General features: G+C 35.6%; 1 pseudogene; it reads left to right on the forward strand.

The window, feature by feature from the left end:
- Positions 1 to 5,351: 5,351 nt before the first annotated feature.
- LOC119530265 lies at positions 5,352 to 104,399 on the forward strand (annotated as a pseudogene).
- The last annotated feature ends 39,780 nt before the right edge of the window (positions 104,400 to 144,179 follow it).

Below are 144,179 nucleotides of genomic sequence, written 5' to 3' on the forward strand. Positions count from 1 at the left end.
TGGTGTAATCACACAGTTATGCATTCTTCACCATAATCTATATGTGGACATTTCCATTTCTTTACAAATAAAGAAGAAGAAAAAGGAAAAAAAAAGGAGAAACAACAACAAATAAAAATTTCATACCCCTCCCTTATATCCCCCTCTTATTGGCATTTAGCTTCTGTGTTTTACCTTTGTTGCTCTTAATGAGAGAATATTACAATTTACAGTTGACTATAGACCCTAGTTTGAATTTATTGTATTTTTTTGATATAACATCCCATTTTTAACACCTTGCAATGATGTCATTCATTTGTTCTCTCTCATGTAAAATCTTTATTATATTTGTATATTTGATCACCATCATTGTTTACTCTAGGTTTCACTAAGTTATAAACAATCCCAGTTTTATCCTCTATCTTTCCTTTTGGTGTCATATTGGAGTATCTAGATCATTTTTTTAATGCAATTTCATTGAAATAAATTTACACACCATATAATCCAGCCAAAGTATTCAATCAATGGCTCATGGTATCATCATATAGTTGTGCATTCATTGCCACAATCAATTTTAGAACATTTTCATTACTCCAAAATAAAGAAAAAAATAAAAATAAAAAACAACACCTTAAACATCCGATACCCCTTATCTTCCTTAGTATTTATCTTTTTTGTCTTTATTTTATTAGTCATCTGCCATATACTGTATAAAGGGAGTGTCAGTCACAAGGTTTTCACAATCACATAGTCACACAATAAAAGCAATATAATTATACAATAATCATCAAGAATCAAGTCTACTGGCTTACAGTTCAACAGTTTCAGGTATTTCCTTCTAGCTGCTCTAAAACATTAGAAACTAAAAAGGAATATCTATATAATGCCTAAGAATAACTTCCAGAATGAACTCTCAACTTTATTTGAAATCTCTTAGCCACTAAAACTCTATTTTGTTTCATTTCTTTTCCTCCTTTTGGTCAAGAAGGCATTTTCAATCCCATGTGCCAGGGAGTCAGGTCCCATGTTGCCAAGGAAACTTACACCCTTGGGAGTTAGGGACATAGATTCTGACTGAGAGCACACCACATATAAACATTATGAAATGTCTTTTTCTTTTCAGGTGGTCTTAGGTTCATTTGAATAGAACCCTGAAAAGAATCATTTTTATGATTATTTACCCTATTTGACATTTATTATGAATTGAGGCAAGTAATTTAACAGTCAATAAAAGACTCCATTGATTGCCTGGGCTCATTTTTACCCACTCAAAGTGAATCAGTGGCTGGATAGATGGGCAGGCTTTTGAGAATTAGTTTACTCATGACTTGAAATTCTAAGCAAAATTTTGTTTGCTCATTTTTCTGGAGATTACTTTAATCACTTTTTGAAAGGGAGTCAACTCTTGCTCCCTAAATTGTAAGAATGTTGGTCTAATCTTAAGTTAATTTATTTTTATGATAATTTCAAATCTTAAATTAATTTCTTCTTAATAATGGCATGGTGCCTTTGAGGGCATGTATTTGTTTATTCCTCATTTTTTTTTTTTTAATTTCCTGTCCAGATTGCTTTTTTATGATAAATATCTTATTTTATTATTCTGACTAGAAACACAGTTAGATATTTTATAAACAAGTATTTTATGAACTAAAAATATACAGTTGCGATTCTTACATATATACAATTTGAATCAGAAAGAATTATACCAAGGATAATCATCCCCATAAAAATTTTATCAGACAGTTCTCTTCAGTGACTCCCTTCTTAGGAAGTCTGACCTACGAACCAAGTCTATATTTTTGGTAGGTGTTAGATGCACTGAAACTATTTTTTCTTTTTTTATGGTTATAGACTATAAAACAATCAGATTATCAAATATCCACTCTTTAAATTATCAAGTTATTTCATTTTGCATTGAAACAATGACAAAATATTGTAAGAATGATTCTATCATTGTCTTGTGTAATTAGTTTATAGTCTGAGGGCAGAAGCCTAGTTCTGGATAAGATAATCATTAGTGCTTGTAGAATAAGCAATGGCCTTGATTCCCAGAATAAGTGTGTAGCCTTCACTGAGCAAAATATTGGTAATTGGCTCTGATTTTAATGTTTCTGTAAAGTGTGAATTATATAATGAATTTTGAAATGCTTAATTACGTTATTTCCTCCATAAGAAATACATATAAATGGGTAATCGACACATTTTTATTTGTCCACTGAAGAAGAGACTACAAACAATGTTTTAAAATCACTTTCTTCTCAAAATTTTAATAGAAATGTACCTAGAAAACTCTTTTCCTTATGTGACAAATTGAAATATTGGCAACAATTTAAAAATCACATAAAATGCCCTTTTCGTTAAGGAGTATATGACATTTGTTCCTAAAACTGGTAAGGAAAGGAAATTAAAACATATATTAAGGCATATATTTTGTTGTTCTAATAATCTCTGTAAAATTTCTCATCAGAAATGCAAATGTGCTGATGGAGCACTTGTAGATACATTGTATTAAATATCTCAAACATATATTCTGGATTCTGAAGTTCAGATTTATAAAAGTAGTTAGGGTAATAATTATGAGTCACCTTGATATATTTATTGGATACATATATGGTGAAAATTTACAATAATATAGCACAATCCTAATTTGAGAAACCTGAATTTTAGTGCATTTGGAAGCTATTGAAATTGTTAATCTGCTACTGTTTCTATCTTATCTAATGAAAGGAAAAAGTTAAAATGGAGATAAAAAATCATGTATCTTCAGTACCATGAGGTAAAAAAAAAAAAAAAGAGAGAACAAGAGAAACAAAAACATACTTTACAGATACATAATAACTGACATAGGGATTTCCCAGTGCTTATTAAAGGCATGGATCCCCTGTTCTTTTGGCATCTTTTGACACATGCTAACACCATACACAGATATCATGGAAGCCTTAAATATAAAATCTAATTTTCTGTACAGTGTTCCATAATGGAAATAAATCTGTCCAATGAAAAAGGCTGGAAAGCAAAGAGAATTTAAAGTGCCAGACTTATTTTGTTTTAGAGTCATCTGCTTTTGAATGTGTCATTTCAGGGTTAGTTGAAAGGCATTGAAAGGTGCTGTATATTCTTAAGTAAGCAATATTCCCCATTTTCCTCTTGATAAGCCCAAAGAACAAAATAGTTGGGGTCTACTCCGGCAAGTCCTAGGTTAAGATCTCACTGTATGCCTGCCATAGGTTGCTGTATGGAACATGGGACTCTGGTTCTGATATGAAGAGAGAGCCATAACCCTCTAGCATTCCTGAACATACGAGTCCCAAGAATTAGCCTTAGAGAGGGTGTTAGAAGAAACCAATTTGTCCTTTACTAAGTTATATTCACCAACCCATCTTTAGTTGAGGTTTGCATTGAAATATGATATATATATATATATATATATATATGAAATACCCATTTTTTTCCCTCAATTTGGCTATTGCCAGGCTAGAAGAGGATCAGAGCACACAACTGACACTTTTTGTAGACAGGATTATTAGGTCCAGTTGACGCCATGGGCCTGTTACTGCCACTCCTCCCTTCTCAGCAATCCCAACGCCCTTCCTAACAGACTGACTAAGGGTTAATGAAACTATTCAGAACCAGTTAATAACATCTTTGCTTATATGTAACTTTTGTAACTTTTCCTTTTCTTGAGCTCGTTTTTCAGGGTCAACCAAAAGTTACAGCCCTCACATCCTCAAGTTTATTCAGAGGAAACTTGCTGCAAGAAAAGTTACTGTTTTCTCTCCTTTTGCAGCCCCTGCTTAAAGCCAGTTCTGACAGACTCTAGCCACTAGGTCCGGTGCAGTCAAGAGAAGCCCATAACCTTTGCCTAATTATAATAGTAAAAATCACCCACTGAGCAGGCTAAGCAGCCATTTTTGAACATCCTTAGCATGAAGAAACATGATTTGGAACTATGTATACTCCACTTAAGCCTGCCCCTTCAACCATGTCACCTCGCCTTATCCTTATCCTAAACCACTTCCCTAGACCCACCAACCCAAAGCTGCATAAATATCCCAAACCTCTTTAGCTCAAGGAGACAGATTTGAGTGTCACAACAAAGAGAGTTGCTCCAATAAATCCTTTCTTTTCTTGAAATCCTGGTGTGTCAGTATAGACCTCTGCATGCATCGGGAAACAGGCACACTTTGGGCAATAACACAATTCATCAGCTATCCCTGCAACCATGCCAGCATATATTCAGGACTATTAATAAAAAATTTTTAAAAAGTTAAGTAGTTTGCTAGGTAAACAAATCTAGTAATGTTGCCACCAAAAGTGGGCTCATCTGTCCAATGTGAAAAAGTCAATGCCATGTGTAGAAACCTGTGGCCTGAGCAAAACAGGCCTGCAGATCTTTGGTGCACAGCAGTCTGCATGACCTAGGCAGCTAAATGTTTAACCTATTGTCTTTCTAAGCCAGTAAAGAGAAAAAGGGTAAATTGACCTTAAAATGTAATTTTATGGGAAGCAGGCAGGAAGTGAGAGGTTCTTAGTCTCACAAAAAGAGCAAAATGTAATTGTTCTAGTGTTATTCTAGTCCTTCCTGTACCACCCCCCGGGTCAGAGTGACCTGTTCGCTTCGGCATCTTCCCGCAAATGTGATGCCTGCCCAGCCTGAGAGATCCATTGTGATCTCTCCATGACTTCTCACCCTGAAAGTAAGCCCTGAATAAAAGTTTGTGCATCAGAAAATGCTCGTTGTCTTCTTAGACCTCTGGACTGGCATGGCCCTCTTGGGCTGTGACACCATGACACCAGGATTTTGAGATGAGAAACAGTCTATTGCATAGTCGACCAGCAAGAAGAATGGAGGAAAAAATGTCAGATCAGTCACCCTGAACAAAATGGAATCTGGGGTTTTCCATTTGTCTGGGGAAGCTGGGCTAAGAGAGTGGCTAAGGATGGAGTGAGATGATGTGGGGTAATCCAGGTGGGGGAAGGCAGGTAAAGGGAGAGGCTAAGCAGAGCATGCTCTGTTGCAATTCATGCTTCATCTTAAAATGGAGGCTTAGCATGTTCAGTGGCTAGAACTGGTCAGAGCTGGCCTTAGGTAGCTGCAAAGGAAAAGAGTATAGTAACTTTTCTTGCAGTGAAGCAAGCTTCTTCAGAATAAATATGATGAGGTAGAAGCTCAAACAAAAGAAATGGAAACTTTTTCAAACCAGTAGGGGAGGGGTTACTTCAGTGGGAAAGGGGTTGGTAAGTGGTGATTTTAACAGCTCTTTGAAAGCATCCATAGTTGTTTTCTTTAACAGTTCTTGTTTTTGTTTCACCAATTTCTCATGTTGAACTCCTCCTAATTGCCTCTTTGGGGAGATAGTTCACCCAAGACCATGATTTCCTTACAGATTAAGTTACAAGCTATCAAAACCATCAATCAAGGTAAGATACAGCCAGGAATTGATTGGTAAATGTTGGGAATTGAATCATGTCCCTCACAAAAGGCTAGTTGAGGTCCCAATTGCTGGTCCTGAGGGTGTGAACACATTTGTAAATAGGCCTTTTGAAGGTGTTATTAGTTAAGAAGTGCCCAAACTGAATGAGGGTGGGGCCTTAATCAAATATGGCTGAAGTCCTTGTAAGCAAAAGAAACTGAATATGGAAAGGAAGCCATGGGAAGCAGCAAGAAGCAAAGTCAATGGAGCACATAAGAGAAAGCAGAAGACATTACCATATGCATTGCTGTGTGACAGAAAAGCTGGGAACCCAACCACTGCCAGCTAGCCAGAAGATTCCAACCCCAGGAGTAAGTAAGCCTCCTTTGAAACTGTGAACCATTGAATTGCTGTTGTTAAGCAAACCATTCTATGGTATTTGTTTTAGCAGCCAGGAAATTAAAACAGTAAGAGAAGAATGTTAGATGATAGAAGGCACTCAAAGAAATGTAAGCAGTCTGAACTGGCAAGCAATGACTCCTTTAGTAAATAGAGAAGAGGAAGAGGAAGGAAACATTAGAAAATGAGATACAATGTCACTGAGGGACACCTTGGCAGGCACATGAGGGCAACCAGATGTCAGAAGCCAAGCAAGCCTATCCTTTTAAACACTACTAGGTCACTCAAAAAAGTTCCCATGGTTAACTTTATAATGTAATTGTGTAAATTGAGGTTTATGAAAACAGGCTAATCCCATTGTGCTTTTTTACAAGCTAAAATTTTCTTATTTTATTTAAAAAAATATTTTATTTGGTAGCAAGAGAGTAGGACAGATGATAGAGAACAAAGGTTTGTGCATTTTATTATCAAATTTTTTTGTAAAGTCATTAAATTAAAAAAGGTAATGATTATCTTACTCTGATGGATTTTTCCATTCAACAACTAATTTAGTAAATAACATGCTGTGAACCTTTGAATTAAAAAACAGAATTCTTAACTTATTTTTATAAAATAGACAGTAACTTCACTTGAAACTTAGAGAAAGTTATTGTCGGAATCCAATTTTAGACTTAGGAAATAAACTGGTGAAAAATTATTATTCTGTAATATTTTATGTTATCCTAGTTCTTTATTAAAATTTACTCTTCACATATAGTACCATGGATAATACATATGTCATAATTTTTTTTTTTTACAATAAAAGGAAGCAGCATTATAAACTAAGAAATTTGAAATTGTTTGGGATGTTTCAAAGACCAGTTAATAATGGAAACTCTGAATCACTTATAACATTTTCTTTTACTGTGTGATTTCTCCCACACATGCAAGAAGGAGGTATAGATTTTGTTTTTAACACTAGTCTGTCTGAATAAAATATTATGTAATTTGTTTAACTGAACATTTATGATTGCTTTCCAAAAGATAACCTTCTTTCAACCAAATGACTTTGCCTCCATTCTATCTGTGAATAATAACATTATACTTTTAAATTAAGAAACTGTATAAATGTCATTGTAGAAGTTGGGACTTCAATGCCAGCCCTTCCTTCCAGACCGATCTTCCATTTTCCAGCAGTGCTTGTTAAATTAGGTGCTGAATGGGAAGCAACTGAGGTGGGAAAAAGGTTTACGGCAGACAAACTTGAAGTTGGCCTCCAGGATCCCCACATCCTGATGTTCACTCACAGTAACTTTAACTCATCCATCCTGATGTTCACGCACTTATGACATCTTACTCCCTTTAATGTGGGGAGGGCTGTGACTTGCTTCTAGCCAACAGGAGATGAAAAATGTGACAGGCTTTTTCAGTCCCGTTATTATGTTGTATTATGTAAGTCTCCATCTTGCTGACAGACCTAGTCTAGAGACTATGGCTTTCCCTTTTCTGGCTTTCTGGAAGCAAGCTGCCAGAAATCCCACAAGCAGCAAACTGAATGAGGCCAACCACCATGATTGGGGAAGTGGCTGCTTCTCTAGCAGAGCCTCTAGACAAGAACCCAGACTTGTCACTCTGCAGTATTTGTGTGACACTAAGCAGAAGACCCAGTTAATCTGTGCCCAGAATTTTGATCCTCAACAAATGTAAGATAATACAGGTATGTTGTTTAAAGCTGCTACATTTGTGGTTATGTTTTATACAGCAGAGAAAACTACTGCAAGTTTATATAGATCTTGGTGTCCTGAAGGAGCTCTTCTTTTCTTTGTTGCCATCATCAGGATACTCACCTAAACACGTATTTATGGATCATTTGCCTCCAAGGGCTCTGAAAATTGTTAAGCAGAGACCAAAAACAATTTAGTTATAAAGAAATAAGTAGCTCACAGCCATGGTGGGATGAGTCCCAGGATTCTGCTTATTCTTTGAAAGAAGCAAGTTGTCCTCCTTAAATCCCAAAAAGAGTAATGATTTCTTCATTTCATCATTTCCTTCTTGTTAGCTCTCAGAAGAAGAAACTAACATATAGAAGGAGTTTCTAACCCAGGGGCCCCACAACTTATAGAAAACAGGTGCACAGATTAGCTGGGTCTTCTGCTTAGTGTCACACAAATACTACAGAGTGACAAGTCTGGGTTCTCATCTAGAGGCTCTGCTAGAGAAGCAGCCACTTCCCCACTCATGGTGGTTGGCCTCATTCAGTTTGCTGCTTGTGGGATTTCTCCAAACTAAAGAAAGGAGGCTGTTCAAAGCTGTTAAAGGCCATGCCAGCCACAGTAGCACCTCAAAGGTGGGTAAGAAAAGGTCAGATATGCCCATAAGATGAACAACCAAAAAGGCCTGGTCTCCTTAGCTAGATAACACAGCTGCTTTCCTAAAAAAGAATATTGTCTCAGAATTCTACCAATCAATCAGCCCAAAACTAGATAGGCACTTACCCAATCAAGGCACAGAACATCACAGAAGGCACCCTACTTGTTCTAGTTTGCTAATGCTGCAGAATGCAAAACACCAGAGATGGATAGGCTTTTATAAAATGGGGGTTTATTTCACTACACAGTTACAGTCTTAAGGCCACAAAGCATCCAAGGTAACACCTCAGCAATTGGGTACCTTCGCCGGAGGATGGCCAATGGCATCCCGAAAACCTCTGCTAGCTAGGAAGGCAGCTGGTGTCTGCTCCAAAGCTCCGGCCTCAAAATGGCTTTCTCCCAGGATGTTCCTCTCTAGCAAGCTTGCTCCTCTTCAAAACATCACTCCCAGCTGCACTCTCTTTTCTCTCTTTGAGTCAGCTTATTTATATAGCTCTATTGATCAAGGCCCACCCTGAATGGGCAGGGCCATGCCTCCATGGGAACATCCTATCAGAATCATTACCCACAGCTGAGTGGGGCACATTCCAAGCAAATCTAACCGGCACCAAAAATGTCTGCCCCACACAAGACCACAAAGGTAATGGCATTTGGGGGACATAATACACTCAAACCGGCACACTACCCAACGTGGGTTCCTTTTTTTGTTAAAAAATGCTGCTTTCAGATAGAGAGTGGGAGCCATTATCTTTTTCTTTTCTGCTGGCTCCCACTTGCTTTCTTTCTCTAATAAATCTTAAACTTTATACATAAGCTTTGACTCACTGCATTGTGTGGATTCTTGAATGGCTCCGAACGTAACATATGGTGCCAAAGACCTGGGACGGAGGTTTGACTGAGGTTTAAGTTTCCTGACTCTTCAGGGCAATGGGGCAGCCTCCCAGTCAACTCTGTTCCCTGAACTACACAGCCATTCAGGTTTCCATGCATTCAGCGGCTTGAGTCAATCAACTCAAACCACCTTGATGTGATGCCAACTCACCCACACAGCTCTCAAATATCTGTAACTAATTCAGCCCTAGGTAGATATATGATGTCTTTCTGCCCAAATCCCCCCTAGAAAGTTTTGTTTGGTGTCCCATGGACACTCCTGCCCACCTCTGTGTGGCATCTCTGTTTGGTGTCCCATGGACACCCCTGCCCACCTCTGTGTGGCTCGCTTTAATGTGGCACCCGGTTTTGTAAGCCTAGGAAAACCTGAGTGCTCAGTCAAAACTCTCTGATGCTCCAGGAGCATCTTTCCCCATTGCAGCAGTCAAAGTAACCTGGGGGACACCTTGGGTGAAAGACTGCATGCATTTCCTGACCTTCAATGACAAACAGGGGATGCCTGCTTTTTTGTTGCAGTGGTCGTGTGGATCTGGGCTGTTATTCTCACTTGAGCAACATTTTGGGTGGCCTCTGTAAGCCTCTAAAGGAGCAGGGGGACCATGGGGGTCTCATGGGGGATCTCTGCAAGCCTCTGATGAGCAAAATTCCCTACAGGGAAACTATAAGCCTCTAAAGGAGTGGGGGAGGCCATGAGTCTCCCACAGGCAATCTCTGTAAGCCTCTGATGAGCAAAGTTCCCTAACAAACCTCAAGCCTTTCAAATTTCTTAAATAATCATGGGTAGTATACAGTCACTTTTCAGTGGCTCTAAAACCGAATTTCCTCCTAAATCTACTCCCCTCAGAAGTTTAACTGCAATCTTAATACTCTTCAATTAAAAGGGGAATAAAAGCAAAAAACTCATCCACTTTTGTCGTACAATTTGGCTGCAGTATCCTTTAGGACAACAAAAATGTTGGCCATCAAATGGCACTTTTGATTGGCAAATTCTCACTGAACTTAATAATTTTATTTGGCACAATGACAAGTGGTCTGTAGCTTTTAATCTTAAACTGTTCCATCCTCGGTATCTTTAAGCCACTCTGTTGCCTCCTACCAAATCCTCCTCCTTCACAAAAAAAGCCTTCTAAGTCTTCTGCTTTCCTTTCTACAAAAGTTAACCCTGAAAAGCCTTTAAACAGCTTCACCTCCTTTAACCTTGCAAACCATCCCCCTTGTAACTATACTCCCCCTCCCAATTCCTCTCCAACCCCTTCCGCTCCCCTCTCCTTGTCCTTAACCCCTTCCCTTCCCTTCTTGTCCTGTTGCCGCCCCTTCCTCACCTCACCCTGCTTGCACACAGTCCACTGGCTGTCTGCATGCCTCTCCCCCATCTCCCACTCCAGCCCTCCTCTCCCAGGCAGGGGGGTGCAATGCAAGCCTGGAGTGTGCACCTGGTGCAACCAGAAGATAAATGAATGAGGTGAAAACTCAAGTTACTGTCTCCTGCTGGTTTACTATTAACCCCTTCCTTTCCCAAACCTACCCCCATCCCTAACAACATTTAACCTCTAATTTACAAACACTAAATTTACATCCCAGTAAGCTGCTTCAATATGTAAATAAACTCCTACTATGCAGCCCCCTAAAACCCTACTGTAAAAATAGTCATTCTCCTTCACTACCACCAACAGAAAGAATATGAAGTTTCCAAAAATAAAAAACAATTTTCTAAGCCAGAAGTCAGTTACTTAGAAATTTCCCTCTCCCCTAACAAAAGGAAAACTTATTTCTCTGATAAAAAATCAGGTAAACCTAACTATTTAAAACCATGTTTTCAAATGCCCTAATCCATGTCTCATGGGCTGTAAAGCTCCCTTCAGCTGTCCAGAAATTTTTCCTAGAGTACCAGGACTAGGAAGTCCAGGTGAAAGCTCCCACCACAGACAAACACCAAATGCATCTGAGTTAAGGTAGCATTGCAATTAAAACTTTCCCTGTGCTAGGTAATTGTGTAGTTTTTTATTTGTTGTCTTCACTTTACTTTCTTTTGTTTCAATTAGCCTATTGTGTACTAAGGCTAATTAAGTTAATCCAAAAGTTGTGCATACAAACTCAGGGGTTTAAGCCCCACTAAGTGTAACCCCAAATTTGTAGTTCTCCTTTTAAATTTTGTGCAGTTTGCACAATTTGCATTTGTGTGAAAAATTAGTTACATTTAAACAACTCCTACTCCAATGTTTTGTCTTTATAATTTCTTTTGCTATTGCTCAGCCATGGGAAACTCTTAAAATATGCCAGCTATATCTCTCTTAAAAACTATTCTTAATAATTAGTCTAACTTTAGAAATTATCATTAAAATTATTAATGAGCTATAGCTGCAGTCAGCTAGCCTTTATGTGTAGTATGGCTAGCTATAACAAACTGTCTCAAGAGAGACAAAGAAATCTGTAAGTTAAAAAAAAAGTTACAATTTGAAAATATGTGGACTTCCACCTCTGCTTTAATATAAAGCCTTCCAAAGCAATTGAATAAAAGAAATAATAATGTAATTGTGCTAGCCTATGGTTTTTTAAATTAAAAAGTCAAAAGACCTAGTCAAAAGGGTCTTTGCAAAAACCTAAAATTGCTAGAAAGACATCAAAAGTAACTAATACAATTTACAAAACAGCAAAAGTGCAAATTGTCAAATCAGTGTCATAAAAGAATATCTCTACTGAAAAATCTGATAATAAGAACTTTGACTCCTTCTCTCTATAAAGATCAAAGAGCTAAGAAGTCTTGTTATTCTCATATGCCAAGTAATGATTTGTGTTATGATGGTAAAAAAAAAAAAAATGTTATTCCTTCTAATATAAAGGCATATTTAACAAAATTTCACCCTAAAACACTAAAATACAATTTCTAAATAATAAAAAATAAAAGTCTTAATATAATAACTAGGACTAATGATTCATATCTTCCAAGTCCTATATTAAAAGCTTGTACTTCAACAAAAGCTAAACAGTTAAAAGCCATAGATATTTTTTTTAAAAAAAAGCCAAAATATTGTTTATTACTGTTTCAAAATGCATTAATTAAAATGTTTAAAAGTATTTACCATCATTCTAACAAGTTTGATTTTGGTGGTAATAACATGTTGTACAGAAAATATAAAGAATATTTTCTAATTAAGAGGAAAAGAAAAATGACTTTGTCCTAAATGACTCATTGTTTAGGAATGTGGGATAAAGCCTGGATAAACACAAAAAGTTGCAAAAGGTTTATAAAGTAAAAAAATTATTTTTGTAGTCAAGATTAAAAGTTAAATACAGAAAGCCATAAAAAAGTTTGTAAAAACAATTATTTCTGTGGTCAAAGTTAAAAAAGGGTAAAAACTAGCAATTACATTGCTTAAAAATAGAGCCTCACAACTTAAAGAAAGAAGTGGTTTTATAAAGCAAAATAGCATTAAATATTTTAACCACCACCCAAAGCAGTAATTAATATTCAATGTTGTGGGTATGTGCCTAATAATTCATAAAATGTAAAACATTCCTCACTGTACTGCAAGCTCGTCACATTAAGGTCTCCTGCTGTTTTTATTAAAAAAAAACTTTCCTTAAATTATTGAGGTGTTATTTCTTAATAAAAGGTTGTAAAAGTGTTTTCCTAAGTAATCAGCATAGGATGCAAAAAGTCTCTTTTATCAAAATAACTTCTTGCAATTTGTTAACCTTATTATGTCCTTGATTGTTTATTTAAAATCTTGTATTAAGCACTCTTTACTTTTAAATTATTGTCTGTCTCTATACCCTTATTTGAATGGGAGATTATTAATAAAGCCCAAACTAGCTAAATGATGACCTAATAAGACTCAGGCCTTTTCTAATAAAAACCACAGGTTTAAAGTGTAACAAACAAACCTGTAACACCAACACAAAGTCCCTTTAACAGACTTGTTTAGCCAATAAATAAAACTATGTTTACTCATTTTATATTAAATAAAACTTTGTAAATGTATAAAAATATTTGTTTTCTAAGCTATCCATGCCTCAAATAAATATATCCATCAATTACATAGTAATCACTGTAGTAAACCTGAAATATATAGAGAAAACTTAATACCTTCACTTCAACTTGTCATCAAACCTCAAATATTTAACAGTATTAAGTTAGCACACTACATTAAAAATAATAATAATAATAATACTTTGCCAAGTAATCAATTAAGTTAAAAAAAATACTGCTTCCAACCTAATAACTTTTAACATTTTACTTTCTCAAGGTCAAACCTTAAAGAATATCTTTTTATTCCCAACAGTTACAAAGAATTTATTCTTTCACCTTGGAAAAAAAATATAAATAAACTACTAAAAAATAATTAAATTCATGTAATATAAGTTGCACAAGAAATGTTTAGACAATGTTATAAGAATTAAAAACTTCTCACCTTCTTTTAGTTACTAATGTGCATAACATCAAACAACTATATAGTAATGCTAATTATAATTTCAGTTATTTTAAAGTGTTATCTGTCACAAAAAAAGCCAAAGGTCCATGCAAATTACATTGTTTTACTCTAATCCTTCTCTAAAAGTGCTTGCAGTTAGCTACAAGTCAAAGCTTCATCTTCAACTATAACAAAGAAAAATTTTTTAAAAAAGAAGCAAGGCAAGCATATAAATTATGTTCTACCCATTATCTAACATAACCCAAGCAAAATGTAAAAAGAAAAAAAAAACTAGGCCTCTATTTTAATTGAAGTGCTTGCATGTATAAACCAAGCTCCTAGTACTATGCCTGCATACTCTCTCCCCATCAGTTATTGGTAAGACCCATTTCTGTGGTCTCTAAAGCTATATGGGTGTCAACCACATCACACGGATGTGCTCCAGAAGTAAATGGACACATGATGCTACTGCAAACACCATTTACTACAGACACCTTTGCCTCTGCCTACCACAAAAGACTCGACCACTTTGGCTTTTTATTGAACACTGCCTCCAGACTGACTCTGCTGCATAGCATCAGAGGGCACTATGAAACAGCCCAACAGAACCCTGAAGCCCACCATCCTGTTTCCCAAAAGACCAATGATGCTGCACCACAACAACTGTACAAAGAAGATACCTCCCAGAGCTGTAATTGCCAGTGTGATGTGGTTAAAACCTAAAAACATAATTAACACTAAGGCCTGCTTCTATGAGGGGACAGCATGTATGTTACCGTAAACCTAACACCCAATGCAGCTCAGGAAAAAACTTAAGCATTCATTAGCATTAAGTGCTATACACATATACCAAATAAATATAACAATGTCTCTTCAATGTTAAATCATATGCAAAATAATAATGTTAAAATTATAATAAACTAAATGCATTTTCTTAGTGGTTAATAAATTTACTATAAAATAGAAAATAGCCCTGATTACCATAGTTTTTATTCTATTTGTCTTTTGCTTATCTTATTATTGCCTATATTGTATCTGTGAGTTTATGTCCAAAACATCTTCCAAATTAATATAAAAACCTCTTCACCCTTGCTCAGCAAAAAGCAGTTACAAGAAAAAAAACTCCGCCCACTTTCCCTTTTATAAGAGATGCTCAAAGATACCATTTCTTAAAAAATAAAGCCTCATAAAAAAGAAAAATTTAAAAGCTAAATAAATGCAAAATATTCAATATAATTCTTTAGCTAAAAAAATGGTTAGTATAGTCCTCAATAGCCAATAGAGAAAAAGGAAAAACTGTTTATTAAAATTACTTCACTCAAGCAGCTTTATTATTCTAACAAGTTATTCTAACCACAAAAGGCCCTTGTTAATATAACTTGCTGTTGCTCTAATCTCAACAACAAAAACTTATTCTCTACTCCCAAGAACTTTCCCAGCATTGCCAGTGGTAAAATATGAGGGATATAACCATATAGTCTCATAATCAAAACCTTAAAAAGCAAGTCTAAATAAGAAAAAACCTAAAAATAACAAGAAAATGCCAACCAAACAGCTTTCTCTCTTCTACCTAGTTAAAAAAACTTTCTATCAAATTTTCTTTCATTCTTCTCCATGTCTGTATGAGCTATTCTACTCCCCCTTATTGGGCCATTAATTATCCTTATATAAATTTTTCTTTTTGCTCCTTGCCTCTTACAATGTCTAATTAAATTTATCAATAGGTCAATAGCAGCTGTGACTTACCAGCAAAATTCCGAAAACATGCTTCTGCTACAACAAAGATTTGAAGGTCTGCTTCTGCTGCAAAAAGGGCCTCGCTATTAGCCAGTTCCAGCAGAAGATATCCAAACATCAATTTAATAATGCTAAAGCTTAGTTCAAGGCAACTACCCTGAACTATGACCCCGCCCAGCCAGAAGCAAAGAGAAAAATGACACCCCAGCCCCTGCAAAAAGTTGTCTTGAGCTAAGTTGAAGCCTTAACCCTAATACAGCCCAGACTTGTGCCAATTTTATTAAAAGCAAAAAGCAGGAATGTTAGATCCCAGAAGAAGAAACTAACATGTAGAAGGAGTTTCTAACCCAGGGACCCCACGGTTTATCTCATAGAAAACAGGTGCCCCATAAACTAAAGAATGAAGGCTGTTCAAAGCTGTTCAAGGCCATCCCAGTGGCCCCTCAAAAGTGGGTAAGGCAAGGTCAGATATGCCCATAAAATAAACAACCAAAAAGGCCTGCTCTCCCTAGCTAGATAATGCAGCTGCTTTCCTAAAAAGAATATTGTCTCAGAATTCTACCAACCAATCAGCCCAAAATTAGATAGGCACTTACCCAATCGAGGCACAGAACATCACAGCAGACACCCTACCCAACATGGGTTCCTTTTTTCATTAAAAAATGTTTCTCTCAGATAGAGAGTGGAGCCATTATCTTTTTCTTCTTTTCTGCTGGCTCCCACCTGCTTTCTTCCTCTAATAAATCTTAAACTTTATAGTTAAACTTTGACTCGCTGCATTGTGTGGATTCTTGAATGGCTCCGAACCTAACACTTCTATGTTTCTCCTTGACCCTGACACAATTTCAAGCCAAGCATGGGAACTAACTAATGATGGGAAATGATTATTCATCTTAGATACAATGCATTATTTGGGAAAGTTGGTTAATAGTTGGATGTTTTGCCAATTTCCTAATCTATTTTTAATTTTAAAACAAATTCTGTATATATTACATAACTATTGTAAGATAAAAAGTTAGTCTTTAGAATTTATGTACTTAAAACTAACGTAGCCATTTGCAAACATTTTATTTTGAAAATTTACAATACAAGGAATTTTAAAATTTCCCATTAATACACAAATTAATGATAGGAAGTTCTTTTACATGGTTCCAGGGGCACCCTTTTTCTTTTATGAAAATCACAGAATGCATGCAATTTAGTGTTTTTCTCCCATTCTTGAGGTGAAAAAAAATCACTTGAATAAATTAAAACCTGGCAGTTGGAATGACACACCCACAATCGTTTTATTAATTCTGTTTGGAAGATACTGGTGTTTGCTTCTGTTTTAAGATGAACAGTATCTTTGTTCTTGTAGAAAACTGGCCATTAACATTGCTTTGCAGTACAGTGAATTGATTCACTGCAATGCTAGTATCTATTCAACTGTAAAAATAGACTTGCAATTTTGGAAAACATGATTTTCACTGAACTTCAATGCTTTGGAAAAAGTGTCCAGCAGTGTTTTGTCTTTTGTAACCTGTTTGTAGTCTCAAAACAGAAGCTGAATGCCGTATAAAATAATCATTAGTGCCTGTAGAATAAGCAAATGCAAACAATGACCTTGATTCCCAGAGCAAGTGTGCAGGGTTTACTGTGCAGAGATATTGGGTAATTAGCTCTGATTTTACTGTTGTTGAAAACATTAATTATTTAATGAGTTTGAAGTGCTGAAGTGTTTGTTTCTGACTTAAAAAAAAAAGTGCTCTTTAGAAATCTGCAATCAGGTTTAGTGCAATGAATGAAAACTAAAATCATTTGTCAAAATGGTATGGAAATCTTCAGTTATTTTTGAAAGTAAAGAAGTGAAGAGAAGAAAAGTCATTTAGATCCCACATTCTATGATACTTGATGATGAGATTAAAAACAGCAGGAAAGAGAAGATTGAGGGATCAGCTCAAGCAATCATGTCTTTAGGCAGAGTAAGTAGCTTGCAACATCCAGATCTCCTGAAAAAAAAAAAAATTAGAGAAGCAATTATGTGTTACAGAAAAATCATGCATAAAATACAAGATTCCCGTATACCAGCCTGTTATTAACACCTTGCATTTGTGTGGTACATTTGTTACAATTGATGAAAGCACAGACTTATAATTGTACTATCAACTATAATCCATGGTTCAATTCAGGTTTCACTGTTTGTGTTGTGCAGTTCCATGGATTAGTTTTAAAATTTTTATCCTAGTACTATATATACAACCTAAAATTTCCCCTTTTAACTACACTCAAATATAAAATCCAGTGCTGTTAATTATGTTCACAATGCTGTGTTCTTATCACCACTATATATTATGAAAAGTTTTCCATCAGTCCAAACAGAAACTGTATGTTTTTAGCCTTAATTCTCTATCCCCATCCCTACCTTATCTACCCTGTAACCTATTAGATTCTGACTCTATGAGTTTGCATAATCTAATATTTCATATAAGTAGATCATACAATATTTATCCTTTTCTGTCTAGCTTATTTCACTCAAAATTATTTCAAGGTTCATCCATGTTGTCACATGTATAAGAATTTCATTCATTTTTATGGCTGAATAATATTCCATTGTGTATATACACCAGATTTTAATTATCCATTTATTGGTTGAAGGACACATGGGTTACTTCCATCTTTTGGCAATTGTGAATGATGATACTATGAACATAGGAGTGTAAATATTGTTTGAATCCCTGCTTTCAATTCTTTTGGGTATATACCAAAAAATGGGATTGCCAGGTCATGTGGTAATTCCAAACTTAATTTTCTGAGGAACTGCCATACTCTATCCCACAGTGACTGCATTATTTTACATTTTCACCAGCAATGAATGTTCCGATTCCATTGAAAATATTTTCCCTATGGAATTCTAAATTCTTTAATTGAATTTTCAATACAAAAATATTCCCAAGAAGCAAACTATAAATTATTTTGTTGTCACTTTAGTGCAGTTTGTGTCAGAATATCTCCTAGAAACTTCTAGGACTATAAATCCATTTCATAACTGCAGCAAAAATTTTTTTATCAAGTCCAACTAATTTTATTTCTGATCAAATAAGTTCTGAATTTGTTACAAAAGGAACATCATTATAATGAATTGTGCACTACCCTGAAAATATTTGTGAACTCGAGATAATGGCCAAGAATAGCACTGCTTTTAAAATTTTATTTGGAATGAAGATCATTGTCACAAGTTATTCAGTATAGTAAATGCTTTTCTTTCCCAGTCCTACTTCCTATTTTCCTGAGGTTACAAATAAAAAGGCAGCAAAACTTAGATTGTATATCTGAGCACAAATGTGAGGAGGACATAAACTCGACTAGTTGTTATTAGAATGAGATACGACCCCTGTGTGTCCCAAATTTTATCTTCTCTCAGGGGAGCTCACATTCTATGATTAAGAAAGGAGAAAATCCTTGCTTCATATTCCCCTCCTATTTATTTATAAAGGAGAACTGAACCCTTTCCAAGAACAAGCCATTTTGTCCTAGTTACATTTCAGCTACTATCCAGGGCTAGCAACTCAGAAAAGGGACTTAAACTGTATGATATAATGTGATTTATAGATTAGCTCTAAATTGGCTAAATATAGTCAGAGAGAAATTTCTTCATGAGGCAAGCTTTAGAACCAGCCTCCATTGCCCCCCTGCCCAGAGTGACCCATGTGTGCTCCAAAAATGCAAAACTTCGGTCCCCGGTTCCCGGCCGGCGAGGGGAAACAGGGAAGGAGAGAGAGAGATGCAGACTGCGCGAACTAACCTGGTCATGAATCACGACTCGAACCACACGGCAGTTGTGAAAGCAAGCCCTTTACTACAGCTAGATGAACATTCTGTGTTACTGGTTCCCACACGGGGCACGGCGCCTCGTGGGAGAGCAGCCTCGATGTGGCCGTCAGGCACGGCTCCTTGTGGGCTGTCTCACCCTACCCCGTCCGGGTAAGACCTTTTATACACAATTAACAACCAATAAGCTTCTAGGCTAGTATCGCGTATACAGGATTTCGATTGGTAGGAGCGGGTGGCGGATACATGCGTCACTATGCGGAAACAGGATGCAGGCGCCATCTTGGCTCACTCGATGGGCGGGGGTAACTCTAGAGCAGGCTGCAGCGCATACGCTAGGCCCGATTCGGGAGGCGGCTTTCCACATCTCCCCCTTTCTTATTTATTTTTGACCCAGTGTCTCCAGTGATGAGCGTGCTCCCGTGAACCCAAATGGTTCACAACCTCTTTGGTGCTTTGGGGAGTCTGGACTAGGCCTCAGCCATCCAGCGGCGGAGCCTCTAGCACCAACCAGAATGCTCACGTCATATGGAGACCGGAGAGTCCGTAAGCTGGAAGCAACGTGACTCTCCCTGCAGTGCTTTGCCTGGCAACTGGGGAACAACGACGGGGGCAGGAACAGCAGTAACCAGAGTCGGGGGTGTCACTAGGTGTCTCTGTGCAATGGCTAGGGTCCAGTCTGGCCACAACTAGGACTCTGCCCTAGAGACCCACCTGAGACAAAATTATGACTACTGGTGTCGCCTTTTACACCCGAGAAACAGCCATGCGATTCGCTACAAATTTTGCTCCAAAGCGCCCCACCTGAGGCGACCAGGAAGGGGTATGGTTAATAAATCGGTCACTATCGGGGGTAACAGAGGTGGGAGTCATAGCCATCATAGTGGTAACACGCAATTGCTGCTGCGCTTGAAACAGGCGTTCTAGCAAACATTTAACAACGACTAATCCCACCAATAATCCCACTGCAATGAGGATCCAATTAGTTAAATTGGGCCAAGAGAACCAGGAAGAAACACTGTGCAATAGTTTCTGTAGAACCTCGCCTAACCCGGAGAGATCGACTTTAACGGGTTTTAACTTGATCCCCCCAATTGTGTCTAAACTAGACTCCACCTGTTGGGAGAGATTAACAAATTCAGGAAAATATGACCTTTTCAGCCAATCAGAGACTCTGGAAATGCTTCCGGTCACGTTGGCCCTGACAGGAGTGACACAGAGTTTAACCGTAAGCCACCGGGTGTCACATGTTTGCTGAAGCACTCTCCAGAGTCCATCTGTTTCCAGTCCAAGTTCATCTATCTCCGCTTGGAGTTTCTGAATGGCCTGGAAATTTAAGTTCAGCATCTGATTGTGGCGGCGTAGCACGTCTCGGGTAAGGTTGACCAAGCCATTTACCGTTTCCATCGTTATGGCGAGCTGCCGATCTGTCCATGCTTGTAGCACAGCCTGCCCGATCGTTGGGACAAACAAAGAGGAAGCTACACTGGCAGCATTCGATAGCCATTCTTTTATGCCTCTTGGACGCCTAGACTTAGAGAAGGGGATATTGTTAAGTGAAACAACTTGAGAAACAGGGCCAACCCAGTCGGTTGCCTTGACGGGGAGCCAGACATAACTTGGGCGATACACTAGGATAGCGGGGCGGCGAGGCATCCGGGTCTTTGGAACGGTTGCAGACTGTAGGAGCAAACCCCGGAAGGAAAAGGCACCTTTGAGTCTCCTTTTTACTCAAGATCCCTTCACAAGACTGGCGGCTCTTCCCTGTAACGTTAAGAAATTCAAGCAAGACTCCCTTACTTAACTCGCCATTACCAGTTTCACAAGTAGCATTCGCCGCAACTGTGGTGTTGACAACCTTGACAGAGAGGTTAGCAAAAGAGAGGATCAGTGTGTCATTGGTGAGGGGGAAGGACTCGTTGAAGCTTGTGGAGGAAATATAGTTCCACTAAAAAGAAAAAGGCAGATTAGAAGGATTGCTATAGGAGAGCAAAGAACAGAGTTACCGATCCTCTTTTTGGGCAACCGCGGGGTGGTCAGTCCTACTATTATCGTCTTGTCGGTCGTCGCCATCATCAGCAGGGTCGGAGGCTTGGTCTAATGGTTCAGGTTGTATATTCGTTGGCGTTTCTGACAGCTGTTCCTTGGCTTCTTCAGGTGATGTCACGGTTCTCACCAGTCTTTCCGGAACCCACACTGGTTGACGTCCTGGTTCCTGGGGAAAAACACAAACAGAGCCTCTGGCCCAGCTGAGCACCGGGTCAGGGCCTTTCCACTGCCCCGACAGGACATCCTTCCAACGGACTAGACCTCTATGCGGAGGACTCGGGGTGGTGTGTTGCAGGGCAGGTGTCATTCCTTGTGAATTTTCGTTTAAAAAATTATATGTGAGCAAGGCTACAGACAGTCGAGCTTTTGGGGACAGGCCGTGGCCTATACCCTCTTTCTGTTTTTTAAGCAAGTCTTTGAGAGATCTGTGCGCTCTTTCAATGATTCCTTGCCCCTGAGGGTTATAGGGGATGCCATGTTTTAATTGGACATCCATGTTGTCACAAAATTTTTGGAAGGATTTACTAGTGTAGGCAGGCCCGTTATCCGTCTTTAACGTCTTTGGCTTACCCCAAGCTGCCCATGCAGCAAGGCAGTGTGCAATGACGTGGGAGACTCTTTCTCCTGGTTCAGCAGAGGCAAATAAAACTTGGGAGCATGTGTCCACCGACACATGTAAGTACTTGATCTTACCATACTCTGAATGATGAGTGACATCCATCTGCCAAGTATCCCCTGGGGTGAGACCCCCAGGGTTGACCCCAACCGAGGGGACTGCTCTCTGCTCTGCAGAATTGTTGCAGGCTTGGACAATATCTCGAGCAGCTGCACGTGGTATGCTGAACCGCTTAGCTAGGGTACCTGCGTTGATGTGAAACTTGGCATGGAATTCTCGGGCTTGTTGATACGGTACCAGCGTCGGAAAGATGTGCAGCTGTCGAGTGGCTACATCTGCGCTATGGTTCCCCTGGGCCATAGGGCCAGGCAAACCTGTGTGGGCTCTAATATGGGTTATGTAAAAAGGGTGTTGCCTGGTCCATATAACCTCCTGTAGTTTGGCAAAGAACGTCCTTACTGTAGAGGAATGTTTAACAATGCCCACCGTTTCTAAAATTTGTACAGAGTTCACAACATAAGCAGAATCCGAGACGACGTTTAAGGGCTCGGAAAGGCTTTCCAGGACTGCAATGATAACCTGCAGTTCTACCCATTGAGGCTTTTGTGGTTGGAAGAGCACTGTTTTAGGAGTGTCCCCCTCCACACAATACGCCCCTGTTCCAGAGCTGGAGCCGTCCGTGTATACGGTGGGGGCGCCTGCTAGTGGCCTAGGAGAGGTTACTTTGGGAAAAATCACTGGGTGCCGGGTGACAAACTGCAAGAGAGGAGCCTTAGGGAACTGATTGTTAATGGGACCAAGAAATGTACACCGGAGAATGGCCCATTGATCTATGCATCCGGTGAGTATCTCAAGCTGCTGGGAAGAATAAGGCACCCTGAGATTTTTGGGCTGCTGACCGAAATGCTGCACAGCCCTTTTAATGCATTCTAGGGCCAAGTCTGCAAACCGCTGTAGGATAGTGCTCTAGGACTTTTTTGGGGGAAACTCCAGGGTGGACCCAGAGCAGCGGCCCCCGCTGCCACAGTACCGCAGTGGGCTGTAATTCTGTCGGCAGCACGCAGGCTTCAAAAGGCTCATCAGGGTCTATTCTCTTCAATGCAGCGCCACTGAGCGCCTGTTCCACCTGGCATAGTGCTCGCCTTGCCTCTGGAGTGAAGCTTCGAGGTGAGTTTATATTAGAATCCCCCTTCAACAGGTCGAACAAAGGTGTTAGTTTGACATTGGGTATTTTTAGGTATGGACGGATCCAATTGATATCCCCCATGAGTTTTTGTAGATCATTGAGAGTGTGTATATTGTCTAGCCTGAGAGACACCTTTTGGGGGGAAACATGAGTGGGTGCGACTTTCGCCCCCAGGAAAGTGGTAATGTCAGTCATTTGGATTTTTTCAGGGGCAATCTCTAGGTTAGCTTCTCTAAGACTAAGGACTAAATGTGACAAAACTGTTTTAAGAAGATCTGTGTCTCTATGGGCTAAGAGAATGTCATCCATATAATGGATGATTTTCACTTGAGGGAACTGCTGCCGAGTGCTAGCTAGCTTCGCAGCGACATACAGCTGGCACATGGTAGGACTATTAGCCATGCCTTGGGGCAGGACTGTCCATTCAAAGCGTTGACAGGGCTCCTCTTGATTACTAGAGGGCACAGTAAAGGCAAACTTAGGGGTGTCTTCAGGGTGGAGCGGAATAGAAAAGAAGCAATCTTTCAGATCTATGATGAAAATCGACCAGTGCTCCGGTAATGCCGAGAGGAGGGGCAGTCCCATCTGAACGGGCCCTAAAGGCTCCATGCAATCGTTAATAGCTCTTAGATCATGTAGCAGTCTCCATTTACCAGATTTCTTTTTTATTACGAATATAGGGGTGTTCCACGGTGACGTGGAAGGGGCGATATGGCCCTTTTCTAGTTGTTCTGATACTAGGGCGTGCAACGCTGCAAGTTTTTCCTGTGGCAAGGGCCACTGAGGCACCCACACCGGAGCCTCGGTTTTCCATTTTAGTTTTATAGGTGTGGGTGGGAATCTCTCCTCAGTGGCCCCTATGAAAAACCCAAGCCTCGTCTGTCAGACTTGGGGGCAGCTTGTATAGGCTCCGCACGTCCGTGCAGTGAAGCTCCTAAACCCTTGCCGGGGGTATACCCCATTTCTTTTAGCAGTCGCTTAGAGGTTGGGGAGTAGCCGCTAATTAAAGTAACGTCCATTTGGGTCAGAATGTCTCTTCCCCACAAAGACACAGGCAGGGCTAATACATAAGGCTGGAAACTGCCTTGGTGTCCTTCTTCATTGGCCCAATGAAGGGCAGCTGCACTGAGCATGGGCGCTGAAATTTGGCCTATTCCTCTAATGGGCTCTTCCGCCCTGCTCGTTGGCCAGGTGGGGGGCCATTCTTGTTGTCTTATGATAGACCGATCGGCCCCTGTATCGAGCAGGCCCAAGAAAGATCTGCCTTGCACCTTAATGGTTAGCATAGGTCGAGACTCCAGGGACATATGGAGTCCCTCAAAAATCGCTCCACTGGATCCGAACCCTTTTTCCCCTCTCTGTCTGATTCTGCTTGGAAAGACTGCATGTAAGCTGGGTAAGAGCAGGAGCTGCGCCAGCTTATCACCTTCTGCAATGACTAAGGTGCCCCGCTGAGATTGAACCATAACTTGGGCACGGCCTGTGAAATCTGAATCTACAAGTCCTGGTATAACTGTTAATCCTTTCAGGGCCGTGGATGCTCTTCCCAATATGAGCCCTACAGTACCAGCCGGTAAGGGCCCCTTGAAGGAGGTCCCTACTAACTGGACACCCATGGAGGGGGTTAGTACGAGTCTGGAGGTGGCACAGAGGTCCAGTCCTGCTGAGCCGGGGGACGCACGAATTTGATCGGATCCTGTGTTGTCGAATGGCATGCAAGGGGCAAAAGTATCAACATCATCAAGAAAACGCTGAAGGGAGCTTTTCCTGACCGAGATACCCCGTTGTTTCAAAAGGTTCTTTAAGGGAGCTAAGAGAGGTGAACTTCCGGACTGCCCCATGATTGCAGTCGGCACTATACTTCAGTCACTCGGAGAGCTCTTCCGAGTCCCCCGGGGTCACCTGAAAACCCACGGGCCCTAACTATCATGTAATAAGACGCACTCACCTTCTCGCGTTGATCAGGCGCGGGAAGTCCGCCGTAAGCTCGACGCGCAGCGCTGCTCTCCTCACAGAGGGACCGTCGAGAGCGAGGCAGGAGGAGGAGCTTCCCCGTACGGGCCACCACTTGTCCGGCGCTGCCCCGCTCGGTCCCCGGTTCCCGGCCGGCGAGGGGAAACAGGGAAGGAGAGAGAGAGATGCAGACTGCGCGAACTAACCTGGTCATGAATCACGACTCGAACCACACGGCAGTTGTGAAAGCAAGCCCTTTACTACAGCTAGATGAACATTCTGTGTTACTGGTTCCCACACGGGGCACGGCGCCTCGTGGGAGAGCAGCCTCGATGTGGCCGTCAGGCACGGCTCCTTGTGGGCTGTCTCACCCTACCCCGTCCGGGTAAGACCTTTTATACACAATTAACAACCAATAAGCTTCTAGGCTAGTATCGCGTATACAGGATTTCGATTGGTAGGAGCGGGTGGCGGATACATGCGTCACTATGCGGAAACAGGATGCAGGCGCCATCTTGGCTCACTCGATGGGCGGGGGTAACTCTAGAGCAGGCTGCAGCGCATACGCTAGGCCCGATTCGGGAGGCGGCTTTCCACAATATTCCCCTCCTATTTATTTATAAAGGAGAACTGAACCCTTTCCAAGAACAAGCCATTTTGTCCTAGTTACATTTCAGCTACTATCCAGGGCTAGCAACTCAGAAAAGGGACTTAAACTGTATGATATAATGTGATTTATAGATTAGCTCTAAATTGGCTAAATATAGTCAGAGAGAAATTTCTTCATGAGGCAAGCTTTAGAACCAGCCTCCATTGCCCCCCTGCCCAGAGTGACCCATGTGTGCTCCAAAAATGCAAAACTTCAGTCCCTAGTGCTTAATACTTTCTCACCCCCATGTCCTTTCACATACTGCTCCTTCTAATAGTATCTGTCAGTGCCCCCAGAAATGTTATATGTCCCTACATTCTGAACTGACATATAAAATTTACTTTTCAGACAAATTACACTGTTGCACAAATGAAAAATACATGTGATACTTTGAATTCTCTTTAAGCACTGCACTAATGAACTACCATCAATAAGACATGCATAATGGAATTTTGTCATCCCAGCAGCAGTAATGTTTTCTTTTAATCAACACGTGTACAATCAGTCAACTTCAGGAAAAAAAAATGAGGTGGCCTTCAGGTATTAAAGTTTGGTGTAAGGCCATGGAATATGACCAATGTTTATTTAATTTCTTGTTTTTCCTGCACACCTTATTCCCATTCAAATAAACTTCTTTTCCATACTATATTAACCTACATAATCAAAAAATCAAAAGCCCAGAAGAGAAATAAATTAACAATGCAAGAATATGGGTTACATGAATGTGATTCTTAAAAAATCGTTGAGAGTTTCCAAATCCTTAATTTATGAGCTGGGTAATTCTAATCTTGAACAACAATTCAGTGTTTGTGCCAGTGGGTAATACTTTTATAAACAAATAGTTGCGCATATTTCTCTGAATAATTCCATTTAAAATGTTGAATTATTAACATTTACAATATTGTATATTTTTAAAATAAATGAATAAAAAGGTTTTTTATTCTTAAAATAGTCATCAAAATATAAGAAGATAAACATGGGAAATAGTCAATAATAAATTCTTATTTCTGAAGAGATAATTTCTTTCTACCTTTGATTTGAGCTGTAGAGAAAAATTAATACTTAAGTTTGACAGGATCTGCAGTTCTTCAACACTCTGTGGTGCTAATTAAAATTGACACATTGTAGCACTGGCCCCAAAGCCTAGTATTTGTGGATCATGAATAATGATTACCTCAAGGAAAGCAATGTTCTGGTATCTATTAGCCCTCATCATCATCATGTACCCAACTCTTTATTGACTATTATCTTTACTGTATGGACACATCCACTGGGTTTGACTTTTTTGACTTCTGCTAAAATGCCTGGGATAATATGTATCTTTTGACAGAAAAACAAATATTTTGGGTTTGTTTGTATGTTGATGTTGTTGTATTGTTCTCTACTGTAAATTGCTAACAAGGTTTGAAAAAGAAGCTCAAAATGAGTAAAAACATTTGTTGGTAATTAAGCACAAATTTATATGGTTCTTCAGTTTTGACAAATATGACAATATAAAAAGAACATCAATATTCATACTGTTTCTCTGTGTGACAAAAACAACTAATAAATCCTGGTTTCTTTTGTGGTTGGGAAGAAAGAAGTGTTATAATTTTTTTAGCAATTATTCCTTTTCTATTTTCATTTCTAAATTATAATCAATAAAGGCAGTTATTGTTGTCTTTGTTCCAATTTCAGGCCTTAATCAAATTTCTGCAAGCCCATTAAACTCCACTCGACCAATCACATTTTAGCCTCTTTTAGCTTCCCTGTTGGTAGAGTTTATGGGTTAAAGGGTTTTATCTTTTTTTCCCAACTTTTACGTGGCCTTTTCATTGGTATCCTGACAAGTTTACATCAAGCTATGAAGATGCCTACAACTTCATTATTACTGATCTGCCTTTCCATCTTTTGGACTTTCTAGGACTATAAAAGATGGCAAAACAATATGCCTTCTTGTCCCACAGTCAGAAATACATGTTCTTCTGCGTGAAGGAAGAAGATAAGAGAGCACAGGTATAACTTTTCAGATATGAATGTACATTTTAAATGCCCTTATACAATATTTTGCTAAGCATCATGAATATTTCCAATTTGAAAATGAATTGATTACTGGAAAACACCTTTTATTTTTCCTCTTTAGGGTAGAGTCCACCGTTTAAGGTAGAAAGGGTTCATGGGTAAGGGTGATTTTCTTTTATGTATAAAATTTGTTCAGAAGCTAGATAGAGAGGAATTTTATGTATTGGTATGGTGACACCCTGGGTAATTGTTATGAAAGAAGGCCAATATCACTATTTCATAATAGTCTATTTAATTTAATAAATAATTATTCTTATATCAAATATTTATTTTTAGTTTTTCCTTTAGTTACTTTCTTATTAGTTCTCTCAAAGATTTGTGAACGTAAGGAAAAATAGCACTTCTTTAAATGTTATCTTTATTACTATTTATGTTAATCTCTTTGTTCAAAAAGATGCATGGAGATCTTTTGTTTCTCACTTATAGAAGATAATATTCTTTGTTGTTATTTTAATAAATTGAAGAATTTTCATTTTTCTTTCAAGTATTGATTCCTAAGAACTCATATAACAATTTTCTTGCTATTTTTGGTTTATTATTCAGGTGTATAGATTGATTTAGCATGATATTCAGAGAGACCAAGATAGATTGCAATTGCAGCCCTGAAAACATTTTTTCTATTGGCATATATTATGACGGAAATTCCGTTTTTGCTGACAAGGACTATCTATTCATGGTATATTACAAACTGTAATCTAGGGACAGAGAAAGTAAAACATATAGTGAAAATTGCATTTAATAAACACATTATATTAAACAGAAAAAAAGATATACCTGAAAGTATAAGAATAATTTAGAAGTGTCATTTGGAAAGATTTGAAGGAAGGATATGTAGTGATATAATTTCACATTTATTATGACAGTGTTCAGCTAAATTTTTCTAATGATCCACTGGTTTTCTTCTTTACTTGAGTTTACAGTACACTCAAGTGTAGTATTTTAGCTCCCAGTCATAGCTCCTAAAGAATTATGTGCTATTTCACCTTTTGGAGTCTTATTAAGATCCCTGCTTGACTAATCTTGGGGATTTAACTCTGGCATGAAAGATCTCATGTCAAAACTGTTTAAGTGCTTTAAATAACCTAATTGTATTCAGTAAGTTCTAAAAATATTCAGTAGCAAAAACAAAATCTCCAACCACTTTTGTATATTTCAAAAATAAATAGACAAATGGTAACCATTCACCATTTGAAAACCTACTGGCGTTGGTTGTAACACTCAAGTGGGTGTGTAACTTATATTTTTTTTTCTTTTACAGCAATCATGTCATCCATATTTTTGGATCTACCTTTACATTCAATCTGCTAGTTGAGGGACTTTCTTTTTTTGAGAATGTTTTAAAAATTTTGATCAATCATAGATTTTGCACAAGTGTTTAAAAATAAACATGAAATGCAAAGCAATGAGGAATAGTCATTTCTTTACAGTAACATCAAATATTATTTACTCAATGTAAGTCTCCCCTAGTCATCTACCATCCTCAAAGTTACCAGGTTTATTATGAGGGATTTCCAATGACTTATGGAATAGTGTGCTGGTTTGTATATATTATGTCCCCCAGAAAAAGCCATATTCTTTAATACAATCTTGTGGGGGCAGATTGATTAATCTTTTTGATTAGGGTGTGACCTCTTGATTGGGTGTTTCCATGGAGATTTGACCCTGCTCATTCAGGGTAGGTCTTGATTAGTTTACTGGAGTCCTTTAAAGGGAGCTTACACAGAGAGCAGGGAAGATGAAAATGCCCCAGGATGTGCTAAGCCAAGACCCAAATACTTAGCTAAGAAACACTGGCCCAGAATTTGTTCCAAAGAAGCTAAGAGAGGACAAAATGCCACAAGAGGAGCTGAGAGAGACATTTGGGAGATGGCCATCGAAAGCAGATGCTTGGAGATATTTGGAAGTGCTAAGCTGAGAAAGACAGGAGTTGAGAGTCACTGAAACACAATCTGGGACAGACGCCAGTCACATGCCTTCTCAGCTAACAGGTTTTCTGGACGCCATTAGTGATTCTATAGTAAAGGTACCCTGTTGTTGATGCTTTAGTTTGGACACTTTTGTGGCCTTAGTACAGTAAATTTGTAAGCAAATAAACCCCCTTTATAAAAGCCAGTCCATTTCTGGTATTTTGCATAATGGCAGCATTAGCAAACTAGCACAAATGGAAAGCATTTTCATTTGAATTTCAAATGATAGAGTATCTAAGCTGATACCTGGCATACTTATATTTGTCATAATTTGCAAAAAAATTAAAAAGATAGTATATTCTAAGCACCTAGGATTGATAATTATGACAAACCAACATAGAAAATTTACAGAAATTTAACTCTGGAGATCAAATATCAGAGAAGTCTTATAATGTGAAGTGTGTTCCTTTGTGGCTAGTGTAAGAAAATAGATATTATAGCAGAGTCATCCCCACTCTAGGCAATTGTTAAGGATTCACTTGTGTCCTCCAGAAAGATATGTTCAAGTCCTAACCTCTGGTCCCGTGAATTTGACCCCATTTGGAAATAGGATCTCTGAAGATGCTATTAATTAAAATGAGGCCAAATTGCATTGGGGTGAGACTTTAATCCAATATAACTGACGTCCTTATAAGCAGTGGATATTTGGGCACAGTAAAAGAGAGACAGTGAGAGAAATGGCCATACGATGGATGCAGAGATTGAGTTATGCTGCCACAAACCAAGGAGTGTCAGGGATTGCTGACTTCTGGCCTACAGAAATGTAAGACAATAAATCGCTGTTGTTTTAAGCTATCAGTTTGTAAGGCTTTGTTATGTCGGTCCTAGGAAATTAATACAATAATCTATGATAAAGTAGATCAAATAGACTTTTGCTACTGGAAATATCAGCAGACAAATATAATCTCATATATATTCATTTGAGAAATAGCACGTACTTTCAGACACCCTCAGTAAAAACTTCTATGTGAGTTCTGATAGGCCTATAAAAATGACTTCCTTTCCCACAAGAGAAAGCCCACACATTTGCCTTTAAGCAGCATAAATATATCAGTCAGGAAAGGCCAATTTATGCTGTAGTAATAAACAAATCTCAGACCTTAGTTGCCTAAAACAATAAAGGCTTATTCTAACTCATTCTAAATGTCATTCAATCTTCCCATCCATGACACGTTGGTTGGGGGTGTTGTTCCATGTTGACATCCTTCTCATTATGTGACCCACGTTGTAGGAGCTACAGTCTGGAAAATTTCCACCTGTTCTAGTAAAGGGGTATTACAAAACCAATTCATTGAGCAGCCTAGAAGTGACATACTTCACTTTCCCCTCATAACTCATTTACTAGAATGCTCATATGGTATACCCAGGGAATAAAGGCTATCCAGTGACAGGAGGCAGAGCAGAAATATTTAGTAAGCCATAGTAATGAGCCACAATAGGCCAAAGTCTGTTCATTTTTGGTAAAGAAGAATATACAATATCTACAAATCCTTTGTTAACAACCCCTTTGTTGAGATTTATGCTTATTTTTTATGCTTCTGTGAAAGAATTCTCTTAGTCATCAATATTACAAATATAGGAAAAACGTGTGGATATATTCATAGGCTTACATTTTCTGCCATGAGAGAGGTAATAAAAGTAGTGAGTTCACTTTTTTAGAAAGTCACCCTATCCCCCACAAGTGAACTGTGTGATCTATCTGGATTTTAGACAGATATTTGAAGAATTTCACCTTCAGAAAGAGGGCAGGTAAAACGTGAGCAATATCTGGATACTACTTGGCATTGTGTTTGAAAGGACAAAAAAGAATAAAAACGTTTTGGTTGTTCTCTCTTTATATAACGGTATGTCTATATCCTTGAAATAATTTTTAAAAACATTTAAATTAGTGCTTCTTAAAGAGAGGTGAGAAATGCTTGGTTTTGGTGAGGTCATATAGAAATTATTTGAAAAGATAATAAACTTTGTAATCTGAAAGATCTATGGCCACACCTGGATCAAACTAGTTCCATGTCCCTAGGCAGTTATTTATTTTTTCAGAACAAGGGTAGGCAAACTATGGCCTGTTGTTCAAATTCAGCCTGTTGCCTGCTTTTGTATGGCTAAGCTAAGATGTAGTTTACATTTTTAAATAATTGAAAAAAATCAAACTAATAATAATATCCCATGACATAAAATTAATGAAATTTAAATTTCAATGTTCGTAAATAAAATTTTATTGGGACACAGCCACAGCCATTTATTTACATAAAGCCATTGCCTATGGCTGCTTTTGTGCTACAAGAGCAAGAATTGAATAGTGGTAACAGAAACTATGTGACTGCAAAGTCTAATATACATACTATCTAACCCTTGAGAGTAAAAGTTTGTCAATTCCTGTTTCAGAGTTCCATCTTCCTTATTTGTCAATAACTCTTATTTCATAGTTTGCAATACTTTGGAAAGTTGATCAGTAATTGTTTCTAATCTTCTTTATATGACTTACTCTGGCTCTTATCAGAATTGTGAACCAGCCACAGATCAATAATTTCCATACTGGAATAACACTTGAGTATATATTATGCTGTTTTAACTTATATTTCAGATAAGATCCTTAACACATAGGGGGCACTATCACAGATCTTGCTACAACTAAAGATGTGAAAAGAAGGTGAAGATATTCAAACCTTATAAAGACAGTTACTGTCTTGCCCAATTCTGATTATATTACATTTACTTCTCCCACTAAAAGTACATTTGATTCCAATTGCACCATGGTTTCAACTTGACCACTATCAGATCATCTTTTCACAGGTGGAATAAGGAACAAGAGAGAAGAGTCTTTATAGGTCCCTTAAACATATAATAAGAAAATCTTGAAAGCACCCAGAAAAAAAGGGCATATTGCCTACAGGGGAACAACAAATGATGCAATAGAAGATAAAAATTTGTTAAACGCAAAATTTATACACAGTAACCATGTCCTTCAAAAGTGAAGGAGAAATAAAGATATTTTGAGATAAAGGAAAACTGAAAATGTAAACCACAAGCACACACAAATTTAAAGGGGATTCAAGACTGAAGGAATATGACATCAGATGAAAACATGTATCTGCAGGAATGAATAAAAGACCAGAAATGATAAATTATGTGAGTGAGAATAAAAGGCTATTATTTTATTCATCTCTCAGTTTCTTTAAAAGATACCTGATTATTCAAAGCAAAAATACAAAATTTTATTTTATGTGCTCATTAACATTATTTCACATTAACAGGTGTAAAATAGATAACAAAATTATCATGACATGCACATTGGATAAATGAAACTATTATTTGCAACTTAAAATATTTTATATGAACTGATAAAAAAAAAACTTGGAATAAACTGTGAATAAATAAAAGGTATCTGTTGCATTCTTTAGAGTAACAACTAAGAAATCAAATAAGAAAATAGAACTTAAATAAATAAATTGGAATCGTAAAAAAAATATTTGATTAACAGAAAAGAAGACAGGAAAGGAGAAACAGATGATCAAGAAAAGATAGCAGAACGAGAAAAACAAATAGCAAAATTGTAGGTCTAATTCCTATCTCATCCATAATTACATTAAATGTAAATAGAATAAAAACCTCACTGTCTCTATAATTGTGTAGTGATTTCATGAATACATACAACTCTCAAAATTCATCAAATTATATGCTTTAAATGAATGCATTTTATTGTATGTAAATCATTCATCAATGATTTATCATTGATAAATGAAAAAAATCATATATTATCACAATGAATAAAAAAGGAAGATCCAATTATATGCTGTTTACAAGAGTTGTGTTTTAACTATAAAGACACAGGTTGAAAGCAAAAGGAACAAGAAATGTGTAACATGTTAAGTATAAGTTTAGGAAAACACTCTTTCCAACTCATTTGTGGGGTAAGTATAATCTTGATATCAAACTTGAAAAAGGCACCATACATAATGAAAAATTAAAGTTTTGTTTCCCTTGTGAAGATAAATGCAAAAGTATCAATATAGTGTTAGAAAATAGAATCCAGGATTATGTAAAATGAACGATGCATTGTGGCTAAATGGGAACTATTCCAAAAATGCATGATGGGTTTGACATTTGAAAAACATTTAATGTAGCTCACCAAATTAATGAAAATTAGGACAAATATTATGAGAGTGCCAAAATGAATGGAAAAAAAAATCTTTTGTCAAAATTCATTACCCTTCAATGATGAAAACTCTTAGCAAACTAGTATTAGAAGGAAAATCAATCTTATAAAGGACCTTTAATAAAATCTACAGCTATCATACTAAATTATGAAAGAGTGAATACATTTTTTCACTAAAATTAAGAATGAAGAAAAGGTTTCTTCTCTTATTACTTCCAATTAACATTGTGTTGTAAGTCCTAGCAGATGCAAGAAGTCAATTTTAGAATGACATAAATCTTACTAAGAAAGAAGTAAATTTAAATTGTAAATTATATAATTGTTTGCATAGAAGAAACTACAGAAAAAAAAGATAAATCTAGTACATGAAATTAGCAGGTCATGGATACAAGCTCAGTATACAAATATCAATTTCTATAAACTTACATCCGTGATTGGAAATGAAAAGTAAAGAAAACAATACATGTAGAATTTGGCCAATAAATGTGAAATATTGAGGAATTATTTTAATTAAAGACATGCAATTCTGCTGCACAGAAAAATTGCAGGACATTGAGAGAAAGTAAAGAAGGCAAATAAGAAGAGGAACATGTTCATTATGGAATGGAAGACTCGATATTGCTGTAATATAATTTGTGGAGTCAAGGCTACCCAAATAAAAGTCAAAAGCCTTTTTTTTGCTCATAGAAGGTGAAAGCCAATTCTAAAATATATATCCAAAATCACTAGATTCATAATAGTCAAAGCAAAAATGAAGGAGGAGGAGGAAGAAGAAAAGAAGAAAGAAAAAATTTGGAATAATTACAATACTGATTTAAAGATATAAATTTAAGATAACAAATACGGTTTGATGTTAGTGTATGGCTGGGAAAATAGACCAATAGAAAAGAACTGTGTCCACAAATAAGCCTACTCATGTAATAGTGTGATAACGGAATGGTAAATGACCATTGTAACCATCGTGATTTGCTTGAGTTTCCCGTTTATCCAGGGAATTAAAAAGAAGATAAAGAGGCTAACTTGACATCCCCAGTATCCTTTGTGGTGGCAGCAGAGACCTCTGTTCCTGTGAGATAAACAAGTCAAAATTGGAGACAGAGAATCTGCTGCCATTCATCAGATGGCCCAGATTTTGCACAGCCACCCAGCTCCTGGGGCTTGCTGATTAACCAACCTTTGGCCCAAAAATCCTGCTCCTGGGTTTGCTGATTAACTGGCCATTTGCCCAATACATTTTCCTCCTAATGACTCATACCTACCCCTCCTTCCTCCCTGCCCTGAGCAGCCATGTAAGCCATCTCCAAACTGAAACTCTCTAAGCAGACCTCCATTCTGAGCTGTTCCGCACGCCTGTTGCTCTTGCTCAATAAATAACCAGAAACACCTTGGTTATTTTTTTCATCAACAATAGGAAACTGATTTTAGATAAAGACAGCAGGCAATTCATTGGGGGAAAGAAAGACTTTTCAATAAATGTTGCTAGAACAACTGAAGAATATATGGGCAATATAATAAACCTTGACTCCAACATGTACTACACACACACACACAAAGGAGACTAGATTATAGATCTTAATATAAGATCTAAAATTATAAAGCTTCTAGGATTAAAAAAAAACACACACGCACACATGGGAACATGCATTCACAACTTTTGGGTATGGAAAGATTTCTTAGAAATAACAGTAAAAAAGCGTCAATAGGGTAAAAATTGAATTAAAAAAAAAAAACACCCTTTATCCAAACCAAAAAGTTTTGCTCATCTAAAATTTGCATTTAGAAAATGCAATATTAACCACATATTGGCAATCCAAATATCTAACTAAGATCTTAGGCACAGAATATAAAATGAAACCCTACACATCTGTAATAAAAGGACAAAGTTTCCATCTGTCTGCAGATGAAGACATCATTCTGCCTTCAAGGAAATGCAAATTAAAAACTGCAATGAGATACCTTTCACTAAATAACAAGAATGGCTAAAGTATGTGTGTGTGTGTATTTGTAAAAGGTATAGAAAAGTGCTAATCCAGAAGCTGATGACCAGTAAAAATACAATGCAAGCACATATGGAATCTTAATTTTCTAGTAGTGAAAAATTTTTAAATGTTAAAAAGTGAATTAAATGTTCATAGTATATTTCACATAACCTAATATATTAAACTTATATTTTCAAAATAGAATTATAATAATATTAATCAGAAGATATTTTCATTCTTTATTTCACACAAAGACTCCAAAACACAGTGGATATTTTATACTTTAAAAACATCTCAATTTGAATGCTAAATTTTTTTCAGAAATATTCCAATTCTTTTTATATTTCATAAAATTGAGAGTTAAAATGCAGATTTCACATATTTGTTTTTCCAAAAATACTTTCAAGTATCAGTTTTAAATTTTTATGTGCATTTTACGAAAATTAACTTAAATCAATACTCGGTTCCTCAGTTATACCAGGAACATTTCAAGTATTCTGTAGCCTCTTGTGACTAAAGGTTACCATATGGAACAGCAGAAGTCAATAAACAGTGAATCCCTACCGCTAACACTGGGAATACCTAGAGCCCAGATACTGGTTTTCAAATACTTTCTCCAGTAAGAGGGCCTAGGACTACTTGGAAAACCAGATCTTTCAAGGGCTGTAGCAAGAGAAGTACAAGATGGGCTTAGAATATTTTTTTCTACCAGAAATAATAATATTCATAGAATGATAGTCACATCAAAAGGCACAGCAGCCAGTTAGAATGGGCTCCCACTGGTGAAATCTGGAACAATATGTATATCATAATAATGGATTGTAGCCCACCGAATCATATAAGAATCCCTGATCCATGCTGAGGAGAGAGGGAGGGAGGGAGGGCGTGGGAGAGAGAGAGAGAGAGATCGATCAAGGGAGAGAAAGGGAGGGAGAGAGGAAGAGAGGAAGGGAGGGAGGGAAGAAAATCTATTCCATACAGAAGAATGCCAACTAAAACTGTAGTAGCATTTATGTAGTTATAAAATTATCAATGGATGCTCATAGAATATATGCATAATCTCAAAGTATCTCAGCAGAAATTACTTAATTATAAAAGAAAATATATTACTTTTATAGCAGAAAAACCTGCTGGGTATGGCTTTAATTAAATGATCAAAGTTAACATCACCAATATGGGACAAAACAACATCATGTGCCTCCTAACGTGTTACACTGAGAAGAACACAGCATCGTTTATGTAGTTTTCCCGCTATAAATTTAAAACCTGAATCTATCCCTGAGTAAACACCAGACAAATCAAACTGAAGGACCTTCTATAAAATCACTGCCTGTGTACTTCAAACTTTCAAAGCCAAGAAATATAACGAAAAGCTGAGGAACTCCTTTGGGGTTAAGGAGAGAGGCTAAACAGACATGAAAAGTAAAGGCAGTGCATAATCCTGAACTGGATCCTGGACTGGGACTAAATAAATGTAAAGAGCATTATTGAGACATTGAGAAAATGTGAATATGGACTGTGGTTAAATAATAGCATCCCACAAATATTTAACGATTTAATAATTATGTAATGTGGTTATGCCCTTCCTTGTTCTTAGGAAATACACACTGAAAGAAATAAAAAATAAGATGCCTGTAACTATTAAGTGATTCAGAAAGAAATAATAAGATATATACATATGGGCAGATGAGAGTACTTTTTACTGTTATTGCAACCTTATCACAAGTTTGAAATTTGTCAAAATAAAAAAGACAGAAAAAGAGCAGAATATGCTAATTGGACAACAGCATAAGTACTAAATAAATAATTGATTTTAAAAATTCAATAAGAAATGTGGGAAACAGTGAGAACTCTGCTTGGCTTTTTGACATGTGGAAATATAGGCCCATAATAACCAGATCTTTAAATTTTTTTTTCTAGTGAAACTGAAAATTTAAAATTTTATGTGGAATTTCCTAATATTAAAATCGGTACAGAATAAAAAGTATGCACTGCAGATCTAAGACCATGAATTGACAATCTAACTATTATTACATGTGAAAATACTTTTGAAAGCACTTTATAATTGTATAAAATGATCCAAATATATAGGTAAGATTGTTCAATAATAATACCTCAATTTGGAGACTTTAGATCTTGACCTATCTCAGTAATTCTGTACTAAAATTTATACTTCTGATATATTTTTCTGAAATGTATCAATTTTTAAAAAGATTTTACATGCTTATATTGTCTGTGTTTAAGTGATGAATTAATAAAAAATATGTTTAAGATTTCCTAAATTCTGTGTTCCTAATATTTTCATGTATTAACCTTTTTTGTATTTTAACCTCCTAGACACTATTAATTTTCTAAATTTTAATTATCTACTTCCCAAATTCCTTTCTTTCCTTTCTCATTTCAAGGATAGTGAAGATAAGGGTGAAGAACATTGTTTTATGTGTATAGGACCCTATGTAGGATTTTGTACACAGTGCTATATGGTACATAGAAACTATGGGCTGAAGCAAAACCATAATAATTTCAGAGGTCCAATAAGCTCTGATGAGAGGCAAAGTGGAAAGTTATCAATCTCGAATGGAGGCAAAACTAGTGTTAAAAATTGGTCTGTACCTGACTCCCAGAGGTGTAAATCTCCCTGTCAACACAGGTTCTGACTCCCGGGGATGAATCTGGACCTGGCATTGTGGGATTGAGAACATCTTTTTGACCAAAAGGTGGATGCGAAATGAAACAAAATAAAGCTGCACTGGCTGAGAGATTCCAAATGGAGTCAAGAGGTCACTCTGGTGGACACTCTTACGCACTATATAGATAACCCTTTTTAGGTTTTAATGTATTGGAATACCTGGAAGTAAATAACTGAAACTATCAAACTCCAACCCAGTAGCCTTGACTCTTGAAGACAATTGTATAGCAATGTAACTTACTAGGGGTTACTATGATTGTGAAAACCTTGTGGATCATACTCCCTTTCTCCAGTATATGGATGGATGAGTAGAAAAATGGGGGCAAAAACTAAATGAATAATAGGGTGGCATGGGGAGGATGATTTGGTTGTTCTTTTTTACTTTTATTTTTTATTATCATTCTTTCTGGTGTAAGGAAAATGTTCAAAGATAGATTGGGGTGATGAATGCATAAGTATATGATGGTAACTATGAACAGTTGATTGTACACCATGGATGATTGTACGGTATATGAATATATCTCAATAAAATTGAATTTAATTAAAAAGTGGTCTATTAACATGGACTATATTTAGTGGTACAATTATAAACATGTTCTTCGTCAGTTGTAACAAATGTACCACACTAATGCAGGGAGTTAATTATAGGGTGGTAAATGGCAACTCTCTATTTTATATGCATGATTTTTCTGTAAAACTACTTCTCTAATATAAATAAATAGATGGATGATAGATAGGTTTATAGAGCCAGGATTCAGGTCCTGAAAACAAGATAATGCACAAATGGGCCAAGAATAAGTAAGTGTATGTAATTATGGTCATAGTGGTGAGTTAGGAGAATAGGTGAAGTTGGAAGGACCAGGAAAATTCTGAGCAGTTGTGAAAACCTCTATTGTTTTCTTTAGAGCTGATATGGAGGATGGTGCTTTCATGAGTCAGTAGGAGTTAGAAAGCCAGAGGTAAAATGAATGCTCATACTGCAAATTACACAGCCAATAAAGTAAATCAAATCCATTTGCCCATATTAAATTTCAGCGGCTCATCTGATAGCCTGGCTGTGATTGATGAATTCCTGTTGTACTTTTTTATGTAGGGCAGGTGCTGGCTCCATGTATGCTATGAGAATTGTGACTTGCACTATAATCTTAACAGCCTGACTGATGGCATGACTATCCACATTTTAATACCATTTTCTGAACCTTGAGCTTATATTACATCAAACACAAAATAACTGTATCAATCCTAATACACTGTAAAATGTGTAGTATCCATCTTGTCTCTCTTATTAAAATATCTCTTACAGTCTTTTCTTGCCCGAGGTGTATCCCCATAACCTCCAGGGCACTTATATCTCTTGGGACTCCCCAAAGGATCTGTTCTCCTTACCCTTCAAACTTGTCTGTTCTGCTCTCCCCATTCCCACATTTTCTTTACTATATGATAATGTATATATGCTTAAATATTTTAGTGTAATTTAAGGATTATAAAGATTTATCTCTATAGTTACAACTATTCCTATACTTACCAAATGATATAAACTCGTTGTGTAGCAGTAAAATTTCCTAAAATTCACAAACAAGAAAGGGGAGTCATTTTCATTATATTTTCTGGTTTATATACACTTTCTATGTAATGCAAAGAAAATCAGCATATAAGATTCCTGGCAGTAATATAAAACTTCCATTCAAAGTTTCTGTGTATTTTTAAAATCCAGAGTTTTTTAATAAAATGAAACAATATTATCAATACATAAATTATTTCTATTTTTCACAGGGCTTCTCATATTGTTGTAATTTGAAGTTTTATTCCCCATTTTTTAGTGTATTTGGATTTGTATAAACACATATGATTAAAGAGTTTCTAGTTTTCCTCGTATGCCAGTATGAAAGGCAAAACCCTACTCATCCAGTCACTCCAATCTATCCAAATCCACATTGAAATAAAACCTATTTCCTATCCCGGGAAGGTCAGCTATTGAGAACACTGTGGTGATGTCCTAGCATTCTTGTGCTGAAGTGCAAGACTGGGCTTCCTCTTATAACTCATTTATTTGAAGTGCCTATGAGAGGGAATTCATCACATTTAATTGACAAAATATGCAAAATCAACGGAACAGAGCTGTATACAAAAGATTAAGTGCCAGTCATGGGTGATTTAAATAATTTAGAAAGGGCTCTCATAGTTACCTACAATTTTTCTTCTTGTGGAAAATGAACTGGATTTTTAGACTGTATGTACCATTAATTGCAAAATACAAAGTGTTTCTCTGATTTGTGCAGGTAATTTTCCAACTATTTATTTATCTGCATGTGCATAATGCATTTATAGCTGATCCTAATCATGATTATAAATCCAAATGAACTATTATAAATTACCATATAAAATACAAAACTAGAGAGTAATATCTTAAAACTAGCACTAAATTTTAGTAGAAAAAATGGAATACTTAATTCTGATGGTTAATTACTAAAATGAAGACAGTAAATACACTTCATTTGTAGTTGACTGTTGCTTCCTATTACTAATGTTGTGTTGTTCCCCATTTTTAAAGGCCTATTGAATTCAAATGAATGCTATAGAGTCGAACAAAGCTGTTCTAGATTAGATCATACTGATCACATGCTTGTTTTTCAAAAGGTAATGCAACACCTGTGCCATTCAAAATTGTGAAGAACTGAAGTAAACTATATAGGCTAAATGGGACAGATATAGGACACACCTATGTGGAAATGATGACTAGAAAACAACAGAAAAATTTATCAAGGTTGACCTACATAAAAAGTTAAACCAAATTAACCACTGAAACATATTATTTGCCAAATCTGCACATTTAAAATCAAAATAACATTTTTAGGGATGCTGTCTGAAATAAGCTATTTAATCAGGTTGTTAACATGCACATATACAAACACACAAGCCCATACACATAGACCCTACCTGTGCCCTTTACCTTGAGTCTTCATAGACCATTTCTTCCTATGCCTATGGATTTAACTCTCATTCCAGAGCCTGGGATCAGTTCTGACCTTAACAAAGCCCAGTGTAAGTAGTTTAGGTTAACATATAATCAATAACATGGATAATTATATAGGAAATATATAGTGCATGAAAAAATAATTTGCTCCTGACACTTAAAGTATATAGCATGGGATTACTGAGATTAGCTGTTTTTTCTAGAAAGCCCACAGGTCTAGTAACAAATCTTTGCTCCATCACACCCATCTGGACAACCCTGTGTAAATCATATAGTCCCTCTTAGACTTTGTATTCTTAACTTATAAAGTTCAGGAATAAATTCCATATAAATGTATTCATAAACAATAATGATATCACAGGAATTTTATGGAATTTAATGAATTAATTCATTTAATGCTAACTACTGTTTGTGGCATATAGTCTGTGATCTATAGATTTCCTGTCTTAAGGAATGATGACTTCCATATTAAAGGAGAGAGAGAAGAGAAAATATAATAAAGACTTGATTATTTGTCAAAGATGCTATTGCTTTTATATAATACATACACGTAATTGAAGATAGGTAAAGTAAAAACGGGAACTTGCGTACTGCTTGAAAATGGAAAATCAGACTGTTTATTGGTTAGTAGGGGGATAGGAGATACAGTGGAGATGAGGAAATACATTCTGTTGTGGTGCAGTAATAGTTCATCTGGCTTCATCTATGGCCTGGATAAAGCATATATTGCTACTGATTTCTCCTCACATGCCATATATAAACCATCAGCAAACTAATGTGACTGGTTCTTATAACTTCCAGCTGCATCATCCTTGTCCAACCTCCTAACTGGCTCAGCCTATTCTTAAAGCAGCCATTAGAATTGTATTTTTTTTTTCATTTTTTTATTATGGAATATAGCATATATACATAAAAGTGATAACTTTTCAAAGTTCAATTTAGCAAGTAGGTTGAGGGCAAATTTCAAAGAATGGTATGGGTTACAGTTCCACAGTTTCAGTTATTTCCTTATTGTGCAATGTAACATATGTACAGAAAGGTGATAGCTTTCAACATACAATTTAATGAGTAACTATAGAGCAATTTTCGAAGAATGTTATGCCATTCTTTTCATCTTATCTCCCATTTTACTCAGTGAAAAGCCAACATTCCTTATGAGGCCATATTTAATCCAGCTCCTTAGTTGCCAATCTTTCCTCATCCCCTACCATTCTCCCTCTGTTTTACCCCTGCAGACTGGTCTCACTGTATACTCTTGCCCCAGGTTACCTGCAATTTCTATTCCCTTGGCCTAAAACATACTTTCCTAGATACCTACATGGCTTCTCTCTCATTTACTACTGATCTCTGTTCAAACGCCAGCTTGAACAGCCTCTATAAATAGCATCCACACCTCTAGCAGACTCTCCTTAATTCCCTCCTCTGACTTTTTTTTCCCTCTGTAACATTTATCATCTTCTGACCCAACAATTACTTACTTTTTTTTTTCTTCTATTATCTGTCTGTCTACTTTCCATATATGCCTTCACAATAAAATTTCACGAGTTCAGGTCCTTTTTTTTGTTTACAATTTGTATCCTTAATGCTCCAAAGAGTTTGTGGCTAACAGTAGGTGCTTGTTAAGTGTAGTGAATTAATAAATCATGGTTATTCAACATTCTTTTTCTAATAGTATGTTCTGTAAGCAATATTGCAATTATTCTTTTAGCTTTACAGGTACCGTGATACATGAAAGGGTAAAGTCTACTCTAAGCACAAGTTCTTGACTCAGAGAAAATGAAAACTCTCTTCTTATAAATTAGTACATTAACAAAACGTTCTCCAGAGGAGGGGAAACAAACAAAAAACATTTTTCTGGTGGACTGATAGAGGAATTTCAGGACCAATTTCTGATGCTGTTTATCTAAATGTCCTTTTTCTTAACTAAGAAAAGGAATGTCTAAGTACTTCTCTAGAAAATCACCTTATCAGTAAGTCCATAAATCATACTTTCATGACAATCTCTGTTATCCTATCCCTAGCACGACTATATTTAATCATTCCCAGACAGATGATTGCCTATTATTTGTAGGATTATCCTATTTGTCATCTTTTTAAAAGACCAAACAGAACTTTTGAACTTTAAAACTTGCAGCTATGATAATTTCAGGATTCTTAGGAAGATTTGTAATTATAAGTCAATTATTTGAGTGCACAATGACTTTAACAGATCAAATTGTAATAATAATTATTATTATCTGTGTGTCTATAAATGTTTTAGTCTTACCAAAGCTTTCTAATATTTATTATTATTAACGTCTGTGATATTTGGTTTATGACCTCTCTTCTAAATTGCTGCTTAATTTGGTTGTTTGGTTACAAATACCATAGCAGATAAAAGCTGGGAGTACTTGAGAAGTGGTTCTGAATTGTTTCCATCAGTGGCTGAATGAGCCTTTAGTAGGTCTACTGCATGGAGCAAAATCTAAAAGGAAACATTGGGAATAAATCTCAGGAAAGATGACTTGTGTCAACTCCCCCACAGGGGTTACCATATGCAGTACCATATAAGTACTGCTGTTCCTCTCTGAAGCTCAGGAAATTACTGCCCCTGGAAAAGAATCTGGGATGAGCTAAGAGGTCAGTCACAGGAGCTTCAAAAGAAGAGTGACAGAACTCCATGCTTTCTTATTTACTCTTTGGCACAGGATTACCACTTTTCTATCTATTTTGCAAGAAACAAGGTAAATAAATAGGATACTATTTGAAGTTACATTCAGTATACAAAACTTCAGGCATCTACTATTAATATTAGGAGACTTTTTGATATCTCTTTTTGGTAATATAAAATGGAATAAGTGTATTTATACTTATATTTTAGTATTATTACATTTATATTGCTAGCATTATCAATTATTTGCCTTATGTCCTAACTTTTGCAAACTGTCCTTGCTTTACCTGAAGAAAAGTAATTGTCAAAGTTAGTTGTTAACGATATCATTTCTTGCTTGCTCTACTTCTGGGTTATTTTTATCTTGTGGTTTATTTTTTTTTTTTTTGGCACAGCAAGACTCATAGCTTCCTCCCCAATTTCACAAGATATGTCCTGCCTCATAACCTTGTTGGCTGCCCTAATTGCAAAGTTCCTATGAAAGAAAATGAATTTGGACATTTACTTAGATAACTTTTAAGCTTTTTTGTTTAATTTCATATACTTAAACCACATATAGAATAGAGCAACTTTTTAAGTAGAATGCATTTTTCTTTCTCCACCCTTCATGACCCCTCCATATACCCAATCACTTTCATGGAGACTGTTGCATCTTATTAGTTTGGAAAGTAACAATAAGTATTTTTAGTTTCCACATTGGCTTGATGTTCGTATTTCTAACAGCAGAACACATTTCTATTCACCTGGAAGTCTCATTTTACAAATTTGAACATTGGTTGCTCTGTTTTTGAAAATGCTAGTCATGCAAAATTCATTACTCCAGCATTTCTTAAAATTTAGCCATTTTTGCCATATCTGTGTGGTACTTGTATATTTTCATTTGACTTTTTTTGACATGGCTATTCCACTCTGGGGGACACTGTTGTATCATCTGTTGGTAAATGTTTATTGTGCATCTGCAGTAAAGCAAATTTTGTGAGAGGCTTTGGGGCTATAAAGGTAAATAATGAGCATCTACATTGTTGGGGCTTATGGCATAAAGGTGAAGATAGAAAATATACTGAGTATTTCAATGGAATGTGTGCTAAATGCATTCTAGATATATACATAGGGTATTTGCAGTTTGACAGAGTGGAGTGATAAAGGCATTAAAGGCAGTAGAAAATGCATAGGAGCCTGGATTTCTGAAACAGGATTTTCATTTCAGGAATTTGCAAGCTCTTTGTTTTAGCTGAATTGAATGCCATATATGCAGAGATGGAAGGAGACTTGTCTAGAGACGTAGGTAGGGATCACATTATTAAGAACTACAAATTCAAAGAGGGAGTTTATACTTTGTAATAAAATCCAAGGAGAACCAAGGTAGACATATCTATTGATTTCTATGGGTTTCTTTGCAGGTGCTTCTACTTATGGTCAAAGAGCTTCTGGCCATGACTATATTCAAAAGGCCAGAGTGGGGAAAACTTTTGAATTAAATGAATGATATGTCTGTGCTTAGGATTTTCCAGTGTGATTGTATGTTGAATATTTAATCTTTAAAAATTTTTCAAATTTCCCTTTCTCTCACCATAAGTTTGACTACCTCTACTTACTAGCAATACCCTATTTAGCAAATAATTTTATGTTAATACAAGATAATGCAATTGGGATGTAGAGGGGATGTCAGGAGGCTTGAGTTTCAGTTCCAGTTTTGTCAATAATTGGCTACAATATGGATTAGCTATAATTAGCTATAATATGGAGTAAGAAAATGGTACCTATCAGACACCATCATCTGTGTGTGTGTATATAATCCTTAGTACTCTCTATGTAACTGGCACTATTTCCTTTGTTGTATGGATAAGGAGATTTTCTCAGACAGGTTGAATATAAGTATCTTGCTTAGGTTTACAAAGATAATAGGAGAGACAAGTAGATTTTAAACCAGGTAGACCTGAATTCAGATTCTGGACTCTCTAACACTGCCTACTTCCATCCTTAGTTGCTCGTAATTTTTTCTTTTATCAAGTCAAAGGTCCTATTAGATCCATGGTTCTCAGGTGTGGTTTTTAGATCAGCATCACCTTGGAACATGTTAGAAATACAAATTCTGGGGCCCCATTGCTATATCTACAGGATAAAAATCCAGAACTATGACCCGGAAGTCAGTGTTTTAGAAAGCGCTGCAGCTTATTCTTATGCATACCAAAGTTTGAGAACCACTGTATTAGAGTATTACGTCATGTTTCTCAATCCTGAGTATATACTATACACACCTTGAAGGCCTTAGTAATGCTGATACTGTAACAGCATCTCCACAGATTATGATTATGATTTATACATATTCTGAAATGTGATATACATATATGTTTTAAAAAAAAAGTTTTGTTCACACAACATACAATCCACCCAAAGTATACAATCAGTGACTCACAATATAATCACAGAGTTGTGTATTCAACACAATAAATTTTAGAACATTTTCATTACTCCAAAAAAAAAAAAATCCAGTTAGCATTGGTGTGGTGCCTTTGTTACAATTGATGAAAGAATATTAAAATATTACTAACTGTAGTCCACAGTTTGCATTAGGTGTATCTTTTCCCATATACTATCCCATTTTCAACACCTTTCAGTAGTGATGTATATTTGTTCTAGTTCATGGAAGAACATTTTTATAATAACTACCAACAACCTTCATCATCCGCAACAGGGTTCACTATGTTATACAGCCCCACATTACATCCTTTAGCTTTCCTTCTGATGACTTGCCTGACCCTAAACTTCCCCCTTTCAACCACAACCACATCCATAATTCAGAACTGTTAGTTACATTCATAATAATATGCTACCGTCCCCTCAATCCCTTTCCAAATACCAACAAGCAACCTTTTTAAACATTCTGTACAAATTAATTATCAGCTCCCCATTCTCCACCCTTGTTCCACTTCCTTGTAATCCATAATCTAGGTATTAATTCCATGAGTTTGCTAATTATAATTAGGTCATATTAGTGAGATCACACAATATTTATCCATTTGTATTTGGCTTATTTCAATCAACATAATGTCCTCAAGGTTCATCCATGTTGTCACATGCATCAGGAATTCATTTCTTCTTACAGCTGAATAATTTTCCATTGTATGTATGTAGTGCATTTTGTTTATCCATTCATTGGTTGATGAAAATTTGAGCTGTTTCCATCTTGGCAATTGTGAATAATGTCATTGTGAGCTCTGGTGTGCAGGTATCTGTTCATGTCCGTGCTTTCAGTTCTTCTGAGTATATACCCAGTAGCAGGATTGCCGGATCATATGGCAGTTCTATACCTAGTTTCCTGAGGGACTGCCAAACTGTCTTCTATAGTGGCTCCACCATTTTACATTACTACCAGTAGTGAATAAGTATTCCTATTTTTCCACTTTCTCCAAAACTTGTAGTTTTCTGCTTCTTTTTTTAAAAATAGTGGCCAGTCCAGCAGTTGTGAAATGATATCTCATTTTGGTTTTTATTTGCATTTCCCTAATAGCTAGTGAAGCTGAGCATCTTTTCATGTGCATTCTAGCCATTTGTATTTCCTCTTTGGAAAATTGTCTATTCGAGTCTTCTGCCCATTTCTTAACTGTATTGTATGTCTTTTTATTGTTGAATTGTAGGATTTCTTCATAAATTCTAAATTTAAACACTTATGGGATATGTGGTTTGCAAATATTTTCTTCCATTGAGTAGGCTGCCTTCTCACCTTCTTGACAAAGTCCTTTGAAGCAAAAAAGCATTCAATTTTGTTGAGGTCCCAATTGTCATTTTTTTTTTTTTTCCTTTCATTGCTGTGCTTTGTGTGTAAAGTGTAAGAAATCGCTACCTACCACAAATCTTTGAAGATGTTCTCTACATTTTCTATTAGGAGTTTTATGGCTTTGGTGCTTATATTTAGGTCTGTGATCCATTTGGAGTTATTTTTTGTGTTAGGGTGTGAGATGGGTTCTCTTTCATTCTTTTGGGTAGGGATATCCAGTTCTCCCAGCACCATTTGTTGAAGAGGTTGCTCTGTCCCATTTGAGTGGACTTGCTGACTTTGTCAAAAATTAATTACCCATAGATGTGAGGAACTATTTTTGAAATCTCAATTCAATCCCATTGATCAGGACCGTACTGACCTATCTTTATGCCAGTACCATACTATTAGGACCACTGTAGCTTTATAATATGCTTTAAAATCAGTAAATGTGAGTCCTCAAACTTTGTTTTTCTTTTTTCAAGGTGTTTCGGGCTATTCAGGGCCCCTTTCCCTTCCAAATAAATTTGATAATTGGTTTCTCTAATTCAGTAAAGTAGGCTGTTGGAGTTTTGATTGGGATTGCATTGAATCTGTAAATCAGTTTGGGTATAATTGTTATCTTTATGATATTTAGTCTTTTAATTAATAAACACAGAATGCCCTTCCATTTATTTTAGCAATATTTGCAGTTTTCTGAGTATAGGTCCTTTACATCCTTGGTTAAATTTATTCATAAATATTTGATTCTCTTAGTTGCTATTGTAAATGGAATTCTTTTTGTCGATTTCCTCTTCAGAATGCTCATTACTAGTACATAGAAACACTACTGTTTTTTTGTGTGTGTTAATCTTGTATCCCACCACAATGCTGAACTCATTTATTAGCTCTAATAGCTTTGTGGTATATTGTTATTTTCTAAATATAGGATCATGCCATCTGCAAATAGTGTAGGTTTTACTTCTTCCTGTCCATTTAAATGCTTTTTAATTTTTTTTCTTGGCTAACTGCTCTAGCTAGAACTTCTAGCACAATGTTGAATAACAGTGGTGACAGTGGGCATTTTTGTCTTGTTCCTGATCTTAGAGGGAAAGCTTTCAGTCTTTCCCCATTGAGCACTATGATAGCTGTGGGTTTTTCACATAGACCCTTTATCATGTTGAAGAAGTTTCTTACTATTCCTGTCTTTCAAAGTGTTTTTATCAAGGGAGGATGATGGATGTTGTGAAATGCCTTCTCTGCATCATTCGACTTGATGCTGTTTTCCTGCTTTGATTTATTAAAATGGTGTATTATATTAATTGATTTTCTTGCATCAAACTACCCTTGCATACCAGAGATATAGTCCTCTTAATCATGGTATATAATTCTTTTAATGCGGTATTGGATTTGATTTGCAAATACCTTGTTTTGGATTTTTGTGTCTATATTCTTTAGAGAGATTAGCCTGTAATTTTCTTTTTTTGTAATATCTTTATCTGGCTTCATTGAATGAGTTAGGTAGTGATCCCTCATCTTCCATTTTTTAGAAGAGTTTGAACAGAATTTGTATTAATTCTTCTTATAATGATTGGTAGAATTCACCTGTGAAGCCATCTTTCTGGTCCTGGCTTTTCTTTTGGGGGATGTTTTGATAACTGATTCAGTTTCTTTACTTGTAATCGGTTGTTAAGGTCTTCTATTTCTTTTAGAGTCAGTGTGGGTTGCTTGTGTGCTACTAGGAAATTGTTTATTTCATCTAAGTTGTCTAATTTTTTGGCACACAGGTTTTCATAAGATCCTCTTATGATTTTTTTTTTTTAATTTGGTAGGGTAAGTAGTAATGTCACCCCTCTCATTTCTGATTTCATTTGTTTACATGTTCTCTTTTTCCTTTGTCAGTCTCTCAGAAATACCGTCACTGCATCCCAAAGGATTTGATATTTTGTGCTCTCATTTTCATTCATTTCAAGATATTTGCTGATTTCTCTTGCAATTTCTTCTTTCAACCACTGATTGTTTAAGAGTATTTGTTTAACCTCAATATATTTGTGAATGTTCCAGTTCTCTGCCTGTTATTGATTTTAAATTTCATTCCATTATTATCAGAGAAAGTACTTTACATAAATTGAATCTTTTTAAATTTATTGAGGCCTGTTTGTGATGCACATGTACTCTATCCTGAAGAATGATCCATGATTATTTGAGAAGAATGTATATCCTGTTGTTTTGGTATGCAATATTCTGTATATATCTGTTACATCTAGTTCATTTATCACATATTTCCAGTTCTCCTTCTTTATCTTTTGTCTAGATGTTCTATGTATTGATAATAGTGGTGTATTGAAGTCTCTAGCTATTATTGTAGAGGTGTCCATTTCTCCCTTCAGTTTTGCCAGTGTTGTATTTTGGGGTACCCACATTATATGTGTATGTGTATATGTATACACACACACACACACACACACACACACACATTTATATATATGTAAATATATGTATATTTTTATATATATGTATATGTGTGTGTGTATATATATACATATATATATATATATATAATATTTGTATTTTTTTAGTGGATTTCCCCTTTTATAAAAATATAATGTCCTTCATTGTCTCTTATAACAGTTTTACATTAAAGTCTACTTTTTTCTGCTGTTAGTATATACCTACCCCAGCTCTCTTTTGGTTCCTGTTTGCTTGGAATATCTTTTCCCAACCTTTCCCTTTCAGCCTATTCATATCCTTGGATATGAAGTGAGTCTCTTCTAAACAGCATATAATTGGATCATACTTTTTTATCCATTCTGCCAATCTGTTTCTTTTGATTGGAGCATATAATCCATTAACATTCAATGTTACTACTGTAAAGACAGTACTTACTTCAACTACTTTATCTTTCAGCTTTCATATGTCATATCCTATTTTTGTCTCTTGTTTTACCCTTTAAATTACTCTTACTAATAGTTTTCACTTCTATATTCCTCCAAGCCTCTCTCTCCTGTGTTTTCCTTCCAGCCTGTAGAACTTCCTTTAATATTTCTTGTAGGGCTCTTCTCTTGTTGATGAACTCTCTCAGTTCCTATTATCTGTGAATGATTTAAACTCTTCCTCATTTTGACAGATAGTTTTGCTCATTAAAGAATTCTTGGCTGGCAGTATTCCTTTTCCAGTATCTTAAATATATCATACCACTACCTTCTTGCCTCCATGGTTTCCAATGAGAAATCAGAACTTAGTCTAATTGAGCATCCCTTGTATGTGATGAATCACTTTCTTCTTTGATTAGTTGTTCCAAATTGTGTATCTTCTCTGACTTGTTAATTTGTTCCTTTGCTGAGCCATATCTTCTTGTTTCTTAGTATGCATTGTATTTTTTTGCTGATAACTAGGCATCCGATTATCTTGATGAGTTTACTCTAATGATCAGTTTCTCCCTCCTGCCTAAGGTTTTACTGTTGATTGTCTTTGTGCTAAGGATCCTCTTTGATTCTTGGTTCAACTTATTGTAGGCCTTTAGAATTGCCCATGTTTAACTGATAAAAACAGGGCCAGGGACCAACAAATGGGACATGGACCAGTTTCAAAGGTCCCTGTGGAGAGGGACAGGAAAGATGCCAAAAAGTTTTCTCCCCCACTTTGGCTTCCCAAAGTGCACTATCTTAGTCTCCCCAGCAGATGGTGCTCTTTAGCAAACCTTTCCTCACAGACCTAGGAGGGAATTTATTTTTTCAACATCCCCTGGGCAGTGTTGAAACAATGGCCATGAGGAGCTCTGTTCTGGGCAGGCTAGAACCATGATTCAGAGCTGGCCCAGCAGTCCAAACTCACTGATCGAAGCCACACTCAGTCCTTGTCTTTGCCACCCCTTTTCCTGGGAAGGGAGAACTCCATGCCTGTCTCCATCCACAGCAGCCTGTCATAGACCTACCTGAGGTTGGGGGTGGGTGCCTGCTCCTGCTTGGGAACTTTTTGCTCACAGTTTTGGCTGCAGTTTTTCCATCTTCCCATCCTGCACTTTCCTGAATGCTACACAGAACTCCCCTGGTGTCTGGAGTCCCAAAATTGTAGTTTTGGGTAGTCTCTGCCTAACCACTTGCTGTTTTGGGAAGAGGGATGAGCCCTGTTGCTCCCTACTCCTCCATCTTCCCAGACATCTCCTGTATTTATTTAATTTTACAGCATTTTCCAGGTAATTCTAAAATATTGTTAAGGTTGAGAAACAACCTAAAAGATCAACGCTTCTCAAATTTAATGCATGTTCAAAACACATGGGGATCTTGGAAGATGCAGATTCTGGTTCCATATGTGTGGTTGTAGCTGAGATTCTGCATTTCTAACAACCTACCATGTGAAGTGATGCTACTGATCCACAGGACATATTTAATTAGATAGTATTATATTATTGATGACATGCAACCCAATTCTGAAATATTTGATCTTATGAAACCTTTCAATTCATTGCCAAGGGAGGCAATATTTCTTTGTTAAGATAGGTTTGAATCTTCACTTCACCATGGCACAGCTGTATAATTTTGAGCAAGTTACTTATTCCTTCTGTGCTTCAGTGATTTATCTTTAAAGTAGGAATAATGCTAACTACCATGTATAATTATTGTGAATAATTAATAAAATAATCAATATAAAATGATTACTGTAGTGTGTCCTGTTTCATAACTGCTTAATAACTGTTATTGTAAAATTTTCATTTCTAGTTTGACTTAGAGTAATTTAATACATTTCTCTAGGCAATTAATAACTTGTGGAAATATTGACATGTGTTCTTGTGATTTACGTTATAGAGAGTAGTTATGAAAAACTGTAAACAAACTATGAAGGATAAAATGACAGCCACACATATTTATTTATTTATTCTTATAACTGAATCATTAAATAAACATTTAGGCTATTTAGCATTAAAAATATATAGCATAATGTAATTTAACATGTTGTATCACACTTTTACCACCTATCTGACTGCTACTTTAAAAATTGTAGTATAAATCTTATGACCTGTTTAGGGATGTGTCCTTAAAGCTCTTGAATTTGGAGTCTTATGGCTTCTAAAAGAACTTTTCATTGATCTAGATGCTTTCCTATTAAACATGAAATATTCCCTAAGTTTTTTCGTAACCCATCTTCCAAGCGATATTTTCTAAAGTTTGTTAGATATAATAATTAATTAAATTCATGGTTTCTGATTTTAACAAATTCTAAATTGCTTTATATTCTCCCTTAGAGAGTTTGACCTACTTAGTAGATTGGAAAACTTTGTGATCTGAATCATATTCCTGTCTGACAGCAGGAATTCACATCCCTTGAGGACTTACCTTAAATAGGACTCATCAGTCCTCTGTTGTACAGTGCCCCAGCTGCCCATGCTGAAGACAAAAGGATAGCCAATTTAATTAACCACAGCCTCGAGGAGCATAATTCATTATCAATTTGACCAAGTAATCTAAGATGATATCAATGCTCCCAAAGATAGGGTAAATGGAGCCAAGTAGTCTAATCAGGAAAGAAGTTTCTTCAATTTAATTGTTCTTTTTGCTATTTAATTGAAAGTAAAATTAGAGGCTAAAATTAGAAGTGAAATATATCATTCCAGTAGAGACACCTATATTTATCTTATGTGATAAAAAGTCAGTAAGCTACGCAACATAGCTTTATGGGGAGAATTCCCTGTGACCCACCCTATAAAACACTGTAACTCTTTGGCTACCCTTAGTTTATACAACCAGTTTTATGACAAATGAACAAGAGATGAATGGTTTATTTTGGGATTGCTATTACTTCTGCTAATATCTGACACAAATGCAGTAACTAAAAATAGGTTCTCAATGATTAATTAATGTAATTTACTTACTGTGATATTAAGTGACTAGCTTGTGCTGTACTAAACAGAGAGAAGGCAAATGAAATAAAACATGTTTTTTTTTATGCTGAAGTGCTAACAGCATGTTAATGGATGAGAGATAATTATATGTGGGAAGAAATGATTTTAAAAATAGAATAAAGGCATGTATAATGCAGTATGCATTGTGGCATATTATAAAAAGCAACCTGGAGGAAATATGGTTTGAGTTGGGTCTGAAAGAAAGACTTAAACTTTCCCAAAAAGAAAATAGGTGAGAGAGCCATCTTGACATAGGAAGTACTCCATGAAGTGAAATACCCTCACAGGTCCCTAAGTTTCTTGTGAATGAATGGAAGTGAGGTTGATAGACAATGAGATTGCTGAGGGCAACTTCTCTTTAATTTTATGGATCACATACTTAGATATGTTCTTTCCATATGTCAACTCATTCAATCCTCTAAACAAATGTCAAGGTAAATATTTGTATCTTCACCTTGATAAATAATGACATTGAGACATAAGAAGGCATGTACAACGTCTAATACCATTCAAGTGATAGGTAGAAACCCATGGCTGGAATCACAGGATTGCTGAGTCAAGACTGCAAATTTTTTCATGCACTGTGCTTGCAAGACTTTTTTATGAGATATTAAGGGGGTAATTTTACTCTATAGGCAGCTATTTATGTACAGTAACTAGGAGATCCATGATTATATTTGAGTTTAGATCAACATGTACATGCACAGCATGCACAAATACACACACATGCCTAAAAATGAATACTAAAATGAAACAACAACAAAAAAAACCACACAACTACAAGCATAAACCTAGCAACAGTTTGGATATTCAGTGAAAATGGTATTAAACATAAAATAAGAGATTAAGAGGATCTGAAATACTGTAGTTGCTTGTATTTCAAATTGTTTAAGAAAATTTGTAATATTAGAATAAATGTTAGGAGAAAGTAAATTTAATTACTTACCTTCTATATTAATTAATATACATTGAATATATTCAATGTGTCTTGCCCTGTTTAAAGTACAGGGAAAGGTGTTTTAAAAGATGCATTGTCCTTGTCATCATAGAACCAGCATTTAGTAAAGAAGATATACATAAAACAAATAATTTAAAAAAATCAATATATTTAAAAATATAATTGATTTAAGAGAGAGAAGTAATAATTTCTCACTCTGTGTTATTCAGCTAGATTTAAACAGATGTGCTTTAATCCAAAGAACATCTATTTATTGAATGCCTACTATGTGCCAGAGACAAACGGAAAGAAGTAACACATTTCAACTGTTTGGGGTTCTAATAAAGTATAAACCCTATAATTTTGCCTAGAGTAATTGATTGGTGGGAATTTGAGACTTTATGTTGATTTTTATCCACATTTCATTAGCTCTTTGAAATAGATGTGATCATTTCAAATTGTGGCCTCTAATTTCAAAAATATATAGTTGCATGGTCTCACAGAAACCTAATAAAATAAGTGATCAGGGACAACTATTTTTGACAACTTTCCCAACTCTTGAGAAGTTCCAGTTTATTTACACTGAGTTCTGCTTCCTCCTCAATCCATATGCCACTGAAATGTGTGCCATCCCTCTCAGCAACCCAATCTAACATGCAAGCATCTGTTTCTAAAATTATGAAAACTTAGCAATAGATATGCCTGTCAGGTTAGGTGGTCAATCATATTGAATTCTCACTGCAGTAACTCAAAGACTGATCAGAAAATTATATTATTGAATATACCTTGACTGTGGTTTCACTAGGTAAGAAGAAAAGGAACATGGGTTTAGAAGAATAAAAATTTTCAGAGGAAAATATTTAATTGGCTTATACTACAATAAAGATAAAAAAAATAAAGGTGGAATATCTAAGTATTTTTTTAAGATGGAATATAAATGAAAAGGAACTGTCTTAGTTATCTATTGCTGTGTAGTAAATTACCCCAACAATTAGTTGCTTATAACAATGCATTTTATTATGTCACAGTTTTGTATGTCAGGAATCCAGGCCCAGCTTAGCAGGGTCCTCTATCTCAGGATCCATCACAGGTTGCCATTAAGGTGCCAGCTGGGCTGTAGTCATCTCAAGGCTCTGCTTGGGACGAGTCTGCTTCCATGCTGTTCTGGCAGTATTCAGTTCCTCATTGGCTGTTGACCAGAGGTCACTCACAGTTCTTTGCCATGACATAACAGCTCACCTTATTAAAGCATAAATCCACATCCATTCCAACACTTGTAATTTTCTGCCTTTTTAAAAACAGTAGGTGTTGTAGTTGTGTGAAATGATATCTCATTGTGGTTTGATTTGTGTTTTTCTAATAGCTAAAGATGTTGGGCATCTTTCTTGTGCTTTTTGGCTATTTGTGTATCTCTTTTGGAGAAAAAGAAACACTTATTCATTGTTGGTGGGAATATAAAATGGTGCAGCTGTTGTGAAAGACAGTTTGGCAGTTCTGCAGAAGTTAAGTACAGAATTTCCATATGACCTAGCAGCGACACTTCTAGGGATATGCCCAGAAGAATTGAGGGTAGGGACTTGAACAGATATTTGCACACCAATGTTCACAGCAGCATTATTCACAATTGCCAAAAGATAGAAGCAATCCAAATGTCCATCAACTGATGAATGCATAAATAAAATAAGGATACACACACACACACACACACACCATACTGGAATATTATTTAGCCATAAAAAAGAATGAAGTTCACTTACATGAGACAACATGGATGAACCCTGAAGACCTCATGTCAAGTGAAATAAGCCAGACACAAAATAAAAAATGTTGTATGATCTCACTGATATGAGATAATTATAAAAAGCAAATTCTTACAGTTAGAATCTGGAGTATAGGTTACAAAGGACCAAGGTAAGATAGGGAATGGGATGTTAATGCTTAAATTGTACAGTTCATATTTTGGTTGATAGTAAAGTTATGGTAATGGAGGGTGGTGATAGCACAGCATTGTAAATGTAATTAACAGCACTGAATTTTATATTTGAATATGTTTAAATTTTAGTTTGTATATATTATTAGAATAAAAATTAAAAAGCAAAAAACATTGATTTTTACAACACAAATAAGGAACCCTATTATAAACACTGGACTATAGTTAACAGTACAGTTATAGAAATGTTCTTCCATGAATTGTAACAAATGTACCACACTAATGCAAGGCATTAATAATAAGGTGGTATTTGGGAATTCTGTATTTTATGCCTGAGTTTCCTGTAAACCTACAACTTCTCTAATAGAAATAAATAAATAAACAGATAAATAAATAAAAATATAAAGAAACAAATAAATAAAAACAAGCAATCCAGAAGACAATTGTATCTATTAGCACTATAAGATGTCACAGTCTTTTGTAACCTAATTATGAAAGTGACAACCCACTTTTTCTCTTGGTTGGAAACAAGGAATTAGGTCTAGTATACTTTCAAGATGTGAATACCAGGAGGCAGGGCTCATTGTAGGTCACCTCGGACTCTGCCTACCACAAAGTTTACATGAATATCTAGATGGCAGGTCCTTCAAGAGATTGTAAACTGCTGCATCTATAAGTTTGATCTAAGAAAAGCACAAATATTATAAATTACCACTTGCCAGTAAAAAAATTCTGAACTGCCTTTAGAAAATTAAATTTTGCATGTATACATAGATAATTTTATGCTTATAAATTGTAACAAATATGAGAGGGTGAATATTTTAGTTTCCTAGGCTGCTTAAAACATATACCATGAAATGTTTTGTTGTTTTACAATGGGAATTTATTATCTTACAGTTTGAGGCCAAGAAAACGTCCAAATCAAGATATCATCAAGGTGATGCTTTCCTCCCAAAGACTGGCTGCCAGTGATCCTTGGCTCCTCTGTCACACAGCAATGCCCATGATGGCATCTGCTTGTCTTTCCCGTCTCTTCTACATTTCATTGATTTTAGCTTCTTGCTTCCATGGATTTACTTTCTCTCTCTGTATTCATCACATTTGTAAAAGACTCCAATAATGAGATTAAGTCTCGTCCTAAAAGAGGTCAGTCACACCTTAACTGAAGTAGCCTCATCAAAGGAGTTAACTTCCAAAGGGTTTACACCCACACAAATGGATTAGATTTAAGAACATATTTTTCTGGGCTACAGAAACTACCACACTCCAGACACCAAATACAAGCTCTCTCTGTATGCAAAATACAGTCATTTCATCACAACATTCCAAAAGCTTTGTCATTTCAGTAACAATGCTAAGTACAAAATTTCATCAAATTTGGTTATAGTTGCCATCGTTCCTGGGACACAATTTCCCTCCATCTGTGGACCTGAGAAAACTACAGAACAAGTTATCTGCTTCCAATATATGGAGGGAAGACAGGCATAGGTTAAACTTTCCCATTCCACAAGGAAGAAAAGTGGAAGGAAAACAGAGACCACGGGTTCCAAAGAATTCTGAAAACAGCAGGGCATACTCCGTTAGATTTCAAGGTCTGAGAGTCATCTATAGAATGATGTTTTGTCCACCAGGTCTAATGGAATGATAGTCCCACCCTTTCCAAATGCTTCCATAGTGGCCCTGCTCTCTAAGAACCCTGGGGTGAAAGCTCCAACCTCTTCTATCATGAGGATGGCAGCAAGCTCTCCACAATCCCTGAGGCATAGGGTCCACAGTGTTCAAGCGTTTGGGTTGTAGCTAAACACTGCACAATCCCTGGGGAATACGTTTCACCTTTATGAAGACTGGGGCAGCAGCCATCTTCCTAAATAAGAAGGTAGAAACCCTCCCCCTCTCTCTACAGGTGCTGGGGCATACTCACCCTTTCTACATACACAAGTTGGCTCACTCTCTTGGCCTGAGATGTCTTTGGTCCAAACTCAGCTTCCATGGTCCTGCCTTTGAAATGATTTTTCCTTCAATCTGTACCTCTTCTGTCCCTTTTAACCCAAGTTGGCGGTGGATCTGCTCATATAGATCTTGCAAAAATGTGTCAGTTTCACAGGTACCACACATGAATCCAAACAAAGTCAAAAGAACTTTCAACAAATCCTTTATAGATAACTGCATTTTCAATACTGACTTGCACTGAAATGGCTGATTGGATCCATGTTCACTTAAAACCTCACATGGAGCACTATTTTATGGGGAATAACTTTCCGGAAGCTCAGAACTTTCCAAATCATCAATTTCTGGTTTCTTTGTGCCCAGAAGTTTAGTTCTCAGCTTATCTGTTTCCTCTCACATTTTACTATAAGCTGTAAGGAGAAACCAAACTTTACTTTCCACATTTAGCTTAGAAATCTACTCAGGTAAGTATCCAAGCTTGTTGCTTTCAAATTCTGCCTTCCATCCAATATCAGAACTCAATTTTGCCAAGTTCTCTGCCACATTGAAACTAGGATCATCTTTCCTCCAGTTTCCAATGACACATCCATCATTTCTGTCTGAGACCTCATCAGAAGTGACTTTAGATTCCACATTTCTACTAACATTCTATTCAAAGCAATCTAAGCTTTTCTTATCAAACAATTCTTCAAGCCACTACCCATTAATCAATTTCAAGGCCATTTGTACACTTTTGTCATTTGCAATAGCAGAACCCCACTCTCCTGGTACCAAAATCTGTTTTAGTTTCATAAGTTGCTAAAGCGGATACCATGAAATTGGTTGGCTTAACAATGAGAATGTATTAGCTTATAGTTTTGAGGCTGAGACAAATGTCCAAATCAAGCCATCATGAAAGTCTTGCTTTCTTCCTGAAGACTGGCTACCAGTGATCCTCAGTACCTCTGTTACATGGCAAGGCACATGGCAGTGTCGGCTGATCTCTCCCTTCTCTTCTAGCTTTTGTTGCTTTCAGTGCGTTAACTGAAGCAGCCTCATCAAAAGATCCTACTTCCAAAGGGGTTTATAACCACAGGAATGGTTTAGATTAAAGAATATTTTTCTCCAGGGTACATACAGTTTAAAACCACCACAATGAATTTCTGTCATTTTTAGTGTAAATTACAATAAAAATAAAAGAATTACTATAAAATTCTAATTGTTTGAAAATTATAATATAGGCTATTTGCAATTGTTCTTCACTCCATATCAGAATGGTTACAAAAGAGGTCAAATACCTTAACAATCCAATGCATAAGCTAATTGATATTATTTATAAATATATATGCATGTGAATATGAAAAATTTTTCATTTATGTATAATTTAACAATTGAATATATTAACAGAAAAGCTTATAGTCTAATAGTATGTAACAGTAACTTTTATGTGAGGCAGTAAATTAAAGAGATAAGGTCCCTACTCTCAAGGAGGTTGTATTACAAAGTGGTAATTAGACAGCTGTCAAAGAAGTGAAAAGTCAATTGCAAATAGTGATATGAGATAAATAATATAGGTGACAGGATTAAGGTGAATGGGTAGGGGACACTACTGGAGGCTGGCTGAGTATTGCAGTTCTGTGGGGATAGTGGCATTTGAGCTGAGAACCGAATTATGGCTATGTAAGTGTCCTGAGGACTGAGTATTCCAGAAAGAAGGTAAACTAAGTCCAAGAGCCCTAAGGCAGAAAAGCTGTCAGCGAATTTGTTTGAAGCCCTGAAAGATTTGCATGGCTGAACCTGCAAGTGAAAGATATGGCATGGTTCAAGAAGGATTCGAGAAGCCTATTTCATACAGGCCCTTTTTGGCTGTGTAAGTAATTTGAGCTTTATTCTAATTAAAAAGGGAAGCCATGGGATAGTTTTTATATGGAAAGTTGCAAGAACTGGCAGCAGCATTTGGGGGGAAGTCTTGCAGGTAGTATACTTGTGTCTTGAAGGGCTCTGATGTGAAGTGAGGCATTTTTTTCAAGGTAGAAAAGCCTAGAGCTTTTTTTTTAATGATACAAATGATCTAACAGAAAATGACATTGAAGATGAGAGGTGCCAATTGTAATTTAAAAGGAGTCAGAGGTAATTTCAGGGGACAAGTGGAAGAGTTGGCCTCAGAGAGAGTGCCAATGTCAAATCATTCATTGTAACAGGAGAACAAGTAGGGTAGATGAGTGTAGTCATAAGATTTTTTTGTAGAAAGATGAAATGATAAAAGAGCTTCTTCATGATATTTTTAGGAGGCAAGTGGAGCATTAGATTCTCAATATTTTTTCGTATTTTCGAATTCTGTAATTTTTCACTGAACATCTCTTTATTTCTATTCTCATTGAAATTCTATGATTTCTAAGATAAACTTTCCTTTATTCAATGCATTGAAAAGAGGAAAATTTTCCCTAAACCAGTGGTTCTCCAATGCTAGTCAATAGCTAGATTCAAAATGAGAAAAATGAAAACACACTCTGGTGAATTTTTCATGAAGCAGTGCTTGAGTTTATTCAGGGATTATATGCTTCCTATGAGCTGTGTTAAAATGTCCTTTTCTTTATTAAATTTGATGATGAAAGGCAGGGTTGTGTTCAAATGTTCTTAACATTAAGTTTAAAAAAGGTGACATCCATAGATGAGGCACCAGTGTTTTTTCAATTTTCTTTTCTGAGTATTCAAACTTTTTGATATAACATTACTTTATGTAAATTCTGAAGAAAAAGAAAACTGAATATTTAACTTTTTCTAGAGAAAAATGTTTTAAAAGGCAATACATATTAGAGAGAACATATTACTTCATGGTAGAAAGGCAAAAGCAGTAAAAAGCCTAATTGCCTAATTCCATTGCTTCCATTACAATGTGTTTCTTAAAGAGGCTAGTCTAGATTACTCACTTGTAAGCAATGTTAATTGGAGAAACCAGAACACTCGTATACATTATTATCTTTTCAAACACATGAAATTTATCTTATTATCTAAAATTCATTGAATTTCAATAATACAATTTATATGTGCCTAGATTTACAAATCAGGAAACAGAAACATGTTACTTTGAAAAGGAATTTTATCTAGAAAAGAAGCACGGTTAGAAAATACTGTAGAAAGGATTACTACATGTGTATAGAGACTATAGCCAAAAACTGTCAACTCAGGATCTATTTATATAATAATTTCCATTAAGAAAAAAATAAGATGTGAGTGTCACAGCTTATTTTCTCATCTGTGTAGCTGTATAACTAAAACATGTCATGTGTAAGTCTAGTCTCTCTACCTCTCCCCCCCCCACCCCATATTATATATTGTTCTAGTTTGCTAATGCTGCTGGAATGCAAAACACCAGAAATGGACTGGCTTTTATAACAGGGGTTTATTTGGTTACAAAGTTACAGTCTTAAGGCCATAAAGTGTCCAAAGTAAGGGGGTACTTTCACTGAAGGATGGACAATGGTGTCCAGAAAACCTCTGTTAGCTGGGTAGGCATGTGGCTGGCATCAGCTTCAGAGTTCTGTTTTCAAAATGGCTTTCTCCCAGGATTTTTTTCTCCAGGCTTCAGATTCTCTCTAAAGTATCACTCTCAGTTGCTCTTGGGCATTTGTCCTCTCTTAGCTTCTATGGAGTGAAAGTCTGCTTTCAAAGGCCGTCTCCAAAATGTCTCTCATCTGCACCTCCTCTTTCAGATCCTGTGCATTCTTCCAAGTGTCCCTCTTGGCTGTGGCAAGCTCACTCCTTCTGTATGAGCTTATATAGTGCTCCAGCAAACTCATCAAGGATCATTGGGGGTGGGGCGACACCTCCATGGAAACCATCCCCTGAAAGATCTCACCCACAGTTCAGTGATCACATCTCCATGGAAACATCCAATCAAAAGTCTCCAACCCTATCAACACCAATATGTTTCCTGCCCACGCAAGACTGCATCAAAGATAATGGTGTTTTGGGTGACACAGTACATCCAAACCAGCACATATATAAAACACATACACACAAATATATAAAGTACTTATATAGTACTATGCCAGGACTACTTAAGTACTTCCAAATAATTACTTTCCATATAGCTTGAAATCCCTAAGCTGTAATAGTTATAATTTCTGAAATTGTAAAAAAGAAAAACAAAGTAGAAAATTAATTATAAAGGAGTTTTTATGTTATTTAGGTCCATTTTTTTTCAAATCACTTTTAATGATCCTTTTGTCAACCTTACTCTTTGGGAGCCCTGAAAGATTGCAGCTCCCTAATCATCTCCTAAACCTCATGTTTTGTTTGTCTACTACAATTGCATCAAAAGAATTTTTAACTCACTGGCAGCTCAAATCCAAACAGTTTAAATAGTGGCACCTAAAATTTCATTGCTGCTTCTCTACTCTTTTTTAAATTCAATTTTATTGACATTGTTCACATACCATACAATCATCCAAAATGCACAATCAATTGCCCAAGTTACCATCACACAGCTGCGCATCCATCACCACAACTAATTTTCGTTTCAATTTTTAGAACATTTTCATTACTCCAGACAAGAAATAAAAAAAAAACAAAAAACAAAAACAAAACTCAAATCCTCTCATACCCCTAAAATCCCCTCCGTTAACTATTCATAGTATTCGTATAGTACATATGTTACTGTTGATGAAAGAATATTAAAATACTGCTAACTATAGTACATAGCTTACAATAGGTATATATTTTTCCCTATATACTGCTTGTTCTAGTTTGCTAATGCTGCCAGAATGCAAAACACCAGAAATGGATCAGCTTTTACAAAGGAGATTTATTTGGTTACAAAGTTACAGACTCAAGGCCATAAAGTGTCCAAGGTAAGTCATCAACAATTGTGTACCTTCACTGGAGGATGACCAATGGTGTCTGGTAAACCTCTGTTAGCTGGGAAGGCACATGGCTGGTGTCTGCTCCAGAGTTCTGGTTTCAAAATGGCTTTCTCCCAGGACATTCCTCTTTAGGCTGCAGTTCCCCAAAAATGTCACTCTTAGTTGCTCTTGGGGTGTTTTTCCTTTCTTGGCTTCTCTGGAGCAAAAGTCTGCTTTCAGTGGCCATCTTCAAACTATCTCTTATCTGCAGCTACTCTCTCAGCTCCTGTGCATTCTTCAGTGTCCCTCTTGGTTGTAGCAAGCTTGCTCCTCCTGTCTGAGCTTATATAGTGATTCAGTAAACTAATCAAGGCCCATGCTGAATGGGTGGAGCCACAGCTCCATGGACATTATCTAATCAGAGTTACTACCTACAGTTGGGTGAGTCACATCTTCATGGAAATATCCAATCAAAAGGTCACACCCTAATCAAAAAGATCAATCAATGTGCCCATAAGATTGCATCAAAGATAATGGCATTTTGGGGGACATAATACATTCAGACTGGCACATCCCTCTATTATTAACTTTCAGGTATATTGTCATCCATTTGTTTTAGTTTATGAAAGAGATTTCTAATATTTGTATAGTGAATCATGGGCATTGTCCACCATGAGATTCACTGTTTCATACATTCCCATCTTTTAACCCCCAACTTTCCTTCTGGTGATATATGTGACTCTAAGCTTCCCCTTTCCACCACATTCACATGCCATTCAGCACTGTTAATTATTCTCACAATAATGTGCTACCATCACCTCTGTCCATTTCCAAACATTTAAGTTCAACCTAATTAAACATTCAGCTCATAATAAGCAACCGCTTCCCACTCTTTAGCCTCGTTCTATATCCTGTTAACCTATATTTCATGTCTATGAGTTTACATATTATATTTAGTTCATATCAGTGAGACCATACAATATTTGTCTTTTTGTGTCTGACTTATTTCACTCAATATAGTGCCCTCAAGTTTTGTTCATCAACCCCCTTTTTTTAAGACACTTCTGTTCACATACCGTACATTCTGTCCAAAGTAAATAATTGATGCTTCCCTGTATTATCACATATTTGTGCATTCACCACCATCACCACTATCTATATAAGTACACTTCCATTTCTTCCACAAAGGAGGAGGAAGAGTCAAAGAAGGTAGAGGGGCAAAAGAAAAAGAAAAGGAAATAAAAGAAAAAAAATGACAACTAAAAAGCAATGAAAGGAAAGATAGAATTAAATAAAGTGCAATAAAAGAGTCAGACATTACCAATGCCAAGAGTCCCATACAACACCCTTATATTATATCCCACTTTTATAGGCTTTTAGCTTTGGTATATGGCCTTTGTTACACTAAAGGAAGCATAATACAATGTTTCTGTCTTTAATTTGCATTGATTGTTTTTTTCCCCAATGCCACCCCATTTTCAACACTTCACAGGTTGACATTCATTTGTTCTCCCTCATGTAAAAACATATTTGTATGTTTTAACACAATTGTTGAGCACTCTAGGTTTCACTGAGTTATACATTCCCAGTCTTTATCTTTCATCTTTCCTTCTGGTGTCCCACATGCTCCTAACCTTCCTCTTTCAACCATAATCACAGTCATCTTTATTCAGTGCACTTACATTGTTGTGGTAACATCACCCAGAATTGTATTCCAAAACTCTCACTCCTGTTTTTTCTTATCTGTCTGTAGTGCTCTCTTTAGTATTTCCTGTAGAGCAAGTATGTTGTTTACAAACTCTCTCTTTGTCTTTTTGTCAGAGAATATTTTTAAATCTCCCTCATATTTGAAGGACAGTTTTGCCAGAGATAGGATTCTTGGTTGGCAGTTTTTCTCTTTCATTATCTTACATGTATCACACCACTTCCTTCTTGCCTCCATGGTTTCTACTGAGAAATTCACACATAGTCTTATCAAGCTTCCTTTTTATATGAGGGATCACTTTTCTCTTGCTGCTTTCAGGCTTCAAAGGCTGCTTTGCCTTTGAAGTTTGATAATCTGATTATTAAGTGTCTTGGTGTAGGTCTATTCAGATCTATTCTGTTTGGGGTATGCTGTACTTCTTGGATACGTAATTTTATGTCTTTCACAAGAGATGGGAAATTTTCATTGATTATTTCCTCTATTATTGCTTCTGGCCCTTTTCCTTTCTCTCCTCCTTCTGGGACAACCATGACAGGTATTTTTATGCTCTTCATGTTGTCATTCAATTCACTGAGATGTTGCTCATATTTTTCCATTCTTTTCCCTATCTGTCCTTTCATGTGTAAGATTTCAGGTGTCTTGTTCTCCAGTTCCTGAGTGTTTTCTTCTGCTTTTGAGATCTACTGTTGTATGTCTCCTTTGTGTTTTTCATCTCTTGTGTTGTGCCTTTCATTTCCACAGATTCTGACAGGTGTTTTATCAAACTGTCAATTTCTACCTTATGGTTGCCCAGTGTTTTCTTTGTATCCTTTATCTCTTTTGCCATATCTTCCCTGAACTTGACTTGGTTTTCAATTGATTTAGCAAATTTCTTTGAAAATTTTTAATTGTTTAATTAAAGTGAAACAATATCTCCACTGTGTCTCAATTGAGGTGTAAGTTTCTTCCTTTGACTGGGCCATATCTTCATTTTCCCATGTGGAAGTTGTAGTTTTTTGTTGTCTAGGCATCTGATTTCCTTGGTTATCCCAATCAGATTTTCCCAGACCAGAATGGGTTCAGGTCTCAGATTGGGGCTATATTCAGTGTCAAGTTTCCCTGAGGGTGTACCTTGGGAGATTGACAGACTTTCCTGTGAGGCCTCTAGCTGCTGTGCTTTTCCTAACATGCCCAGCAGGTGGTGCTTGTCAGCCTGTCACTCCCCACTGGTGTGAAGAGGTGTGGCCTCTTTAGTTCTTAGCTTAAGTTGTTTCAGGTTTGATTGTTTTCCCCCAGGCCCTGGGATCTGATTTCTGAAGGGAGGGCAGGCACTAGAGCTGGGCTCCACCTCCTTCCTTTTAGGAAAGATACACCACCTAGGGACTTATCTTCTACATTTGAGTTACTCTTTTGTCTCTTTGACTTTGTTAACCCCACCTATGTCTGGGTCAGAGCACATGGAACTGAAAATGGCTGGGGCTTTCTCCACTGAGCCACTCAGGTTGAGAGAGTGAAAAAGGGAATGAAAGCCCCTTTTCAGACCCAGTCCTTGGCTCCTGTGCTGGTTTGGATGTATTATGTCACCCAAAACACCATTATTGTTGATGCAGTCTTGTGTGGGCAGGAAATGTATCGGTATTGATTGGGTTGGAGACTTTTGATAGTATGTTTTCATGGAGATGTGATCACTATGGGCAAGATCTTTCATTGGATAATTTCCATGGAAGTGTGGCCCTGCCCATTCAGCATGGGCCTTGATTAATTCACTGGAGCACTATATAAGCTCAGACAGAAGAAGTGAGTTTGCTACAGCCAAGAAGGACACTCTGAAGAATGCACAGGAACAGATAGAGTAGCTGCAGATAAGAGACAGTGTGAAGATGGCCATTGAAAGCAGACTCTTGCTCTGGAGAAGCTTAGAGAGGGCAAACACCCCAAGAGCAACTGAGAGTGACATTTTGAGGAGGAGCTGTGGCCTAGAGAGGAATGTCCTGTAAGAAAGCCATTTTGAAACCAGAACTTTGGAGCAGATGCCAGCCACATGCCTTCTCAGCTAACCAAGGTTTTCCAGATGCCATTGGCTGTCCTCTGGTACCTGATTGTTGATGCATTACCTTGGACACTTTATGGCCTTAAGAGTATAGCTTTGTAACCAAATAAACCCCATTTATAAAAGCCAATCCATTTCTGGTGTTTTGCATCCTGGCAGCATTAGCAAACTAGAACAGCCCCCCAGCTTTGCCCATTGGCCAGAGAGAGCACCCAGTCTTCTGGGCTCCCTTACCTGGGGCACAAGCACCTTCTGGCTCTCTAAGGTCAGTTGTCTCTATAAGCCTCTGTATTTTTTTTTTCTGTCAGCCCCACCTCTTTTCACTGTAAGCAACCTCAGGGTACTTTGTTGCTTTTTGAGAATTTGTCTATGTTTGCAGCTTTATTCAGCAGTCCACATTTGTTAATTAAAACCCTCACTGGAGCTAGTTTGCACTATATTTGCTTGCTCCAGGAATAGGGCTGTCTCCCACAGTGAGGTCTTGCAGCTCAGCCTGCTGTGGGGGGGAAGGGGCCCCTGGCACAATTTTTACTTACAATTTTTATGCTGTGATTTCAGCCATTACACCCAATCCAGGTTGGTGTACAACGTGTGGACAGTCATGGTTGTCCCAGATTGTTTACTAGTTGTTTCTGGTTGTTTATCGGTTGCTCATAGGGAATAACTAAATTTCACACCTCTCTATGATGCCATCTTGCCCCTCCTCCTCTCTGCTTTTTTGAAAAGGATTCAATTATGACCAACTAATCAGGGTTAATACTCAGATTCATTTTATGTAACACCTAACATTTATTGAAAAATCTGTTATGTGTCAGGCTTTTTATATGTATCCTGTTAGTCTTTGCAACATGAGAAGATATTAATATTACTGGAAGATAAGTAATATTATGTGGGAAAACTAAACTTCCAGAATTGAATAACTAGTTGGAGCCACAGAGCTAGGCCATGATGGTGTCAGGAGTTGAACTGAGTTCTGTCATTTTCTAAACCCCAAATATTATACAGAGGTAAGTAATTCTCTTTCTGTGATTTCACAGTAATGAATTCATTTCAAAATGAAACCTGTCTGCAGCTGAGTATTTCAAAATGTATCATTGGCATTTTTGGAAGGCAAATCTTCTATGTTGTCCTCTCTGGGGAATTCAAAAATACTTCTGCTTACTAATACTGTCTAGGAAAATATTGCAGATTAAAGACCTCACAGTTTCTGAGAGCTATTAAATAAACCTTTTTGACTAACTACAAAATATCTCTCAAAAGCACAGTTTTCTTCTTGTATTTTTGTTTCCTGTCTGAGTGTCATCATGTTTCATTATGGGACACATAGAGTAGATGCTTTTCCTACATCACAAATAAAATGTAAGTAAAGGTATTTGCTGTTTTCTCATTTTAAGCAGTACTATAAAAGTTATTCAAGCTATTAATGAACTTCTAATTTATTTTAAATTTATGACTAATTATTGTATTACAGATTTATATATTCTAAGTTTTACTTTCAGCTGTTTATTTTTCTTCCTGCCTAGATTTCAAGTCATTCTCTCTGACCTTAGCAATATTTCTTTCAATCTCTTTCTCTCTCACCCTTCCTCCCTCCCTTTCTGTTTCTCTTTCCCTTTCTGTCTCTCTCTCTCAACTGTTAGCTATACCATGAATATCTACTGCACAGGAAGATATTTCCTTTTTTTATTTACACCTTTCACACCTAACTGCCTCCTCTTTTCCAGCAATGAAGTGAGACACATAGAGGAATAAAAAGGACATCGGACCATGAACCAACAAATGTAGACTCAAATCTTACCTTGAATTTGCTGAACAAATTTGACAATATTATTTAAAATATCAGTCTCCATTTCCTTGTTTCCCCAATGGAAATAACAGCATTTTACAGATATCAGTATTTTCTATCTTTGGGATAGTGAGGATGAAACTCCATAGTTAAAACATAAAGATATGGAAATACTGGTATCTGTAAAAGTTGGAAGTGCGTATGTTTTGAAAGCATTATTTAGAAAACGTTTTCTATTTCTGAAATTTCTCCATTAGCTAAGATCATATTTTTTTGGGAAATACTACCATAACTACTGGCAGTAAATTCCTCCTTGTTCTCCTCTTTCATATAGTGTCTCCCTCTTCAACTTAAGGAAAATTTTGTCAACTACAATTTTTCTTATCATGCTCTTAACTCAAAATATCTTTTAAAAAATTTCATTCATTTAGCATTTTAAATTCCTGTGATACGTGATTTTAGAAATATACAGGTTATAGTGGAATTCTAGGATAAATGTTATACCTTGCATTAGTACATATATATGATTCTGTCCTTCAAACACACCTATTAATAAAGGCTTTTAAGAAATTGTTAGGGAAGTCACAGACACTTATTAAGCTGCCATCACCCAGACTTACCTACCTCTACCTCTTTCTCTGGTGAATTCATGAGCACATGCTAAGTAGCCATCTTCTGACCTTTACTACTCCCACCTCCTTTTCTATCATGTGCCATTCCACATCCTGTGGAGATGTTAAGTCTAATGAAAATGCCCCTCCAGACTTTAAACCTGGAATCAGGCAGCCCCAGATGCTTATCACAACAGAAATTCTCTGTGGCAGGGCTCCCTATCCCCTTTCCCCCAGTTATATAAAAAACATACTCAAAAGTTATATATTTGGCTCTCTTCTCTGATACAAAGTGAGGCATATGAAGCTGCCCTTTATTGACCCTGACCCAGAGCACTTTTTATTCACCCCAGGAGATTGACCATGATGGAACTTCTTCCCCTGGTCTTTTGAACTCTGTGCTGTGTAAGTAACAAGGAAATTAATCGCCCTTTTTGGATCTTTAGTAAGTGTGAGTAATAAGGGGAACATTTGCTGAAAGTTTCTGTTGTGCCCATGACACACCATTGTAGCAAGTCATTCCATAGAAATAGTGGTGTTATTCAACAATGCAAGAACACTTATTTCTTGTAAAGCAAGGAAAAGTAGTTGATATATACATTACCTGTCTTCTTAGGTTGCAAGCTCCTCTGCATCTTGTCAGAAAGAATATATGGGTGTTCTTAAATGGAAGCATTTTATGGGCTACACCTGGACGTACACATGTCACTTCTACTCATATTCCATTGACTCAAATTCACTTATAAGATGACTTTTGCCTAGGAGGTTTGGATGTCTGTATAACCAGAAAGAAACAAGAAAATGATTAGGCAAATGTTACAATTCCCAACATAATTATCTTCTCCCACTCCCCTTTTCTCTAGTCATATGAGGATCTTTAATGTTCTTGGTAGACTGCAATTCCAAATGCCTGGTATATTTTCCTAACATATGCACATTACCTCCCTTTCTCCTTTCCATAAATGCTCAAATGATATCTTACTAAGGAGGCCTTTTTTTGTTTAACAAGAATGATTTTATTTTTTCATCCATTTTTGTCTATATGTATTTTTCCATGCAATTTTATTGAGATATAGTCACATATACAATCATCCAAAGTGTACAATTAACAGAATCATCACATAGCTGTACATTCATCACCACAGTCAATTTTTGAACATTTTCATTACTCCAAAAAAAAAAGAATAAAAATAAAGTAAAAAAATAGGACCCAAACCCATCCCCACTATAGTCCCCTATCAGTCATTTACTTTTTTGTCCCTATTTTTCTACTCATGTGTCCATACACTGGATAAATGGAGTGTGAGCCAGAAGATTTTCTACAATCACACAGTCACATCATATAAGCTATATAGTTGTATGATCATCTTCAAGAATCAAGGATACTGGGTTGCAGTTCAGAAGTTTCAGGTATTTCCTTCTAGTTATTCTAATAAATGAAAAACTAAAAAAGGATTTCTATATAATGCATAAGAGTTACCTCCAGAATGTTACCTCTTGACTCGACTTGAAATCTCTCAGCCACTGAAACTTTATGTTGTTTAATTTCTCTTCCCCCTTCTGGTCCAGGAGGCTTTCTCAATCCCATGATGCCATGTCCAGGCTCATCCCAGGAGTCACATCCCATGTTGCCAGAGACATTTATGAGAGTCATGTTCCAATATGGGAGGGCAGTGAGTTTGCCTACAGAGTTGGCTTAGAGAGAGGCCACATGGAACAACAAAAAAGATTTCCTGGGGGTGACTCTTAGGCATAATTATAAGTAGGCTTAGCCTCTTAAGGAGGACTTTTTAACACTGCCTTTCCCCTTTTTTTCTGCTTTATTGTTCTCCATAATAGTTATATTTTACACACATATGCATATATGTGTGTGTGGGTGAGTATGTGTGTGTATATACATGCAACATATATTTGTTTTAAAAAATAATGCCTTTTTTATAACTACCCTGTTAAATCCTATTTGGATTGAGGGATATGATGGTTAGGTTCATGTGTCAACTTGGCCAGGTGGTAACACCCAGCTGTCTGGTCAAGCAAGCACTGACCTAACCATTGCTGTGAGGATGTTTGTAGCTGGTTAACAAGCCAACAGGCTGGTTTATTAAATAATCAGTCAGTTGGCTGCAGCTGTGACTGATAACTCAGTGAAGGATGTATCTTCCACAGTGAGAGAATGCAGTTAGCTGGATTTAATCCAGTCAATCAGTTGAAGACTTTTAAGTGAGACAGATAGAGGACCTTCACTTCTTCTGCTGAACAGCAAAGCATTTCCTGAGGAGTTCATTGAAGTTGCCAGTTCATTTCCTAAGGAGTTCGTCAACGTTGCCGGTTCATTTCCTGAGGAGTTCATCTAACATCTTCATTGAAGTTGCCAGTTTTCTGACTGCCCTACAGAATTTGGACTCATGCATACCCACAGTTGTGTGAGACACTTTTATAAATCTTATATTCATAGATATCCCTCATTGATTCTGTTTCCCTAGAGAGCTCCAACTAATACAAGGGGTTATAAACTGTTTAACTTGTTTGAATATATATATATATATCTTTAACATGTTTGTTTGTTTATTATCTGTCTCCTTTGCTAGGCCAAAAGTTTCATGAGAGTAGAATTATTTTCTTTATTAACTGTATCATTAGAACAAAGAACTTTTCCCTACCACCTAAGTGCACAATGAATATGGGTTGGATGAATGAATAAATGCACGTGTATGTGATGTATGTGACTATCCCACTATTGATACTTGTATTATAATCCAATTAGCTTTTAAAATCTGTCTCCTTCAATAGGTTTATTGAAGAGAGGAAACTTACCATTTTTTTCTTATATCTCCTGAACATGGCAAATATCCTGGTATGTGGAAGGTTGCTGATGAATATTTGATCAAAAAATGAAGGAATAAGTAAATAAATAAAGACAAGAGGATAATGATATTGGAAGATTTGAATAAATTTTCAATCACAACAATGTGTGGAAACCTTGTCCTGACTCATGTTAGTCTCACTTTAGAACCCTAAAACATTATCTGTTCTGTTAGATTATTTGCAAGGACTATGAATCCCTCTTGTTTTTATGTTCATTTCTCCAATAAGGATTTGCTTTTAATCAGTACAATAACCACAACTGGACATTTTTACCTTGTTTATTATAGACCAAACAATAATATGCAAATAATATGTATTGAGTTATCAAATACATGTGTGGTATAATCAGCTAGGTTTTACTACATTAAATGAGAATTTGAATGAAACCGGTATTTCATTGTCTTAGAAAACAAAATCCACCCATCTATCTCAATCAGTCATTATTAATAGGGAATATAATGGTTCTTATATTTCATGACATTCAAAGCTATGCCAGCATTTCTTATTTAGCCTCATCATATCCTTTTGTGAGAAGGTATTCCACCTTAATTTATTTTGCTACAGTATGTCAAATTATTGATAATATACCTCTGCATACTTGTAACGTGAATAGAATAGGTAAATTTGATTATCACTTTCCTAAACTGAATTTTCTTGAGAATTGGAAAATTGTCTGCAACTTGATTTTTATCCCCAATTTGTGTCACTTTGCACTTTACTTCCTTTCAATATCATTTTATTTCATTATAAAATGCTATGACCTTTTATTAAACTAGAAAAAAACTAAAAATCTTTTGAAATGAAATAGGGAACCACAATTTGTTAAATTCAATATCAAGACAGTATCTATGACTCATTTAGGACATAACAACTCCAAATTGTCCTTAGAATAGGAGCCATACACAGCATAATACATAATACTAATGATGACAGTATGATTGTGACTGGTTTATAGAATTCAGAGTACTTTTAGTGCAGGCCCTTGGGAATGATATTTAGCATTAGAAAAATTAGCTTTTTAAAGGTCTAGAGTCTCATTTTCTAAGGAAAATTAAAATCTTACCTGGCAAATAGCCAAGGCAATGGAGAGTATAAGTAGTCACTAATTGCAATATTTTTAAAAAGGAATTTCCCCCAAATAATACACCCCTCTCTCTTCCTATATAACCGTTAAATCCTGCTTTGGGAATTTTAACATTTGGATTGAAGGGCTATAAACTGCTTAATTTGTTTCAATCCCTGGTTTAAGGATGGAAATGTTTGGTAACACATATTAAAAGCTATCTTACTCTAAGCTAATTGGCTAGAGTCTCTTAATTGACATTTGTATTTAGTGTTTTTTCCTGCACTGTATAATCAAGTTTTCTGTGAAATAATAGCCACACAAATGCTAAATAAAACAGAAAAATATGCTACTGGTTATTAGGATAAATAAAAGGCTGTGTGATATTGTTTATATCATCAAGTATGGACAAAAGAACTAATGTCAATAGCAACAAGAAAGTATAATATTCACACCCCAAGGTAAGAAGTGGTTTACTAGATTAAGTAAACAAATGATGCAGTCTGTTTTTTTTTTTTTTCCCACTATATCTCTTATAGCAAACTGCTAAGGATGGCTATTCTTAACAGTGCCTTTTCTTTATATTTGATTGAAATAATTGAATATCTACTTTAATGGTGGTAGAGTCTATTATAAGTGCTTTACAAGCCTGATTCAACTGAAGACATTGCAGGTTACATAAACCTTAATATAATTCCAATACTTGATTTTTGTAATTGAAACCTATTGCAATGGTTGCAATATAACTCTGTTCATATATTAATATGCACTATTTTCTGCAGAATTCTGAGCATCAATTTATTCTAATCTGTTTAATCGATTCTGTGTTGAGAGTCTAAGCACTTTGGTTATCAGCTAGATAGGTTTCTGTGCTTTATTTTGTAGGAAGCTGCTGCTCAGTCCTCAAATAGGCAATACGGTAGAGTAAAACATTCATTTTGCTTGGAAGTAAAATTTAAATAATTTTCATAGTAATCTGTTATTTCTTTTCAACATAAAAAAGGACTTTTCAGACACCATAAGGAAAGATAAAGGATAAAAACTGGTGCAAAACCTAGATTGGACCATGACGGTGATTAAATCTACAAATACAAGAAAGTTTCTACATGAGAAAAAAACAAATGAATGTCACCATTGCAAGGTGTTGAAATTGGTGTGGTATATGGGAAAAATACAGCCAATGCATGCAAGAGTCTATAGTTAACAGTAGCACTGTAATATTCTTCTGTTAATTGTAACAAAGGCTACATACCAAAGCTAAATGTCAATGAGAGGTGGATATAAGGGAGGGGTATAAGATTCTTCCTATTGTTTCTCCTTTTTATTTATTTATTTATTTATTTACTTTTTAACTTTTTATATTTTAAATTCTTTTTCCTCTTCTGTCTTTGTGGAAGTAATGAAGATGTTCTTATATAGATTGTGGTGTGAATGCATAACTGTGTGATTATTCTGGGAGCCATTGATTGTACACTTAAGAAAGAATTACAGTGTGTGAATAAAACTGTTTAAAAATAAGCAGGAAGATAAAAATGCTGGAGAAGATGTCGAGTGGGAGTCATACCTATTCATTGTTGGTAGGGAAGTAGAATAGTGCAACCCCTCTGGAGGTCAGTGTGGTGGTTCTACAGGAGGCTAAGTATAGGGTTGCAATATGATCCTGCAATGCCATTATTTGGTATATACTTGGAAGAACTGAAAGCAGGGATATGAATAGGCATTTGCACACTGGTGTTTATGGTGGCAGTATTCATGATTTGCAATGGATAGAGGTGGTCTCAGGGTAAATCATTGTATGAATGGAAGGGTGATCTGTGGCATATGCATACAATGGAATATTGAGCAGCTGCAAAAAGAAATGAAATTTTGAGACATACAACTAGGTGAAGGAAACTTGAGGACTTTATGTTGAGTGAAATGAGCCAGAAACAAAAAGACTAATATTGTAAGGCCTCACTAATATAAACTAAGTATAATGAGAAAATGCTGAGAATTGAATTTGAGAGCATAAGTTATCAAGAAATCAAACATGTGCAGAGATTGTGCAATTGACAATCAAGGAGTAGAGAATGTTAAATCAGGCTTATTATAAAGGTTCCTAGATTGTAAGCTATTAGAGTAGTCAAATCTATTCCAGAGTTTTAACTGTTATTTCTAAATTATGAGATGTTGAATTCTTTGTGTATATCCTGGTAGTTCCCTGGAACTTTGGGTATCTGTATGACACCTGAGACTCAAGAGTTCTGCAGCTCAAAAGTCAGCATTACTCTATAAAGCAACAGTTAAAAAAGCTAAAGAAGGGATTAGACTTCAATTGGAGATATGAAAGAAATGGACTTTGTTAGGACCAAGGCAAATCAGAATACAGGGTAAGGGGAGATACTGACTGTAGTTTAAAACTTCAACTTCTGAGTGAGATAAAAGGAAGACATGTTTATTTGGTACAGAATTTATATTTTCTGTATCATACTATCTAATTTATCCTATATGGCCAGTTTATTTAAACAACATAAATATATAGAAACTGGAATAGGGAATGAGATCTTGTTATTCTGTACAGGTTAATGTAATACCCTGATGCATTCCAAAGTATTGGGGACAGAAAATAATATATATGTATTTTCAAAGTCCTCTTGAGGGACTGGGGGAAATTGTGGAACTATTAAACTTCCACACCTGGGGAATTCCTGATACTCTTGCAAGCATTAGGTACTCCCAATTTAATAAGTCAAGCCCTTGAACTTTGAGTCTGCCCTTGTGAAACTTATTCTTGCAAAAGAGAAGCTAATCCTACTTATAATTATGTCTAAGATTCACCACCAGATAACCTCTTTTGTTGTTCAGATGTGGACTCTTTCTCAGCCAATTCTGCAAATAAACTCATTATCCTTCCACCTATGTGGGTTATGACTCCCAGGGGTGTAAGTCTCCCTGGCAGCATGGGACATAACTCCCAAGGATAAGCCTGGACAGGGAATCCTGGGATTGAGAAAGCCTTCTTGCCAAAAAGGGAAAAGTAATGAAACAAAATAAAGTTTCAGTGTTTGAGAGATTTCAAATAGAGTTGAGAGATTATTCTGGATTTTATTGTTATGCATTATATAGATATTCCTTTTTAGTTTTTAGTGTATTAGAATAGTTAGAAGGAAGTACCTGAAACTGTTGTAATCCAGTGACTTTATTCTGGATGATGATTATATAACTATATATCTTTTATCATGTGAGTGTGTGATTGTGAAAACCTTGAGACTGACATCCCCTTTATCCAGTTTATGGGCAGATGAGCAATAAAATGAAGCCATACATAAATAAATAATGGGAGGGATAAGAGGTATGGGTGGTTTTGGGTGTTCTTTCTTATCTTCATTTTTATTTTTTCCTTGGAGTAATAAAAATGTTCTAAAATTGATGGTGGTGATGAATGCACAACTATGTGATGATACTGAGGCACTGATTTTATACTTTGGATGATTTTATGATGTGTGAATATATCTCAATAAAATTGCATTAACAAAACAAACAAACAAAACAAACTTTTCAGGTATAAGACTTCTTACCTTAGAAATCTTGAGAATTGGAATTGTAAAATCTGGAAGAAAGTCTTACTTATTATGTGACTTTGAGTAAATATCAACTTACCCATTTATCAAATGAACATATTGTACCTCTGTTACCTTTGTCATGGAGTGGTTTTCAAGGTTAAATAAGAATCTATATGGGGAAAAACTCTTCATGTATTCCAAAAATTGCAAACATGAACTGCTATTGGTCTTTTAGAATTTTTGATGTTAATTATTCAATATCCAGTGATATTCAGAATTAATTAATATTTAGTGAATTCATATATTTTGTTAAATACTCATAAAGGAGAAATTTAATAATGATATTAATTATGATGAAGACAATAATGATAAAATAACTATGATAATGTAGATTACATTCATAAAAGTTGCATCATTATTCCAAGTGATATATCAAAAAAATCTCCAAGGCGTAACCATAGTCTTCTGGAAAACTGTATTTCTCAGTTATGTATTTTATTAATCATTTATGTACTAGGATAAGAAATGTACTTTTTCTTTTGTACACAAACAAGACAATAAAATTAAATCATATGGCAGAAAATCATTCTTTAATGTTTCTTATCTGGAAAGATAAAACTACTCTGGGGTGATCACAGATGAAACAATCTCAATGCAATAGTTTTAAAAATTATTTATAAATTTCATATTGTAAATATTATTTTAAAAACTTAGAAACATGACTCATTAAAACATAAAATCAGCATGTGGCTCAGATTTCATTCAACTCATTAATTAATGAAGGAATGAGTAAGACAAAAAGTCTGGTTCAAAAATAATTTGAAGGGGTAATATTTAAAAGCAACTTAAAAAGTGAATGATAAAGTAAGAATGTTAAATTAGCCACAAAACTGGTTCAAGCTCTACATGGCAATAAATTGTAATCTTATGGGATTAACTTTCTACCAGATACAAATCTACATGATAATATGTTTTTAAAAGTCTTTTACAGACTCATCCAAGGGTTATAATTATCTACAAGAATGTACTTGTTTTTGTTTGGTTATTTACTATCTGATTAGTGATCAGATAATATGAAGTTAAATGCTATCATGTATATCTCTAAAAGTCATTTACTGACAATAAATACTGCAGCTGCATCTACATTAGCTGGATTCAAACCACTCTAAGAGGTGAAACTAGGGAACTTTGTGGGTGAAGTGGTTGAGCAAGAAGTAGTGGCCTTCCAACCACATTGTGGAAATGGTTGGAAAAACTCAGATGCTTTAACCTAGAAATGAAAGCACTCATGGGTACCAGTTAATATATCTTCAATTTTTAAGTAATCACATGTAGAAATATTCAACAATTTTATACTATCATAAAAGGAAATAATACTAAAACAATGGCTTTGGTTTACTACAAAGAAAACTTTTGTGACAGTGAGAATTAGATAGAGATGTAATAATATATTGCACATGCATTCCCTATCCCCAGAAGCATGTGAGTCAAAATGATTACTATAGATTTTTGGCAATTCCATCTAAAAATATCAACCACAAGCAATGACAAAGTGTCTACAAGATTCATTTTAAGTGTAAAATATTAAGAAGTAACAATTAAAAACCTAAAATGGAGGTTCTTTATATAATCAGCAGGATTTTTTTTTTTCTTTATGAGCTTCAAACTTTTTGCCCCACAGTTATTTGTTTTTCATTAATTAAGTTTTTATTTTAAAAGGAAAACTCTCCTGCTCTTGTGAAGACAGAGGGCTTTCAATTAAACACTCTTAGAGACATTTGATAATGGGTAAGTATCTTAAACTTTATGGCTTTAGTTTCCTTACTTGTATAATCTCTATTATAATATCTACTGAGATTGCTCTGAGAATAATCCTATACAGACAAGAAAAGCATCAATTTTGAATTTTGTTAATTCATACTCCTTCCTCAATATTTAAAGAACTGTTTGAAAATAAAATAAAAAATATATAAAGCTTGAGAGGAGGGTCAAGATGGTGATATAGAGAGGTATGGGACTTTGTCCTCCAGGGCAGCTAGTAAATAGCCAGGAACTGTCTAGAACAACTGGTTGGGGGTTTTCAGAGACCAGTCACACATAGCGCACCAGCCAGTACCAGTGGAAGGGCTGAATTTGACAAATCACAACACAGATCTCAACTTATTAAAAAAAGCAGCAGGCATTCTCCGTTTTCAGCCCTGCCCCAGGCAAGAGTGGAAGTAGGGTTGACTGGGAGGCAAAGTAACTAACCAGGTGAAGAAGGAAGTTCCCTAAAGGGCCTATCTTCCTAAAAAAGGAGGGGCAGGGGCTAGTCCCAGTGGCCACAGTCTTTCAGGGAATTTAGAGCCCAGGTGCTGGAATAACCCCAACAGCTTCAAACTACCAAAAGCCAAGCCAGGCCTGTGTCAAACATGCTCCTGACAGTAGTGAAAGTAGGGTTACTCAAGATTCCTGTAACTTTTGTAGCTTGCCAGTAACAGGAGGCTAAAAGTGTAACCCCCCAAAAAAAGAAATAGACTGGCAGAATGGATTAAAAAATAGGACCCATCTATATGCTGTGTAAAAGAGACATAATTTAGACCCAATGACAAAAGTAGGTTGAAAGTGAAAGGTTGGAAAAAGATATTTCATGCAAACAGCAACCAGAAAAGAGAGGCGGAAGCTGTACTAATCTCAGATAAATTAGACTTCAAATGTTGAACAATTAAAGAGACAAAGAAGGACACTATATTTTAACAAAAGGGACCATTCATTAAAAAGACAACAGTCATCTTTATGCACCAAGCCAGAGTGGCCCAAAATACATGAGACAAACACTGATGACACTGAAGGGAGGAGCAGACACCTCTACAATAATAATTGCTGACTTCAATATAACACTTTCATCATTGGATACAACATCTAGGCAGAGGATTAATAAAGAAACAGAGATCTTGAATAGTATGATAATTGAACTAGACTTAACAGATGTTTACAGAATATTGCACTCCACAAGAGCAGGATACACATTTTTCTGAAGTGCTTATGGATCATTCTTCAGGATAGAGCACATGTTGGGTCACAAAGAAAGTCTCAATAAATTTAAAAAGATCAAAATTATACAAAACACTTTCTCATATCATAATGGAATGAAATTAGAAATCAATAAAAGGCAGAAGACTGGAAAATTCACAGCTATATGGAGACTAAACAAAACACTCATAAAAAAACAGTGGGTCAAGGAAGAAATTAAAAGAGAAATCAGTATATATCTTGGGGCATATGAACATGAGTACACAACATATCAAAACTTATGGGATGCAGCAAAATCAGTACTAAGAGGGAAATTTATTGCCCCAAATGCCTATATTTAAAAAGAATAAAGAGTAAACATTAGGACTTAACTGCTCACCTGGAGGAATTAGAGAAAGAATAGAAAACTAACCCCAAAGCAAACAGAAGGAAAGAAATAACAAAGATTAGAGCAGACATAAATGAAATTGAGAACATGATAACAATAGTGTAGAATCACCAAAGCCAGAAGTTGATTCTTTGAGAAAATCAATAACATAAATGGACCCTTCACTAGGATGACAGAGAAAAAAAGAAAGTGGATTCAAATAAATAAAATCAGCAATGAGATTTTATTAGATCAATTTCTTATCTTTACTTCTGTCCCAAAGAAATAAAGGAGATAATGAGAGGAAACTATGCACAACTATATGGTAACAAACTAGACAACATAGATGAAATGGACAGCTTCCTAGGAAAGTATGAGCAACACTGACTTTAGAAAAAAGAGAAGACCTCAATAAACCAGTCACAAGTAAAGAGATTGAATCAGTCATCTAAAACCTCTGAAAAAAGGAAAGTCCAGAATCAGATGTCTACACACATGAATTCTGCCAAGCATTCAAGAAAGAATTAGTAATAATCCTATTCAAAATCTACAAAAAGTTTATAAAGGAAGGAAAGCTATGTACTCATTTTTCATGAAGCAAACGTCATGCTAATACCAAAACCAGAAAAAGATAATACAAGAAAAGAAAATTACAGACCAATCTGTAATGCATATAGATGCAAAAATCCTCAACAAAATACTTGCAAATTGAATCCACCAGCACATTAAAAGAATTGTACACAATTACCAAGTGGGTTTTATTCCGGGTATGCAAGTGTGGTTCAATACAAGAAAATCAAGTAATGTAATATAACGCATCAATAGATCAAAGGGGAAAAAACACATGATCATCTTGATTGGTGCAGAAAAGGTCTTTGACCAAGTTGAGCATCCTTTCTTGAAGAAAACTCTTTGAAGGATAGTAATAGAAGGAAACTTCTCTGTGGTAAAGGGAATATATGAAAAACCCAGAGCTAACATTTTACTCAATGGGGAAGACTGAAAGCTTTTCCTCTAAGATCAGAAACAAGACAAGGACACTCATTGTCCCTATTGTTATTCAACATTGTGCTGGAAGTTCTAGCTAGAGCAACTAGGCAAAAAAAAAAAAAAAAAAAAAAAAAAAAAAAAAGGCATCAAAATTGGAAAGGAAGAAATAAAACTTTCATTGCTTGCAGATGACGTGGTTCTATATGTAGAACATCCACCAAACTCTACAGCAATGTTAGTACAGGTAATGAATGATTATAACAAAGTGGCAGGATACAAGACCAACATGTAAAAATCAGTAGTGTTTCTATGTATTATTAAGCAGAATTCTGAGGAGGAAATCAAGAAAAAAATTCTGTTTTCAACAGCAACCAAAATAATCAAATATTTAGTAATAAATTTAACCAAAGATATAAAAGACCTATGGACAGAAAACTACAGAAAATGCTAAAAGAAATCAAGGAAGACTTAAATACATGGAAAGATGTCCATGTTCATGGATTAGAAGACTACATACAGTTAAGATGACTGTCGTACCCAAATTGATTTATAGATTCATTACAATATCAATTAAAATCCCAACAACTTACTTTGCAGAAATAGAAAACCATAATCAAATTTATTTTGAAAAGCAGGGTGCCCTGAATAGCTAAAAATGTCTTCAGAGAGGGAACCTAAGATGATGGTTAGGTGAGACAGGGCAAAAAAACACCTTCATGAAAAATACTAGATAAAAGCCAGAAAGTGACCCAGAACACCAGTTCCAGTGATGCACCAGCTAGACAAGGTCTGATAAATGCACAGGGACTGTTCACTTGGTGAAACTGGGAGTCTGCATTTGGAAATGAGTGAGTGAGCCTGCTGAATGTCCAGTTGCCATGCTGTAGTGTGGGGAAATGGTGGGTTGGCATTTGGAGGTGGACTAGTTCTTTTTCAAAAAAACCCAAAAGTGGCTGTAGATACGGCAGTGAGAACCACCCAGTGAGGTGCAGCAGGAATGGGCTGTGTGGATACCTCAATATCTGGCATGAAAGATAGTCTTTTGTACACCCACTGCTAATTGTCTCAGAGTGAGGAAGATAGAGGTTAGCCAAAAGGGGAGGAAGACCATGGCCCTTGCAGCCATCTTCACAGCAGGCTGGGAACGCTCCTGCCCAGCACAGGTGCCACAGCCCGGAGATGTACCAAGGGACCCAATGTGACTGAAAGTGTTTCCAGCAACACTAGGACATGCCACAATATCAGGTGTGGACAATAGCCTTAGTGCACCCACAGCTAATTTTCCCAGAGCTGGGAAGGTGGAGCTGTGCAAAAAGGGGGGAATTAACATGCCCCATTCAGCCATCTTTACAGCAGGCCAGGAATGCCCCTGTACGGCCCGGTGGCCCAGAACTTCCTTTGAGGGATGGGGCACACTTGTGATGTAGTACAGCCTTCCTTCAGCAGAGGCCCTAAGAAGGGCACAGCTGGGGAGAGGGACCCACTCAGAAATCCCAGGGACCATACACCAATACCGAGGACTTATAAGTCAGTGGCAGAGACAATCTGTGGTGAGACCGAACTGAAGGTTTAGACTCTTGGTACAGCCCTAAATCTCCAGGAACACCCAGGAGGTTTGATTATTAAAGCTGCCCTGCCTCCCTAACCACTCAGACACATGCCCCTCATTCAGGGCAGACAGCACCAACAACACACCCAAACTTAGTGCACCAATTGAACCCCACAAGAATCAGACCCCCACACACCACAAAGACAAAGTTCAGGAGAACTGACTTGAGGGAAATAGGTGACTCACAGATGCCATCTGTGAGTTAGTTTAAAGTGTATACCACCAAGCTGTAGACCTGACAAATCAGAGATTGCTGTTTCAATAATCCATCATATCCTAAAAGAACCCTATCAAGTAAAGCAAATGCCAAGAAGCCAAGAACAACAGAAAATTTTAAAGCATATGAGAAAAACCAGATGATATGGAGAACCCAAACCCAAACACCCAAATCAAAGCTCAGAGGACACACAGTACTTGGAGCAATTAATCAAAGAACTAAAGACAAACAACAAGACCATGGCACAGGATATAAAGGACATGAAGAAGATCCTAGAAGAGCATAAAGAAGAAATTGCAAGAGTAAATAAAAAAATAGATGATGTTATTGAAATAAACTGTTGACCAAATTAAAAAGATTCTGTATACTCATAGTGTAAGACTAAAGGAAGCTGAACAAAGACTCAGCAACCTCAAGAAACACAGAATGGAAAATGAAAGAACAAAAGGAAGAATGGAGAAAAAAATAAAAAATAATCAAAATGGATCTCAGGGACATGATAGATAAAATAAAATGTCCAAATTTAAGTCTCATTGGTGTCCAAGAAGGGAAAGAGAAGGGTAAAGTTCTAGAAAGAGTATTCAAAGAAATTGGGGAAAACTTCCCAAACCTTCTACACAATACACAAAGCATAAATGTCCAGTGAATTCCAAATAGAATACATCCAAATAAACCCACTCCAAGATATATTCTGATTGGACTGTCAAATACTAATGAGAAGGAGCAAGTTCTGAAAACAGCAAGAGAAAAGCAATTCACCATATACAAAGGAAACAACATATGACTAAGTAGTGACTACTCAGTGGCCACCATGGAGGCAAGAAGGCAGTGGCATGACATATTTAAAATTCTGAGAAAGAAAAATTTTCAACCAAGAATACTTTATCCAGCAAAACTCTCCATATTTGAGGGAGAGCTTAAATTTTTCACAAACAAATGTTGCGAGATTTTACTAATAAAAGACCTTCCCTACTTCAGATACTAAAGGGAGTGCTACTGACAGAGAAAGAAAGGAGAGAGAGATAAAGAGAAATTTAACAGACATATATAGAACATTACGTCACAAATCACCAGGATACACATTCTTCTCTAGTGATCCCAGAACTTTCTCCAGAATAGACCATATGCTGGGACATAAAACAAGCCTCAATAAATTAAAAAAAAAAAATGAATTCATTCAAAGCACATTCTCTGTCCACAATGGAATACAAATAGAAGTCAACAACCATCAGAGACTTAGAAAAATCACAAACAACCTGGAGGTTAAAAATTAGGGGGAGATGAAAACATTCCTGGATAATCAAAAGCTGAGGGACTTCATCACCAGTAGATCATTCCTAGAAGAAATGCTAAAGGGAATTATGTAGGCTGAAAGGAAGGGACACAAAACAATTGACTGAAACCACATGAAGAAATAAGGATTTCCAGCAAGGTCACATGATAAATATAAGTGCCAATACTACTGTATTTTTGATTTGTAACTCCACTATTTACTTCCTACAGGATCTAAAAGACAAAGTGTAATGATAAATCAGTAGTTTTGGACTCAATATAAAATATGTAATTTTTGGCAAGAACTGTATAATGGTGGGGGAATGGAGGAGTATAGGAACATAGTTTATGTGTCCTATTGAAGTTAAGTTGGTATCAAAGAAAACAAGATTGTTATGGATTTAAGATGTTAAATTTAAGCCACTCAGTAAACACAAAGAAAGTATCAGAGAACATGATCATAGAGATGAAAAGTAGAGTATCGGTTATGACAAGTGGGGGAAGGGGCATTGGGGAGTTAATAGGAAATGAGTGTAGGGTTTCTGTTTGGGGTGAGGAAAAATTTCTAGGTGATGGCATTGCAACTTTGTGACTCTGATTAATCCCATTAATGGAATGAAAGGGAGGGTTTGGAATGGGAAGATTTATGCTGTATATATGTTTCTACAATTGAAAAAAAAAAAAAGACAGTCTAAATAGATAATGACAATTAAATGCCAAGGATTATCCTGGATGGGATCTGAGGATGGAGGAGAGGAGGCTCAAAGGGACACAGCTGGGACATAAGAAATAAATGAAATATGGGATGTAAGCTTTATATCAATGTTGAATTTCTTTAACTTCTTAGCTGCGCTTAACATGATTGAACAAATGAATGTTCTTGCTCATGGGAAATGTATATGTGAATTATACTGTTTATTCAAGGATGTGTGCAGCTTACTCTCATATGTTCAGAAGAGAGAGCAATAGATGATGGATGATGGATAGGGAGGGAGGGAAGGAAAGAAAGAAAGAAATGGTGGAGTGACAGGATGTTAAAGTTGGTGGATCTGAATATCAGTGGAGGGGGATTGGGGTATGCTGGTGTTCTGTGTATGGGGTTTGTATTGTTTTTGCAACTGTTCCTGTAAGTTTGAATTTATTTCAAAATAAAATTAAAAAAAGAAATGTCTTGAAAAAGAAAAATGAAGTGGGAGGTCTCACATGACTTGACTTTGAAACATATTACAAACCTTGAGTAGTCAAAACAACATGGTACTGCCATAAAGATAGATACATTGATAAATGGAATCAAATTGAGTGTTCAGAAATATATCCTCTCATTTATGGACAATTGATCTTTAATGAGGTGGTCAAATCAACCCACCTGGGGCAGAGCAGCCTCTTCAACAAATGGTGCCTGGAGAACTGAATATCTGTATCCATGAGAATGAAAGAGGGCCCTGATCCCACACCTTATAAAAAAATTAACTCAAAATGGATCAAAGACCTAAACATTGGAGCTAAGACCATAAAACTATTAGAAGAAAATGTAAGGAAATACCTTAAAGATCTTATGATAGGAAGTGGTTTCCTAGACTTTACTCCTAAAGTGTGAACAATGAAAGAAGAGATAGACAAATGGGATTTTCTCAAAATTGAACACTTTTGTGCATTAAAGGACTTTGTCAGGAAAGAAAAAGGCAGCCTACACAAGGGGCAACAATGTTTGAAAACAACATACCAGATATTGGTTTAATACACAGAATACATAAAGAGAATCTACAACTCAACCTCAAAAAGACAACCAAATTAAAAAATTGGCAAAAGCCATGGATAGGCACTTTTCCAAAGAGGAAATACAAATGGCTTAAAATCATATGAAAATATGGTCAACTTCACTAGCTATTAGGGTGATGCAATTAAAACCACAATGAGATATCATCTCATGCCTACTATACTGGCTATAATCAAACAACAACAACAACAACAAAAAACTATGAGTGTTGGAAAGGATGTGGAGAAAGAGGTATACATTTTCACTTTTTGTGGGAATATAGAATGTTGCATCTGCTCTGGAAGTCAGTTTGGTGGTTCCTCAAGAAGCTAAATATAGAATTGCCATATGATACAGCAATCCCATTACTAGATATATACTTGGGGGAACTGAAGTCAGGAACATGAATGGAAATTTTCATGCCAATATTTATAGTGGCATTATCATGAATGCCAAGAGATGGAAACAGTCATAATGTCCATTAATGGATGAGTGGATAAACAAGCTGTGGTATATACATACAATGGAATATTATGCAGCTTTAAGAAGGAATAAAGTCATGATGCATGCAACAATGTGGATAAACCTTGAGGACATTATGGTGAGTAAAATTACCCAGAAACAAAAGGACAAATACTGCTTGGTCCCACTAATAAGAGCTACCTATAATGAGCAAAATTGAGAGTCAAAGTTGAGAACACAGGTTATCAGAAGATAGAAAGAGGGTAGAGATTGGGCTATTGATGTGAAAGAAGTACAGAATGTTCAATAGGATTTGTTGTAAAGATCCAGAAGTGTATAACACAATACTTTGTGATCGTAGAAGAATATTGAAGTATAATGAGCAAAGCTGAGTATGAGTATGTTTGAAAGAGGAAGGCTAGGAGCATGTATGACACCCAAAGGAAAGGTAGAGGATAAAAACTTGGACTGTATAATTTAGCAAAACCTGGATTGGACAATGATGTTGACTAATTTCACAAATATAAGAAAGATTTTACACAAGGGAGCACAAATGAATATCACCATTGAAAGGTGTTGGAAATGGGATGGTATATGGAGAAAATACAATCAATGCAAAATAGGGTCTTTAGTTAACAGTAACACTAATATTCTTTCATTAATTGTAACAAAGGCAATATAACAAAACTAAATAACAATTAAAGGAAGATATAAGGGAGGAGTATGGTATTTTTTTTCCTTTTTTTCTTGTTTGTTTTCTTTCCTTTTTCCCCCCTTCTTTTCTTCTTTCTTTGTGAAGAAATGGAAATGTTCTCATATAGATTGTGCTGGCGAAAGCATAATTATGTGATTATACCAGGAGCTCTTACAGCAGTCACATTTATTTCTGAATTTTAACTGTTATCTCTAAATTCTGAGAGGCTGTGCACTTTGTGTATAACCTGGTAATTCTCTGGAACTTTGGGTATCTGTGTTACTCTTGAGACTCAGAGTTAGAATTCTGCAGCTCTGAAAGTCAGCATTACTCCATGCAGCAACTGTTAAAAATTGAAAAAGAGATCAGACTTCAATTGAGATATGAATAAAGCTGATCTGGTTAAGACTAAGGTAAATCAGAATACAGGTTGATATCATCTGTATTTTAAAAATTCAACTGTGTGAAACCAAACAAAGAGACGTTTATTTGGTTCAAAATTTATATTTTCTGTGTCACACTGTCTAACTTAACCTGTCTGGTGGTTTATTTAAACAACCTAATTGCATGGTACCTAGAACAGGGAATGAGATCTTGCATTCTGTAAAGGTTAATGTAGTAACATGATACAGTCCAGAGTAATTTGGGCAGAAAACATACAAACAAAAATATTTGCAAAGCCCTTTAAGGGACTTGTGAAAAAAATATGGCACTATTAAACTTCCCCAACTGGGGAATTCTTGATAGTTTCTCAAGCGTTAGTGACTCCCAATTTAATAAGCAGGTCTCTCAATCCTGAGGACTGCCCTTATAGAACTTATTTGTCTAATGGCAAAGCTAACCTATTTATAATTTTGCCTAAGAGTCACCCCAAAGAACCTCTTCTTTTGCTCAGATGTGTCCTCACTCTTTGTAAGACAAACTCTGCAAATAAACTAATTAACCTCCCCCCCATGTGGGACAAGACTTCCAGGGGTGTAAGTCTCCCTGGCAATGTGGGACATGACTCCCAGGGATGAGCCTGGTCCTGGCATTGTGGGATTGACAATGCCTTCTTGACCAAAAGGTCAGAAAGAAATTAAACAAAATAAAATTTCAGTGACTAAGAGATTTCAGATAGAGTCAAGAGGTCATTCTGGAGATGACTCTTTTGCAAGATTAAGCCAGATATTGCAAAGTGCAACAGTATGCCAAGCCCCAACCAACAGTATCCTGAAAACTCTAAAGAATACCCTGGGATCTACCTGAGACTTTATGAAAGTTTTATTAAGTTTCTTTTTTCAGAAACTTAAAGCCTCCAGATTTTTCCTTTGCCAGATGAACTCTGAAACCCAGAGGTACAAATCTCTCCAAGAACATCAATCAGTTTCATGCCTATACCCCATAATGTCAACACCCTTTTTCAGCATGAAGAATTTAGGATGATCATTGCCCAAATATCCCTGAAGATTGAGAGAATGTTCAAATGTGAGGGAGGAGTTGTAACTAAGAAGTTAGGATTTAACAAATGGTTATGACTACTGAATCATTATATATATTTCTTTTTAGATTCTAGTGTACTAGAATAGCCAGAGGAAATACCTGAAGTTGTTGATCTTTGATAATGACTGTATTACTATATATCTTTTATCTTAAGACTGTGTAATTGTAAAAACCTTGTGACTGACACCCTGTTATCCAATGTATGGTTAGGTGAGTAATAAAATAATGACATCCATGGAAAAAATAAATCAAATTCATTGATGGAATCATGTAGGCACTAAGAGATAGAAATCATATTCCTACCAGAATTCTACATTATCCAGAAACTTAAAAGATTCCCAAATTTTAATTATCTTTGATTTCAATATTAATAATAGGTAAGGAGAGAAATATATCTTGCCCCCTTATGCTGTGCCAAACAATCCTACAAATACATCAATTCTAAGTATTATCTTAAAAAATGCTTTCCTCACATGGCAGCGCCTTTAAAACCAGTGACTTTATTTAGTTGTTTTTAAACTTTGGTTTTGATTGCAATAAAATAAGTTGAAGTATATATCTATTTCATATTTATAACTTGAAATCTAACATTTTATTGCAATTCAAATAATGGGATAGAATATAATGTCCATCTTATTGCAGATATTGTCATTTTAAAATAAAATTGCCACATTCCTCTTTTAAAATATTTTAACATATTTAATTTGAAATAGTGATAATGTTTTCCTTGAGCTAATTTTTTATACTGTTTCACTCACAGAATTTTATCCTAATGTAATATCTTGTATGCTTGACTATTACACATTTTATCCCATAAATATATATTTTTTCCTATTATATTGGCCTTTCCCTATTGAAATTACTCTTTCAGATAAACATAATCACTATCAATATGCAATTGTTCATTACTGTAATATACGTGTATATGTATATATAGTTAACATACATACGTAATTATTGATATGAATGTAATTATTAATTTGGAACTTATTTTCTATGAGGCAGATTGCCTTTTTTGTCAATTAGTTCATGTATTATTCTACAATGTCAAAGATTTTTTGATTAATTATTTTACTTTGTTTTTTAAAAATTATAAATGTGAGTCCTCAGTTTTGTTCACAGAACAGAAATATTTGCAATTGAAGGAATTTTGTTATGGCAACATAATTATTTTTATCACTTAATTAATTATATGCCAAAAATCACATAGTGATCTATCATCAAAAATTCTTTTTAATGATTTATTAGATGACAATTTGATTAGGACCTCCTTCAATTTTGTTGAAAGCAAAGAGTTGGCAATATCTTACATGACAAGGTGATTTGTTACCCATTAGAGTCATTCACTTTCTCAGTACTGATACTAATATTTTAAATTGTTCATTTTTTTTTTACATCGTGGTGGTTTTTACACCTCTGGGAAATGCACATTCATTCTTAAAATTAGGGAATGTTTGAGAGAGATACCTTCTTTTTCAATGTGGGTGAAAATAATTTGTGAAGGTGAGAAAGGACAACATCATAGATGTATTCTCAGGAGAGTTAGCTTTACAAGAGAGTGGAAGTGAAAGTGAAAATCTCTTAATCAAAATTAAGACTGTGTGCCAAAGTATCTCTTGGAAAATTATTATGCATACCCATTAGACACTTATCTAATATTGAATATTTTGGGAGATTTTTCACAACGCTTCTAAAAGCATTTGGAACACTGTTATTACTGCTGAATTTGAGAAAAAAATATAGATATAGGAAATGAATAAATGAAATAAATGAACAAAAATCTTTATGAAATTTGTATTATGCTTTTCCTTATATTACAAAGACAAAAACTAAATTGAACTTGAGAATTAATAAAATGTATTACCTTAGAGTGACCTTTGTCAAATCTTATCTTATTGTACAAACATATTTGATTGCAAGTAAATAATGTTTTCCCTAAGACACCATGAAAGTGACTTATGTGCCCTGGAGGCTATTCATGTGAATTTACCTTTCACTGGATTGGAATAATAAAGACTAGTAGAGGAAATTTTAAGTTTGAAAATCGTGCTTGTACCAGTTTGTATATATTATGTCCCCCAGAAAAAGCCATGTTCTTTGATGCAATCTTGTGGGGGCAGATATATTAGTGTTAGGTTGGAACCTTTGGATGAGTTTGTTTTCATGACACACCCAACTGTAGGTGATAACTCTGATTAGATAATTTCCACGAAGGCATGGCCCCACCCATTCAGTGGGCCTTGATTAATTTATAGAGCCCTATATAATAGCTCAGACAGGAGCTTGTTGCTGTAGCTCAGACAGACGTTTTGAGGATGGCTCTTGGAAGCTGGCACATACATTTTGGAGAATGCCATTTTGAAATGCCACCTGGGAGCAAGCAGACACCAGCCACGTGACTTTGCAGCTAACAGAAGTTTTCCAGATGCCAAAGGCCTTTCTCTAGTGAAGGTACCCTACTGTTGGTGCCTTATGTTGGACACTTTATGGCTTAAGACTGTAACTTTGTAACCAAATAAGCCCCTCCCATTTATAAAAGCCAATCCATTTCTGGTGTTTTGCAGAACGGCAGCATTAGCAAACTGGAACAGTGCTTATTTCTGCTTCTCCCAGCATGTTTAATAGGGATCTATGGTTTATACAAGCTAACTATAAAGACAAAAATATATACAGTATTTCCCAACATATGTTTTCAGGTACATGCACAGATGAAGATTATCAAAAATGCTTTTTTTCCTTTCTATCAAAGATCATGAAAATTCATAATGTAATTCACATATATGTGATTACTATTGCTTTTGCATCCACAAGGTATTTTATTTAATACAAAAATCATTATATATATATATACATAAACACACATACACCTACACACACAAGGAAATATTATATTAGCTATTCTCCCTGGAATATTGCCCAATACTATCATATAATTTTGTTTCAAAGATAAGATTCTGGAAGCTAAGGTGTACAATCTTTGCCATGAGGTTGCTTAGAATCATTGTAATTATTTATATTCTTTCTTCATTTCATCCAAAATCATATTCAAAGGGATATAAACTAAAACTTTATATGACAATACACTTTTATGCTTTATCTAAGGTGCTGCTTTTGGTATATTAAAAATGAAACATCAATATAGGTAACAATGATGATATAGATATGAATTTGTAGAGATAAAGATGCAGCCACATATATCAATTTTTATTTTAATGCAAGATTTTTATACTGAAAGACTAGTTAGCAGTTTATGCAATACCTCATAAATTAGTGTGATACAGAAGGGATTCATTCAGATATATTTACACCCAACGTATACACAGATAGTAGTGGCAGCTCTAAGTGGCCAAAATCATAGTAGTGGCTATAGGAAACATTATCCTACTTTTCAGAAGAATGCAAACTTAAGAAAATAATTAACTTATGTAGAATTAAAGAAAAACAATATTTTTATCAATCCACCTTTATCATTCAATTAGTCTTTGAACTTTTTGAGATTTGAAATGAGAACTTGAAATTGTTTCTCCCACATATATACTCCGTAGGTCATTGTTGAATGAATATATTTACTGACCTTTTTTGTGCTGGAAAAAAATTGCTAAGTGGCATTATGAAATATGCTTCTGTATACTGTATGTTGTTGTTATTCTGTTAAATTTTATTCAGTTTAATTTGATACTTCTCATCAAGCTGGATGTTCATTCAAAAAAGAAATTTGATTTAAATATTCCATTATGAGCTCAGATACATATGTAAACTGTCAGATGCCAGAAAGTTAGACATATAGCAGCAATCTATCCTGAATTACATCAATCCTTTTCTTTATAGAAAAATATTTTTTCCCTTCACCTCCATTTCAACTATTTTTCCATTTCTCCAAAAGGACATGACTACTTTCTTCATAATGGTAAAATTTTGAGATATTAAGGGAGATATTAAGGTTGACTCTGTAGATTTCAGGAATGGGCTTTTGGTAATGAAGTTTTAAGCATCTGTTACCCTCCGTGTGTGTGTGTGTGTGTGTGCATGCATGATGTGTGCATTCCTCTATGCATGCACATGGTACAGGTAAGAGCACTCTATGTGTATATGTATATAAATATAATTACACATTATATATATACTCACATTATATATATATCAGATGATTCTAAGCTAGCTGATAATATTAACCACCAGTAACCACTGCTGTCAGTGACCAAAATCACAAAATAACTTATAGATGTTTATTCATATCTATGTTAACACAGTTTGAAAGTAAGCAATCAAGTGTCAATGTAGGGAGATTTGGCATGATATTCCTTGACCAAGCAGGGGCTCTTTTAAGAAATTAAGTTTGGGTTAATATCAGAAAATATATTAAAATGATGTATCTCATTAATAGGTCATAGAAATAAAAAATATCTGTCTACCCCAGCTTTCTTTTGATATATGCATAATTATCCAGTGGTTTCAATGTGCTTGTAAAATACATTTCTATATCTGCATTTATACTTATACCTATGATCCATAGAATTGTGGTAAATAAGCCATTCTAGAATAATGTTTCTTTTAAGAGCAAAATAGACTGTTACATATTAGACAGAATATTCTATAAATATTCACCAAGTTGATTCATGGGCTATTCAGCTCATCTATGCCTTACTGATTTTCTGACTGCTTCATCTATACACTACTGAATGCTGTTGAAGCCTCCAACTATAATTATGGATTCATCTATTTTCTCCTTTATGTTCTATTTGTTTCTGCCTCGTGTATTTTGACACGCTATTTTTAGTTGCATACATGTTTAGGATTGTTAAGTCTTATTGAAGAGTCAACCCTTTTTCACTATTCAATGTCTCTTTTTACCCTTGATTATCTTCCATGTTCTGAAGTCTGCTTTGTTTGAAATTGATGTGGTTACCCCAGCTTTCTTTTGATTAAGATATATATGTCACATCGTCTCCATTTCATTACCTTTAATCTGTATGAGTCCTTATACTTGGGTGTGGTTTGTGGTTTAAATCTGACAATAACTGTTGTTTAGTGTGTTTAGAACAATCACATTTAAACTGGTAGTAGATATGGTCAAATTAAAATCTGTATCTTGCTGTTTTCTGTCCATTATATTTTTTTCTTTAAATATCCCTCCTCTTTTTCTTCTTTCTCTGATGTTGTTGTGCTATTTGTAATTCTTAAAAATGTTTCTGTACTGATTATCCTATATTATTATTAAATAAAATAATATAAGACAATATTCAAATAATGCTATAGTGTTTCATGTGTAGTGAAGGTAACATAACAGATTATTCCCAATTACTCCTTCCTGGTTCTTGTGACATTTTTTGTCATTCATTTTGCTTTTACATATTCACTGTTGCTATTACTGCTTAAACAGTCAGTTAAATTTTAGAACAATTAAAAACAAGAAAACAAATATAATATTTTACCTTCACTTATTCCTTTACTATATTCCTCCCTTCTTCAGGTAGACCCATCTTTCTGACCTATATTATTTTCCTTCTGCCTATGGAATATCTATTAACATTTCTCATAGGGCAGATCTATGTACTTCCTGATAAGCCTTTCAAAGGCATTTTTTATGTCTATCTTTTTGTTTTGATTTCTAGAATTTCCTTCAGGCTATTTCTTCAAGTTTCCATTTCTTTGTTGACATTATCCATCTAGTTTTGCCTGTTGTGTATCATTTCCACTAAAGCCTTTAACATATTAATCATAGATATTTTAAACTGATAATTTCAATGTCTGTGTGGTATTTGAGTTTAGTTTGAATGATTGCTTTGTCCTTTCAATTGTGTTTTTCTTGTCTTTTGTCACACCCTGTGTTTGCTGTTGTTGGAAGCCAAACAAGTTGCAGTAGATACCAAGTAGATAATACTTGAGAGTGAGAATTTATGTGAATCTGGCTGGGAGTTGGGCTGAGTTTCATGTTTGTTGCAGCTATGAGGATGAGTGGCATCGCTTTCTTCCAGTGGTTTCAAATTCTGCTAGTAACCATGCTTTTGCCTCTCTTCTTGGAGTTGGGGTTTCACTCACCTTTGATGTTCTTTAGAGACAGTCTGTCTTTTGCAGCTCTCTCAGCTGTAACACTGTTAGTTTTACTGGAGTTTTATTAATGTGGTGGTAGTGGGACAGGGTGGGTGTTCTCTAGGCTTTGAATTACATTTCAGTCTTTAGTGTGCACAGTGGGCCTGTATCTTGGGAGTGTGGCCTTCACAAGCATTCTAACCCATCTTCAGGCTTCAGTGTCCCCAGTTTAAGTTCTTTAAGCTCACTCCCCTGTATGTAAAGGTTTTGGTTTTGTTTTCCCCCTTAGTTGGGTAAATGGTGCAAGTGGGGTGGTGTAGTTATTTTCCTCCAGCTGGAACAGAATTATACTGATGTCTTTGGATAATGTTTGAACCTGGAGATTAAGTATTTTATTGTATAAGGAAGAATGGTGTGGGTGGTTTCACAATGGCTACTCTTTCCATACCCTGGCCAAGGCCATGAGTGACGGGGTAGAGGGATCAGGGTATATGCCTCCATGTTCTTCTTAATTTTCCCTGTGAGAACCTAGTGGAGTTACTAGAGGAAAATCCTGCAAAATTGTGGGCCCTCCCAATGTTGCTGTACCCCTCTACCAAAGCTTCTTACCCCCACTCTAGCCCATACTTCCCCCCAGCAATTAGTCAGAATTAGTAGTTTAATCTTTCTACTGGCTTATATGGCATCTGGTTGCTTCTCTACAGGTAAGCAATTGCTTAAATCTTGTGTTCCCTGGAGGCACTTCTCTCTCCAGATTTCAGGATGATGATTATCAATGTGACGTCATTTCTCTGATGAGACCAAGAAAAGTTGTTGATTTTCAATTTGTCTTGAGCTTTTCCTTGTTGCAAGGATGGGAAGTATGACTTTCAAGTTCTTCATTTGTATGAACTGAAATAACAAGTCTTCACATGATATTTTAAGTAAATAACAAATACGAATGGTGATGAAGATTTGATTAGTCTTAAAAAAATAATTCATCTTCCTGAAAAAAAAGAAGGGATGATTCTATCATATAGTAGTAACAGCTTTCTAATCCAGTTACTGGAATAACAAGGAGTGTATAATTATTTTCTTTCTATTTTTTTTTTTAATTTTTCTTAACTTTCCATAACTAACATATGATTCCCTTGAAACCATTTACATAGAGAGCATTAAGTATCTACTCACTCAATTTCAAAATCACATAAGAAGAATATTGTATAGAAAAAAATTTTTATAAGAAGAATACTATATAGAAACAAATTTTTATAAGAGCAAAAAAAATAACATAAGCACTCAAAGCATGCATGTCAATCGAATAATAGAACTGAAGTTCACATTTGTCTCTAAACTTACAGGCAGCTAGAATAAAAATGTGGGGGAAACATGATTGATTATCTAGTGCTCTTCAAAAAGTCCTCATAGAAATAAAATCTACTTAGTGCTAAATTACACGAGACACTTCTCAGGAATATAACTTATAAGAAAAATGATGAAATGGATAGTATCTTGAAAAATGTGGCAATGAACTTCACAGTTCTATTACTTCTTGCAATATTAGATAAAAGTCAAAAGCCAAATGTAAATGATATTCCCAGTCATGTACAACTCCATAAAGATAGTTCTGTATGAGGATAACTAATGTGGTCTGTCTTAGTTTGCTAATGCTGCAGAATGCAAAACACCAGAGATGGACTGGCTTTTATAAAAAGGGGGTTTATTTGGCTATACAGTTACAGTCTTAAGGCCATAAAGTGTCCAAGGTAACACATCAGTAATCAAGTACCTTCACTGGAGGATGGCAAATGGCGTCCGGAAGACCTCTGTTAGCTGGGAAGGCACGTGGCTGGCGTCTGCTCCAAAGTTCTGGTTTCAAAATGGCTTTCTCCCAGGACATTCTTCTCTAGCAAGCTTGCTCTTCTTCAAAATGTCACTCACAGCTGCACTCCCTCCTGTCTCTTTGAGTCAGCATGTTTTATATGGCTCCACTGATCAAGGCCCACCCTGAATGGGTGGGGTCACGCCTCCATGGGAGTATCCCACCAGAGTCACCACCCACAGCTGGGTGGGGCACATTGCAAGCAAATCTAACCAGCACCAAAACGTCTGTCCCACAAGACCACAAAGATAATGGCATTTGGGGGACACAATACATTCAAACTGGCACATGGTCCAAGTATATAGGATTCTCATTATTCATTTTGATCTTAGGGTAGGATTTAGAGGATCCACAGAAAGGGATATTGTATACCAAATATTGTGAGAGCCCACTTCCAAGATAACACCCCATGATCCCCTTCTCCTAGTATTCATTCTCTGTGTAGTCTGCTCTCACATTCCATCAGGAATATAGTCTGTATTACCAATAGAATATGGCAAAAATGATGGTATGAAGCTTCTGAATCTAGGACTAAAAGCCATTGTGATTTTTCTTTGCTCTCTTTCTCTGGGATCATTTGCTTTTTGGGGAAACCAGCAGTCATGACATAAAAGCACTCAAGCATCCTTATGGAGATGTTGATGAAGCAAGGAATTGGGCTTACCAGCCAACGCCTCATCTTGGAAGAGGATCAGTTAGTCCAAAACAAGTCTTCTGATGACTGCCTCCATAGAGTCTCTGAGCCAGAACCACTCAGCTAACTTACTGCAAAATTCCAGGCCTACAGGAATGGTGAGATAAAAATTATTTGTTGATGTAAAATGCTAAGTCTGGGGGTAGTCCATTTCACAGCAATAGATAACTATTGTTTAGCAAGTCTTTCCTAAATCTCCCTTATCGCAGCTAGATTTGAGACAGAAACTGGAGATCAGTACATGGGTGGGCTTCTGAACAGCTGGATTTTAGTATTGTTTCTATTCTAAAATTTTGATTGGATGTAGCCTATTTCACTTTCAAAAAAGATTTTGTAATATTTTAAGAGCTTCAGTAACTTTTGCTAGAATTGGAGATCATTCAAACACAACACAAAGATGGGTTATTCTCATTAACTTATTAAATATTTTTTATAGTTTGTTGTCTTCCAGACATTGCTTAAGCAGGAGTCTCATAGGCACACAGACTTAAACTTGTCTCTTTTGTGGAATAGTTCTGCATCTATTGTAACTTACGAGCAAGTTCTCAGTTGAATAATCACCAAAAATGTAGTCAATGAAATATTGGGGTTGGAAATTCTCAGTACACCTTACAACATGAAGAAAAAAATCAATACACCTTCTCTTGGATTATATGATTTTAATAACTGGTTTCTTTATTCACCTGCCAGGATTAATTAGGAGCAAACTGTTCCTCTTGACAGCTGAATGAACTGACTTGCTATCTGAAGCAATTTGATATAAACCTGCTGATCTGAGGTGACTACCTATCAAAACTAATGGTTTTGGTTTAAGAATAACTGCCATTGAAACTTATTTTTGATTTTATCCTTCATGTAAAAATAAAAATGAAAAAAGATGAAGAGGTAAAAAAGAACACTGACTTAGAGTGGCTTTTAATGAATGAAAGTAGATACATACCTCTTCTCAAAGAGGAGTTCATGCAATGAAAGTGTATAATGATAGCCGATGATAGCCCTTATTATGTTCAGATAGAAAAAAATTCATAACCTTAAAAATCCATGTCAACACAGTCACATATTCCAACTTACAATTTTAAAATTAAAAACTAACATTTCTTATGCTTGTTCTGTAAACCCATAACTTCTCTAATAATGAAAAAAAAAAAAAAAACAACTAAAATTTCAGGCATAATCACTATTTGACCAGCATGAACATGTGATCATGTCCACAAACACCTCTGCACCAGCACCACTGTGAGCTTCTCTGAATCAAGCTCTAAGGTGTAGAGGTGACAGAAAAATATTCATAATTACTATGTCAAACATGTCATAAACTTTACCCAGATAGCTAATAGCTCCTAAAAAGAAGAAGGTCAAGGCAAAAAAGAACTCAAAAGCACTTCAATAATTTGCCATTACTGATAAGTATGGTGTTTCAGATAAGAAAAATTTTTCTGATTATGGAAAATTGACTCTGTTATCACTGTAAGAGCTGCCACTAATATTTTTTGGAAGGGGAGGGGGGAGCAGATAAGAATGCAAGTGAAGGCTCCCGAACTGCTAACATATGTTCTAGACTTTATCCTGACAGTAAACTTCTATGTTCACAATATTGAAAAACATGTACAATACTATGGTTTTATATGATTAAAAGTATGGTTTTATATGATTGAAAAATATGTATACTGTTATGGTTTTATATGTTTGAAAGGATAACAAAGTTTACTGAAATCAAGCATTACTGCACATCTGTGATTTCTCTTATTAGTTCAGAAATTCATATTTATTTTATAAAATTTGTTTTTCTTGCCTTTAGTTTATCAAAGTTTCTAATAATGTTATAATTATTGTCTTAGATTTTTCTTAATTTGTAGAAATTTTACTGTTAAGATGGTAGCAATTAAAATTATCTATAAATGCTTCCTTAAATATTCTTAAATTTATGAAAACAAAGCATCAATTTTTCATACCATGTTAAAAGATTATATTGTGGTTGTACAAATAGCATTTTTTTAATCACAGAAAATAATACTTTTAACCGTGGACATGACAAAAGACCACCATAAAATCCTGTTTACAAAGTTTGGATTATTAGAATATGGATATAAGGAAGAATCCCACCTTGAGAGAATCTAAGAAAGGAGACAGACTTCAAGAAAAGAAATATATACAGAGTATTGAGTTCTGGGATCAAGTAGTTTAGAGAGAGTTGGGCAGTAAAATGATTGGCAACTGGACTGATTTTCGACATGATAAATTATTATTGGTGGGCACTATGAGGTACTGAAGAGTAAACTGGGAAAATGTTTATAAGGATTTCCTGAAGCAAACATGTAGTTATTTGTTAATTTGCAGTCTTATCCTATGGAAAAATATACTGGAATAAAGAGTTGTAATGTTTTGACATAGATGGTCATTGTTATCATTACAAAAGAGTTTAATGTACTTGTAAGTTGTTATCATTAGTCATGATTTTCATCTCTTTAGTATATATCTAGACTATGTATTCTTTCTTAAATTCTTCAAAATTTCTATTGCCAGATTTTTATAATGGAAACTGATTTCTGTAACAAAACTATTGTACAAACTACATTTGTAATTGTTTTATGTAAATCTCCCTCATAAGCATGCAAATGTTTTATTTACTTGTTTTAGTTTTCTTAAAATATTGAAAAGTCACTTTTGTCACGTATTTCATAACTTTTTTGGGATAAGAGTTTTATTTAAGCATTTAAAATGTTTTGATTCTATTCAATTTAAATAAATATAGGATGGTTTGATTTTTTTGTAAGCTGTTAACAGTGTTAAAACAATAGTTAGTTCATGTCAAATAACTACAAACAAAGAAAATTCAAAGTTAATTTAATTGTTGGGCCAAAGATCTACTTTAGACAAATTAGGATTAGTTCTTTGTCCAGGGATCTTCTATTCCCACCCACCTTTTTAAACTTTTTAAAGCATCTTATATCTTGTCTAAGTGAAATCTAATTGCTTTAAAATCATTTAGACAGGATCTCCATAATATGTCCAGGGGGTGATAAGATCAAATTTGATATGTATTTCATCAAGATGTTTCATTTTTAAACATATAGATTATATTAAAATAAAATATAAATAACCTTAGAATTGTTCTAAAGAATACCATTGTGAAGCTTAGATTAAGCATGAAAAAGCACTTTGATGTTTTGGCCAAGTTTGCTTTAATACCTTTTTTTTTGTACGAACATACCAGCAACATTATCATAATCTTACCCTCAACAAACTTTTATATTTATTATAAAAATTAAGAGTTTTTCTTTCAGTTCTTCATTTGAGGTAAAAATTTACTTTTTAAAACATGATTTTCTTGTTTCCTTCTTCTGGTTGTTATAGAAAACAATTTATTATACAAAACAAATGTTACTAGTTCAATAGGATTTTTATCTGTGTTACTATTTACTTGAAATGAATAATATTTCATTTAAAATTTCATGTATGACTTTGCCTTGTAAATTGCCTGATAAATTTAATAATATCATTTTGGCTTCCCAAGCCTTGATCGTGATTATTTGTTTCATTATTATTGTCTCTCTCTTACATGTTAAGCCACTCTAGTAACACATTTCTAAATAATTTGTATTAAACCTATTTTTCCATTGTTTTTTGTAAATATATTGCCTTGAGTGACACCATAAAAAACAGATTTCAAAATGAAACATAATATGCTTTTAAGAACATCACAATTGTAATCTTTATTGCTGTATACTTGCCTTTGTGGCATCCTGCCAATTGTTTAAAGCATATATCAGCCTTCTTTTAGTCCTCAAATTGCAGTTATTTAGGTGCAAAATTATGCTTATTTATGTGCAAGCTACATCTCATAATCAGTAACTAAATTTTCCTTTTGTAAAGAATCTGTAGTTGCAGACATGTTATCTGGCCTGTCTAAATTATGGACTCGATAAGAATAATTATCTTACTAATTTTCATTGTTTCAATCAATAATTAAGGCCTCATTAAATCAAGAATTTGTAATACCCTGATTGCAAATTTATGTGAGTGATTTTGGACAGAAATCCATTCACTTTCATTGTCTCAAGTTTTTAAAAATTTAAGCAGACTTCTCTTTCTTTTTGCTTTTCAGGATTTTTTAAACTAAACTCCTGTTTTATATTTCTAACTTCATTTTGACATACTTGAACTGATTACTAATTTAATTGATGTAATAAATAAAAAATAATTGCATCCATAATGTATAAAAATTTAAATATGCCTATCAAAAAATAGTGTAAAAGTTTTAAAGTAACATTATTTTTATACATTTCCAAAGCAAAGTTTACTAACATATTAAAAATATCTGAGATATTCAAATATACACTAGTTATAATTAATTACTATCCAAAATAAATCATAATTATTTACACAAATCTAGAATTTTCCTTTAATTTAAAAATAAGCAAATACAATTAAATACCTTTATAACATAAAATCATTAACTAATTCCACATATAATTGACATCTTATTGCCAATTAAGGAATTGCTAACATGCTTCTTATATATCTAACTTCATATTCATACAAATTTAAAAGGAATATAAATGATTTCTTATTGGAAAATAGAATGTTTTTATTGAAAAATATGAATTGATTCTTATCAGAAAATATTTTTCAGCTGCTATGTGCATCTATTTTCAATGCTGTTCTAATTCATGAGTGCCTCTGGAATTACAAATTAGAATGAGAAAAAAAGTAACCACTGGAAAGTGGCTCTTTCCTGTGCAAGAATCTATTATGTATTCACACTTATCGGAGAAAAAGAATTTGAAAAATTAATTACTTTTCTATTTGTAAGCACTTGTGCTGCTGAAGACCTTCCTATATTTCAAAGCAATGTCATCTTCAAGACTCGCAGTGGAACAGTTATCAAAGCTTCACTCAGTTGCTTTTGGTTCTGGGACTAGTTAAAGGAGAGGAAAGAAGCCTTTCTCTGGATCTGAACAGTGTTTATCCTGAAAGTGAATATCTAAAGTTCAAGTTTGCATGATGTCAGTGTTGAGAAATAGATCCTAAATGACAGATTGCCATGAGCCTTGATTTTTTGTATGTGATACTTATACACATCACATATGAACTTTTAAAAAATGGGGCCTGGAGCGAGGGTCTCTTTTGCTTGAAATTAAGGGCTGTCCTGGCATTGCAACTGCATTTAGTTTTTGGTAACATGCATTTTTTATAGAAAAATAATACAAAATATTAAATTTACAATTTCTGGTTAAAACAATCCTAATCCTTTGTGGATGGAATCTGACTATACATAAATCAGTTACAAAGTATATATAATATAAATTGTTTTCTTAGAATGTGTATAACACAATGAGGTTTATCAGGTTGAGAGGCAATGTATTGTAACTGAAAAATATAGGCTCTGAAATTAAAATTTTCTGAGTTTAAATTATGGCTCCAGCTTTTCAGAACAGTTCTGTACTTTGCCCTTCAACTAGATTGTCAATCTGAGTCTACTATGGATGGTTATGTTAGAGTCCCACTCTTCTCTTTTCCTTCTTCCTCCTTTCACAAACCTGGATGTGTTCTTTTCTTCTCCCAATTATTCTTACCTTCATCTTGGCTTCTGGTTCAAGTTATCAGACATAGGTTTCATTTACATTTTTTTTTCCAAGAAAAGCATAGGAGAAAGAGATACAGAAAAATACTTCGTTTTTATTCCTGTTTTTTCCCCCATGGTAAATGATAGCAATTGCATTATTAGTATGTGAAATGAATTAGCAAAGGCCTGCAGGCAACTTGTCTATATGTGTCTAGAGCAAAGACGCAAAGACCAACTTATCCATACATGACTAAAATACAGGCAAACTTGACTGTACATCTTGCAATTGCCCACACATGCCTTAGTCAGATTATTTGTGAGGCAAGCCATCTGAGACTCTCTGAGCTTGCATAACTGCTAGGGTGTTCTGACATTCTTTAAAACTGGGTCTTGATTTCCCTGAGACCAGGACTTTTGTTTACAATAAATACATCTTTTTAATTAGCATTCCATCTCTTTATACGTCTTGTTTTTCTTATTGCTTGTTTAACTGTAGAAAGGGATGAATTTTGGTGCTTGCTCAGGTCTTTCATCTTTACTGATGGTCCTGAAGGGCACTGTCCTCATCATTTGTCAATGGACTTAACCTGATATCGCAGAGTGGTTAATAAAACATAAATTTAAGTGGGAAGCTGCCCCTTTAGATGAACTTGTTGAATTAGCTGAACTTTTTGAAAGAACTCTACATTAGGATAAAAATAAAAAGACAAATAAAATAATAGCTTTATGTCACAGCAATTCCAAAAAGGTGGAATACAAAATTATAAAAGAATCTCCTGTTGCCTCTTTAATAACAATCAATACAAAAATTGTGGTACCTCGAAGGGAAGAACTATAAAGACAATAGCCATCTATATTGCAAGCAATAGAGACACTGGAAACAAGATTGTCTGCTTTTAAAGAAAAAAAAAAAAACAAACAAGCACTGGGCATATAAAAGACACACTTTAAAATGGGTCTCTCATGTGTTTTCTTAAAAAAAAAAAAAAAGTGCAGTTGCTAGAACTGCTCTAAGACGGCGACTCCCATGAACCATCTCACAGCCTGGAGACAAGCAGTTCAGTAAACCACAGCCTGCTGAATCCTGCCTGCTGCTGCCTGATTTTGTGCGCCTGCAAGCTAAGAATGGGAAGCCAATAAGCAACATGTAAGATGTCAGAAATGCTTAGAATTTGGCCATGGGACTTATGAATGCACAGGAAAAAAAAACACCTACCTAGGCCTTTGAGAATAGCAGATCTAAAGAAAGCTTTAAAAGAAAAAGAAAACAGATTATTATTACAACAAAGCATTGGAGAAACCAATGTAGAAAAATACAAGACCAAGAATAAAAGGTCTAAGAGTGTAACCCCACTACCAATAGCGGTGGCAGTTTAGCCAGTGGTTCTTCATCAGAAAGTGAAGAAACATCTGCCTTATCCTACTCAAAGGACAGAGACACTGATGAAAGCTCTTCTAGTCCATCATCTTCAGCTTCCTCCACAAGCTCTTCCTCCTCCTCTGATTCAGACTCAGATTCCATCTCCTCCAGTAGCAGTAGCACCAGCTCAGATAGCAGATCTGAGGAGGAACCACCAAAGAAGAAGAAAAAGAAATAGAATTGCACCATCCATACTGGACTGATGGACTGAAAACATTAAAGTGATTCTCTAAAAGAGATTTAAAATATGTTAAAGCCAAAAAGGTTAACTGGTCAAACTTTCTAGTGTTCAAAAGTTTCTAAATGTTTTACATTGTAAGAGCAAAAAAAGTATTAATAATGGGTTACATATATAAAGACTTTTTTATTTTAAGGGGAATTTTGTTTTGTTTTTTTATCTTTAAAATACATCTCTAAATCAAAGCTGAAATCCAGTAAATCTGTTTTTGTGATGAAACATCATTTTTTTCCCTGTGAAATAAGTGCTGTATTTTTTATATGTTAATGGTATGTATCTATCAGACGTGTTTTCAGAATAATGCATCAGAATATCAGGCGATGGATTTCTAATGCTTTGGGCTATATGTTATTCTATAAGATTTAATACATTGTTATTGTAAGATTATGGGTTTTTCTTCTGTTAATAAATGTGCTCTATTTTCACGTTTACATTCAGAAAGCTTTTCTTACTTCTTGTCCTAAATGAAAAGTTAAAGGAACTGATTATATATTTACACCTTCTGAATGGTAGGAGTTTCACATTGCTTGTTGTATCATTAATTTTCTTGTGGTTCCTTATGTTCTCAGAGTCATACTGTCTGAGGAAAATCATTCTAGAGGAACCTAAAAAGGGGAAAAAGTCAGAAAGTACTTAGGAGTCTAATCTTGGTGCCTTTTGATAAAGTCAGCATATCAGAAAAGAAAGTAACCATGTAGAAAGCTATCTTAAGTAAAAGCGATATAAATATCTTTGTGTAATGGCATATTTTAAAATGTACATTAAAAGGAGAAAAGAGATAGGAAGAAGAGGTAATTTTTACAGAAAATTAGGGCAGTGTCAGTTGCCTTTTATTAAAACGATGTTTTTGTGTCTTTCATAAAGTTTGCCTTTTGTCATTTCTGCAATTACTGTGTAACAGTGTATATGGTAACTGGTCACATATGACAGTCTACTGCATAAATATGACTGATGGATTAAATCTGGTATATTTACATAGCTTATACACAATTCAAATCTAGCATAAAAGTCAGGCTTAAAAGGAAATACTGCACAATATTTTTTAAAGTAAAATACTTTGTGTTGATGAGATATTTTGATTTTACATCAAATTATTCTGTGATATCTTTTAAACTTTTTGGAAAGTGGTATCATTTGTAGAAAAATCTTGGCTTCGGTTCAATATTGTAAAAACTATGAATGCTAAGTCTTTTTTTATATTTTTATGAAAAAGTAGTAGAAAATTACTTTTGAAGAAAATGGGTTTCTAGTTAATCTTAAAATATATGTGTGTTTTGAGTTGAAGGAGCCTGTGATTACTTGGAAGTTTTATAGAACCATCTGCTTTCAATGATTGTAAATAAACTCCATATATATATACATAAATGGGTGTTTTGTACTAAAGATAGCATGGTACTACAACGGCCATGTTGGGAAAGTTTTAGTTGAGACAAGATTATGTATTTGCGTAGGTACACTTGAAAAAAAGAGGTTCCCAGACTCCACCAAGGAGTATGGTGCATTTCTTTGGTATTCAAAAACCTCAAAAATACATAATGATTATAAAATAGTCCCCTTAAAAAAACACAAACAACCCTGATTTAAAAAAGTAACAGTAAACTGGTCAAGGAGAGAAAGCCAGTTCTCTTATATAAATTAGTGAGTGTTATATCCTAGTTTTATTTTCTGTATTTTGAGTCTGTTTTCCTAACTCATTCCTGAAAATCTCTATTTGTGTACTAATTTGGTAGTATTAGCTGAAAAGAAAAGCATCAATGTCCCCTGAGTTAGCAATGTTAAGTACTGAAAAATATGTATGCATTTTTGGAGATATTCTTCCTAACTCATACAGGTTTACTAATCAAATAAGGTAGTATTATGTTTACTAGGAAATATATATATATATATATATATATATGTATATGTATATATATGTTTGCATTTAACCAAATTAAGCCATTATTCTGACAAGTTTTATTTTGACAGTAATTGTATTTTGAAAGATCCAGCTTAAAGACAGTTTCAAAAATCATTTTGGTAATTTAAGTTTGTAAGGTATACAGGATATGTTTTTATTAAAGAAAAAGAAAGTAGTTTTATCCTACAATAAAATGACTGGTTGTTACACAATGAGGATGAAAAAAATATGACAAAACCTGAATAGATATAGAAAGTTGTAGAAGGTGGGAAGAAAAGGAATTTTACTTCCTCTAATCAAAGGTGGGTAAAATTTGATGAGTCTGTCTATAAGATTTTTAAGAGCCTCAGTATCGAATAATGTAGTAATGCAAAACTAGAATTTGGTCTTCTCTCTGTTAAAGTGACAAAAGTTTTCTTGGATTATTTGTCTAAATTTAGTAAGAGGTTTTAAAAGTTTTTTTGTTTGTTTGTTTGTTTTCTTTTTTTTTTTACCTGAATAAAAGGCAGAGAGTCTGTCTTTTATCAGAATAATTTCTTGTACTTTATGTTAACTTTATCATGTCTTTGTTTAAGAAAATAAGTCATCTTTTCACTTTTGAGAAAGAAGCAATTTCCTTTGTTAATCATCATCTTATCTCCTATATTTACTTTTAAAATCTTTTGTTGTCATTTTGATTAAATAAAGTCAAGTATAGTTTCACAGGGACCTATGGTCATATTTAACCAAATGTTAAAACCTCATGACAATTTTGGACATTTTGCCTTTTCAGATAAAACTCTGAGTGATATATATTCCCATTTTGCACTGTCTTTGGGATTTTACAGAGGGCCTTTAAAAATAAAACTCATAAAGATTTGTTCTTCCACCTTGTAAAAATGAGGTGCTAGAAATAGTTAGGTTTATTTAATATGCTATGAATTGCACGGGAAGTGTTATCAATTAAAAAAGATTTCCTAAACTTCTGTTAGTTGGGTTTGTATGGAGAAAATGTATGCATATTCCAGAAGTTATATGAAATTCCTAGGGATTTGTCAGTGCCCTCGCTGTCCATGAGATATCCTAGTGCAGATCTGCCTAATATAGACAGCAGTATAATGTTATCCATCATAATTTTCAATTATTCTTAAAAATGTGTTCTATGGCATAGAAATAACAAAATTTCCTTCTCAATTGCATTATTTTATAATGAACTCACACTAAATCTTTCACTTTTATAAAACAGTAATAAGATAACTATGGACATTCTTTGTCTTTTGTGTTTTAAGTCTTTTGTAATCCACAGATAGCTTTTTTGTTTTATTCTGATGTTTTCCTGAAAACACTTGTAATCAGCTGCAGGCCAAAGTGCTTCATCTTCAACAACAAAAATGGACTGTTAACAGAGACTTGTGGAAAACACTGTGCCAAATACACTGGGGCACTGGCTTCTAATGGCATTGCTTAAAGAACTTTGAGACTATATCATGGGACTGAATCAGGATTTCCAGAAATTTAGTGGGAAGCTGATGGGATCATGAGATTGCTAAAAATAAGACCAAGCTTAACAAGAGTTAATTACTTAAAACTGAATGCATTGATGAATAATAATTATGAATTTTGTTTGGAATATTGCTGATGTTTTAATGTTTTATTCTCTAGATACAAGAAATACTTTTTGATTTTCTTTAAGCTATCTATAATCATAAAACATTTATCTGTTTCTCCTGCCTCATCCCCCAGAATTTGAAAGACCTTAGTGAATATTCTTATTATCATGGAATTACAATTATTTGCATAAGTTCAATAAGAAAATGTATGTCTTGTTAACAGGACATAATTGGAGACACTGGTTCTATAACCAAAGTTTTGACTGGAATGTCATAATTGAAAATGATGCTTATGAACTGTGATGGTTAATGTGCTGGTTTGAATGTATTATGTCCCCGAAAACACCATTATCTTTGATGTAATCTTGTGTGGGCAGACATTTCAGTGTTGACTAGATTGTAATTCTTTGAGTGTTTCCGTGGAGATGCACCCCACCCAACTGTGGGTGATGACTCTGATTGGATAATTTCCATGGAGGTGTTACCCCACCCATTCAAGGTGGGTCTAAATTAAATCACTGGAGCCATATAAATGAGCTGATAAACAGAAGGAACTCAGTGCAGCTGAAAGTGACATTTTGAAGAGGAGCTACAGCCAAGAGGGACACTTGGAAGAATGCACAGAAGCTGAGACAGTAGCTGCAGATGAGAGACAGTTTGAAGACAGCTGTTGAAAACAGACTCTTGCTCCAGAGAAGCTAAGAGAGGATAAACACCCCAAGAGCAACTAAGAGTGACATTTTTGAGGAACTGTAGTCTAGAGAGGAATGTCCTGGGAGAAAATCATTTTGAGATCAGAACTTGTCTTTCTTCTAAATCAATGTGTAGTAATAATTATTGAGATTTTAATGATCAGAAAGTTGTGGTATAAAAAGGAGCTATTACAATAACATGGTACATAGAGTTAACGATACATATTAACTCAGATAAATGTACTGCCTTTTTCTTTATTTTTTATCTCTGCATTATTGAGGGATGTCGATAAAGGAAAATTGGGATGGTGCAAGGGAATTCTTAAATTGAATGCATGTATGATATTCATAATTTTATTTCAAGGATGTGTTCAGCTTCTCTGATGCCTTCAAAGTAGACCACCATAGAACAATGATTCTCAATTACCTTCAACCATCAGTTGAGGACTGCATAAGACTGAGCCCTATTACTGATGATTCTTCAAAATTATCAAGTATTCTTTAGACTACATGGATAAACTTGCCTTGTGCCTTTCCTTGCCTAGTTACTTTATCCCATTCACATGCAGACAGAAGAGTGATGCTCCCAGGACTGTGGGATGTGAAATCCTCTGTAGTCCTAATGGAATCATCCAAAGATGAAGAATGCAAGTACCAAGATTCTCCAAGAGACTAAAAGCATCTGAAAACTGTCATGCATGGTGATCACATTCTCTAGGAGAGAATGATCAAGAGGAAGGAAATCGGTAAATGAATTAGCAAGGGCTGGAGGCAACTTGTCCATATGTATTTAAAGCAAAGGCCAACTTATCTATACATGGCTGAAGAAATAGCTAACTTGACTGCATGTTTTGAAATTGCCCACACATGCAAAAGCCAAGTTATCTGTCAGATTAGCTAGCTGAGACTCTTTGAGCCTGCACAACTGCTAGGGCATCCTGACATTGTTTAATCAGCACTTTGCTGAAACCAGCACTTTTGTTGGGGTTAAATACATTTTGTTAGTTAGCATTCCATCCTTTACGAAGTTTGCTTTTCTTATTGTTTTTGTTAAACCAATCCTATTTTTCTTTGTGTAACCTCACTGTATTTACTATAAAACCTGCCAATTTCTCAGGGAAAAACTGAGCACTTTTGTCTTGGCACAGAGTCTTCCTCAATCTGCAAATTGTCTCCTTTGGATAAACCAACAGCCACTCCTTTCTAAATCCTTAAAATATGTCTTATATTTGACAAACCTTAAAACTTCTTTAATTTCTCTGTTGTATCAAAGAATCATTTATATTTTCTTGGCTGATTATGGACCAGTGCCCTGGAAAGTAGTGATTAAATGCTCTGCCCCAGAAAATAGTTAATGTTAGAGGAAGTTTCAACAAAGTTCTATTTGTCAGGTATGCCACATAATTTAATGCATAGGCTTTAAGGTAGATATTTGGGGCACTTCATCAGTTGGGATGACTTAAAGCAAAGCACCTTTGCTTGCTTTTTTATAACATCATGGTGAGTTGGGGGTGGGGGAATACAGGGTGTCTGTGCTCATGTTCACTCACATAGACACAGAAAATAGGAAATCCTGCACTGTCTCTCAGACTTCTAACTAAAAGTGACACATCTCTCTTCCCCTCACATTTCATTGGTTCTTTTGGTTATGATTAACTTTGATGAGTTGGGGAACTCATCCTGGACAGGAAAGAAGAGAAATGGAAACATGGGTAAACTACCTGTAATACACACATCATGGCATAGCAGCTTTTCAAACAAACAAGGTCCTGTTTTGTAACTCTATTGGGTAGCTGTGGTTAACAGAAGTATGCTATTTAGGTCAGTGTAACATTTCTATATTTTGTTGAATAAAATAAAATTTAAAAAAAAAGTGAAATTTCATATTAATTACTCATTGTCCAAACTTGTTTAGAAGCCCAATATAGATTAGTGAACCTGTTTTAAGTATTTTGTAGGAAAAATTAGTTCCTTCATCCCAGAAAATTTCTTTTATTGCATTAGAGTATTTTTTTTCTATTGCCACTTCCTCTCCACAATGTTTCAATAACAACAATCTATGTTTCATCTGCCTATTTTTGTATCCTTAAAATAGCGTTAGAACTAGAAGAAAGTCAGTCAAATGGATTTATATTGGAAAAGGAACAATAAAATAATATTTGGATTCCATAGCACCAGAAAGAAAGAAGTTTATCCCTTACAAAGTTTTAAATAATGCAGTATTTCTCCATGCAGACTTCAGTGGGGAAACTAAATTATGTTAATTTACAGTTATGTTTGCACATCTAATATTTCATAGAATTTTCAATTTTATAAATTGGAAGGTTTCTTTCCTACTTCAAAACCAAACAGAAAGGAGTTAACAATGTATTAAAGATATACATACTATGGATCTGGACTTAGCATTTCTAGATATATGTGTGTATTTGTACATATCTATGTGTTGTGCTTGTGTGTGTGTTAGCAAATGGAAAATAATTTCCATATTTGTTTTTTTCCTTTTCTGGATTTTAATATGGTCTTGTATGTATGTGGGAACAGGGCATATAGAAAGATAGACTTATGGTTAAATAATTAATAATTCAGTAAATGGGATAGTATCATGACAAAGAACAGATTGATTTGGATGTTTTGATTTTGCTCATATGAATTACCTAACATATTAAGATGTATATTTGCTAGTATTCAATAGGATATAGAGATGATTGTGTTCTATATTTAGATAACGGTTTCTTTGTAGGCTGTTCTATAGGATGTTGGCAAATAAATTGAAGATGACTTCAGTGAGCTTTTCAATTTGTCCTTAGGAATATTTGATCTGCCCAGATCCATTTTAATTGTGAATTAACAGTAACAACAGTAAAAATAGTTTAATACATTTTTACAGTAGGTGATTTTATTATTTCCCTGTCCTAGGAAAAAAAAAAAAAAACTCTTTAATTTTGAGTGTTTCTCCTCCCAGCAATATGAGGAGAGAGGTTCTTGGAGTATTAGGATATGGGAAACTATAAGCAATATTGGTTGAAATGCATGGCCTATCAAACTAACCCCAAATGAATTAACTTACAGATGTCTCCCCTGCATCATCAAGGTTGCTAAGGTACATTGGGATCACGTTTGGTATTGTTTTGCTAGGTATAAATTTATCACTGCCTTCATACATTTAATAACAACACAATGACAGAATTAACACATTTGCTTTAAACAGAGATTAATGACTTCTATGTGCTAGGTTCTTTATATCATCACCTTGTTAATCCTCACTGCATATGTTGCTGTAAAATAGTTCTTATAGACCTAATTTTAATGATGAATAGTGAAGTACTCAGAGAGGTTGTATGATTTGTCTCGGATCTACCAGGTAATCACCATAGGATTTAGATTACAATGTTGGGCTCTAAACTGTTTCCTCTTTCCACTCTATTATATAAAAAATATCTGGTTGATAAGAATGAAGACCAACATTTCTTAAACATTTTTAAAAAGTAATTCTATTCTGGTGACCCCAAGTGGAATATATTTCTTATTTAATCATTGTGGTCCTGAATGTATGTCTGATAATTGTGACAGATTTTATTTCCCAAAAATATCCACAAGAACATTTCCTATCCCACATCTCTTTTTCTCAGATGACTTTGGCATTTTTTTTTTTTTTTTTTGAAAGTTGCAGTCTAGTTTTCTCCTTTTGAATCTGGGAAGCGTTATCACTCTGGAAGAAGATATGATATGTGGTTTCTGCATCTAGGTAAGAAAAGACAGTACAGTTGCCACCTGATACTCAGGGGATACTTGCTCTTGCAGTGTAACCATGCTGTTCAGAGTAAGCTCAAGTAACCAGGGGTGAGAAACCCATAACATGGGCAGAGCTCCTGGCTGATAGCTGGCACTAACTTGCGAGTCAGATGAATGAGCCATCTGAAAGTGTATTCCCCAGCCCCACTTTAGCCATTCCTCATATAGCGCACTGTGCAGATCCCTGCCCAAATTTCATATTTGTGAGCATAAAAAAAGTTTGTTGTTAAGCCACTAACCATTGGGAAGTTTTGCTTTATTGTAATAGATAATTGTCTAAGATACTATTTTCTCTAAGGACAGTTTAAAATTCTATATATTTAAGGCAAAACAAAATGATTTAATGTATATTTATAGGATTTCTATTTGCTCACACACATAACTATCTGTGATATATCTGCTTTTTTGTATAAACTACTGTAAAATAAAATATATTTTAACAATAGATAATTACCACATTAACCCATTAAAAGCCCTTCTCTTATTTTCATATGATAAATATTTAAAAACCTCTTTTCTTGGCTGGAAAATTCAAAGTTTAAAAGCATTAATTGTATTTATAAAACACTTTACTTATTAATTTTTAGAGGATGCAAATTCCCTTGTGGTGCACATGGTAAAACAAGCTGATTAAGAGACTTAGTATTATTTTTAAATTACTTAATTGCCAGTTAATGAAATAGGGAGCTTCCACTTTCACACTACCTAATAAAATGGTTACTGCAAGGAATGAATTGCTGGTTGCCTTGACCTTGCAAAGCAAGCTGAGTTTAAAGAAGCTACATAATACACTTCTACAATGATGGTATAGGGACTAAAAGCCACATTACTGGAAATGTGCATGTTAGCATTTTATATCCCTTTTGTAATTGCAGAAGTAATGGCCAACATACATTAGGAAATGTCTGGGTATTCCACTGGGTGCCCTGATTGCAGTCAAAGAACACATATGAACACATTTTAATTGCCAAAGTAATTTCTAGGAACTAAAACCACAGTTCATTTGCTTTTCCACCCTGCCCTTGGGAACCTGCAGTTTTGCTTCATTACAGCCACTCAACCTTCAGTCCCCATTCACTTCAAAAAGGTTTGCAGTATTTTATGTAAAATAAAAACATCACCCGTATGTAGCCATGAAGAATTCTGTTATGTTTGTTAGTGTCACTGTTTCCAAGTTTAGAAGTAGCTAAGTCTGAAGCCAGGAATTTAGCCATAGTGATGCCTGTGTCTATTTTAAATGTGCCTCCTTCTACTTAGTGAAAGAGAAAGCATATTTGGGAAGGGAGACTAGGCTACTTTCTGTTTACTGCATCATCTTATCAAACCAACTAGCTTTGTAAGGAAATGGAAATCAGAGCACAGGCTGTGTCTCAGATTTCCAATCACCATGCCTAACTCTATTTTCTAAGATCCTGGAATCCTCATGTACAAAGCCTAATGGTGTTTGTGTGTGCATGTGTGTGTAAATCAGAACATAGATATATTTCTGACAGTCTCTATATCATTATTTCTGATGGTCTCTATTTCATACTCTTGCTGGAATGAGAAGAGATTTGCTGTCACTTAATATTTTCTGTATCTATCATTTAAGTTATTATGAGGTCTGTGATACATAAACATTTTTTGTTTGTGTGATCTTGGGCTACATTTGCCTGAGCATTGTGGAACATGTATTTATTTTTCCATGTGGCTTTAAATATATGCCTATATTTTGGTTAATAAAAGTCAGCTGAGACTATATTTGGCCTTTTATTCCTTCACCTCTTTTATCCTTCTCTTCATGTCCATCTTATATTTACTTTCTTCACCCTTCTCCCATTATTTCCATATTTCACATTTTGTTTCCATCCCACAGCCTGGTCTTCCCTTTTTCACTATATGATCTACTTTTTTGCTATATATACTTTTTGCTTACTTGTTTGTGCTTATCTAGAATTGATTTCCCCATTTTCAGATAAAAGTATCCAAATTTTCCTTTGGGGAAAGAGTTCATCTACTCTTAGCTCATATATTTCAGGTGAAATTGACAGTCTCCAGGTTGGTCACCCAATATTGCTTGTTCAATCAATAAAATCCATACCATTGGCTACAGTGATTGATTCAGGATGGCTTTGTGGCATATATTCCCATGAAAAGAATGCAGAAGAGCTTGCAGTACCTGGTAATGAAGATTCTCTTTCTATCAAATGTGTTAAGCTGGTTGTATATTAGTCTTGAATTTCTGGTGACCATCTTTGTACATTATGAGGAGACCAAGATAAGAATGAAGACAGATAAGAGAGGGGCATAAACAGATTTTTAATGGTATAATAAGCATTTTGATCCAACATGATTTATGTTATAGATATTTCAATTACATAACAGCCCCCATGATTTTTCTTTTTGTTATTATGTCAGTTTCAGTTGTATTTCTCTTACTTGCAACTAAAATATTTCTGGTTATAAAATTCTTGATTTTTTTTTCCTGCTCTTACATTACTGTCACCTTAGGTCTCTCTGTTTATTGTCTAGAGTATGCTTTCCTGTCCAACGTCCTAGTTAATTTTATTCAGTATACCTCATTTTTTTCTCATTTTATTCAATTTCATGTGGCATCGTCTTCACCTTTATTTAGCCTTTCATCCAATACTCTATTCCTTGCTCCATTTTTTTTGGTTCTCTTCTAATCCTCAGCACTGATGAAAACCATTTTTTCTTTAAGACATGTTTGTTGACTTAAGAGCAGGGCAGAGATCTTTAGCTCAACTTGGCATGTTTAGAAAAATTTCAGTGAAAAAATAGAGAAACTGCATTCTTTTCTTACATGATTCAAGAGCAACGGGAGTCATTGTTTCTTATCTTCCATGATAGTTGGTGTCTGTATCATCACCCTCTGCTTTTAGCAGCTAGCCCACTTTAGTAGCAATAAATCCATAATCCTTTGAACCAGGAAATTATTTTGAAATATATATGTAAATGTAGGTAAATTAAGAGTGTATTTGGGTGTATTAGAATTAATAGTCATAATAAATAAACATAAAATACAATACATACATAGAATATGGAGGAACTAGGGCAAAAATGTAAAATATGTGGTGTTTCTTATAATCAATTACACCTGCTCAACTTTGAAAACTCTGTTGGAGAAAAAATCAAAATGTCATTGAAAATGAACTATATTTATGAAGCAAAATTAAGAATAAAATTAAAAGTAGTATATGTCAGTAGACATCTCACCATTGTGTCTAAATGACAGTCAAGATTCATTACCATTTAAATAGGAATCGACCTTACCTTTCCCTTGATCATGATTGATTGTCATTTTTTGGTCCAAAACATTCCATTTAAATTCAAAGAGTGTTTACAAATAAATGTGTAATTATAGCTGAAATTGCCAAGATTCACAGATAATTTGGGTGACATACAAAATTCTAGATAATTCTTGAGGGTTATCCAACTGTAAAAGGTCAAAAAGTTCAAATCAACAAGCATTTTAGTGTACCTTGTTATAATGCAGGAACTTCAAGTGCTGGATAAGATATAGTGCTTGTGTGCAAGAGATGGATTCTACTTCAGGGGAAGATTAAACCACAATATTATGGTATATTAGTTGCCATAATGGGATTGGTAAAAGTTTAAGTATATCTCACTATTGTTGAGAAAATTAATGAAATGTGTCACATAAATAAATATATTTGAGCAAGAGGATATCCTGAGCACTTGGGGTAGAGGTAGGAAGGCTATTTCAAACAGAGGAGCCAGAATGTTCACAGGAATGGAAAAATCTGCGAGTTTATGACACTGTGACGCACTTGAATATCTTTATTTCAGTACGACTACAGTATAAGATGCACATGGAAGAGATATTGAAGAGTGGTGGGAGATCAAAACTATTCCTGTGCTCACAAAATGTTTCAAGATACTGATGCATAAATATTAAGTATCGTGTAAGACAGAATACCATAAACTGTACAATAGCATCCCAGACAAATATTTTCAAATGGCTCTGAGCAGCCATTTAATTCTCAATGAGCAGGAATTGAGAAGGCTTAAAAGGAAAGAAACATTTTACTGAGCCATCAGGCAAGAATAACATGTCAATAAGCATGGAACAGAACGACAGTAGATAAATGCATTTCAGACAGAGTGCAAAGGGTACTTTAAGCTGTTGCATCTTAAAAGCTTAGAGACTGAAGGGAAACTGAATGTAGTCAACATGAGGTGGTTGAAGTAAGATTTGAAATTGGAAAAGTAGATTGTGATTGTGAGAAAATTCAGCTGACATTTTGTTTGAAGAAGTCAGATTGGACACAAGTGTTTCTTTTCATTCCTTGCCCATATAAATGACATACATGATATTAAATGGCATAAATTCAAATGGGCAAAGAGAATGAATACAGAGACAATAGCAACATTTTGAAAAATGGTAAGTATATGAATGAGTGGTAACTGTCTTCAAAAATGCAAAAAGCTGAATTCTAAATGAGCAGTGAGATAGAAGCAGAACACATCAAAAACCCAAAAAGACACAAGAAATGGCAGTACTAGATGCTGTTTGAAGTGAGGGCAAAGGTAGGAAAGAAAATAGGGTGCTTGATTGAAAGACTGTAAGAGACAATTAGATCCTTGGAGCACATCCTTCATAAATACATCTGGGCAACCACTTCTCCCCCTCCCAAACCAAAGACCATAGGTTTATTCTTTAAGAGGGGAAACAGACAGTTTGTGGACTGCAAGTCAAAAGGCAAATTTGAGGGTGGGGCACTATAGTAAAAGAGAGGAATTAATTTAATGCTAAATGCTGAGACACTGATTCTCCTCAACAACAAACTTTTCCCAGTCAACTTGCACAAATCAGCAGCTAAGCCTGCAGCATCAATATGGAAATTAGAAGAGGATTCTTTGAAAATTTTGAACAACCCCATAAGATAGTATAAGGATGGAGATATCAGAGTTTTCACAATTAATAGTACCATTATATAGGTAACCCAAGCAAATAGCCATAACCCTACATTTAGAATTTCCAGTTAGCTCTTGTGTGCCTCAATTCTAAAATGAGCAGATTTCAAAGGATCACTGGATGCCAAAGGATATTTTACAGATTTAGACTAAAATAAATGTAAAACAATAATTTATAATCAACATTATCATAAAAGATGGAAAAAGAACAGATAATACACCACTGGAAAATTCCAAGGAAGAAACATTAACTTGGCAATTATGAACATATTAGCAGAACTTAAAAACTCAACATTATGACTGGCAGATAAAGTTGAGGAAATTCTCTAGAAAAATAGAGTGTGCTGGTTTGGAACTGTTATGTATCCCAGAAAACACCATGTTCTTTTAATCCATCTCTATGGGGGCAGACCTATTGTGGGTTGAACATTTTGATTAGGTTGTTTCAATTGAAATGTGACCCAGCCCATTCAAGGTGGGTCTTAATCCTTTACTTCAGTCCTTTATAAAAGGCAGAGACATTTGGAGAGAGAGCCATTTTGAAACCAGAATCCAGGGGAGATGGACCAGCAGACATTGCCATGTGCTTTCCCATGCTGACAGAGGAACCCCAAAAGCTAACAGCCTTACCTCAGAGAAGGTACCTTCCTTTTAATGCCTTAATTTGGACGTTTTCATGTCCTCAGAACTGTAATTTTATAAACTAATAAATCCCCATTGAAAAATACAACCATTTCTGGTATATTGCATTCTGGCAGCATTAGCAAACCAAAACAACATAGAGCAAAAATACAAAAAGGTAAAAAAAAAAAAGTAAAGGAACTATTCTGGTCAACCAAGATGGCAGCATAAGACATTCCAGAGTGCCGTTCCCCCCACAACTCTTTGAACAACTAGTGACATCTGGCAGAGCAATATTCCTCAAAAACTAAGGGAAACAGTTAAAGGAATGCATTAACTAGGTGAGTGCCAAATCAAGAAAATGCACCTTTAAAAATGACAGGAGAGGCACGTGGTGCCCTTACTGTTCTCGTCCTTACCTGTTCCCTGGCATAGTGTAGAGCCAGCCTGCACTCCTATTGTGGGTCAAAGGTTCTGTTCCGGGGGGGCACTGCAATCTCTATGCACATACTGGGTGGCCTGTATATTGGTGTTGGTCTGCTGAGTGACAGACTGAAAGACTGAACAAGGAAACTCTTCTCTGGCTCATCCTCCAAGAACTTGCCCTACAGACCAAAGCAGCTTGCAAACAGCCAAAACAGGGTAAGAAACAAATCACAGGTGACTCGGACAAAGGATTTCCTACTATAAGACATACAATAAAGCAAATAGGAGGAAGAGAAAGTCTGTTTCATAGGGCATAGAGGGGACATCTGGTTTCCTGTAAATGGGGAGTTCCTAAGACCATGCACAAGCAAAAGCCCAGGACAAGATGCAAGCTCAGAAAAGACAGAGAGGATCCTGTACTTTGCTTTTGGCTTGGGATGATCTTCTTGATAGGAGGGCTAAACTCTGAAGTAGAGCACCGGTCAAGGTAGAGCTAATTTGTAAAAATATGAAAGGTGTTTTATGCTTTGGTTTTTCGCTTTTGTTAGCTCCTGGCACCCCAAAGAAATCTCTGTCATATCACTGGCTGGCTACAAAATTAAGGAACAGATAACTCAGGGCCAAAATACCAGAGTTAACTCATTTAAATGTTAACATATTAAATATTATGTGATTACACATGTATGAGGAGAAACTGTGTGAGACCTAGCACAGAGAGGCTGCCACAGGTTGCAGAGCTGAATGCAGATAACATGGACCTTGCAGAGCTGGGTTTTAGGCATGCTATTGAGACCAACAAAAACAGTAAAGAAAGGGGACACCAGACAAAGGGCAAAGGTGAAGCAATCCTGCTCTAATAAAGAATAAAAGCAAGATAAAGAAGATAAGAGACAAGATAAAGATCTGCTATGAATTTAACTGCTCTCCAGAATAAGTCAACAGCCTTTAAAGGGAGATAGCATATTCAAACTCCCTACAAATATTATCCACAAAATCCAGAACAGTTTTTTAATTCTTAAATCATACATGTGAAGAAGAAAATGTACCTATGATCAAACAAGAAAAGAAAAAAAAAAACAGACACTACAATAATTGAAATACTAGAATTAGCAGACAAGGACTTTAAAACAACTGTTAAGTAAAATAAAATGGCAACCTCCATTGGGCATTGCCTGGCAGGAACCCTTTCTGGGAAAGGATTTTCCAGAAGACAAAAACAATTATCCTTCATGGACTTTCAAAGAAAATGGAAAAATGGAATGCAACATACAGAACTGCAGATAGGCAGCACTTGGCAAAAAATGTTTTCAGTCCAGGAGAGGTAGCGTATCAGAATGGATAAGAATACTAACCAATGTATATGTTCCCCACTTTGTAAGAACCACCACCCCCTATCATGTAAAATCGAAACTTAACATTGGCCAATCAGAACAATTACTTGCTTGTTTTCATGTTTACCCTACATAAGCTGCCCCTTTCCACTCCTTACTACTTTTGGTTTTGTACTGCCCAATATACACATTATTTGCTGCCCAAATAAACTTTAAGAAAGTTTTTTAAATGGCTCAGTTTATCTTTGACACAGCAATCATACATTCAAAATGTTTAGTAAAAGATGGACAAAATGAGTGAATGGATGGGGAATAAAAACTATCAAGTATATGGAATGGGAACGAATATTCTAGAACTTTAAAATACACTATATGGAATGAAAATAAATGGGATTACCAGAGAGTTGGAGGCTAAAAAAAAGTTAGTGAACTTGAAGATAGATCAACAGAAATTATCCAAACTAAATTAAAAAAAGATTGAGAAATTAAGAGAAGTTGGGTGTAAGTAAACTGCAATCCCAAAAGGCAAGGAAAGAGTGAAAGGTTCAGAAAAAAATTTGAACTAATAGTTGCCAAAATTCCCACTAAAAAAAAAAAAACCTACAAATCCAACAGGTTATACAAACTTCAGCAGAATAAATTCAAAGAAAATAGGCACATCATAGTTAAAACTGCTAAAACCAAAGATAAAGAGAAATCTTAAAAGCATTATAGAAATATGGCTGATCTTTTGCTATCAAGTATATGCACATAAAACCACAATGATATATAATCACACATTATGAAAATGGCTCTAATTAAAAAAAATGTAAATATCAAATATTGCTAAGGTTGCATTACAATTCTAACTCTCATGCATTGCTGTTGGGAGTGTAAAAGAATAAAACCACTTTTGAAAAAAAGTTTTACCACTTTCTTATAAAATTATTCATGTATTCTCTGACCCATCAAATTTACTGCTACGTATTTCCTCAAATGAAATAAAAACATGCATTCAAAAAAGACTTGTATATGAATGCTAATAGCACCTATATTAGTAATAGTAAGAGAGTGGAAGCAACTGAAATGCCCATCAACAGGAGAATGGATTAACACATTGTTAAAAAGCTGTAGTATTTTCAACAATGGAAAAAAAAATATTCAGCAGTGACATAGATGAACCTCAAATACATTAATTGGAGCAAAGGCAAGACACCAAAGAATATCCACTGTATGATTCCATTTACATGAAGTTCAAAATTAAGCTAAATTTCTCTATAGTGATAGCAATCAGAATAGTGACAATGCAGAGTGGGCATTGGCTAGAAGTAAGCATGAGGGGACTTTTTGGACTGATGAAAATGTTCTGTATTTAGATGATGTTAAAAAGGAGTATACATTTGCCAAAACTCAATGAATTTTATATTTAAGATCTGTACATTTGTAAGAAAATTTTACTCGATTAAAAAAATTACCCCCTTCCCCCCAATTATAGGCAGGTAAACACTAACTTAGATTTTAATTAAAAAAAACATATACCCAGCGGTGTTAGAAAAATAAAGACATTTAACACATGCAGGATGTCAAAAATTTATCTTCATACACTCTTTTCATGAAGCTCCTAGAAGTTGCAATACATCAAATTAAGGGAACGTTCCAATTAATACTAAGACATAGGAAAAAGAAAGCAGAGGCTATAACTCAGGAAATACATATGGTAAATGTCCAAGATTATAATAAAAGATTTCAGGTTGAAATTTATGTTTCAGGCCAACCAGTTTAGATTGGTTGGGTATATGGTCTTCCAGAGAAACTTCAGGAAAATGAAATTGATCGACTGCCAGTAGAATAGCCATGAGATTCCAAATACAAGGAGCATAATTGAACAAGGTCTCCAGCTGTAGTGTTCTGAAATCTGTAATTGCATTTACACTGAAGCCACCTCAGGGCATTACCTATTAAAAAAAAAAATTGAAGTATATAGCAGAAAAGCTTATCAATCATAAGTATATAGCTCAGTGAATAATCACAAAGAGAACACACCCATCAACACCACAAAATCATTACTGTCAATCTCCTTCCCAAAGTTCAACACAATTTAACATACAACACCTATTATTCCTGTATTTGAAAATTAATAATAAAATATTATAGCATAATATATTCTTTGGTTATTCTGGCTTCATAAATTGAGTTCAGATGTGTTGCCTCTTCTATTCTCTTGAAGAGTTTAAAATAGGTGATTTTTTAAAAAATTAAATGTATGTAAGAAATGACTGCAGGAGCTACCTATCTCCCAGTGGAGTTAAGCTCCAGTTGTCTGCAATGGGAAACTTGCTTAATAAAGCACATTTTATTTCCTTCCTTCCTTTGCCTATTTCACATTTCCACTGTTGAAGAAGGGGAGCACACTCCATCCTCAGTGTTCATGCAGAAGAAAGTTTTATTCTGCTCATTTCTATAGGCCTTTATAGCATACAAGGTAGTTTCCTATGTGACTGTTTTCAGGTATATCCAGGAGGGTACATTTTTTCTAAAGCCATGAGATGTATTTACATATCTTTAGTCTTAAGGGACAATTTTTTGGGGGCTAGATGGGAAACAGTGGGGGTGGGAGACAGGAGCATGGGAAGAGCCCAGCAGGAGCTCAGAGACTATTCCCCTATCTAAATTGCAGTCCACCTTCAGACATGCAAGGCTTTTGGCCTTATCCTAGCCCAGTGTCCACCTTCAGACATCTGGAGCTTTGGGAAGGCCCTGCTCTATAGTTTATTAAGCCAGGGGACCTTCCATGTCTCCACATTCCACTGTCCTACAAGTCTTTTAGATGGGGTCATCATCTAGACAAGCTGTTTTCACTTGAGTCCTTGACTCAGTGTATGCTTCTAGAACACAAACCAAGACAATTTTAGCTGATGTTACTGGTCCTTTATTTAGTTGTCCTTGGATCCCTTTTACTGTTTTCTCTGTCCCCTTCCTCTAACTTCTGCATGCTCTTGTTTCTAGACCTACATCCCTGCTTTCTTCGAGATACTACTACTGAAGGGCGGGGCAAGATGGAGGAGTGGTGAGGAGCAGAATTTCGTCTCTCCCCTAGAGCAGCTGGCAATTACACAAGAACTATATGAAACAGTGTTTTCGGGGTCTCCAGTAACAAGTCACACATTAGACGCAAGTTTGGAATTGGAGGAAAAGCTAGATTGCAGAGAACATTGTAAGTTCCCCGGACCAGGGGTCTGGCGCACCTCTCCACCCAGACCTCACAGACTGTCTTGCTGCTGGTTCCCTGAAAGGGGGGGGAGGGACCAAAAAACAGCAATCTGCTAAGGACAAGAAGGGAGGCTCAACCCAGCCTCAACTGCAGAATTAATTAACAAATTAATTAACTAATTTTGGGAGCTGGGGTGCTAAAGAAGGGCTTGGCTCCAAGAAGAGGGGGCACAAAAAAGTGGGCACCCATTCCCAGACTCCAAAAAAAGCCATTTTTTTTCCCCTACATTTTGTCCCTTCTGGCTTCTCACTGATCCCTTATCGTTTTGCATTTCAATAGCCCCCAGCAGGGGTGGAACTGAAGCGGCTGGAGAGTAATTATCAGACAATAGCCCAAAGCATATCTTTAAATGCTCTATTCTGACACTGACAAAACTTCCAGGCTGGGGAAAGACTTTTAAAAGAGACTCTTCTTTTTTTTTCTTTTTTCTTTTTCTTATTTTTCTTTTCTGTTTTTTTTTTTTAATCTAAAAGTAATATATGTGGCTATTTTCTATCAGAAAGCCCAGGTTGAGGGACTAGGCTGGGCTTGGAGGAGACAGAGTACCCACAGTGTCTTTGAATTCCGTATTCACTACTGAAGGCCTCCACCCCCGTCTTTAAATGGCAACTCAGGCTGACCAAGGAATCTACCTGGAGAGGCCCCAAAGAGGAGAGGGGAGAAGGGAATAGTGCTCCTGAGAGACAACTGGAGTTCTGAGGATTGGGAGAGTGAAGGGAGGTCCAGCTCAACTGGCAGCCCTCCTTCTGGGAACTCAGACCTCAGGGGCTGGAATTCAGATTCCAGCTTCAGTCAGCCATGCCCCTGACAGGATCAGAGTCACCAGGAGAACTAAAGTCTCCACACCTCCTTACACTGGTGGGGGAGCTGCAGGCTGGCCAGCGCCACCTGCTGGACAGGAGAGGAAACGCACCAATTCTAAAGGCCTCATAGGAGGGTCTCATTCTCAGGAAAACTCCATACCCTCCCAATGAGACCTGGGCATCACTAGACTGGGAAAATCTGACTAGGGTTGACCATATCTGAGGAGACCCACTCACAAAAAGGTTACATAGAGGCAGAGCAGGAAACAGAAAAATGAAGAGGGGAAAAATTCTGATCAACTAAATAGAACCTAAGTTAGAGGTCTAGAATAAGTTGAACTGAATAACAAAGGCCAGAGAACAAAGCCAACCAACAAGAAAACCACTAGGTAAAAGACAGAAAACAAGATCCAAAATAAACTAATCAAGAAAATCAGATGCCTAGACAACTTAAGATAACAAGCCATACCAGGAAACACGAAAACATGGACCAGCCAAAGGAACAAACTAAAAGCTCAGCTGAGACACAGGAGTGGAGGCAACTAATGCTAAATAAATTTGATGAAATGAAGGAAGATATAGCAAAAGAGCTGAAGGATATAAAGAAGACACTGGATGACCATAAAGAAGAATTCATAAACTTAAAAAAACAAATGGTAGAACTCATGGGAATGAAGGCCACAATGGAGGAGATGAAAAACACAATGGAGGGACACAACAGTAGATTTGAACAAGCAGAAGAAAGGATCAGTGAACTGGAAGACAGGTCATTTGAATTCATATACACAAAAGAACAGATGGTGAAAAAATTGGAAAAATATGAGCAGGGTCTTAGGAAGCTGAGTGACAACATGAAATGCACAAATATATGTGTTATGAGTATCCCAGAAGGAGAAGAGAGGGGAAAAGGGGCAGAAAGAATAATAGAAGACATACTCACTGAAAATTTCCCAACTCTTATAAAAGACAGAAAATTAGAGATTCAAGAAGTATAACGTGCCCCAAATAGAATAGATCCCAATAGACCTACTCCAAGACACTTACTGGTCAGATTGTCCAATGTCAAAGACAAAGAGAGGATTTTGAAAGCAGCAAGAGAAAAGCAATCCATCACATACAAGGGAAGGTCGATAAGACTATGTACAGATTTCTCTGCAGAAACCATGGAGGCAAGAAGACAGTGGCATGATATATTTAAGATACTGAAAGTGAAAAACTGCCAACCAAGAATTCTATATCCAGCAAAACTTTCCTTCAAAATTGAGGGAGAGATTAAAACATTTTCAGACAAACAGACACTGAGAGAGTTTGTGAATAAGAGACTGGCACTACAAGAAATACTAAAGGGAGTGCTACAGGCTGATAGGAAAAGACAGGAAAGAGAGAGTTGGAGAAGAGTGCAGAAATGAAGATTATCAGGAAACGTAAAAAGAGAGGAAAAAAGAAGACATGACATATAAATTCCAAAAAACAAAATGGTAGTAGGAAGTACTGCCCTTACAGTAATAACACTAAATGTAAATGGATTAAACTCCCCAATAAAAAGACACAGACTGGCAGAATGGATTAAAAAACAGGACCCATCTATATACTGTCTACAAGAAACTCACTTTAGACACAAGGACAAACATAGACTGAAAGTGAAAGGTTGGAAAAAGATATTTCATGCAAACAACAACCAGAAAACAGTGGGATTAGCTATATTAATATCAGGCAAGTTAGACTTCAAAAGCAAAACAATTAAAAGAGGCAAAGAAGGACACTATATATTAATAAAAGGGTCAATTCAGCAAGAAAACATAACAATCATAAATATTTATGCACCAAGCCAGAATGCCCCAAAATTCTTGAGGCAAACATGGCGATCACTGAAAGGAGAAATAGATACCTCTACAATAATAGTTGGAGACTTCAATGCACCGCTCTCATCAAATGGATAGAACATCTAGACAAAGGATCACTAAAGAAACAGAGATATTGAATTGTATGATAAATGAACTAGACTTGACAGACATTTACAGAACACTACATCCAACAACAGCAGGATACACTTTTTTCTCAAGTGCTTATGGAACATTCTCTAGGATAGACCACATGTTGGGTCACAAAGCAAGTCTCAACAAATTTAAAAATATTGATATTATACAAAACACTTTCTCAGACCACAATGGAATGAAGTTGGAAATAAATAAAAGGCAGAAGGTCAAAAAATTCACAAACATATGGAGGCTAAACAACACCCTCTTAGAAAACCAGTGGGTAAAGGAAGAAATTACAAGAGAAATTAGTAAATACCTTGAGGCAAATGACAATGAAAACACAACTTATTAAAACTTATGGGATGCAGCAAAGGCGATGCAGAGAGGGAAATTTATTGCCCTAAATGCCTACATTAAAAGAGAAGAGAGAGCAAAAATTGAAGATTTAACTGCTCACCTGGAGGAATTAGAGAAAGAACAGCAAACTAACTCCAAAGCAAGCAGAAGGGAAGAAATAACAAAGATTAGAGCAGAAATAAATGCAATTGAGAACAGGAAAACAATAGAGAGAAACAACAAAACCAGAAGTTGGTTCTTTGAGAAAATCAATAAAATCAATGGACCACTGGCTGGGCTAACAAAAAAAAAAAAAAAAAAAAAAAAAGAGAGAGAGAGAGCAGATGCAAATAAATGCAATCAGAAATGGGAAAGGAAATATAACTACCGACCCTGCAGAAATTAAGGAGATAATGAGAAGATACTATGAGCAACTATATGCTAATAAACTAGACAACTTAGATGAAATGGACAACTTCCTAGAAAAGCATAAACAACCAACGTTAACTCAAGAAGAAATAGATGTCCTCAACAAACCAATCACAAGTAAAGAAATTGAGTCAGTCATCAAAAAGCTCCCAAAAAGGAAAAGCCCAGGACCAGATGGTGTCACATGTGAATTCTACCAAGCATTCAAGAACGAATTAGTACCAATCCTGCTCAAACTCTTCAAAAAAATTGAAGAAGAGGGAAAGCTACCTAACTCTTTCTATGAAGCCATCATCACCCTAATACCAAAACCAGACAAAGACACTACAAAAAAAAAGAAAATTATAGACCAATTTCTTTAATGAGTATAGCCACAAAAATCCTCAACAAAATACTTGCAAATCGAATCCAGCAGCATATTAAAAGAACTATACACCACGACCAGGTGGGATTTATTCCAGGTACGCAAGGCTGGTTCAACACAAGAAAATCAATTAATGTAATATACCACATCAATAAATCAAAGCAGAAGAACCACATGATCATCTCGATTGATGCAGAAAAGGCATTTGACAAAATTCAACATCCTTTCCTGATGAAAACACTTCAAAGGATAGGAATAGAAGGGAACTTTTTCAATATGATAAAGGCAATATATGAAAAACCCACAGCTAACATCACACTCAATGGGGAGAGACTGAAAGCTTTTCCTCTAAGATCAGGAACAAGACAGGGATGCCCACTATCACCATTGTTATTCAACATTGTGCTGGAAGTTCTAGCTAGAGCAATTAGGCAAGAAAAAGAAATAAAAGGCATCCAAATTGGAGAGGAAGAAGTAAAACTTTCACTATTTGCAGATGACATGATTCTGTATGTAGGAAATCCAGAAAAATCTACAGCAAAGCTACTAGAACTAGTCAATGAATACAGCAAAGTAGCAGGCTACAAGATCAACACGCAAAAATCTGTAGTGTTCCTATACGCAAGTAATGTGCACCAAGAGGAGGAAATCAAGAAAAAAAAAATCCCATTTACAATAGCAACCAAAAGAATCAAGTATTTAAGAATAAACTTAACCAAGGACACAAAAGACCTTTACATAGAAAACTGTAAGAAACTGCTAAAAGAAATTGAACAGGACCTGAAAAAATGGAAGAACATACCATGTTCATGGATTGGAAGACTAAATATAGTTAAGATGGCAATTTTACCTAAACTGATTTACACATTCAATGCAATACCAATTCAAATCCCAAAAACTTACTTTACAGAAATAGAAAAACCAATAACTAAGTTTATTTGGAAGGGTAAGGTGCCCCAAATAGCCAAAAATATCTTGAGAAAAAGGAATGAAGTGGGAGGTCTCACACTACCTGACTTTGAAGCATATTACAAAGCAACAGTGCTCAAAGCAGCATGGTACTGGCATAAGGACAAATATACTGATCAATGGAATCGAATTGAGTGTTCAGAAGTAGACCCTCGCATCTGTGGAGAACTGATCCTTGATAAGGCAGTGAAGCCGAAGCAACTGGGAAAGAGCAGCTTGTTCAATAAATGGTGTTTGGAGAACTGGATATCCATTTCCAAGAGAATGAAAGAGGATGTCCATCTCACACCTTATACCAAAATTAACTCAAAGTGGATTAAAGACCTAACCATTAGCACCATCTTAAAGATCTTGTGAAAGGAGGTGGTTTCTTAGACCTCACACCGAAGGCACGAGCAACCAAAGAACAAATAGACAAATGGGATCTCCTCAAAATTAAACACTTTTGTACGTCAAAGGACTTTGTCAGAAAATAAAAAGGCAACCTGCACAATGGGAGACGATATTTGGAAACCACATCAGATAAGGGTTTAATATCCCAAATATATAAAGGAATCCTGCATCTCAATAACAGAAAGACAAACAATCCAATTAAAAATGGGCAAAAGACATGAACAGACATTTTTCTGAAGAGGAAATACAAATGGCTCAAAAGCATATGAAAAAATGCTCAACTTCACTGGCGATTAAGGAAATGCAAATCAAAGCCACAATGAGCTATCATCTCACACCTACCAGAATGGCCATTATCCAAAAAACAGAAAATGACAAGTGCTGGAGAGGATGTGGAGAAAGAGGCACACCTATTCATTGTTGGTGGGAATGTAGAATGGTGCAACCACTCTGGAAGACAGTATGGAGGTTCCTCAGGAAGCTAAATATAGATTTTCCATATGTCCCAGCTATTCCATTGCTAGGTATATACTCAGAGGAACTGAAACTTAAGACACAAACAGACATTTGTAAACCGATGTTTACTGCAGCATTATTCACAATTGCCAAGAGATGGAAACAGCCCCAATGTCCATCAAAGGACGAGTGGATAAACAAACTGTGGTATATAGACATGATGGAATATTATGCAGCTGTAAGACAGAACAAAGACATGGATCATGTAATAATGTGGATGAACCTTGAGGACATTATGTTGAGTGAAGTTAGCCAGAAACAAAAGGACAGATTCTGTATGGTTTCACTAATATGAACAGAGATTAATGAACAAACTTTGGGAGTTAAAAGCTGACAACACAGGCGACCAGGAGATAGAAAGAGGGCAGAGATCAGCCATTTGATGCTGAAGGACTACAGAATGTTTAGGATTGATTGCATAGATCCAGAAATAGATAGCATAATACTGTGTAATGGTAGCACGGTATTGTAAGTACACTGAACAAAGATGTCTGTGAGTAAAGCTGAAAGAGGTGGGATAAGAGAATGTATGATACCAGAGGTAAAGATAGATGATAAAGACTGGGACTGTATAATGTGGCAAAAACTGGAGTGGCCAATGACTGTTACTAAATATACAAATATAAAAATGTTTTTGCATGTGGGAAAGCAAATGAATGTCAACCATGTAGAAATTTGAAAAGGGAATGGTATTCAGGAAAAAACATAACCAAAGCAAACTGGAGTCTATGGTCAACAGTAACATTGTAATATACCTCCATTAAATGTAACAAAGGCAATATGCCAATGCTAAATGTATATGAGAGGGGGATATAGGGGAGGAATATGGGATTCTTGGTAGTGGTGTTATTTGCTGTCCTTACTAGTATATTGTATTGTATGACATGTTATTTTTCTTTTTATCATTTTTTTCTTATTGCTAAAAGAAAAAACAATTTTTCTTGTAGTAATCAGTATGTTCAAGTGCTGATTGTGGTGATAAATGTACAACTTTATGATGATACCATGAACAACTGATTGTACACTGTGGATAAATGTATGGTATGAGAATATAACTCTATAAAATTGTAGGAAAATATATATATAGAAGTAAAAGTGTTGGAGAAAACATGGTGAGAGGGATGATGCCTCACCAATATGGACTAACTACAATGTGTAAACTCAGAATTGAATCTTAGAACATAGCCTAACGTGGACATAATAATTGTAATAGTCCCTAGATTGTAAGCTCTTACAGCAGTTAACTCTATCCCTGAATTCTAATGCCTATCTCTAAACTTTGAGATGCTGATCCCCTAGCGTATAACCTGATTGGTCTCTGGAACAATACATATCTCTGAGACACCTGAAACTCAGAGCTAGAGCTCAGCAGATATGAATGTCAGTATTAGTGCATATAGCCACTGTCAAAAAAAAAAGAAAAGCTGAAAAAGAGCCCAGAATCAATTAGTGATATGAATGAAGCAGGTCTGGTTAAGACCAGGGCAAGCCAGGCAAAAGGGTAAAGGTTGAAACTGATTGTGTTTTAAAACTTCAACTTCCATATGAGACCAAGAGAATATATATCTATTTGGTACAGGATCTAAATTTTCTAAATGGTAAAACTCTACAATCGATTTGTTCAAACACCACAATTGCATGGAACTTTGAATAGGAAGTGAGATACGGTAGGTTAGTATAGGCTGGAGTGAAATAGTGACACATCCCAGAGTAATTTGGGCAGATAATAAAAAATATATTTACAGCCTCCCCCTCCCCAGCCCCAAGGATCTAGGGGAAGGTGCAGATGTGTTGGACATCCTCACCTGGACTGGTGTTGATGTTGTCACAAACATTGGGACTGGCGGTTTGATGTGCTGAGCCCTCGAGCATGGGACTTGCCCTTATGAAGCTCATTACCACAAAGGAGAGTCTAAACTTGCATGTAATGGTACCTAAGAGTCTCCCCCTGAGTACCTCTTTGTTGCTCAGATGTGGCCCTCTCTCTCTCTAACTGAGCCATCTGGATAGGTGTACTCGCTGCCCTCCCAGCTACGTGGGACCTGACTCCCAGGGGTGTAAATCTCCCTGGCAATGCAGAATATGACTCCCAGGGATGAATGTGGACCTGGCGTCGTGGGACTGAGAGCATCTTCTTGACCAAAAGGGGGATGCAAAATGAGACGAAATAGTTTCAGTGGCTGAGAGATTTCAAACGGAGTTGAGAGGTCACTCTGGTGGACATTCTTATGCGCTATATAGATAACACCTCTTAGGTTTTAATGTATTGGAATAGCTAGAAGTAAATACCTGAAACTATCAAACTCCAACCCAGCAGTCTGGACTCCTGAAGACAATTATATAATAATGTAGATTACAAGGGGTGACAGTGTGATTGTGAAGACCTTGTGGATCATACCCCCTTTATCTAGTGTATGAATGAGTAGAAAAATGAGGATAAAAACTAAAGGACAAATGGGGTGGGATGGGGGGATGATTTGGGTGTTCTTTTTTCACTTTTATTTTTTATTCTTGTTCTGGTTCTTTCTGAAGTAAGGAAAATGTTCAGAGATAGATTATGGTGATGAACGCATAACTGTTATCATATTGTGGATAGTGGATTGTATACCATGGATGATTGTATGGTGTGTGAATGTATTTCAATAAAACTGAATTTAATAAAAAAAAAAAAAGATACTACTACTAAGCATCCTTTTCTGATGCTTCATGAGTCACTTGCTCAGAAAATCTCTCTCACTCTTGCTTCTAGGGAAATAGGCCTAAGACAGCAATCTTCTCTAACTGTCCTCTGCCATTTTTTCTGCTATTTATCATACCAATTATTTGAGTGTTTGTAACCAAACTATTCCAAGGTGTATTCAATTTCTTCAACAATATAGGGAAATATCCATCTGTGAAATTTTTTGTTGGGGTTTATTTTTTAAGTTGCTCATTATTTATTTTGACATGGGCCAGTCTTTCTTTACCATTGTAGTATTTTTGCATAAACCCAGATTAATCCCTTTAAACATATTTAAACTGGGGCAGTTCAGGGTCACTTTACCAAAAATAGAGGGGGAAAATTTCAAAGAAATTAAAATGAGACAATAAAAAGTTCTAGTTTGCAATTTTGATTTTAAGATTGTCACATTAAATCAGCTGATCACCTATAAAATTGTTTGATGGGGCCCAAGTATAAGATGCAAACAGTCATCATCTGGCCTGCAGGGATGCTCTGCAGAAAAGAGATCCTCTTTGTCCTTTTCTCTCTTTCAGTGATTTCTGCTTCTTCACTTTCCTCCTATGCTCCTTGCCTTTAAACAATTTGTAGGAATTCTTTTCCGAATTATGACAAAGATTTCTTTTACAAATTAAGGCCAAGAAAGCAGTGTTGCCACTATTAAGAGAAGAATAATTTAAATTCTGTCTTTATTCATATTATGAATGCCAAGTTTAGAATCAAATTAAATTTTAAAGTTGATCCATTTGGTTGGTCAAGAGCTCAATCCACATCATCATTCCTTGTGTGACAAAAAAAAAAAAAAAAAATTGAAAGATGTTTAGGTTTCTTTCTTCCTTGTGATATTTTATTTGCTTACAGAAATATACTTGTGAGACACGAGCTAAGTTAGAACAGTGAAACTTCTTCTCTCTTTATGAAATTATGGTTTGAAAGTTTGTAAGAAACTCAAGGGTCCATAAACAAATGAAAGGATAAACAAATACTATTGTTTACATACAATCACACAATGGAATATTATTTGGTCATAAGAAAGAATGCCATTCAGAGATTTGCTGCAACATGGAGGAACCTTGAAACGTTATGCTCAGTGAAGTAACCAAGACACATAAGGACAAATATTGTATGTGTCGTTTATGAGAAATATCTTGAAATAACTAATTCACAGAGGCTGAAAGTGTATTAGAGGTTACTGGGGAATGGGAGGAGGGTAGAGAGGTAGAGAGGGGGAACAGTTTGTTTGGTGGTCATAGAATGTAAAAAAAAAAAAAAGGAAAACGAAGAAAAACTATGTGAGTATATAAAAGTGAAAAAATGTAGGTATGTGGGAATGTAAATGAATAGAAAAATGTCTTGAAGAAAGACCAAGAATACATAAACAGTCATTATTTTTGGATAGTGGAAATGAGAGAGAAAATATTTTACTTTTAACTTTGTAAGTATGTGTACTGCTTGAGAATAAAGAATAAAAGAAACACCAATTTAAGACAAAAAAAAGTTAGTAAGGTGGTAAAATGCTAAAGTTTTCTGACCTTCTTATAAGAATTTCAAGATTTGAGTAATTATAAAACTTTGAATGCTTTGAAAAAGGCAATTTCCAGAAACCCACCTAAGTGTACTCCATAGAAGTTTACTCAAATGGGAATTTCAGGTAAATGTATCATAAAGAACATAGCTTGAAGTGCTCTTATGATGACAATGGAATTAACATTTTTAAACTCTATTATTCCTGAATCAATAACAAAGCAGGGGCAGTTCCAAGGTAGTGTATTTAATTTTAAGTGTCATTTTTTATTTTTTTTCAAATGCCTGCTTCTACAGGACTTTATTCAAAGCTGGACTTAAAAGTGTTGGAAAGGAGCATAGAAGGCAGCTAGGGCATCCAGTTCAACCTCGTGATATTACAGATGGAAACAGTAGGGCAGAGATGCCAAGGGCCTGGTTGATTATCACATAATCTGTCATTTTCTGGATTAACTTTAGAGTCCAAATTCTGGATTACATGTACAGGCCTCTTTCTGCTATAACACAGAGAGGTTTATTTGGGGCCTTTACTATGTCTTTTTTGACTATTTATATTCAAAACCTATGGCTTGCAGCATTGAATTTTTATTAAAATATGTGTCAATCTGATAAATAGTGGTCTTTGACCATGTTTATACATATAGGAGAGATGTTTTTACCTACTTTCAAATCAATGTTAAACTCTTATAGAAGTATGATAAGTTTTTTGTAACAACAAAAGTTGGTCCATAAATTTAAATCAGTTATCTCTTTGGAATAGTTTTATGACTTATATCTAAAAACTTGCCATGAAGAAATAGTAAATAAGGCACCTTGACTTCATCTTGTAATTTGTCAGATTTCAATCAACCTATTTTCATTATCTTAAAAGTAGAAGGATAATCAGATAAGGGAAAAAAATCTGTGGTCTCAACAATTTTATTAGCATCAGTGCTCCTTTCTAGATGATGTGTTCATATTTTGATGTGGATGGAAAATGGCATGCATCTGTCCTAACAAACATGTTGTAAAACTTATTTCTTGAATTCCGAATTCTTTTAGACAATAAGCAAATGTGAAATTATGAAAGAATTATGCATTCATTGATCTTAGAGTTATAATAGTAAGAATGTAAAAAAAAAAGGAAATAAAAACATCTCAGGTATTACAGTAGTGAATATTTCTGACAGGAGCTACAGTATAGAAGCCCACTTTGAATGCCATTTTCCTTTGAAAGTATTTCAGGCATATGACACAGAAATTCTCATGATTGAGAACAAAAAATGAACAAACCTGGCATTTTTTCTGAGACGCAGATTACATTAAACAAGAACCACCACCTTGGGAATACGTTTCCACATTTTTGTGTCTTTAACACAAGCATCTGCAGAGGGAAAAAAATATAAGAAAAAAAACTGCAGGATTTATTTTTTTTCTTTTGACAGATCCATTTTGGGTCTATTGAGCAAATGCAGTACCTCACTTAAGCGTGACAACAGCAGTGACTTAGTACTACATCCATTTACCCTCGCCAAGGTCTGGATTCATTGATGGAAAAGGTGAGCTAACTTAGAAAAAGCATGAATTCGTTCCAGTTTGTCCTCAATTTGAATCCCATGAAATGGTACCACATTCAGCATTTGGCCAAGTGGATAATATTTTAAGGAGAAAGAGAGCTTGTATCTGTCATATACTTCCAGTAAGAAGAAACTGACAATGATTTTACTATCAAATAATTAAAAGAATAAAAATATACTATTCATTTTTAAAATCCCTTACCTCTACTTGAGACACCTAAGAAACATAAAAAGGTATTTTTTTTTCCTCAAACAAGGTATTGCTGGAGAAATAAATTGGAGATATTAAGAGAGAATTACACTGCTGTGAATAAGAAAAGGACGGGAATGGCCAGAGAGGAAAAGATGGGGGTAGTGGAAAGAGGAGATGAGATGCAGATGACAAGTGGCCAGAGAGGCTGAAAAGACTTTTATGTGATATGGGATATGAGATGTAACCTATAGTCTGTAATCTGTGCCCCCAGGAAAGCTTCAATCATTTCTGTAATCTCTGTCCTTCAGAAAATATCCTTCAGAGGATTTAATGCAACAATGTATTAGACAATTTTAATTATTATTCTTAACTCCTTCAAGAGGTTGCTGTCTTCATAATACACAAATTGTTAAACTCAGTTATTAGAAAGAATCTGTGGAAACCATTTTAAAATTAGACTTTCTAATTATGTTGGCTTGTCTTTTGGGTACTGGGTTATTCAGAAAAGTTGCCAGAAATGGCAAAATTATTTCTGATTATGAAAAATCTAAGCAACTCACTGAAAACATTGCAGGCTGAAAGTTATGCTTAACTTAGATCTCTAAACTCACCAGTACTTAAGAAATTTCAGTGTTTTTTGGAAGAGGATAAGAAATGTGTTGCAGATATGCTTAGAAATAGGGCAACCAAGACTGGGCTATGATGTAGTGCAAAAACATAAGGTAAATCTGCAAGCACTTGTATTAACTAGGTGCTCCCAGAGTCTAGAGAGGTTTTTGGGAAGTCCAGTGCCAAGGATGAAAATAGGAGACATGGCAAGAAAATGCCACTGAAATGTTACAGGGTTGGCAAGCAGGCAGCAGAGATTAAGAGAGCTCACAGGGTTTATATTACTTTATAAGCGATCCAAAGACCCCCCCAAACATTCCTTTTTTCTAGCAGAATGTCAAACTGTACTTGAAAGCGTTTCCAGAGATGTGGTTGTTTGCTAGGATTTTGTGTGTAAACTCTCTAAATATGTTCCAACATAAAGGAAAAAAAAAAAAAAACAAAAAGGATTCTTGAATATATTTGGATATATAGAGATACACCACAAATATTAACTCAAAACAAAGCGTAAAGAAAAATAATTGGTTGCATCAGAACAGTGTGAAAAGACTATTAACAAAAAGTTTTATTTCAACAGATGGCAAAATTCTTGCTGTTATTGTAAGAATAAAAGATATTTTAAGGTCCAAATACAAATACTGCCAAAGAATTTTAAGGCATAATCTGATCCTACATCTCAGAATCCTCCTTCTTGTCAAAGGGATACCAAAATCCTTCAAACAGATTGAGCTCTGCTTCCTTCCTAAGATAAAATTTGATTTTAGGTAGACGGATTTTAAAAGCTGTTGTCTCACATGCTAGCACTCTGAATAACATTGCACCTGATGACAAGTTGACCCTCATCACATGGTCTGTTCTCTTAAGCACAGTTTCTATGTTTTTCCCTGAAACCCTATCTCTAATTTGTTAATGTAATGAGATTAATAACTGCTTCCTTATACTCTAGTTCCTTTGTTAGTAGCCTATCTAAGATCTGGATTCTTTAGAACTCAATTCCTGCCATTTTTTTCAAGTCTTTCCTCCAGCCCCCACCCCCTACCCCCCACCACCCTCCACCTCCCACCACCACCACCAGAATACCTTTATGTCTGGGGTTTTGCAACCTGCTGACAAATGCTGTGACAATGCTGCCTGCTTAGATTTGTAAGCCCTGTTCTAAAATTCACCAAAGGCCATGCTTTGCCTGCCTGCTAATGTCAAGGCACTTCAAATCTGCAGATACCCTTGTTGGGACTCAGTACCAAACATGCTTCTGCTATCCTAGACTATCTTCCATCACCCACAAGTATAAGGTGCACCTGTGGTGGTTTGAAGCTGTATGTATCCCAAAAACCATGTTCTTAAATTTAATCCATTCCTGTGGGTATGAACTCCTCGTAAGTAGGAACTTTTGATGAGGTAACTTTAGTTAAGGTGTGTTGTACCTCAATCAGGATGGATCTTAATCCTCCTACTGCAATCTTTTATATGAGAATGAAATTCAGACAGAGCAAGGGAGAAAGCCACAGGATGCAAGAGGTTGGACATTGAGGGACCTGGAAGAGAAGGGAGAGATCAGAAGACTCCATCTTGTGCCTTGCCATGAGACAGAACTACCAAGGATTGAGGGCAGCCAGTCTCAGAACGGCAGTTTTCAGAAAGAAGCATCACCTGAATGATGTCTTGATTTGGACTTTCTTTTAGTTTCAAAACCATGAGATAATAAATTCCCATTGCTTAAGCGAACCCAATTCATGGTATCTGCTTGAGCAGCCGAGGAAACAAATACAGCACCCTTGTACTTGAGTTGCACAATCTAGCATTTTTATCAGTCCTGTTAACAACCACTCCTCAGGTAACACAGGAGTCTCAAACACAAAAATTCTCTGGTACAGCTATTCTGATTGTATTCCAGAGCAGGAGGATCCCAGGGATTGCCTCAGGGAACTCAGCATGGGGAGAGTCAGAATTCTCATAGTCATAGCTCCAGAACACCCAGCCCTCCCTTCATTCATTATTTACTGAATGCCATCTGTGTTCTAGGAACTTCATTCAAAAGAGCTGCACTTTTAATCTCACAGTTCCACTATTTAAAAATAGTCTCAAAACAATTACAACAGTGCAAAACATTAACACTATGAAGTAGTAAACAAAGGAGAAAACTTTTGTGACTTATGCAGTCTTAAAGCTAGTAATGATCTCATCTACTGAGTAATTAGTATGTGCCAAACATTGCACAAAGTTCTTGAGATGTGATATTTTTATCGCCACAACAAACCTATTGAGTAGGGGCAATTATTATTCCCATCGTTAATATGAGGAAAGTGCAGTAAGTATCTAGTAAATGAAGAAGCCAGGCTTTACAGGCAGGCAGTCTTCTTTCAGATCCTCAAGTCCTTTTCACTTTGTTGAAAGGCTGACAACCAATCAACACAAATGTGTGAAAGAATCATGTCATAATCTCTCTCGGCTTCCTCCCGTTATTTTTTTACACATAAACAACGTTCCAAACCTCATTTCACAAAAATTAAAATAAATAAAGATTTAAATCATCCAGTGAATTACTTTCATATCCCTGCTTAAGAGTATAGACATATCTCTTAAACATTGCTATCAAAAGATGGTTATTGCTCCTCCTTAAATCATTCTTCAAATGATTGTGCAACTCTTCTGCAAGCTAAGAGTCTTCCATCTTCAGGTAATTTCATTAGAGATGAACTATAGCTGATATAAAACATTTTTGACATTCCAGATTATTAAATCTCACTAGTAGATGACCAAATTGATTTCCACATTATCTCTATTTCATAGATTAGAGGTAGTCTGAATATCATTGAAAAATATATATACATATATTACTGATTCCTCTGTCTTTATTGCACTCCATCAAAATATATTTAATATGAATTTCTATAAAGCAAATTCCATTTCCCAATGAATTGCATCATGAAATTAGAGACAGAGTTTTTGAATGAAGCTTCCAAATGACCAAGTTAAAAATATTTGTTTTATTTTTAAAGGAATTTTTATTAGGGAGAGTTCACAGCATAACCATATCCACTGGGAATGTATTAAAATCCTTCAAGATTTGTGTAAAAGAAGACTCTAAGCTCCTGGAACGTGAATTTATTTCCTTTTTGGCTATGTCCAATTCAATAGAGACTGACAGCAATAGATGTGAATGAATCCTCCACACATGATATGACTTACCTACTGATATTATCACAACGTTGTATCTGAGATAAAAGATAAGTATGATTAGGAAAATGTAAGAAGAGGTGATGAAAAGGCTTAGAGTGTAAGTATTTTACTGAAAATGATAAGGGAAAAATTTAGTTTATGTCTTCAAATATGCACACATACTTCAACAACTCACTTACCTGTAGAGTTAAAGAGAAAGAAGATATTACCACCTATGTGGATTTTTCAGATAGTTGAAATGCAATTTATAGGTCCATATAACAAATCCAGATGAGGATTACAATAAGAGGAACAAGGGAGTTAATATAACCCCATCGTATTGAACTAAGATTGTCAGTTTTATGTTTTTTAATGTATAGGATTACATTTTACTGGAATATGTAGAAATAGGAGGCCATAAAAATGATAATGATCAGAATGAGAAAAGATTTTAAAAACATTCACATTTGAATAGCTAAAGAAGGAGAGAATACTTGCTAGGTCCACTGGTACCTGCTTTTAAATAACTTAATGCCCCTCTTGGCAAACAAACAAACAAAGACAAATATTAAACACCAAAAAGTTGAATAAATACTGTGAATTGAAAGTACAGCTGATATCTGTTCAATATAAGAAACAATTTTTTAATGATTATAATAGCTCCAAAATGGATCATTGGGTCTCAAGATCTTTTCAACCAGAGGATGGGAAAAGAATCTCCTTTTACAGATATTCTTTATTCATTTGAAGAGATCATATACCACTTTTTAATAACTTTTTGCTTTCAAGTATACTGGAAAAATTTAGAAAGCACTAAAACTTGAAATAATATTTGAATTTAGAGTTAGTTCCAGGACACAAATAATCATAAAAAATTTTTGATGTGTACCCAGGTTTGAGAATCCTGGTGATTGACATGGTTCAAAATGCTAAAGGAAAATCTAATTATCAAATTAGGGGAGATTCCTGGAGAGTGTTATCTTAGCTATGATTTGATTATAAGGGGGACATATATATACCAAAACTGCTTGAAAGAATATATAAGTCAGAAGAATCAGCATATGTAAAGATGTGGAGTCATAAAAGCATAGAGAACAGTGGGAATCTGTAATACAAGGAAAACTGAATCCAAAAGGAAGGAATTGATCATTCAGAATCTTGGTAGTATGGAGTTTTTCCAAAAAGTAATTCACATGAGTAAGTATGACAGTCAAAACTTTTAGGCTTCCTCAGTGTTTAGTGGAGATTGCCAGATAGATTCAGTAGCTGTCTAGAAGGTAGATGCTACAAGATCTGATGAGTGATGATGTGAGGGCATGGTAAATCATGAGTCCACCAGGTTGAGTTTAAGATTTATTTCTTGGATGACTAGATGGTTTGAGCTGTATATACATATAAGTGATACCACAGGTGAATCAGCTTTGGATGGGGATACCTTCAGTTTGGTATGATAAGGACCAGTGGGACATGCAAATGGAAATGCACAGAGGTCAGTTAGACTAATAAAATTGATGTTTAAAAGAGAGAGAGAGATGGAGGGGGAGAGGGAGGGGAAGGAGAAGGGAGGGGGCAAGGTGGGGGCAGAGAGAGAGATACTAGCTATTTTATATAATCAAGGAGAATATTTTGGTTAAAATTATGGTGATGCTTGAAATCTTTAAGGAAAAATGTATCAAAAGAAAAGACAAATGATAAAATGAATGAATTCTGGGCACACTGATATTTGAGACCTTGATTTGGACAGCAGAACTGGTGAAATATACTAAGGTGGAATGGTCAAAGGGAAATTTACCCATTTATTTCTGCCACTTGTAGTTTGAGCCTTACCATCCTCTTCTTTTCCAAATGGGTTTTCTTTCAAATCTCCCAAAATCTAAATTCCTTCCCACCACAGAGCTTCTATTTAGAAAGCTCCTTCTGCCTGCCTTCCCCTACATGTGCCTAGCTATCTACCGCCTATCTGTTGGCTTCAGATTAAAAATTCCTTCCTCCTTAAGGAGTGTAGACAAAAATTAGGAAGGTAGAACTAGAAAACCTGATTTCCAAACACAGCTACTCTCACTTAGTAGTTCTGTAGAATTGCAAGTCACATAATTTCTCTGCACTTCATACTTCTCATTTGCAAAATAGATATTGAGGGTGAAATGACTCACAAACCTAAAGTACATTGAACAGTGCTGGCACAGAGGAAGTGCTCAGTCAACATCAGCAATTGTTATTGTGTTGCTGTCTTTCCACCTTGTACTTCTGGTTTGCAGAACTTATATCACGAATGTGTTAAATGCCCTTCCACGTAACAGCCTTGAAAGCCTACTTCATCACTGCTGTATCTCCAGGACCAGCACATAGTAAGTGCCCAACAAATGTTGATGGAATGTGTGACTCTTGGGATTTGATTTTTTACCCCAGCTTAGATGAGAATGGAATGTTTGAAAATGTTAAATATTCCAAGGGTATATGTCATTGTTTGCTCATCTGATTAACTAGGACTCCAAAAGGATGAGAACTCATGGCCACCAAGACAAATTCTTTTTTTTTTTTTTTCCCCAGTGCAGAAAACTTTAGTTATTTTTGTACAGCAGTATTCTTCTGACTCACCTGCCTTGTTTTCTCCTTTTGGAATCACTATAATTTATAGATGGATCTCCAAGTTTCTGACTTACTGTTCTATACTTTTGATATGGTTATTTATATCCTCTGGGTTTGGGAAATATTTCTCAACTGTGACTTCTAAGACACAGGTTTAACTGCTGCCAAGGTAAATTTGATTTTCATTTCTTCTAGGGTGTAGTTAATTTCTGCTAAATTTAAGTATTTATTTATTCCATTTTTTAGTTAGTTGATGTTTCATTCTTCTCTAATAGGTGGCTGGACAATTAATGATATGATCTACATCATCACTGTCATGTTCTTTTCTTATTTTACAGAGGCAATACTCTTTGGAATCTCCTTTAGGGCTATTGAGAAGACATTGTATAGATATTTTTAATGGAATAAATAACTATTTATAAAATAAAATTTTCCCCCACTTTATGTGAGATTATCACTGTTCCTTCCTTCCTTCCTTCCTTCTTTTCTTCCTTCCTTCCTCTTTATTTATTCCTCCTTGATTGAAGATTGATTTATCTAGACCTATATTGCAAATGATCAGATTTATCCTTTCATTAATCTGAAGTATTCATATATTCTGACACTATTTTCTGTCACTGTGTCCTAAATTGAAAAAAAACGAGGCACTTAGTTCCTGGATAGAACTTGTGCTCAATGAATGCTTCCTTTTAATTCTAAATGCATTTTAATCTTCCCAAAAGGAGCAAAGGAATGATTCCAGTTTGAGGCTAGGTAGCAGTCTCTGTGAGGTCACGGCCAAGAGAACAAAAATGAAGCTAGGAAGTGGGAGAAATTATGGATTAATGGACACTGTTTTTGGGGTTCCAAAACTACCTAGGAATAGGAGTGCAAAGGTGTTGAGTGAACCATTTGGCCAAAGTAACTTTTTACTCTCTGCTATACTTTCAAGAGTCTTGTAATTCTCTCACAGTCCATTTAATCTCTCAATTAACATTGTCTTCATGGTGCTATCTACCCTGTCATATATCTTGATGACAGATGGAACCAAGTAACCCAATGAATTACAGATAGCAGTTGAGTCAATGGAGGTCCTAGGCCCCCAAATTTATTTTACTATGCCCATCATGAAAAGACTGATTAATACAAATAAGGAGGCTTGAACACTTTCTGTGACACAAGAGAGGGAATAAATGTTGAGATTCAGCATTTGCTTGATTAGGACCAAAACTAAATGGTTCACAGAGAAGATAACCACAAATTATGTGTATATATGTGTGTGTGTAGAGAGGGGTAGGCAATCAAATATCTAAGTTTTTAATAATATCAATATATTTACCTTTGTTTACCTAATATAAGGCTATAACTTAATGTTAGTACATATTGATTAAGCTAAGATGTAGGGATTTATGGCTAGTGATACATTAAAAAAGTGGAAAAAAATTTAAAATATCTTTTTTCAGATGTATAACTAACTCCAATAAATAAAATAACAAAGAGCAGAAGTAGTAATAAGGGAATGTGCAATTCTGAATATTAGCTAAAGAGGGATGTGGGAAATAAACAAGACCACACAATCAATAACTTTGTTTCTTTTCCTGTATGGCTCCTATAACTCTGTCAATTTTAATTCTCATGATGCTTAAGACTTGAGTTGGTATTTCTTCACCTATTATTATCCACTTCACCTGGATGGTAGCAAAGTACTAAATGTCCATGGGCTGGAAAGCAATAAACATTCCCTATTTTTCAAAACAAAATCATTTTCAGTGCATATGATAATCATTATGCAGCTGCCTGGAAAAGACTGAATGTGTGTTGGACTCCTATTCAAGCATTACTGAATAGAGAGACCAGTCAAAGCCCAAGTTCACTTTTCTTCTCCCAACCCAGTTTTATATTAGTAACTATGCCATTGATTTGTGCATTACTAGTTGAAATTTAATGGCTCAGTTTGGAAGAATTGAGATATGTTTAATGCAGTTTCATTAAAAATATCCAGCTTTACTCAGGTATATGGGGCACCATCAAACCACACCTCTGTGGGTGTGGGAAAATTCTAATGCTTCATTGGGAAGTGGTATGGGTTGATGTAATCAATTAATTAACAAATGCTCTTGTCAGTAATTCTTTGAGATCCACACCTTACATGGTTATAGGTCCCTAAAGAATAATGCAATCTTATTGTCTAAGAAAAAATTGTGAATCGGAGAGAGGACATAAATTTTAAGCATGATTTGAAAATTGAAGTCTACCTTATTTTGTAGATCATCTTAATGTTGGTCAAAATATAATGGAAATCATGTGATTCTGGAATTATATAATAAGCTAATATAAGGCAGAAGACCCATAATTTTAAAAATCAACATGCCTAAAATGAAAACCCATTCATTGATTTATTTGTTCAATAAATATTTTTTGAGCATACAATGTGTGTTTTGCATTCTTTTAAGTACTGAACAATGGTAAATAATGACAAAAGTTCCTGCTATCCTGCCTGTTACAGTCAATATTTCACAAGCTAGAGTCAATTTAAACCTTGCAAACGCACCTATGACTCAATGCCTTGGACCCTTATAATTATCAAGGTATGTGCCATCATTTTGTTCTGTCACACTGTTGCCAGGTCAGCTGGTCACCTGACCCTTCATTTTGCTTTGTAAAATGTTCTCATAATAGGGCTTGCTAAGCCTTTAGAAGCCTGGGCCATTAGGAGATTAGAAATAATAACGGGCACTTGTGCCACAGGGTCTGTGGATGATTTGCCTAAGGAGGAGATTTTCTTTATCACTTGCCATGTGGCAATGACCTGTCACCTTTTCTCACTTGTGGGCAATGAACTTTTTTTTATAAAGCACTTAGACAGATAGCTGTGTCTTAAATTTAACCTTCCCCACAATCGTTCCCTCCCCTCCCAGTGTCTTAAAGGAACATTAATAATTTATTTTCTTACCTCTTTCAGTTTCATTAAGTCAGAAATTCAGAAGGGGCTTGGCTGGGAGTTTCTAGCTTGAAGTCTCTTATGATGTTTCAATTGGATGTTGCCAGGAGTGTAGCCATGTGAAGG

The sequence above is a fragment of the Choloepus didactylus genome, chromosome 3 (genome assembly GCF_015220235.1).
Source record: "Choloepus didactylus isolate mChoDid1 chromosome 3, mChoDid1.pri, whole genome shotgun sequence".
NCBI classification, from domain to species: Eukaryota; Metazoa; Chordata; class Mammalia; order Pilosa; family Megalonychidae; genus Choloepus; species Choloepus didactylus.